The sequence below is a fragment of the Carya illinoinensis genome, chromosome 3, assembly GCF_018687715.1.
Source record: "Carya illinoinensis cultivar Pawnee chromosome 3, C.illinoinensisPawnee_v1, whole genome shotgun sequence".
Lineage (NCBI taxonomy): Eukaryota > Viridiplantae > Streptophyta > Magnoliopsida > Fagales > Juglandaceae > Carya > Carya illinoinensis.
The window spans coordinates 18494611-18602299 of NC_056754.1; the positions used below are offsets into that span (position 1 = coordinate 18494611).

Consider the following 107689-nt stretch of genomic DNA (forward strand, 5'->3'; position numbering starts at 1 on the left):
TTGCTTTGCTATAAGAGAAACCAAATTGAAGAAGCTACTGAACTTGTGGAACCAAGCACGTGTGGCTTCTTTCAAGCCAAAAGGAGCTTTGTTTAGGCGACAAACATGGCTAAAGGGCTTAGGGTTGACTAGAAGTTGTTCCATATAAACTTCTTCAGACAATGATCCATGAAGGAAAGCATTTTTGACAATTAATTGCTGTAAAGGCCAACTATGTGCAATAGCAAGAGATAATATAATATGAACATTTGAAGCCTTGACAATAGGACTAGAAGTTTGATGAAAGTCTTGGCCAGGAAGTTGTGTGTGCCCTTTGGCAACCAATTGGGCTTTATAGCGACCAATAGTGCCAAACAAGTTTTAGCTGGCGAGTAGAGGTAGAAATTGAATGCACCAAAGTAAATAATTGGTAGAGGTCAATTTAATAGAGAGTCTGTGTATCATGGTGGTGAAAGAAAGAGAGGAAGAAGAGAAAGAAGAATTGTCAGAGACCATAGATTTTGGATATTAGTCCTAAGTGGCTCTGTGATACAATGAAAAGATTTGATATTTCACACTTCAACTGAGTATGTGTGTCTACTTGTATATTATATAGTAAGGTCTACACCGCAACCCCGCCTCGCACCATGCAGAGAAGGGTTTTCAACCCCAACCCCTGCCTCGGTGCCAGGGCCCACCCTCAGCTTAAGCCAATCCATTGGCTCTAAAAATTATTTTTTAGCTTAAAACTATTTTTTTAGACCCAAATTATAATATAATTTAAATTATAAATTAAAATTTATAAATATAAAAAGAATTTATACTCATTAGAATTATATTTTAGATTGTTTTGGTGTTGTAAACCAACTTTATATAGGACGTCAAGACAATCCAATAACTTAAATATAATTTTATGTTTTTAATAAATTGTATATATCTATATACAATATATTTATTTATATAAATATATTAAAAAAAAAATTTTTATATATGGTGGAGCAAAGCAGTGCGAAGCGGAAGGTGAGGCGAGGGCCCGGTGGGGTTAGCTCACCCCCACTGGGCATTCTCGCTGCAGGGCAGGGTGGATAGGAGTAGGGTACCTATAATAGATTACAATTAATTACAAATCAATCACTAACATAAAATCCTGTACAATGTTAATATTACACACCAAAAATAAAAAAAATAAAAAAAATCTGCAAGGCTTGATATTAGCAACTAAAACCATGGGCAGTTGTATGTCTTTCCAGATAAAGAAGAGAGAGGCGGCTTGAGGTCTACCTTTCCATTTATAACATTAACACAATGCGCATCGACGTACACAAGCAATCAATTGATTCAATGGTGCTGAGTTTTTTAGATCCCTCTGTGTCGGTTATTACTACCCACTAACAATGATTCAACGTTAATTATAGATTTATCTGCCCTCTTTTCTCTCCACTTTTAATTTTTCCTTCTCCCTGATTTTCTCTTTCTTGTCAACAGCCATTAATTTGAAAAACTCACTCTTCCCTCTTTTTGTAACCATTCTTATTATTATTAGTAAAATTGCTTTAAAAAAAACACCCTTTACCAGAAAAGGGCTCCTCCTTTGTTGGTGGTCGGAAGTGGAGACTGCAGAGTCTGGAGAGCAATCCGACTGCTTGTGTGGGGTTAATGTTCCATGGGCTGCTGCCTGTACATGTCACAGGTACGTTTATTTATTTATTTGTTTTTAAGTTGAAAAAAGGTATTTGTTTTTGGACTTTGGAGTTTGTACTAGAAGTTCGGCTGCCTTTACATTTTGGCCGGAAGTGAGGAGGAAAAAAAAAAAATAACGGTTGACTTTTATTAAAACTTTGGGTGAGTGTCCCAACATGTTCCTTACATCGAGCTCATTGACTTTGAGACACAATATTCCCTCGTTACAAGAGAAATCTTATTATTTTTACCCGTTAGAATTTTTCGTATTTTAATTGCATTCCCCCACTTCTTTTTTCATCGAAAAAGCCACTTTAGTCGGAATGGTAAAAGCCACAAGTACTTTGGTTTGAAAACGTCGAGAATAGTGGCATTAGGTTAGCCACTTACACAAAGTCAAAAAATTACAGGTACATGCCCGACTATCATTACTTTCGTCCATTTATACGCCATTCTAGATTCTAATCTTAAAAAATATTTACTCAGCATTATAAACCTTTTTTTTCCTTGAGACAAGACGTGATGTAGAGGTTCTGAATAGAATAACTTTTGAATTAAATAAAACTTGATGTGGTTAACTCACTTTATCTTAAATTGAAGGTTGTTATTTAGAAAAAATTTTATTTGTCAACTTATGGAAAATAATATCCAACAGCTTGTAAGATGAATTTTTCAAATTATTTACAGTCGCTCTTTAAAATTTATCTATTCACGAGTCCTTGGAAAGGTTTATTTTTAATATTTTTTTTTTCTCAAAAATATTATTTCCTCAATTTATCATACAGCTTTTATTCCTTTAAATATTTATAAAATATAGATATATATATATATATACTAGGTGGGAGTAATGTGCAAAGCACGTTTGTCTAATTTTATGAAATGATTATTTGTAAAAAATAATATATATTTTATAAAAATTATTGATGTCACTTAATAATTTAAGGCATATTGGAGAAAATAAAAAAATTAGTTCAAAATATCATATAATCCAATTCATGTTTATAACATCTATAATTTTAACAAAGATGTATGTGAAAAATTTAATAAAAGTCTAACACAAATGGTAGTTCAAAATATGTGTCGTTTGATGTTTGTATTATAATTCATCAATTTATGTCATCCTGTAGACAATCAATAGAGACAACATTGAAATTCTTATTTTGCTGTTGGTTGAGTCGATCAGGGACAACACAAAATTAAAACATAATCTTTTTATAAAATTTGTGGTATAATATTTTCTATATATAGCATATATATAAATCATAAAATATATTTTGAAATTGTTGGCCGAATTTACTCTTTCTTGATTAGCTCAAGGATCACGGCCTTTGTCACGTGCCTATCATAGCAAGTCTAAGTATGGAATATGACTTAGCGGAAGCTACGTCCTACTACCATGGGAAAAAAAAACACTTGATTAAACACACTTGTATTATATATTATATGAGATTTTTAAATTTAGAATACTCAATAATCTGAGTTAATGAGACGTATAATATATGTGTATATTATACTTAGGGATTCATGTCTTATGCACCTAATACACGTATATATGTTAAGGAGAAAGAGAAAAATATAATAACTAATCTTTAATTACTTATTATTATATAAACTATTAAGTATTATAATTATTGAGATTAATAAATCATATAACAATATTGAATGCTATCTCTCTCAACATTTATGTCTTCATTTTATGTGCCAAATTGTTAAAACAAACGGTGTTAACTTTAACGGAAAAACAAGAAAAACCGTTAAAACAAGATTTTCCGTTTCATACACACTTTTTATATATAGAAGATATATATCTTCTCAAGAAAACTTTTTAAAACTTTAAGCCAAATCTCTTAAGGAGTTTTTATTTCGCAGCATAATTTATATTAGTAAAGATACCTTTTTGGAAAATAACATGCAATTAAATTTAAGATTTGTAATAATCATAACACATTGGGCTTTGAAAAATGCTACTATTTCTCTTAGGTCTCGTTTCGTTACGCAATTCAAATGAGATATTTTGAATAATAATGAAATTTTTAAATTAAGATAAGATAAAATAATTTGTAAAAAAGTATATGTTTGGATAGTAAGATAAGATAAGATGATTTTAATTTTTTGAGAATTTGATAAAGTAGTGAGTCTTATTAATTATTAAAAAATATTTTTAATTATTGGGTGGAAAATATTATAAATATATTAAAAATAAGTAATATCTATTATTAGTTTAAAAAATCATAAATAGTTTGACTTTCTCAAAATATTTTTTTTTGTAATTAGCCGTAATTATTTCAATATTTCTAAATATGAATGCGCTTTTTTTTTGTTAAATGAAATTATTCTAATTATGACCTATTTATTATAATATATTTTCTAAAGTTTGAAATATATTTTTCTAATTATATATTACAATAAAATAAAAAAATTATAATAGATAATTATATATATTAAAAATGTGTTAGCTAGTATTACTATATAGGTACTGTAGTGGTACTGTAAAGGTAAATGAAACTTTATAGCTAATCAATTGTAGCGATATTATATCATTACTGTAGTATTACTGTAATGATGGTTGAAAAATTAGAGATGGGATGAAATTTTATATTTTATTATTTGGATAGACAGATTAAAGATGGAGTACAGCTCATCTAGGCATTCATACCAGGCCTTAATTTATGTCCCTTATTTTGTCTTTTTTATGTAACATTAATATAATGTCACGCGACTTATTAAAAAAAATTAAAAAATAAATACAAAAGGGTGGATGAAATTTAAAATTTTAATATTTCTTTTTATATTTTTGAATTTTATTCGATTTTAAATATTTAATTTTTAATTTTTTTTAATAAACAAATATCACATTGCCACCAAAAATTGAATGGAATAAATTAACACTAGATAACAATACTCTTTTTGACTTTTTGGAGAGATAAATGTTGTAAAATTGTCGCATAGACATAGCATCGCCTCATGAAAGTTGAGCCTCACCTATGAAATAATCACAACCGGGGCAATCATAAGTGCAATTAAAGCGATATATCTCATAAATTCCTACTAAATCACTGAACAGTTGTTCTTCATTTTTATATTTTTTTTCCCGTTTATGAAAAATAAAAAGAAAAAAGAAAAAAAGAGAAATCCTTACGTCAGCTCCACATCAGGCTTATTAGTACAAGCGAGACAATGAGCAAAATGAAGGCGGGAAAGTACACGTGGAAGTATGATGATGAGGAGTGGGCCCGACATAGGAGTAATAGGGAGATTAACGTGTCATGATGATGATAAGGTGTCCATATCAATATGGAACCCACATAAACGACAGCACTTTTTTTGGATAGTACCAAAGCTGCTCTGCTCCTTCTCCTCCTCATATGTACGGATGGTAATGACCTATGCTCCCCCTCCTCCTCCGCTACTGCTAGGCTCTACACACAGACACTGCTTATGATGGCGACCCCCCCCTTTCTAGATTCCACCTTCGTGCATCGCGTTCCCACTTCCCACCCGAGTTCTGCTTTTTGCATTTGGATTTAGAACTTGCCACTTGGCTTTTTTTCGTTGGTGTTTGATAATTATCTGTTACGACAATTAAAATAATTATATTAAAAAAATATTAAGTGGAGAGAAGAAAATGGTCATCCCATTGTTATTGTTACAGAGGGCAGCCCAACTCTTTATTTATTTTTGTCTGTTTCTTTTTTTTCAAGATCATGATTCACGGCTTTTGGGAATTAATATTAAAATGAACCTTCTGGGCAAACCAGCTGGGAAGGATAGCAGTGGCAGTGAGAAACCTCTTGGACGCCGCTAGAGAAGTTAATGGATGAGGATAGAGGATTTGGGAATCTAGGGAGCAAACCACAAAATAAGGGTCCCCCTTGAATAATGAAATTGTCGAGGCCCAAGGATGGAGATAGGCTTAGGGCAGAACTTTTGTCCATGCATGGAAAGTGCTCCCTCTATGATTAGGACTGGGCTGATGAACAGAAATAGGCTGAGCTTGTAAATTGACTTTGAATCTTATTTAGGTTAGGAATTAAGATGATTTTATATATTCTGTAAATAGTAATAAAAAATAATAAGAATTAGTAAACATTAGATTAAAAGTAATAGAACAATGAATCTGCACTACCTAAAGAGAGCCTTAAACCGACTTGGATAGAGTATAGACACAACACCCACGTTATTTATTTGTCGTTTGAAAAAATCTACACAACCTCTCAACATCCCAACATCCCATCTTTTTTCAATTTTTTTAATATTTTTTTTGAATTTATTCTTTTTAAATTAATTTAATTATTTTATTCATTATTTATATATTAAATATTTAATAAATAATAAAATAATAAAAATTAAAAAAAAATAGAGTGTTGGGGTGTTGGAAGGTTGTGTAGTAAAACCCTTGTCGTTTTTGGGTCACAAACGGTATTGAAGCTGAATATACAGAGTCACAGACGACGGACAGCATGTTTTACTGTTTTTTTTTTTTTTTTGTTTTTTTTGTTTTCATAGATGATTGGAAACTCAAAAACTTATGGCTAAAAGGACATCATAAACAAAAGTTCTATTTGCTGAGTTTGTTTATTAGCACACTAACCAAGTAACTAATGTGAAGACTTCTGAAATTGTTTATATGATCTCTCATTATGTTATGTTTAAGTAACAAACATGTAATGGAAAAACTCGGCATGAAATGTCAATCTTTTAAACTTTTTGGGTCTATAATGTATGGCAATCAAAGCCCAAAGCTACACATGGGTCGCCAGTGGCCGAACTTGAAATGGGTTTGAAAAGGGCATCCAGTTTTATGCTACCTACAAAATCTCGAAAAATGATTCAGTTATATCTTTATTACAACTTTATTTATCTATTCTATTATATAAATGTCTATCAGTTTGCTACAGTAATAAATAGTATTTTCATTGTCCTTTCTTGTAATGTGTGTTTACTCTTTATCTTTCTATTTTATTCCATGCACAGTCTATGCAAAGTCAGTAGGTTGTGTTTGTGGTTTATTTTTGTTTATTTGTATACTCTGTGTGTTTATCTGTGTCGATAAATTGTGTTTATTTGTTTTATAATTTTGGTCGGTTGTGGCATTCTAAATGTCAGTTTATTTTATTTATTTTGTGATTCCCCGTAAGTTTTGTCAATACAAAAGTAAGTTAGTGGGTTGTATCAGTGATTTATTTTTGTGTTTATTTATGGTCTCTATGTGTTTAGTTTTTTTTTTTCTAAGCAAACAAATTTCATTAAAGTAAAAGATGATACAAGTTAGAGAATGTGTGGTTCCCTAACAAAATACCTCCAAAGCAACAACTACAATGCAAACGAGGTGAAAAAAAAGAAAAAAAAAAGGTTTTGAGACTAATTTCTTGGTCTCTATCTAGGCACTACAAAGAAGGTACCTTCTTAAAAGATATTTTGAAGGTAACCCACCGTTGGAGGCAGTGCAAGTGGAAGCACTGTGGTTGAAAGCTTTGAGGTATTTGTTGGTGAGGTCCATAGTCTCTTTCACAAGATTACCGGTTAGGAAAATTGGTCCTTAGCCTCTATGTGTTTAGTTGTGTTAGTAGGTTGGGTTTACATATATAGCTAAAAAAAACCTATTTAATATATATTTGCAGGTGGTCCCATTACCTACCAATTCTAATTATTTTCTCATCTTCTCAAAAATAAACTCTCTTATAGCAATCTCAATGTGTTTTTCATTCTATCCATCAAAATACATCATCAAAATCTATTTTTTCTATTTTACATATTAATTTTTACAATATGTCATCTATTAGCTTATCTATTTTTTTTCATACCATTTAAATAATCTTTTTTTATTCCTTTTAAATATTTCATTTCTATCAATAAATTTACAATATCCATATATTTTTTTATATTTGCAATTTGTTTTTATATACAATGTAAAATAATTCAATCTTATACACAAAACAAAAATATATAAGCCAAATAAAAATTAAAAATAAAATCAAAATATGAAAAAATTGGTTTAAAAATATTTTCAAGATATTTTTTAGAAGAAAATGAAATATATGTGTTTTAAATGATGAACAATAAAAAGAATTTACTTACATGGTGAAAATCAAAGTAAAACAAAATGTAGAAGTAAATGAATATAAATAATAAAAAAATATTTAGAGGATGAATAGTATTAGTTACATGTAGTAGCTTATTGTGTTTTAAGTGTATTTTATATTTCATTTTACATAATCGAATGGAACTATTTTTTAGAGCAATTCTTTAAATAATTTACATTTTTTTATATATTACAAAAGCCATTGATCAGTAAATCTCCTTAATCCGCTTTCCATCTTTTTTTTATTCTTTTAAGTTTTTTTTTCCCTTAAAATGGCTTGGTATTCTACAACATTACAAATGAACATTCCAGTGTTTCAAACCGCACATCAATAAAATATGATGCATCATAAATTATGTGCAATTTTTTCTTTCCATTTTTTCATAAATTCTTTTTTTTTTTTTTGGTTTTCTAATTTTTAAATTTGTGAATAAATGTACTTTTTTTCGAGTTACCATGTATATTATTTATATTACATCTATATATAATTAACATATATATTTTCTATACAGTGGGCGAACGTCATTTAGACGTTGCCCAACTACTAGTGTGTATATATATATATAATTTAGAGAGGGGGTCGAACCCAAGACCTCTATTTTAAAGATTTAGGTGTTGTGCCATCACATAGGCCTTTGACTATTACAACTTTATATTTAGGACTTGTTTATTTTACAAATTATTTCATCTTAATATTCAAACAACACAAATACAAATAATTTTTAATTTTTAACATTTTTATCTAATCATTACTTAATCATTATAACTTTTTCAAACTTTCAAACAAAATATAAAAAATAATTCAACTTTTTCAAATCTTAAAATAAAAAATTATATTCTAACATTTTTTTTAATTTTATAATTTTTTTTATTTAACATTTTCTCTCTAATTTTTCAAAACCCCATAAAATATCTTAATTCAAATATTCACTAGTATTTATAAATTATTTCACTATTATTCACAAATTTCTCATCTCATCTTTGTAACTAAGCGAGCCCTTAGAGATAAATGGTTTACCTGATTTGTGAATAAACTCCTGTGCAATTTTTTTTAAGATGAACAGTTGTGCTATCACATATTAATTTAGAATTAACATTTTCCATCACAAATTTTGTCTATTCTATTTAATGGAAAACATGTCACTCTCTAAATTTGTACATGTTAAAGTTTTTTTTATTAGTTAAAAAATTTCTAATAAAAAATAAATTATAATTAATACAAAAAAAAGAAAAAAAAAATGTCTTGTGTGAATGGGAGGGACTCCCCATGCAAGCCACCGCATGGTGGTTCGCCACTACAAGGGTGGCAAAGAAGGGTTTGCCAGTGGATGCTGAAACAGTTGAGTTCGGCTATCAGGTGTTGATGTTGTATTTTGTATCCTGGGAAATTCAGTAGATCCTCTCGATGACCTGCAAGATCCACTAAGATGAAGACTTGGGGTTGTGTAAGACACTTTCGATGCCTAAATCAGAATATCTTTTTGTGAGGAGTGCGCTAGGAAAAAGTATTCAAGAGATTGACTATGTGTAAAGATCAAAGCTTAAAATCCCTTAACCTGAGCCTGAGCGTGCTTATTACCTGCTAATGGTGGTTCCTGCTCACTGCTAGCAGATCATGCAAGGGCATACTGAGCGTTGCACTAGTGGTAGAGTTCTCCTATGTCATGTCAACTATCGCCTTGACATAGTGTCTGTGGATCGCTATTTCTTTTCCCATTTGTCTCTTGTGGCAAGTGAAGGGGAGGTACGCACATTGTCTCGGTTACAGGAGTGAGTGGACATCCAATTTTGACATTGTGTGCTTATTCCTCTGGCCATTTAATGTGGTATGCCCTCTGTTAGGTGGTGTGAGCTATGGTTAGAGTATGTGACATGAATAGTCACCATATTTGATGGGCCATCTTGAGCTTGGTTCGGCCCTCCTTCATTCATAACTTCTGTGCTGGGACTACCCATTGCCGACTTGGGCCCGAGGGAATGAACCCTAAGTAGCCCAAGGTGGGAAATAAACCACCTCTTAGTACCCCACGAGTTCCCCCTACATACATGCGGTGAGAATTCAAAAACCATTTGTCATTGTTGAAGGGTGTTGCTTAGCCGATACAGGGGGTTATACCCATGTTGCTAGCATCAGTTATCACTGCCACTCATGAGGAGGGGGTTTGTCTTCCACCCGACCACGGATTGCTCCCTTGTCCTCCACAAGCGCGATTCTTTCTCGTTTGTGCTTGAGGTGCATAATGTTTTATTTTCCCCATCATTATGCACAACGAGGATATTTGGATTTGCTCCTGACGTTTTCCCTTTTACAATGCTTGTCACTTCCTGCGTTGGGAAGCCCAATCGATACATGCCTTTATTTAAACCCAATTCCCTCATCATTTTCACTTCCCCACTGTTTCTTCTCTGTGTGCCCCTTTTGTGTGTGCTCTTACTCTCCTTGCCTTCTTCTTCAAGTTCCTTCCTTCCTCATCATTAGCCGTTTCTAGCTTCCATCTTTCACTCACCTCAAATGGCTCCCAAGAACATCCCCCACCCTAGCCCCAAGAAGGACCACTTCGTGCATTTTGAGGGAACCTTTGACCCTAAAGGTGTGGCGAAAGTCGCCACTAGAGAGAAGCTATCATTCTTTGAAGGTCAGAACTGGGACTCGATAGCCTCTCTCGCTAACCTTCATGTGCTAAGGGACATTTGGCATTCTCGATTCGGTAATTTTGAAAGTCCTAGGTCACCATGGCGTAGCCATCAATGATGATGGTTTGGTGACGAAGGGCCACCTTCGTTCACAAACGGGCTATGGCTACCATTCTGCTACCTCATTCGCAAAGTTTGGACTACCTTCGCTTGGCTATCACCTAACTTCACCCAAATTCCTGGTGACTTCTAGTCTCAAGTTTCGTGATTTATCGCATGATGCTATCCATTTACAGGGTATTATGCCTCAAAGGTAACTTGTACATCTTTAAGGCACATGGTCGGAAGCAGATTGTTGGCCTGTAGAAGCATTATTCCCACATCAAGGACAAGACCAAGCACTTTTTCTTTGTGTCGGGCTCGAACTATCCCGAGGGGGAAGCTGTTCACCAAGAATTCTTTGTTTGGGCTATCTAGAAGGGCGTACCGGATGACAAGACAATATCCATCACTTTGTCTGAGCGAGGAAGCCAGGTTGGAGGCCATCCTATCCTGGGTCAAGGCCCATCTCGATGACTCTATGTTAGAAGTTGTGCTGACTGACCCTAACATCCATCACCACCTTTCTACCCTAGACCACTCCTACATCCTAGGTTGGCACTTCTTGAGAGAGCCCCCTGCTTCTTAGGGATAGAAGAGGCCTTCTAGTCCTCCTGCAATGGGTGGAGGGGAGAGGAGACCTCGTGTCAACTGTGATACTACAGGCATGTCTTTGTGGATAGAGAAGGAGGTTCCCCTGCACGAGATCTCAGTCCCACGCCCAAAGGCTGACAAGTAGTAGGATTGTGGTCAGCTCATCCTCTGGCTGTGTTGTGGCTCCTCTTGTTCCCACTTGACCAACCATTGAAGTATCGGTGGCTCAAGCAAATGTCAGAGTTCCTACCCCATCAACTACTCTTAGGGTTGAACAGGACGATGACGAGGCTAGCCTTCAGAAGACCTTTCTTAACCTTGACTTGAGAGTGGCACTTGCGTTGGTGATGCCTTTTGAAGACATCGCCCAACCATCCTAGTTAGTTTGCACCTAGTTTCTACTTGACTCCTCCACCCCCGTAGCTTCCACCGCGGCAGGTGTGAGTCTTGGCCATAATGAAGACAGTCCAAGCCATTTAATTATGGTTGAACTCAATGACGACAGGGTCTCCATACTTTCCTCGTCCTTTGGCCAGACTTTCGAGCTTAAGATTGCCTCATTCTTCGCCCAATAAGAGCCTACACTCGAGGCCTCCTCACTCAAGAGGATGAGGGGGAGGCCTTCGTTCTCGAGTAGGAGATAGGGCAAAGATCCCCTGACTTGCGGGGGTCTTTTGGCGGTTAGGACTTACGATCCAAGGGAGAGAGGGTTGACGGGTCATTAGAACCTCTCTTTATGAAGAAAAAAGCCCCTGAAATCAAGGACCTCAATCGACGAGCAATGAACACAAAGGGGAAGTGACTAGGGACATCCCCCAAAGAGTGTCATAAGAGACGTTAGAGCCCAAGTGGCTGCGGGTGGATGACAAACCACTATGGGAGGTTCCAGTGGTGCCGGCCCTTCTCGGGCATCCACCCTATAGGTCCCTAACTTTTCTTGAAAATTGGGTAGAAATTGGGTGCCCCCAAGGATGGCCACCTTGGGAGAACGGGACCTGGAATTATGTGAGACTTAGTCTGAGTTTTCCTAGTTGGTTTCTCTTTGCTCTTGTTCTTAAAATTGTGTTTCCCAAGGAGTTGACTAGTTGGCCACCTTGATTGTAGTGGAAAGAAGGAGGCTTGAGGAAGAGTTCTAAGTGCTTAGTTCTTTCATCCTCCTTGCCCGCTTGGAAGTCCGTAAAGCAAAATAAGAGGCAGAGGATACATCTCTTGAGAAAGACACAGTGGTGGAGAATATGGCTGAAATGCAGGCCAACAACAAGCATAGAAAATGCTAGTTGGCGAAGCTTTGCAGGATGTGTCCTTCCTCACAGACGACTTGGCCAAGTCATAGGATGAGGTAGGACATTCCCGCCTAGAGTCCAAGCTCTTTCAATAGGAGAGGGACTGCTTTCAGAATCTGCTGGAACAATGTGAAGGGAAGCTGAAGGAAGCAATGAGATCAATCCACGCCCTTCGTGGGGACAATGCAAGATACGTCGAGCAACATAACTTGGATGTCAGGTAGCACAGTTGGTTAATGAGCAAGTATACTGAGCTGACCATGTTGGGTTAGAGTAAGAGGGAGGCCATACAGAAGCACACTGCTTAGATTAAGGCCTTGGAGTCCAAGTTAATTTTGGCACGTGATGCGATCCGGTCTCACGATCTACAAATCCAAGCCCAAGAGTCTAGTTGGGAGTTGGCACGCACGTCTTGGTAGAACACCTAGTCCCATGTGATGAAGGTTGAAGACGTCCGGGACTTAGCCTGGGGCTATGGGCTATGGGTATAAGGAGGGCCTTGAGCAGTTGGAGGATTATCTTTTGCAGAACTTGAGGGTGGATTTGAGGGCCCTTAACGTGGCCTCTTTCAAACCTGACCCTCAGGCGTTCCACTTTGCAAAGACTCTAGGCAAAGACTTGGAGCCCAACTCCTTCCCCAACCCTCCTCTCCGCCCTTAACCTTAAGGACCACTTGTAACCCTAACGTCCCCCTCCTCCCACCCCCACCCCCCATTTTCTTCTATGATTGTTGAAGTTCTTTTGTAATTAATATTTGCAAGTTGTTCATTTGCAATCAATATGAAATTCACCTATTTGCAGCTTTTCTCAGTCTTTTTTTTTTTCTTTTTTTGTGCATTTGTCATTGCTTTGAATTTGATAATTGGTTTGGTTCCTTATGGGTGTTAGCCATTAGCACGAGAACCAGCGGGCCACGAAGCTTGGCTTTAAGAACCCAAAGGCTAGGAAGTCATTGACTTGTGAGTTGAAGGACTAGTCTTGGATTCCCAAAAGTTGGCAAGCCAAGAGACTTATGTCCTACTGCCCATCTCAGCTTGGGCAAGTTTAGGGACTTGTGCCCAGTCCCAACTTCATGGCTAGTCAAGGGACTCGATTTGGTGGCATGAAAGTTAGTAAGTTAAGGGACTTGTGTCCGACTGGCTATCTCGGCAAGTTAAGGGACTTGTGCCCAACCCAACTTTGTGGCGAGTCAAGAGACTCAGTTTGGTGGCACAAAGGTCAGCAAGTTAAGGGATTTGTGCTCGGCCTAATTTCACTTGGTGACATGAACGTCAGCAAGTAAGAGACTTGTGTCCGACTGGCTGTTTGGAGAATTCAAGAGACTTGTTCCTGTCTTAGCTTCATGGTGAGTCAAGGGACTCGGCTTAATGGCATGAAAGTTAGCAAGTCAAGGGACTTGTGCTCAACCCAGATTCGTGGCAAGTCAAGGGACTCGACTTTATAGCACGAAGGTCAGCAAGTCAAGAGACTTGTGTCCGACTAGCTATTTAGACAAGTCAAGGGACTTGTACCCGACTCAAACTTCATGGCGAGTCGAGAGACTCGGCTTGGTGTTTTGTTTGCTCAAGGGAGATAACTTGAAAGAAATGCATATTCATTTCCATAATTTGTCTTTTACCTATACATTGGCAAATTACAATATTAGAGGAAATAATTCTTTAGGCATTCCATAGGTGGAGGTGCTCCTTCCCTTTGTCATGCTTCAAGAGGTACGACCCTGGTTGATTGCTAGCCTTTACTATGAACAGTCCTTCCCATCGTGTTCCCAGTTTCCCTCCTTGCGTTGTGACTCTAATTTACTTTAACACCAAGTTACCTTCTTTTAAGGATCTGGACCTGACCTACCTGTTGTGATAACCCGACACAGTGAAGCATGGGCCATAGTTTATTTTTTTGTCTCAGTAATTGAGGGCCCTAGTAATTTAAGGGAAGAAGAGGTTTTAGAAGATTAATTGTGAATTTTAACCTTGAAAACTCTTAGTGTGTTTCGGCCCATAACGAAAACCCAATCTCATTTAGACTTTAGTCCAAGATTCAAACCCTAACTATATCTAGTTTTGATAATGGGTTAAAGGGGAGAGAAGAGTGTTGGGAAGCCCAAGGGAAGGCTTGCACGCCTAACCCTAGTGGTGTTGCCATTTATCACTCATGCAAGGATGTTTCTAGAAGAATAATATGATGAGATGCATAGAGAAAACCAAGAGGCACTCGGCCAAGCCACCCCACATGCCTAGCACCTTCTAAATTGACACCTTTTCAACTTCTAAGGGAAATATACATAGGAAAATGATGCCAAGGGAAGACCAAGGGGATTTCCAAGACGGATTTGTGGGGAAAGCCAAGGGACAAGAAGAATTTTCAGTTTTCCTCCTACCACACACCCACCCATGTGTTTTCTTATATTTTTGTCAAGTTTTAACCATGCAATGATTTTCTAGAAGAAAAGAAGACCATCTTAACCCTAAAGTTTCAGCCACTACACTCAAAGGCACACACTCACACACTACTTGTTAACTAGGATTATAAGAAGAAGTTTTGGGAAGTGGAAGGTCACCTAGGGAATATGCATGGAAGATGAAAGATCTTAATGGGAAAAAGAGAGAGAGGGGGGATGGTATCTAGAAGCCACCACACGACTAAGTCATGTGGCATCCATGCAACATCTCATTTTGGAAGAGGAAGAGACTAGCGGATGATTTTACCTAGTTACCTTAAGGTGCTTTGCACTTAAACACATTTGAGAGGAACATTTGAGACATTCGACCAAGAGGGGAGGAACCCCACACGGCACCTCAAGCCTTGGTCATTTCCAAGGCAATCTCATGATGGAAGTCAAGGGACATGGATGACCAAAGGGGAAGGAAAAGTGCAAGCCATTTGTCTTTTATGCATTGGGTTTCAAGTGACCAATAAGGTTTTGTGGGAGAGTTCTATATAAAGGGGGAAGAGTCACATGCCTTTTGCCATTTTTGAACCTCTCATGTTCCCATCTTCTTCATTTTCTCACACTTTCCTTACAACCAAACAAGGAAAAACTACATTCAAGATGAGATTCCGACTTAGCAAAGAGGAGGCACGGTGAGACTTGCTTTCTTGATTCACGCACGCACTCATACATGACACACTTTCAACTCATGAAGATAAGAATCTCTAATAGGTTCGGTTTTGACCAAACACTTACAATCTCACACTTGTTCTTAAGGAACCAACTAGGGTTTCCTAGGGTTTGGTCTAAGTCGAATAATGAGGAGTCCAAATCCTTCATGAATTAGGCCAACTACTTGTCTTTTCACCCTATTTTGAGTTATGGAGAAGAACACAAGAAAAAGGAAAGATTTCTTGACTCAAAAACCCTAGAAGCAAAATGACATACCAGTGTTTAAACTCTAGTGGTGGCCTTAGCAATCACACACACTCAAGCCTCATGGATTATGATTTTTGGAACACTCATTCTAACTAGTTACACTTCGATTAATAGTTTGCTGTTTGTTAATCTACGTGGATTTTTATAAGTTACACTCAACTTACTTTGGTTAATGTATGTATACATTTGTGTAAATCTTTTGTTTGTTTCTATTACTTTGGTTTCTATTCTTGTTTATTTGATTGAATACTCTTACATGAACTTGGAATATGATTATGGAATGACTAATGTGAATCGGTTTGTGATGAAAAATGATGATATGAACCCTCACATGTTTCGATTTTAAGGAAAATGATGTTGATATTTTAAGAATTTTGATGATTCGGCTTTACCCTACCTTGAGTAACTTGGATCTTGATCCAATACCATGATTTCATGTTTTGTTTTACTATACTATGATTTTTAAGCATTTTATATGAAGTTTGGAGCATGTTTGAGTGATGCTTTTTCATGTTCTTGTGCATATATGTTTTGGCCAAGGCTAGTTTACCTAGTTCCATGTTTGTATTTTAATATTTTATGAATTCTATGTTATCATGCTATGCACTAAATATGTTATGTTTGGTTATTTCATGCATGGCATCTCATATGGCATATGTCAACTATTAGCACACATGTATTAAGTGCGACACCCCTAAATTTCGTTTGGGATCGGACGGACATTTGAAACGTCGAGACATGCAACACAATGTTACATGCCCCCGTTCATGACATATATGATGCAATGTTCCTAACATGCATCTAACATTATACAATATTCGCAGCGGATAAATTTTTTCTTTAGCAATACTATGCACCAAATTGAAAATATCACAAATGTTTAAAACATTCTTCATATATAAAAACCCATTGAACAACTAAGATCATAAAACTAGTCCAAAATGCTTATGATCCAAAAAGTGATGCAACTCCATAGTACAAGTAGTAATTTACGTTAACTACTGTATTAACATTGACGTCGCATCATCGCTCAGTCAACTGTGTCTAGTTAGTCAGCTCCTGATTCTCCTTCAGGTCCTGTAACAAAATCTACCATTCGGGAGGAATGGTAGTTGGGACTACCACAGTGAGATTTGATTACAAATCTCAGCAAGTTAACAAAAACTTCCTCACAAGCTAATGATGCATGGATGACAGTAAAAGTATAATTGCATAATCAAATTCATAAGTAATTAAAGCATAATTTGGCATACAACATAGAATAATTGACATAACTTAAATTGAAACATGAACTGAACTTGACTTGATATGAACTTGATCTGAAACTTGACTTATCATGAACTTGCTCTGAAACTTGACTTAACATGAACATGATATGAAACTTGACTTATCATGAACTTGTTCTGAAACTTGACTTAACATGAAAAATACATACTCTACAGTTGTTGTGGCCCCATGTATTCTACGTGTAAATACATACTCCATAATTATTGTGACCCCATGTATTCTACGCAAACTTGACTTAACATGAAAAATATATACTCCACAGTTGTTGTGGCCCCATGTATTCTATTTGTCACAATACAGTTAAATACATACTCCACAGTTGTTGTGACCCCATGTATTCTATTTGTCACAATACAGTTAAATACATACTCCACAGTTGTTGTGGCCCCATGTATTCTATGTGTAAATACATACTCCACAGTTGTTGTGGACCCATGTATTCTACACAAACTTGACTTAACATGAAAAATACATACTCCACAGTTGTTGTGGCCCCATGTATTCTACGTGTAAATACATACTCCACAGTTGTTGTGGCCCCATGTATTCTACACACTCAATATGAAACGTGACTGGAATACGAAAGGACTGAAGCCCTGACGTAACATAACGTGACTTGAACATAACTTGAAATATATGACCAACTTGAGAACATATTTAACATTACATACTTGCAATGTACAGTAATACATAACAGAATATATTATTTAACAGATAAAAATTGATGACAGATTAAATTCTGTATAATAGACAATTACGTGATAACTTGGCATGGCATGACATATATGATAACACACATACATACACTGTAGTTCTTTTACTTAGCACACATACACAGTAGACTGCTAGTAAGTTAAAAGCTAACTTACCTCGATCTCCGCGTTTCTTATAAAACCTCAAGTGCGATCACGAGGAACTGTAATTAGTGATTCTAAAAGTTAGCACTAAATCACTAATAATTTGAAATATGAAAAATACTACTTAAATAGTAAAATTTTCATTTTACTCTCTACATGTAGGAAAATGACCATTTTACCCATAACTTAAGGATTTTGCATACTAACTCCAAAAGTTACCAAAATTTACATGCCTCATGTAAATTTTGTCCTAAACTTAAATATCAACTCAGAAAAATTTAAAACAAAACACAACTATGGAAGACACACTATGGCCGAAACATCCATAGGCCATTTCTCTTTATTTTTGTTGCAATTCCTTCCAACTTCAAAACTCATACTTAAACCAAAATTTTGCAACAAACATCTTTCAATCCTAAGTTCAAAACCATACTTAAAACATCCATTTAGAAAAAGCTAATAATCAACACCAAACTTTTTTGTAAAAAAATCCAAGCACTTGAATCACAAGTTTTGACCTTAAATCAAAACATCTCCAAGAATTTCAAAAATCAAATCTTACTTCTAACATATTCATAATATCATCCTAACATCAACCATGCTTTAAATCATCAAACTAAAGTCACCAAAATCACAAAATAACATTTGGAGTTTTTAGTTTTACACTTAGTCCAAAAACAGAAACGTTTTCCTCAACTAGTTTTGATAAATCTCTTGATCAATGGCTTCAGAAGGTGAGATCTTCGAAATAAAGCATTACATGGTTTAATGATGTGTCTTAAATAGGATCCAACCATCAAACTTAAAATCACATAGCGAGAAAAAAATAAACATGGATCTAATCCAAAAACATCAAATCTTAGGCCTAACCGAAATTCTCTTGCATAGAAAAATCATATATTTGAAACTAATACTAAATATCTCCAAAATAACATTCTAACATGAAAATAAGAGACTTAGGATCATCATATAAAAATATCAAAGCCTTTAGAGTAAGATCAAACCTCGAAATATTCAAACTTTCTCCAAATAAAAACTGTTTTGCCACTTCCAGTTTTCAAGTTTCTAAATCTAAGAAAATCTATCATCAAAAGCTTTAGTCATGTAACAAAACCTCAATGAAAACTCTTAAACACATGCTAAGAACACTCCATAAAATTTTCGGACCAAGATATGTCCTTAGATTGGTCAAAAACTCCAAAACATAACATACTCTCCAGATTCACGCCTAGAATGACCTTTTCATGGTTAAAAATACTTTTGACTAACCAAATAACTATGGAATGATACAAAAAATACATCTACAGAAATTAGACTCAAAGAGGAACAACTTTTATGAAGGAGTGATCATGTGAAAATACTTACAAATGGTTTAAAATCTCCATGCAAAAAGACTCATAAATCTGCCCGAGAGCTCTTTTGGGTTTCTCTCTAAGAACGAGGTGAAGAAATTATTAAAGTGAAGTGTGTCTTGCACGACTCAAGACTTCTGTAGGGGGATTATTTGGACCTTAATGATCATTGAGTGGAGGTATACGTGTGAAATGAAGTGAAGGATAGTGGGGGGCAAAGGACAAAAGCTATGGGGCATGGTGCTTGATTGGGTGGGTTCCTCCATACTATTGAGTGCAGCTTGTGGCAATGAATGATCTGCCAAATGGGGGAGGAAACTTCTCCAAGAAGCCTTGCCAAGGTGGTCAAATTCGTGGGCCTTAGTGGGCCTCAATTTGGTTGATCAGATGAAAAAGATTTTGCTTAGGTGTCATGATCTCACATCTTGATTTCTTTCACAATTCCATCTAATGGTTTCTTTTTGTGCCAAGTATCTAATACTATTAATTATGTGTGGTTAAGATCTTGCCAAGTGTCCAAATAAAATTTCGCTAACCTAATTTGGACATTACACACTATGATTTTGAAAACACTGCGCTTAGTACGTTTATCAAGGTTACTATTCACTCCAAAAATAAACGTAATAAACTTAGTACTGAAAAATCCTAAATATTCAATTAAGCCTAGTGGTGTAGACTATAATGTATTCTGACACTTCTAACTATCTCAAATAATTAAAATCGCATTTCTGGCACCATAGTGAGTGATAAAACTAACTATGTTGACATGCTAAAACCTATGCGATTAGTCGATTTGTGAAAACTTATCGGGTCTTCACGAGATTCCTAAAGCTAATAGAAATTTCACAATTAAATTTCTAGCGTGCTGTTACAATCTCCCCTTTTAAAAAAAAGATTTCGTCCTCGAAATCGTAGTAAGAAAGAAATAACAAGTTAAGGAATAGGTGTTGCTTACCAACCTGGTGTCTATCCCGTATATATTTGCCTTTGACATTATGTCATTCCTTAACTTTTTTACTTTAATCAACAATTATATTATACTTCTTTCCACAATGTTGGCCAAGTTATATCGACACACTCTCCAAACCTAAAACTTCAAGTAAATAATCTTCCGAAACTCTTCTTTAGAAAAAACATAGGCGATATACTTTAAGTATTCTTGTAAATACCATAGTTAGTAGAGAATTCATCAAAATTAAGCCGTTAACCTCTCTCTCTCTCTCTCTCTTTCTCTTTTTTTTTTTTTTTTTAACAAAATCGGTGGTCCTCTGTTTTAGACCAGACAACTCTGATCCGTATGATTTTTATAGGTCTTCTGTAGTTGTCAGGCGCCGCATAGCTATGACACTACTTTGCTCTTCTGTAGTTGTCAGGCGCCGCAGCTATGATACTACATTGCTCTTGTCTCTTGTAGATAAATGCTTCACGAGAGATGATTCGTCATAATTTTCTCTATAAAAGAATTATTCAGTTCATCTTCTTTTGCATCTCATCTTCTTCACTTTTATGAAACTAGTCTGCATTCTTACTCTGCAATCTTTTTCTACTTTCTCATTTTGCAATGGCTCAGCAATCTTCTCATTACCAATACATGAGGTATTCTGCATCTCGTTCACCAGTTGTTTCTGCTTCTTCCATAGGTGCTATTATGCAATCTAATAATGATCTGACTAATAAGTCAGATAATGAACTTATCTACGAGTTTGTGAGTTTCGGTACCCGATACTCTTTAGCCATTGTCGCATATTCTCAGCGTCTACAATCCAGGACTGGTGGGGTTGACAAACTCCACGAGAATATTGCTATTTTTCAACGACTTCTTCTGGAGTCCAACATGAACATAGAAGCACTAAAGCGAGATAACAGAGATTTAAAATCCTTACTTAAATTTTCTTTTCGAGTGGCTACTCCTTTAGATAGGAAAGACATGCAGATTTTTGAAGAGCAAGAGCGTTTAAGGATTGAGGCAAAGAGTCTCAAATTTCTGTAATTTTTGCTTCAAGATAATAAAATAAAACTTCACAAATATTCATATTTGTATTTCTATCTTCTGTTAGATATTTTATGTGCTCCATTTTATTTCTTTCAGGGATTTTCATATATGTATTGACATGATCCAATGACTCATATAAATATGCATTTAATCATGCATATCCAAACTCTCGGTAATCTTCAAGTTAATAAAAACCTCAAGGAGTTCTACTGGTCTAGGACTAACCTACTTCTTTATAATCGCAACAATCAGTCTTCTTCCTAGGTAGTACTTCGATAACTGACCAGTTAATAACTTAAACTTGAGACTTTCTCTCTTATTATTGTCATAACTCTTCTATCCATCATGAGCTATCACTTATTCTAACTCTAAATGATTTGTTCCTAATGTTCACATAAATCCTCAAAACCAAGATTTTACTCCTCATATAATAGCCTCCAAAAGAAGATCGATCTATATATCTATAAAGATAGTGCTTTGCCAGAAATCATTTACTAGCGGCGTGGTAATACTATTATCATAAATGAATCCTACTAAGGCTAAAGCTTCACCTAATCAAATTACTGTTCCAAACACAATTTCCATCGTATTCTCAGAATCAAAACAAATCTCCAAATATGTGGAATACCATTCATCAATCCTAAATATCATTTCTCATATTACTAAAAGGTATTCTTTATCCACATTGGTATGAACAATAATACTTCTAATGAAAATTGTTACTCTTATCACTAGGGTAACAATTCAGCTTCCAAACTGAATTCTCAAGCACTACCACAATTAATAGAAACAATGACTCGTTTGAAACAAACAATGGACAATTTACCAACCCCAATGACTTGACCTACTCCAAAATAACAATAATACAATACTACCATCAATTGCAATCAGATCAACCTTAACTATGTTTAACCACACATAGGTCCTAGTAAATACCAGTGACGATACCAGCTCCTACAGTTCCTGAAATGCCAGCATCTACATCTCTCTGAGTGACAGCATATACCATAATGGGTATGTGCACTTGTCGTAGTTGTGGATGTCTAAACAACTACGGCAAACTTACCACCTCAGCTAATCCTTCATGTATCGAGAAATTTTGATCCTCTTGATTGTTATCTTCCTTAGGATTCCGAGGTATTCTACCACGAGTCATGTGTCCCTTCTTGAAACACACGAGTATATATATTAAAACCACATACTACTTTTCATACCTTAAGAAATTCAAACCTACTGATGACTAAAATTTCAAGCCTAATGTTTGGTGCATTTCCTAAGGACATGTGGATTTACTGCCCAGATACGTATTGCTCTGATACCACCCTGTGACGTCCCCAAATTCTGTTTGGGATCAGACGGATATTTGAAGCGTCGAGACATGCAACACAAGGTTACCTGCCCCCGTTCATGACATATATGATGCAATGTTCCTAACATGCATCTAACATTATGCAATATTCGCAGCGGATAAATTTTTTCTTTAGCAATACTATGCACCAAATTGAAAATATCTCAAATGCTAATAATACTATTAATTATGTGTGGTTAAGATCTTTCCAAGTGTCTAAATAAAATTTTGCTAACCTAATTTGGACATTACACACTGTGATTTTGAAAACACTGCGCTTAGTACGTTTATCGAGGTTACTATTCACTCCAAAAATAAATGTAATAAACTTAGTACTGAAAAATCCTAAATATTCAATTAAGCCTAGTGGTGTAGACTATAATGTATTCTGACACTTCTAACTATCTCAAATAATTAAAATCGTATTTCTGGCACCATAGTGAGTGATAACACTAACTATGTTGACAGGCTAAAACCTATGCGATTAGTCGATTCGTGAAAACTTATGGGGTCTTCACGAGATTCCTAAAGCTAATAAAAATTTCACAATTAAATTTCTAACGGGCTGTTATATTAAGTCTCATGTCACGTGCATTAGGGAGGAGTGATTTTAAATAAAGATGTTTTCAAGAATGAAAATGATTTTAGAAATGAAATAATGTTTTAAAAAGTTTTATCACTACCTAAATGTTAGGATGAGGGAATGTTCTAGTCGAATTCCTATATCTACTCTGGAGTGCTTAAGAATGAAGTGGTAACCCCTGAATCGACAAAGAACAGTTGACGTGCTGCTTCGAATGGATTCTTTTTAAAGAATGCTGGAGCGTGGTAACGCCTAATGCTAGTAGGTGCATAAGGCATGTAACCCGACAAAGTATTGTTGAGTTAATAAGTTAAGTTATGTTTAAGACGTAGTCATCATGGTGCACGACCCTGTGATGGCGGAGTACAAAAACACGCAATGCATAGGGGAGCTGAGATGTATCAACAAGTATTATAAAAACAAGGTCACGTGCCTACATGATATATTATGGATCACATGATATAAATCATGCAATATGATATGATATGTTCTAGATCATGTGATAAAACAAGATATGAATGATGACGACAATATGTTTTTTTGAAAATGCTAAGTCTCTGTTACAAGTTTTAAAAGTGGTCAATGCACGAGTCACAGTTCAGTTTTAGTCATAAGTTATGTACATGTCCATACATACATTGCATGATATTCCTCTTGTATGCTTGTGTTAATTGTGGTATGATATGTGATTACTTACTAAGATTTCTTAAAATCTTACTATTACAATTTTTCCACTATCATTATTCTCTCGGAATGATAGAAGTTGTTACATGAATATAAGGTGACGCCGATGACCAAGAGGAAGAGAATGGCACCTCCTCCGGAGAGGATCGTGCCTAAGATGGGCATAAGTAGGCTAGAGCCCACTATTTTGGAGCACTTGGAGGCTATAAATCAAGAGATCTCTAAGATTCTCCAGTTTATTGAGGAGTTCCAACGCCTAAATAATAGAGATAAGGACCAGGTTTTGGAGAAGCAGGTAAAGGACAAACTACTATATAAAAATAAAGTAAAAAATAGAGAGAGAGAGAGAGAGAGAGAGAGAGAGAGAGAGAGAGAGAGAGAGAGAGATGCCTAGTGTTGGGACCCCGTTTCCCATAAGGGAAAATGTTTTTAGAACTAGAATATTCTAAGAAATATTTGGTCTCATGTTTTGGGAGACACAGACTCTTATCATGTTATGAAAACTCTCTTTGTTGATGATGGGATAGGGTTTGGGAAAAAAATATTTTGTTTTTGTACCATGTATTATACAATTGCCTGCGAAATTGCTTAGATCTCTTTTTACTAATTTTCACCAAACGTTTATTACATACTGTTAGAATATCTAGGAGCATTGCATATTATCCGTCATGTACGAGGGGTGTGTAGCATTATGTTACATGTCCCGGCGTCTAAGTCACCACCAAATCCTAAGTGGGGGTTGGGGGTGGCACACCTGTTGAAGTACTACTCAACTTTCCTCTTATTGCTCACTGTCTTTATCTTAGTTTCCTGCCTTCTCTCTTTCAACAGATCCAATTGTTCTCTCAGCCTTTCGTCGTTGGCATCTGGGTCAAAGTGTTGCCCTCAGTAGGATGACATTCCTACCTCTATCGGTATCATTGTCTCACCGCCCACAAGACTTCTGGTAGTTCCTCAATTCACCTTCCCTTCTAGTCAATTAGCTTTTCCTTTAAGACTCCTATCATGGTTTTGTTAGTCATCTCGACTTATCCATTCGATTATGGATAGACTGAGGAAGAGTACTTGGACTTGATCAAGAGTTTTGTACACCATTCTAGGTAGTGGAAGGAGTCAAATTGCTAGCTGTTGTTTGATATGATGCTTTCAGGGATGCCAAATAGACAGATCATAGATTTTCAAAGGAAACTCATGATGGCTGCAACAGTGATCGTCAACAAAGCTTCTACTCCTAATCATTTAATAAAGTAATCCACCGCGACGACTACAAACCTTACTCCCCTTTTCCTAGAGAAAGTGGTCCGACTAGATCCAACCCCCATTGCGCAAGCAGCCATGAGGACATAATTGACATCAACTCTTCTAGTGGACAATGTGGGACCGACGTGAGCATCTAGCACTTTGAGCATCATCAAATAAAATCCTCGGCGTCTTTGAGGGCATGGGGCCAATAGTACCCCGCCCTCATTACCTTTGTAGCTAACGCTCTGTCTCTCAACTAGTTATATAAGCTCCTACGCTTTTGCTAGACTTATTTGGCCTCAAGGTCCACACACAGGCGGTACTCAATGATAGTGTTGTTGATCCAGGGCATCTCTTCATGGCTCTAGGCAAGAAGTTTTTCATAGATTGCATCATCTCGAGCCCCATTCTGGTCCCAATTTGTACTGTTTACTCCGACCTTGCAGGGTCCACGGGAACTAATTCCAAGGGTTCGTTTGGCTCTACTTTCAAGATATTTTGCTCATCTCGAAATTCCTTATCTTAGTCGTTTAGACTAGGCAACGATGGAGGTCCTGTGTTGATGGCTCTTTCCGCAAGTGTCCACACCCCACCTCTTAGTTCTGGGCATAGCATTCCCTAGCAAGTACTTGCTCGCCCTTAACTTCACCAACTCCAGCCTAGGTGAAAAACTTCATCTTCAAATGATAAGTTGATGTGATTGCCTTTAGGTTGTTTAACATGAGTCATCCCACTATCTTGTTGTATGATGATGGAGCCTTGACCAACAAGAATTTTGTCATGGTCACGAAAGTCCTGAATTCCTCCTCACCAAAACTGACAAGGTGATTGCGCCAACAGTCAGACTACATCTTTGGAGAACCCCTTGAGCGGCATCGAGGCTGGGCGTAAATGATCGAGGTTGGCCCCCATCCTGATGAACGCATCCCAGAATATGATATAGGTTGAGCAACATTATCAATCAAGATCCTTCATGTCACAAAGTTTGCAATTTGCATGGTTACGAGTAGGGTGTAGTCATGGGGGTGGATGACCCCTTCATCATTCTCTTCGATGAGCTTAATCACCCCTAGTGTGCCGTTTCTGACTAGTTGAAGTTCCTCGTATTGCGAATACTTCTTTGTACTGGACCTTGCAAGCATGAGGTTTTCATCTCGATAAGATCGAGGTCACCACTCGTGTATCCTCCCTCTTTCGCCAAGGGACTTTGTGTTCTGGACGAGGCCTAGCACGATGGGCTTTGAGGTGCCTCCCTTTCGATCCTATGCCTTTTGGGACTTTCACTTCGTCGGTGCCTAGTGTGCCTGTTTCTCCGGTATGTGAGATGTTGGTCTCCGGTGGGGTGTTGGGCAAGCAATTGTTCCAGTTCCTCCACCATTAGTTTCAAGGTGTAGCAGTCTTCTATCTTGTGCCTATCGGTCTTGTGTTACATGCAGTACCATTGGTCCTTTTAGCCTTACTAAGCGGTTTCTCTTAGGACGGGCGTATGTTCCTCCTGCACGACCATGTTGCTATGTGTGCCTTTAATGATATACACCAAGGCCAATTTATTGCCTCCTCTTTTGGCTTCTAGCAAGTCCTTCCTGAACATTTCATTAGCCTTCCCTTTTGCCAACCAGCTGGCCTTCTTGTCGGCCCACTCAAACTCAATTTTTTTGGGGGTCATGAGGGCTCACAGTGTGTCTTCTGTATTGATGAAGCTATCTATGCGGTCCATGAACTTCCGCAACGTCATGAGGTTCTTTCGCACCAACTCTTCCATGAACGTGTTTCTCGGCCAGGGTGATTTTCTCGTGTTGGTCATCTGTCGTCACTCATTCTCTATTGAACTAAGACAAGTACGCCTTTAGACTCTTGTTGCCGCTCTACTTGATTGTCAAGAGGTACGTTGCCGGTCGTCTCCTCTTTCTGGCTGCTATAAATTGTGTAAGGAATAAGCAAGCCTCCTCTTTGAATCCGTTGATAGACTCCAAGGGTAGCAACTGGAACTACCCCCTCGCTGAATTTTTCAATGTCAAGAGAAAAGCTCAACACGCTATCTCGCACAAGAATCCTTGAAGAGTCATGTGGGCTTTGAATATCTCCAAATGCTTAGGAGGATCCTTAGACCCCTTATACATCTCTATTTGAGGGACTTTAAACTTGGGTGGGAGTGGGGCTGCCATGATTACTGCGCTATATGGTTTGTCAGTGCTAGTGAATAGTTGGTCTACGAAGGATGATACACCCATCTTTTTGGCCATTTCTGCATAGTTGTCCATGAGCTCCCACAGCTCATGGTGCATATGCCTTCTTTCCTCTTCTGCTGCGTCTACCTCTGTAGCACTTCGTAACTCGGTGTGCTCATTCTAGCTTGGTCTTACGTCTTCCATTAGTTTTCCTTTTTCTCTTTGTAGAGCTTAGTTTTCCTGCTAGAGGCTTCGTACCTCTTTGGTAAGCTTCTTTATCACGTCCTCCATTTCAACAAGCCTTACCTCCATGTTTCTTGATGGTTCTTCCTGTCAACACGTGGTTTGTGAATTTGTTGTTGCTAGCATACAAATGACATGCTATTTGAGAGATCACAAAGACGACACCATTGTTGATGTCATGTTTGGTATCCTGGGAAACTTAAGAGTTCCTCTCGATGACCTACAAGATCCACTAAGATGAAGGCTTGGGGTGGTGTGGGACATCTCCAATATCTAAGTTAGGAAAATCTTTTTGTGAGGAGTGTGCTAGGAGAAAGTATTCAAGACAATGAGTACATGCAAAGATCAAAGCTTAAGATCCATTTAGGCGTTCCTATATACCTAATCATGGTGGTCCCTACTCATTGCTAGTAGATCGTCCAAGAGCGTACTGTACTAGTAGTAGGGTTCTCCTCTCTTATGTCAGTTGTCGCCTTGTATTGTTGTACGTGCGTCACTCCTTTTTTCCCTATTTATGTGGCAGGTGAGGGGGAGGTGTGCACACTTTCACAGTTACAGGAGTGAATGGACGTCCGGTTCTGATGTTGCATGCTAGTTCCTCCAGCCATTTAATGCAGCATGCCTATTGTCCATTGGTGTGGGTTATGGTTCAAGTAGGGGATGTGACTAGTCACCATATCTGATGGGCTTTCTTGGGCCTGGTTTGATGCTCTTTCCTTTGCAACTTTTGTGCTGGGGCTATCCATTGCCAGCTTGGGTCCCAAGGAGAATGAACCCGACGTGGCCCAATGTGAGAAATAAACCCCTCACCTGAGTTCAGTTGACGTGACATGGTTGGCCACCCTTCAATTGAACCCATATGCTTTGGCAACCACTAGTGGCTGAAAAAGGATAACTAAGTGACTACCCCTTCCTCGCCACCCACATGGTGGCCGACCCTTGGACCATCATAGGGTGGGTAGATTTGGGCACTTGGGATGGTTAGAGGTAAGGGTGTAACAGGTCCAGTTCAGTTCGGTTTTATACAAATTTTGAGATTGAGTCGGTATACACCGATTTTACATTTTCAAGAACCAATTCTAGACTGATTACTCTTCTAAACCGGTACTTATAGTTTTACCGGTTCCAGTCCGGTTTTCCAGTTTTAATAATTAATTAAAGAAAAATATAATTAATATATTAATGTATACTAATTAATTAAAGTAAAATATAATTAATATACTAATGTATATTAGTATTACTAATGCATTATGTATTTAACAAAAGGAATATGTTGAGAATTTTTTAGGCCATAAAGTGTAATTAATAAATATATATTTTATATTAATAACATATGATCAAACAAATATTTATATTTAAAATTAAAATTTTATATTATAAATTATAATATAAAATTATTTCATAAATAATTATATATATAAATTTCATGTATGATTATATATTATATATAAAAATTATATATAGAATATTTTATAGAATATTAAATTTTAATGATTATATATATATTTTTTAAATCCGTTTAATTTGATCTAGTTCGGTACCAGAAAGCCAAGAATCAAAATCATACAAGATTTAGTCAGTTTTTAAAATATAGGAATGGGTCGGTTGGTCCGGTTCGGGCTAATTCTCCAATTCAAACTTTCACCCCTTATTAGAGAGAGAGTCCATTTCCTTCGCACAATATTTTTATTTTTTATTTATTTTTGTATTTTTTAATTTAAAATTATTATTTTATATTTTATTATTATTTAAAATTTTTAAAATAAGAAAATGACTTAAACATGTGGTGATTGTCTAGGGTGACACGTGTATTTACTTACATAGGATAGATGAAATTTGTGAGGAAGGGAGTTACTTCTAAATTATTGCTAGGATGGAGTGTTAATCCTTAAAAAATGGAGCCATTTGTCATTTACCACTTACATTTAACGAATGTTTTGTAAATTGAAAATCATTTTTAGTAAAGTGATATATTCTATTCATAATTTTTTTTTTTTTTTTAACAAGAAGATATATCATATACTCCACTCATGTATTGATTGATACAAAATGAGTCTTAAATGAATTGTAAGGTTCGATTTGGCGTAGAAAATTCTTTTCTCACACTCAAAATTTTTATTTTATTATTATAATTTTTTTAAATTTATATATAAAATATAATAAATAATTTAATTTTTTTTTAATTTTTTTAAATTTTAAAATAATAATAATATTAAAATATAATATTTTAAATTAATATTTTAATAATTTAACTTAAAACGCAAAATTCTCAAATCTCAAAATTCCTAACCGAACTAAGAGTTACATATGCCGTCTGCAAGCCCCACCTCGAATCCGTAAGCCTTACAATAATGCCCGTGTTCTTCAGAACGTGCTTGTAGTTGTAAAATCTAAGAGAGATGCCAGATCCAAAAGAGGTGAAAAAACCTCCATTCATACACCAGATATAACTTACAGACAAACTTTCATGCAACTTGCTGCAACCTTTGACCTTTGGATTCAATCCCCCCTACAAACACGGAAGGGGAGGGTTTATACCTTGATATTTCCAGTCAATCTGTTCCTACCAGAGTCGACTACCCCAAGTTCACAACCGTTATCCAAAAAGCAAAGCAAAAAAGCAGAGGACTTTGATTGAAGCAGAGCACAGAGTCTTGAACATCAAGATGAAGGCGGAGACTATGACATTGGTTTTGGTAAATCTAGCGAGTATTATGGAAAGTGCTGATGAGAAGTTGGTGCCGGCGGTGTATAAGGAGTTGGGGGCTGCTTTGCACACAGACCCTACTGGTTTGGGCTAGGGGTGGGCAGCGGGGCCCCGGAACCCGCTGCCCCGCCCCGTTCGCCCCGCCCCCGCATAGGGCGGGGCGGGGCGCCCCGCACCGTAGGGGCCGGGGCGGGGGGCCCCGGCCCGTATCCCAACCCCCAGCGGAGGCGGGGGACGGAAACGGACCCCCCCCGGTCCGTGTTTCCCCCGCCCCGCATCTATATATATATATAATATAAATATATAATATATTATATATATTATATATATATAAGTTATATAAGAGAAACAGCGCCGTTTTGTGGTGGACAAAACGGCGCCGTTTAAATTAGTGGGTTAATAATAAAACCCACTAATTGAAACGGCGCCGTTTTGTCCACCACAAAACGGCGCCGTTTCTCTAAAGGCATTAACCCATAACCCAACCCCCCCCCCCCCCCCGATCCCCTGATTCCCCTCCCCTCCCCTCCCGAGTCCCTTCACAGCTTCACCCCCTTCGGCCTAATCCATTCGGTGTTCCCTCCTCCCACCGGCAACCAGTCCGGCCGCCGCACGTATTCCATCATCCATCTCTCTCGCACGACGCACGAGGCCGAACGCACGCCGCACGCCGCACGGTAACATTTCTCCTCCCCTTTTGATTTTCTCCGTTTGGTTATTATTTTTTATTTTTTTTTTAGTTTTGATCGGAGATTGGAGGTAGGATGGGGTTGAATCGGAGATGGAGGATGGGATTGTTTGGATTGTGTGCTGTGGATGTCTTCGGATTGTGTGATTGTTTGGATTCCCGATTGAATGGTTTGTTTTTTTTTTTTTTTTGTTAATTTCATTGTGATTCGGACCCCTAAATTGATTTAGGGGTTTCATGATTGAAACCCCTAAATCAATTTAGGGGTTAGGGTTTCGGATTGGAACCCCAATCCGAAACCCTAATTTTGATTTAGGGATTGAAACCTAAATCAAATTAGGGTTTCGGATTGGAACCCCAATCCGAAACCCTAATTTTGTATTAGGGGTTGAAACCTCTATCAATTTAGGGTTTCGGATTGGGGTTCCAATCCGAAACCCTAATTTTATTTAGGGGTTGAAACCTAAATCAATTTAGGGTTTCGAATTGGAACCCCAATCCGAAACCCTAATTTTGTATTAGGGGTTGAAACCCCTATCAATTTAGGGTTTCGGATTGGGGTTCCAATCCGAAACCCTAATTTGATTTAGGGGTTGAAACCTAAATCAATTTAGGGTTTCGGATTGGGGTTCCAATCCGAAACCCTAATTTTGTATTAGGGGTTGAAACCTAAATCAATTTAGGGTTTCGGATTGGGGTTCCAATCCGAAACCCTAATTTGATTTAGGGGTTGAAACCCCTAAATCAAAATTAAATTTTCATTAAAAAAAAAGTCACAAAGTTTATATATTCTAATTGAAAAGTTTTAAATGTATTTTTATCAGAGTTGCATTTTATTTTTATATTTTTTAGACGTTGGAATAGAGATAAATGATTGGACAAAAATTAAAAAATCTAAATATTATAATATTTAAAATAAATTTTCTTATTAAAGTGAAAATTTAATAAGATAGTTTTTTTAGTAAGATAGTAAATTTCGGAAAAATATATATTTTTCTGTCATAAATTATTATTTCTTTTGTCATGTGGTAAATAAACTATTTTTTTTTTATCATATATCTCATTTTCATATTTTTTAAACATCTTTCAAGATTTTAAAAAATTTAAAAATATACCAATATACTAATATTAATGTCAGTAACTATTAAGAATTGAATTTTATAAAATTAAATATATGAAAAGTAAAAATGAGAGAACAAAACTATGAAGCATATTATCAAGCAGTTTTTGTTTGGTGAGGGTGGTGATCAGTCTGGATTTGGACCACCTGGTAATTATTTTTTATTTTATTATTTTAATTTTTTTATATTCAATTCTATTTCATCGTTATTAATTTTAATATTAATTTTTGTAGTAACACATGAGATGTTTAGCACCTCTGCAACATAAAAATGTGTTCAAGCCCGGGCCGCCCCAACTGTCACACCTCTTGACTCAAAGACAAGCCACAGCTGACAAGCCTCTTTAGAATGATCAATTTTTAATGATTTGTAAAAATTTTGTATGCTAAAATTTGTAATGTTGATACAATGTCCTTTGGACACTTTTATGTTTGTAATTTTGTAATTGTTTAGCTTTTCAATTTTGTAATAGCTTAGTTATTATTATTAGTTTATTACGTATTAGACTCTTAGACATAACACTTTTTTTTTTCTTTTAAATTTCGGAAAATTTTTTTTTTCTTTTTTACCTATAATTTTATGGGCCCAAAATGGCCCATTGCTGAGATTTCTGGGCCCAAAATGGCCCAGAATTTGCTTCTGTGCTCAAAATGGCCCAGAATTTGCGTCTGGGCCGAAAATGGCCCAGAAATTGCCTCTGGGCCCAAGGCCCAGAAGGGGGGTGCGGGGGGCCGGACGGACTGGCCCCCCACCCCGTACCCCATCATGCGGGACGGGGTACCCCGCCCCCGCACACCGGTGGCGGGGGACGGGGTGGATTTTTCCCGTCCACCCCATGCCGGGGGGGGGGTACCCCGCACCGTATGGTGCGGGTAGCACCCCTAGTTTGGGCACACTAACTTTGTATCGATCCATAGTGCAGACTTCTTGTTACCCACTAGCAGTTTACCTGGCTCTACGCTACAACCGTGCCCACGTCATTGCCCTCGGCGCTTTTCTCTGGGCCACCGCCACGTTCCTCGTCGCCATCTCTTCCACCTTCTTCCAGGTATCTCTATGGAACTCCTCTGCTCGTGTTTACTGTTGATCTATACCCATCTACACTATCAACTAGTTCAGGAAATGGGCAAGATGGCTTGTTGATGTTTAATTAGATATTGGTACTTATTGATGCTTATCAAGAATTCAAAATAAAGGAAGTTAACTGGTAGCACATATAACGGATTGATAAAACCATGGATGATAGGGCGCCAAATAATATTTAATCGTTTTAAGAAAAATTATGGGAGAGGACTTGTGGATGTCCTAAGGGAAAGGAAATAAAGCCAATTGAAACAAAGCCCAGAGCGAAGGACTTTAAATAGATTCAGAGGGATGAAAATTAATTACCTTTTATTGCATTCCTTGATTTGGTATCAAAATTGACAATGTTCATTCAGCTGCATAGCTATTAAGAGTGGGATCATTTGTCTGATTAGGTAGCGGTGTCACGAGGTTTAAATGGAGTTGGGCTTGCCATTGTCATACCTGCCATTCAGTCTTTTGTCGCTGACTCAACTGACGTTAACAATCGTGGTACGGCTTTTGGATGGTTATACCTAACAGGAAAGCTCGGCTCCATAACTGGCGGGTTCTTTGCCGTACTACTAGCCTCAACATCATTCATGGGCATAACTGGCTGGAGGATTGCTTTCCTTGTAGTGGGAATTGTAAGTGTTATAGTTGGTATACTCCTCCGCATCTTTGCAAATGATCCGCACTTTCCGAAGAGTGATAGTGGAGCTAATGGTCGAGTGATTCATAAGCATTTTTGGTCAGATGTTAAAGAGCTAATTCAGGAAGCAAATTCAGTAATTAGAATACCATCTTTTCAGATAATTGTGGCTCAAGGTGTCTCTGGATCATTCCCTGGATCAGCTTTGTCATTTGCCCCTATGTGGCTGGAGCTTTTAGGTTTTTCCCATGAAAAGACAGCATTCCTTTGGACCATTCTAGTAGTTGGTGCTTCTTTTGGAGGTCTGTTTGGTGGAAGGATGGGGGATATCCTTGCTAAACGCTTGCCCAATTCTGGAAGAATTATCCTGTCACAAATAAGCTCAGCTTCGGCTGTTCCCTTAGCTGCAGTTTTGCTGCTAGTACCGCCTGATGATCCATCCTCTGCATTCATGCATGGGCTTGTCTTGTTCATTATGGGATTTTTTACATCCTGGGAAGCTGCGGCAACTAACAAGTACGTATAATTGATCAATTGTGTCTTCCTTTCCTGATCTCTGATTTAAGAAAAAAAAAAAAAAAAAGGCATTTTATTTTTCAGTGTCTGGTACCATTGGGTGGGGAACAAAAAGGAAGAGCTAGAAAAACCTTTTTCCTGATATAACAGCACAAAAAATAGACATTAGCACAAGAGATGTGCATGGGGCATGAGATGTATTCATAGCTCAATAACAGTGTCATAGGTGATAATTTTGAAGAGGGAAGCTGATAATATTACCGTTCACAAAGTTGCTCCATATGGTAAGTGTTACTGCAACTGGTTGTATCACCAATTAATCCAGATCTGCCCCTCAGAATATGACAAGATGTCACCAGAGCTTGGTGCACCATTGTTCAGTCTTGAGGACTAGAGGGAAATTGATTTTTATGGTTTACTAGTTTGGATAAGCCACTTCTGTTAGAAACATCAATTAAACATTTTCTCAGTGATCATTTATTTAGACGCTCTTTTGGGTGCTTAATGAAAATTTGTCAGCTTTGTCAAACCTAACTTAATATATTCTCAATGAAAGTTTTTTGGTCTTGAATGGACCAAAAATAATATAGCTGTAATCTTCAGCTTAAAAAACATTTACTTCACTGACTTCTTTTCCAGAAGCTTGGACAAGTTGTAATTAGAATAATCTTGACTTATAAAAAAAAAAAAGAATCATCTTGACTGAATTTGTAACTTTAGAGAAGACATCCTAGGAAAGACCTCAATGCCTTTATTTTTTTTTAATAGGGAAACTTTAACTGGAACAATTACAATTGAAATTCATTTATACTACCAACTATTTTTTGAATGTAAACACTATAGACAGTCCAATATTTGCAGAGATAGTCCCTGAGAAGTCTCGTACAAGTGTCTATCCTTTGGATCGAACATTTGAGACAATACTAGCGTCATTTGTGCCCTATGTAGTTGGAATTTTGGCTCAGCACGTTTATGGTTATAAACCAATTCCAAAAGGGTCATCAAACTCTGCAGACGCTGAAACAGATAGACAGAATGCTGCATCACTTGCCAAGGCACTCTACACAGCAATTGGCATTCCTGCGGCAATCTGTTGCTTTATCTATTCCTTGCTGTATTGCACATATCCAAGAGACTGTGATCGGGCAAGAATGGTTGCCTTGATAGAATCTGAAATGCAGGTGCTTGAGGTACCTCCATCAAGCGAAATTGACATTGCTTATGAAGGGGAGAACAGCCTTGACTTGGATGATAATGATGATGAGTCATCTCTGCTTTCACGTTAGCTTCCACTCAAATTTGGATATGTAAGGAACTCAAATAATACAAAGCTTCCTGGGCACACAAAATTGTTAATTGCTCAAGAAGTTCCTACGAGTTATTTCCGAAATAATATTAGTTATCATACTATATTTAGTCACAAACTTGTAATTGAATCTTATTTAGAGATTTAGGATTGGTAAAACGTGCAAAAATATAGGCATATTTAGTGGTATTGTTCAGTTTAGAGTGCATTGCATTGATGCTAACCATGGAAGTTTAAATGGCTTTTCTGAGAGCAGCCAGATGCAGTTCTTTTCATGACTGTTCTGCTTCTTTCGCCTTTGCTTTCGCAATTTACCTTGGCATGGCACTCCTCTCCAGAAAGAAAGATAACTAGCATCGACAGAAAATTACACACACAATCAATCAAGTTAAGCATACTCTTCACTACGCATGGCTGAGAAGTGCGGACAAATTATGATGAGGATCATCCTGATCAGAGTATGAACTTGTATTAAAGTACAACAGGGATTATTTTCAAGTGAAGCATGGGCAACTATGCAGTTTCAGTTTGGATTTATGAAGTTACAATTATAATGTCTCTCTAAAATTTTCATTGATATGTAAATGTCATTTTTGCAGAGATAGTCCCTGAGAAGTCCCATTATCTATGTTTAAGATGAACCATTTGAATCCATGCTAGCATAATTTGATCCTGCAGTGGCCTCTCGGGATTCTGGCTCAACATGTTTGTGGTCGTGAACCGAATGTGCAACAAACTTCAAACTCTGCAGGTTTTGAAACAGATAAGAGAGAATGCGCAAGCACACACTCTTTTCTCACAAAGAGATTGTACGAGTCTAGTAAAATTTACAAAGAACAATGAAATACATCCAAGTTGTTCTGTCTGACTTGGCTCAATACAAGTGTGGTTTATAAGATGAACGAAGGCCCAAAGCAAATACTATTAATTCTTGTATGAACTAGATCGATGGTCCGGGAGGTATATTGAAATGGGTATTTGAGTATATACGTGTAAATATGAATGGTTAATTCACACATGTTTAAGTAGTCACATTAATCATAGAATCGGCCCCCCTATATAACTGATCAGACTTTCCACATGTCTATTCCCGGATATATTTTGTTTGATATATGAGATGGGAGTTTCGAACCCGGATTTTTCTTTCCTTTTTGAGACATAGAAATGACAACATATATATATAGTAACTGTGCTCGAAAAATAGGGCATGTATGTCAAACACAAACATTGATGTCTATTATATGCCATATCTCAAGTTTTGGTGCTTAGTGCAATCATGGGAGCATACAGCTTAATTTTAGGAGCTTTAAAGTCCCTATCAATCCTACGGAAAGTTATGCGAGTGAGAGTGAAGAAACGAATATACAAGTTTGGATCAAGCGACCAACTTTCCAAACAAAAGAAAAGGCTAATTCGGGAATTTTATACTCTTTTTATCTAAAAATAATAATGGTTAAAATTAGAAATAAAATTGCAGAGACTTCTATTATTTATCCATTAAATTAGACTTATATCTCATGAAACTGTCATTAAAAGGAAAATTAATCGTAAGGCACTCATATACATCCCATGCCATAATGGTCAATTGTTCATATAGAATTCTTCTAAATCCTTCACATATTTTTCAGTTAATGGCTAAGATTTTGCTATATCAACCACCGAAATTATTATTAATTCTATATTTAATAATATTATACTTTAAATATGGTAACTATTTTCTTGGAAAAAATGATATATAGAAAATTACCTTCTTTATTACACACTACACGTCATCCTCTTCCTCCAAGTTAAGAGTCAACTGTAAGCTTTCAACCATCTCTCTCTCTCTCTCTCTCTCTCTCTCTCGCAAAAACGGAGGAAGAGAGTCTCATTGGTAAACAGCTCTTCCACGGTCAAAAAGAAGGATTAGAAGGATTCTTGTGCTCGAAAACTGAGGAAAGAGAGTTAGAAAATGAAATCCGAGACTCTGACGCTGGTGCTGGTGAATCTGGCGAGTATTATGGAGAGGGCCGACGAGTCACTGCTGCCCGGGGTGTACAAGGAGGTCGGGGCCGCTCTTCACACCGACCCTACTGGGCTGGGTTCCCTCACCCTGTTTCGATCCATAGTTCAGTGCTCTTGTTACCCACTCGCCGCTTACCTTGCTATGCATTACAACCGTGCCCACGTCATTGCTCTTGGCGCTTTTCTCTGGGCCGCAGCCACCTTTCTCGTTGCCATCTCTTCAACCTTCTTCCAGGTCTCCCTCTCTCTCTGTGAAATTTTTTTGGTGTATGTATTTGTGAGTATGTTCGTTTAAAATGTGGTGTTGTAATATGGTGGATATGGTTGACGTAGGGAACAGATCCCGTATATATATATATTTATTTATGAACAGTCCAGGTGATTTTATTGGGTTAGGTTTGGGTTTATATATCGGATTATGTTCATGTTACTGTGTCCGTATCTATGCCTCCCATGAAATGGGCTTGGTTTAGTGGTAAGATCGGGTGGTTAGTTTTTAGACTTTGTATGATTCCTGCGATGAGCAATACATTTTACATTCTGAGAAGAGAACTTACACATTTTAATTTAAATTAGAGTTTTCTAAAATGGGCTAATTCTCAGTCTGTGTAATCTCTTATCAATTTTAGCTCAAAATGCTTTTACAAAATGAGTTCTTTATTTTTACGTCGAAGGTAGGGTAGAGTCTGATTCAAACTTAAAAACACCACCTGTTTGACATCATCTCTTTTGATAACATGATGAATTATTGTTTTGTATAGGAAAATTAGATTAATATAAATGAAAAGGTACAATAGCAGGGGTGGGATACCCCAACTAACATCCCGAACCAAAAGTTGATCATTTAAATACTTCTTATGGATGAACGGTTACAGAAGGCAGAGAGAGAGAGAGAGAGAATTTCTGTTTTCTTAGCATTTTTAGGGTAAAGTTATGATCTCCAGCAAAATCTCCCAAATGGTGACGTGAAGACCAAAGCATTTGTTTATATCCTAAAATATAGCATTACATGTTCAGCGAAGAGTAATGTTATTTTCAGAGCTATAGTTTTTATCATCAAAGCAAAGAAATTATCTGAATTTGCTCACTCATAACAGTTTCTCCTCTGATTTCACGATTCCCTGAGGAAAAAAAGTACCATTAACAATGAATGAACTGAATGACAGTTGTCCCAAATGCCTTTCTAGATTTTTGAGATGAAACCGTATATTTGGTTTAAGTCTTGGATTACATTGCTGCATGTCAAATGTTGTGATGTTTTGATGCTGAGTTTTACTTAATCCTATAAAGATATATATAGTTTTAGACACATACACACACCATAAGAGCTAAACTATATGACGGATTCCTGAAAGAACAGTTAGAAATTAGACAACAAAAATGAAACATTATGATATATGAGAATTACACATATCAAGTGCCATATGTGCTTGTATTTTATTCATGAAGTAACATTTTATCATGAATTACATATGAATGTAAGAAACTTCAAATATCAAGCCTAATGAAAGAATTTCAGCATGTGATGAAGGAGCTTGAACTTATAACCTGGATGGCGGGTAATAAAGTCTTCCTGTTTATTCTGTTTGATGCATTTGCAGTTCCTGAAAAGAAAATGCTGACAAAAGAACCTCTGTTATCATTGACGTGCTGGATAAATAACTTAACATTAGTTGTCTGTTTTGGTCATATAGGTGGCAGTTTCAAGAGGTTTAAATGGGATTGGACTTGCCATAGTGACGCCTGCTATTCAGTCCCTTGTTGCTGACTCAACTGAGGATAGCAACCGTGGTACTGCTTTTGGATGGCTACAATTAACAGGAAACTTTGGCTCCATAATTGGTGGGCTGTGTTCTGTATTGATAGCATCAACATCATTCATGGGCATCCCTGGTTGGAGAATTTCTTTCCATCTGGTTGGACTAATAAGTGTTGTGGTAGGAGTTTTGGTCCGCCTTTTTGCCAACGACCCAAACTTTTCCGACACTAATAGAGCACAAGATCGAACTCAACGTAAGCCTTTTTGGTCAGAAATTAAAGACCTAATTAAAGAAGCAAAGTCTGTGATCAGAATCCCATCTTTCCAGATAATTGTGGCTCAAGGTGTCTCTGGATCATTCCCTTGGTCGGCCTTGACTTTTGCCACCATGTGGTTAGAGCTTATAGGCTTCTCCCATAAAACAACAGCATTCCTTTGGACACTCTTTATAATTGCTGGTTCACTTGGGGGTCTGTTTGGAGGGAAAATGGGTGACTTGCTTGCAAAACGCTTTCCCAATTCAGGGAGAATAATCCTTTCACAGATAAGCTCAGGTTCTGCCATTCCTTTGGCGGCCATCTTGCTGCTGGTATTGCCTGATGATCCATCCACAGCATTCATGCACGGACTGGTCTTGTTCATTATGGGATTGAGCATCTCCTGGAATGCTCCAGCTACTAACAAGTACGTATTCTAGACCCATTAGATCCTCGTTCCTCGTGTCCAAAAACTAACAAGGTATTCAATTTTTTGTTTTAGAGTTGGGTGGTAGTAATTGGAAGAGCAACAAAACCCATTGCTTAATTTAATGTCACAAGCACAATAATGCACATGAAATATGCATTGCATGCATCTAGAATTCAATATAGCCATCCTAGGAAATTTCTAATATTAATATAGTCAATAATTTAAGATTAGTGTCCCCTAAGATAGATGGTTGAACATTACTATGGTACAATTGAATTGAAGAGTGGAATCAGTTGCTCTATCGGATTTGTTAGTGGAGCTGGCTGCTGTGCTGCTGCGTTTCGGAGACACTGAGTGACAGGTTAAATCTAGAATGACCGTTTTTGTCAAAAGTACAGTGTAATCAGTCTGGAGCAGCATATATCAGTCTTGCTCTTTTGAACACATGGGAAGTAGAGATGTTTCTTTGAAAAAAGAACTGTTCACTGCCATACCTGTGCTTTAATTTGAACAATATTTGATTGTGAAGTATTAGTGCTGTCTGAAAAATTAATAGATCATTGTAGGCAAGGTAAAACTTTACAAAAGGATTCAAAGAATGATATGCAGAACCATCTAACCTAAAGGAGGCAGCCAAAGGTAGAGACCTGAATGGGCTTCCACTTTGAGACTCTTAAGCACGCATGCCGTAGGTAGCATGTTAGAGCTTGAAAGATAATGTAGGGCAGTTTACCACAGGAGCCTTAGTCTATTGGTTGTGTTAGTAGTAATTGAACCGGAGGATTCTAGTTGACTCTATTTGCTACATTTCAAGTTATGCATCTATATACATGTTTCAACGAACTCATTTGCATGTGTGAGGCCTTTTTTTTTTGGGCACGGGGGAATTGATTACATATTAGTCATAAAATAGAGCAACCAATCTATTCCTCAACTAGATTTTTCTACTTATTTTCCCTAGACATGACATCTTTTCACCAAAAATGACACCCCTGTATGGATGAAAACTTGTAATAGGCATGATGTGAAGAGGTAAAACATACTCTTCATTGCACTTCTTTCCATGGCCCATAAGTTTCCCCAAGTTATGGGTGGAATCAGGCTAAACTTAACACTTCCTAGGGAAGACTCAAATAGTGATTCCTTTGCACACATGGGTACTGCTGCTATAATAAAATCCTCAATGTCGTGTTCTGTAGTGATGCAGGCCAGACTTGTGAAATTAAAAATGAACTGAGTAAATTACAATATGTATGCCTCTAGTTTTCTAGTTTGCTTTGATATGTAAACGGTGCAACAGTCCCATATTTGCAGAAATAGTACCTGAGAAGTCTCGAACAAGCATCTATGCTTTGGATCGATCTTTTGAGACCATATTAGCATCATTTGCTCCCCCCATAGTTGGGATTTTGGCTCAGCATGTTTATGGTTATAAACCAGTTCCAAAAGGATCATCAGATGCTGTAGAGATAGAAACAGATAGAGAGAATGCCGTGTCACTTGCCAAAGCGCTCTATACTGCAATTGGTGTACCAATGGCAATATGTTGCTTCATCTACTCCTTCCTCTATTGCACATACCCAAGAGACAGGGAACGGGCAAGAATGCAGGAGTTAATTGAGTCGGAAATGCAACAGGTAGAGGGAGATAATCCTCCTTCAAGAGAAGAGTACTCTGAAATTCATGTTTCAGAAACAAAAGAGCTGAACAAGGAAAGAAGTGACATCAACATAGATTTCAGAGGAGATGAAGGTCTTGATTTGGACGATAATGATGAGAAGTATTTGCTTTCCCATCAACTAACATTCTCAAAAATGGGAGAATAATAAATCAGTTCAATCAGAAGCTGATTCAAATGATAAAGAAGCTTCACCAATACAGTACGTCCATTAGGGTTCTCAGTTGATGGAGATCCGTTCAAGTTCACAAGCAAGAGATATTTGCATGTCATAGTCACTCGTGGGTTAATTTACTGGGTATGTAAGAAAAAGTAAGTACCGTGGCAAATATATCATTGGTTTAACTTTATGATCTCTATCTCATGACTATACCCTTTTTTTTTTTCTTGTAATATTCAGCAATGTTATTGTAGTTACTGACGAGGAAATTATCTTTATACAGATTCAAAACACATTTTGAATCATAAGGTTTGGTGCAGATTGTAGTCGTTTTTACTCGTGACATAAGATGTGAAATTTTGCTTCAGCATAGCTTTGTATAAAATGCTGTCACCAACTTTACGAGGTTGGCATTTGGTTGAGGAGGGGTTTCCCAAAAGGATGTTGAGTTGAGTTTAGATGAAAGTTGAATAAAATATTATTAAAATATTATTTTTTAATATTATTATTATTATTATTATTTTGAGATTTAAAAAAATTGAATTGTTTATTATATTTTGTATTGAAATTTGAAAAAGTTGTAATGATTAGATAAAATGAGTTTATAAGAGTTTAGGGTCCAAACTGGCTAGGCATCCTTCCCAAATGAACTGAATTTGAATTCATTCTGACTATTACATGTGTTTGGAATAAAAATGAAAGAATTGATTAATAATTCGTATGGACCGGCCAAAAAGTGACCAAATCACGTCAATACTTTCTCTTACATGCTTACATATCATGATTGTCGTTCTAATAGCTTGATAAAATAAATCTAATGTTGTTGGGTCGTTGTGAACTCTGCAAGTTTGCTGCCATGAAATACCTCAAATCCCAGCTAAAAGCTGTTCCCAACATTGGTACAGGATGCTTATCTTAAAATTAAAAAAGAAAAAGAGAAAAAAACATTGTTACCGGATAGTTTTCTAACTTGGTGTGATCTAAGTGAATGGTTTGCCTTTTCAAAATTCTCATTTCATCATTATAACTTTTTCAAATCTTCATATAAAATATAATAAATAATTAAACTTTTCAAATTTCAAAACAATAATAATATTAAAATATAATATTTTAATATTTCATCTTAAAATTCAAAATTTTTATCTTACTACCAAACCATACCTTATAGTAATTTTGAACGAGTCGGAGGCAATATAGAATTAAATGAAATCCCATTCAAATTTTTGTGTGTAGTCGAAAAGCTTGCTCCATACACTTGTTATACATTGCGTTCAAGTACCCTTTTCTCCGCATGCTATTCCGAAAACACTATCCATCCATTTCCCAAGCATAATAAGTGAACAAGAGCATCCATATTGGCTTTATCAAAGTCATCTTCAAAATTTCATAAAAAATACAAATTTTTCATAAATTTAAAATCTTTCTATCCATAATCCCACATTGGATTAGTTATTAGATCCATCAAAATAATAATATAATATTATTTTTTAATAATAATATTTTTTTTTCATATTTTGCAATTAAACCTTGTATATGTACATTAATAATTTAATTTGATATTTAAATTATTAATTTCTAACTAATTTTTTTCCTCAATCTAATTACCAACGAACACATTTTACCAACTATTCTTTTACATCCACACACACACAATTATATATATATAAATATATATATATATATATATATATATATATGTGTGCTTGTTTAATAAACACTTCCAGTCACAAATCGTATAAAAGATTTCCATTGATAATAATAGAGCAGATGAAGATATAGATGAGGATAAGATGGAACAATCCATGAGTGCTGCATTTGCGGCTACTGCCCACACGATGAAAACAGAAAGGAGAGAGATGAAATAAAATAAACCGATTGTGTATTAAAATTACAATAAAATATAAGGATAAATGTGTAACAGTAGTCCTTCAAATTTGAAGGAAATGGAAGAATCATTGTAGTTCAAAACTTGAGATAAAAGCCTTTATTAAATTCAATGCAGGTCAATTTTATCTATATTCATCAAATTTTAAAGATGCATGGACTTCTCAAACCAATGCCAGTGATCTAACAAAGAAGGGTTCAAACATGGAACTTTGCATTGTGAAGAGGGTGATATTAGTTCGCAGAGGGATATGTTTCTCGAGAATAGTGGTGAAATTACCATACGACAGACTTTACAGCACCGATGGGGTGGTGGCGCAGTTGGCTAGCGCGTAGGTCTCATAGCTTCTGAGTGATCCTGAGGTCGAGAGTTCGAGCCTCTCTCACCCCATCTTTTTTCCTCTCTTGTTTAACAAAAAAAAAAAAATTAAAATGCCACCTCGCAAGTTGTGCTAGGAAATTTCCTCATTTGTTTGGAATCTGTCGGTACAGCTCGATCTGTCTGCTCAATTCATTACTGACTTATTTTGAGAGAGTCTAACAACAAATTTTTTAGCTTAAAATACGAGATATATAATCGTTCTTATATGGATTTTAAAGAATAATAAAATTGTTGCTTAATACATTCCTACACAACTTGACATGTGAGGGATAGAGACGCGTCCTTCAATTTGTTCTATATTCTATATTAATCTAATATTTTAATTTGTTCTATATTTTCTCCTTGACTTCCCCACATGTACACATATATAAAAATACATCAGCCATTTTAGAACATTGAAGTGAGACTGTACTTCCTGGTCATTAAAGTTTCATGCTTTTAAATAAAGATATTTAGAAATAAGTCCATCTTTTTCTTCGTTGCCTTTTTTATCTCCTTGACATATCGATCGCTTCATGTGCTTCCCCGACAGGTTCCCTAGCTGCAAAGCAAAAATATTCACGCGCGTACACTTCCTTCAGTTTGCAAGGCCTGATATATATGAAGTGGTTTTGAGTTGGGATAGAGTTTGGGAGTGGAAGCACAATGAGAAAAGATGGATTTCTTGGGCTGATGACACAGATAATGACTGATTTATGCCACCAATTGTCTCATCTAAAGCAACTCTCTGAGGTGAAGTTCGAGCAGTATCGTTGTCGCCAAAAATTAACCAACCTCATGGTATAAATACGATCTCGGATTATTGCCATGCACTCTTCATTAGAAAAGAAATGTGAGGTGAATCCTTTTCTCTTTAAACAAATATGAGGTGACTCTATTTCCTTAACCCATATTTAGTCTAAAAACCTCAATATCTTAACACTATATATATAGTGGGAGACAGAATATCAATGGTCCCAATCCTAATTGATGAAGGTTCGTATTCAAAGCTATTTCCTATCCTTTTCATTCATCGGCTGGTACTGAATGGTATTACCAATCAATAAAGTGATAGTCTCATAGGTAGGGATTCATTAATTTTGCTTAGTAATTTGCCATCTAGTGTTTGAAGTCACATGTATACTATTCACCTTTCAAGAGATGCATCTTATATTTCTAGCCTACTTTTCACCCACTGAAACATATATAGAATGAACAGCCATGCACTGACTACTTCCTAACAAGTTGAAAAAGATAACATTCAATCACTGTTTTTTTTTTTATACAACAACAATATTGTATAGTACTGTATTTTTATTAGGCTCATGATTGACACTTTGAACTATTATATTGGTATCTTCTCAGCCTTAATAATTACACAACCCAAGATGGTGGGCAATACTATTCCTACCACATTGTTGGTCTACTCTCATTACTCGAAAACATTGCTGCTTATAATGAATGTCCCACCAGTCTTTATATTTCTTTCATCGGTCCAAGACAGATCAAAATCACATCCAATGGGAACACAAACGACAGAACATTCGTTTGGTTAAAATCCAAAAGTCTCTTAATGATTGCAGTGGGGGAACCTTTTTACCGGTCGGCACGGAATTACAAGATGATCTTTGAGTTAAAGTCAGAGAAACCAAAAGAGCCAAAAGACAATTATATATAGAGGATTGTCTGCATACTTACAAAGGCGATGCGGGACTTTCAGATTCTAACCAGCCTTGGGCATAAATTTCCACACCGGCGTGCTCCACAGTAAGAATATTGTGGCTGTGGATGTAACTCTTCCTGCAGATCAAGCCAGAAACCATGACATGGATTGTTGACACAATGTTAAGGAGGGCCCTACAGCCTTGGATCCCCCACATCTGGTGGGTCCCCAAGTCTCATATATGCGACGTGGGCAGCATCTACTAGGGTTGCGGTCTACCAAACAGAGCTGTAGTAGTATTATATTAATTATTTTTTTCAAAGCAAAATTTCATAAATTTAGTAGTTGTGGATGCACCAAAAGTCAAGTATTTCAACTCTAGGTCTCCCGCACAGGCTCACAGCATGTCATGCTTGCCAGATCATGATCATGAAGCCGATGGCTTGGAATTAAGACGACGGTGAGTCAGACACCGAGTCAAACGGCACATAGCCCCTAAGTTTGTACTTTTTTTTTTTTTTGAGTTCTTGTCTTGGGATAAGGGTATGATCATATTATATATTGTGACATGGATTTAAGTCAAATGGCATTTTAAATTGCAATGCAATGGCCTAAACTGCTGGTTGGTCGCAATCTGAATGCTGGTTTCCACTCCTTTATTAGTGCATTTCTTTGCTTTGCTTGGTTCTTTGGGTATGCAGACATTTCTCAAAGTCTTCGGTCCCATGCTTTAGAGATAAGTCGACGACCCTATGACTTTGAGCTTTCTTTGTTTAGAGAATTTCGTATAATTTGATTAAAACTAATGCAGATGATGATAAACCAGCTTATTGAAATCAATACATTGTAAATGGGAAGACATCACAATGTTGTAATCTATGAATAAAGCCATTCATGATCTTTTGTGAATACAACTATACAAGTGATTTTATACAAAGTCAAGGGTAAATTCCTTCAATCTATTAGTGGCTGTTTTGTTATCCTAGTGTTCCCTAGTTCTCTTTTCTTTTGTTTTGCCTTTTTTCCCCTTCCTTTTCCAAATGGTACAACTTGTTTTGTTGTTAACTTCTTGTTGTTCTCAAATCTATCAAACGTTGGTTGATAGAATATTCCAGTATGTTTTTAGATTTAGAGTATCATTCTGATCTGTTTGATTCACGGGTCTGCATGCAGACTTCCAATCTCGATTGCCTAATTGCAGAATGTGATCTCAAAAATTAATAGGTTGGTGATGTGTAACCAAAAGATCATAATTTGATTAGGAATGCCAATAGCAATAAAAATTTTAAGTCAAATCATAAATAAGGTATCAAACAATAAAATTATAAATTGTAACCCGGCCTACCAATATTCCCACCGCCATATTATATAACAGTCTTAACCTCAAAGAGTCAAATTAATTTTGAAACTTATTATTATAGATTGAATTGATAGCCCGATTTTTCATATATATGAGTTCTGCTATGTATGTACATACAATCGATTTTGCATATTCAATATGTATTTCACTGATGTAATTAATCAAAATAATTATTTTTTATTAAAAAAATAACATAAATAATCACATTAATTAAATGCGTAAGGAATATCTGTATAAATTTTTTCTTTCCATATATATTGACCTAACTTTTTCCTACATTCTGAAGTTCTAATACCACTAGGAGAAGAAGATAATTTGCAAAACTTAAAATGGGTTCATGCCTACCCCATTAATAATTTCATATTCTTAACGATAGAATGCTGAATGGATGACCTTTTTTGTTTTCGATGGAATAATTTGACTGTAATTTTTTTGCCTCCGAAACCATTGTTTGAACGTTAAGTATTTAATACTAAACACAGATTAACGCATTGATTAGACAGAAACAGGGGGGCCGGTAAAGCCGCGTAGGTATATGGCAATTCTACAGTGCCTATTTGCACCATGCATGTGACCGGTCTCTCATTTCTTTCAGCCGTTCTAGTATTTTCGCTATCAAGTCTTGATCTCCTACCTCCTTGCATTAAGTTCTTTGCCTTCTATAAATGCACCAGTTACAGACCCACTCCTCTTGTTATCTCTCTCTCTCTCTCTCTCTCTCTCTCTCTCTCTCTGCGTATAACTCTGGATCAAATCCAAAGTCTGTCTTATCTTTGAATCCCCCTCATTCAACTTCAAGGCGCAATATATTCGATTTCAGAAATGGCTAGCCGACCTTATCTCAGTCTCAGAAAGGTATTTCTGCTCTATCTTGTGTTGTTCCTCTTTACTTCTGTTCTCTTTTGTGCCTGCTCAGAATCTCAGCTCCAGAGCAAAAGGTTGCTTGGTAGAAGAAGAATGTTGGAAATAGAAGAAGAAGATGACCAGCCAAAAAAGAAAACCACCAGTCTATCCACCAAGAACCAGACCAAGCTCATAAAGCCTGGCCTGTCCTCGAAAAACCAAACCAAACTCGACAAACTCGGCTTGTCCAGCAAAACCCAAACCAAGCTTACCAAAAGTACAAATTCTACAAAAGCAGCATCCATTGTTCTCTCTGAGATAGAACTCAAGAAGGTCAGTTCCACCTCCAAGATCAAAAAGCTAAATTCCACATCGAAAGCCACAAACTCTACCAAATTACCCACTTCATCTTCCATGACGAAATCCTCGGATCTACTCAAAATAAGCATACCCAAGGACAAAACAACCAAACTCGCCTCCACCAAAGACATCCAAACCTATCTAGAGAAGAACATCAATGAGCATGAATCCGAAAAACCAAACAAGGACCAGAAAGCAGATAAAAAAGCCAACCAACAAAAGACAAAGAAACAAACACAACCCAGCTGGATTGATGACGAAGATGGTCTGGTTTCGGGATTCACAGATTTAACAGATTTACCCACCAAGTTCCAGCAGACTTTGATTCCGGACCTTGAGAAATTCTCAACCACATCCAAACTTTACCTCACGAAAGCCAACAAAGAAATCACGAAGGGGTTCAAACCCCTTGTCGGCAACAAATATGCACCCTCCATTGCCGCCTTGGTTTCTTGTGTTTTCATATTCGTCCCTTTGGTCTTAGTCTCTCTCGTTTTCAATAGGATTAAAGCTTATTTCTCTCTCCAAAAGCTCTTGATCTTCGTCCAAGTATACCTCTCCATCTACTTCACCATTCTTTGTCTCTCCTCCCTGGTCACGGGGCTCGAGCCACTGAGGTTCTTTTACGCTACTTCGCATTCCACGTACATTTGCCTACAAGTGCTGCAAACGCTAGGATACGTTCTCTATCTGCTGCTGCTCTTGATGTACCTGATCCTCGTCTTCTCGACTGAGTGTGGGCTGGGCTCGAGGTTAATGGGCCTGGTCCAGACGTTAGTGGGTTTAGCGGTTGGGTTGCATTACTACATGGCGGTGTTTCACAGAATGGTGCTGCACCAACCGCCCCAGACCAACTGGAAGATTCACGGTATATACGCCACGTGTTTCCTGGTCACTTGTCTGTTTGCTAATGCCGATAGAAGAAAGAAATCATACATGGAGGAAGGGGGTGAGGAGGGCAAAAAGAGCTAGATCGAATCTTCCTCCTCTGTATTTTATTTTCCATTCTATGATTCAGATGTATTAATAGTTTTTTTTTTTTTTTAATTTTTAGATTTTGAATTGTTTCCCTTAATTTCCACCAGAAACTCCATCTAGTACCGCAACTAATAAGACTAATGGGGCCAAGCAACCATGGTCATGTTACATCTATATTCGTGAAGGTACCCAAAAAGAGAGAAATACTTGTTTTTATGTACTTTCTGAGTATTATTATTATTGTTATTATATTAATTCAAGCCCGCAATTAACTAGGAGCCTGGACTTCAAAGAGGATATTTCATTTTTCAATATACATATCTACAAAAAGAGATTATATAAAGGAATATTTCATATAGCAAAATTATATAAAAATAAATATATAAATTGATGTGACTTGATATAATATATTAGATTAAAAAATTAATTTTATTATAAAATAAATCTAATAATATATAAAATCATATCATCTTATAAATTTAATTTTATATATATTTTTGTATAATTACCTGTATTTTTTTATGTTAAAAAATATTAAAAAAATTAAAAATTAAAAAAATTGTATTTTTTCATGTATACGTATGCATAAAGAACGTGCCTCACACCCATTTAATAATGAAAATGAGATAGTGCTATTCCCACAAAAAGAGGCTAACGACACACTTGCTGAATAGGTAAAAAAAAATTTGTCTCTTTGTTGTGTTTATAAAAATATTTTTTTTTAAAATAAATAAAAATAAAAATAAAAACAAAAACTCACAGTTGGCCACCCAACTTCCGTGGGAGAAGCAATTCCCATGAAAATGAATCCAACTAATTGGGTGTTCTGATCTGACTTGTGTTGTAATCGGAGCATGATTTGCGGGCGAGAGTGTAATCAGAGGTTATGATTGTAAATTTGGAGCATTCAACCGACAGTGAGTGTGGACAACGCGACATGTACGTACGTCGCCAACTCTTCCGCCTCTATGTTAATATTGTCTTGAAAATCAGCGATTCCGCCTTTGCGCCTTGTTCTTCTATTGGGTCTGTGTTTCTAACTTTCTACTACTATTTTTCACTATTTTTCAGTCGTTTTAATTAGAGAAATGCTGGTTGCACACGCCGAAGGGGATACGACACGTACACGGGTCCCACGTGGACATTAATGAAACAGTGTGCAGCAATTTTCCTGTACTCTTTAATAGACTTTCGTAAAATCGGTGCGGATTGAACACTGCAGGTAAGAACGAAATCATCTCCTTCTTCTCTCTTCTAAAACCGGCTTCATGTTTCGTATACATGCGCAAGCATTTCGTTGGAGAAGAAATGCAGCTAGAGATCAGAGTCATGTAGTGGCTTCGGATTCGACGATGACAGGAGTGTGGTTGCTGGGCAGGAGAACTGGTTTGTGCGGTCGGAATCGTTTTCTACCGATTTGGGTTACGAAATGGGTTTTTCTGCAGCGTGAAGGTGCAGGAAATTTCTAGTTTTGAAATGGGTTTCGCACGACCTGGTTTCAATGGATTTACGCCTCACAAGATCCTTGGAGAAGAAAGCCTCTGAGCTTCTAGAAGCTATACCCAAACCTTTTATCTCGCTTCACCTTCGCTTTGAACCGGACATGGTAGCTTACAGCCAATGCCAATACTCGGGTCTTTCTTCAGCCTCCAACAAAACCATTGAGGCAGCACAAGGAGATAGAAAACCGTGGACTGGAGAGTTGGCCTGCATTTGGAGAAAACGGGGGAAGTGTCCCCTTACGCCTAATGAGATGGCCTTCATACTTCAAGCACTTTCCATCCCGACAAACACAACTATATATCTGGCAGCCGGGGATGGGCTTATAGAAATTGAAGGTTTAACATCTGTTTACACTAATGTAGTCACTAAGTCTAGCCTCCTTAGTGGTGAGGATTTCACAAGCATGCATGGGAACATGAAAGCTGCATTGGATTATCACGTGTCTATTAATAGTGATTCTTACGTGGCAACATATTTTGGAAATATGGACAAGATGGTTGCTGCAATGCGAGTTTTCAAGGGGCTGTACAAAACTCTTTTCTTAAGCAGAAGAGCTTTTGCTGATTTCACGTCGCAGGGCTTGAGAGGGAGAGAATTGATGCAAGCTCTGTGGAAGGCTCATAGAGATGATTATGTCATAGGAAGAGAGTCTGCTTTGCCCGACTGTTTTCGTGAGGTTAAATTGTAATTTTACGTTTCAGATATTTATTTGTATTTGTTTGTTTCTTCTTTGTTTTTCAAATTTTGAGGTGATATTAACCAAAAGAAATCCTTGTAAGGTTTCCTCTGTAGTTTATGTCTTGCGGGTAACTTGCGAGAAGAAAGAAAAAGGAAAAAAGTAAATGCTGGTTGCACAAGCCAAGTTTCGTTGAATGTCAATACGTGAAGGAAGAGGGGAGGCAGAACGATAAGGCCCGGGGGAATCCTCGATGCGGTGAGCAACGCACCGTTTCATTAATCGTACTACGTGGACGGCGTGTACGCGAAGGGTACGCGACGCCGTGTGCAAATAGCATTTCTCTTTTAATTATGGGTGCGTCATCTTGCAGGCGTTGGCCATTTGGAACATCTGTGTTTCTACTGCTATTTGTGAGTCGTTTTAATTATGGGTGCGTCGTCTTGGTAGGCGTTGGCCGTTAGGGACAACTGTGTTTCTACTGCTATTTTTTAGTCATTTTAATTATGGGTGCGTCGTTTTGTAGGCGTTGGCCGTTAGAGACAATAGCATTTGTCCCTGGCAAAAGATGCATACGGTAGTCGCAGCCGGAAATTGGAACACTCACGAACCATTGATTTGCTCAAATCATACATGAAAATTCTTCCAAATTTTGAGTGGTGGGTACGACCATCGCTCATTTTCATCTTAGATTCATCGTGAGCCTCGCTAAAAATTTCTTAAATTTAAAATTTTATCTTTAATTTAACGAATAAATTTTAAATCGAGTCAAGTATTTTATCTTTCAATTATTTTCTATTCTTTATTTTCTATTAGTCATCATTTATTTCTCTTCAATTTATATATACATTTAGTCAACATATCTGCAGGGAAATAACGTTATACACCACACCACAATCTCACTTGCATCCTATTATATATGGTGTGACACATTTATCATCATTTGATAATAAAGAAGTATGCAATAAATAATTATTGAATAGTAATAAATGTGTTACATCTTTCTTAGTAGGATGCAAGTGAAAAGGTAGTATGATGTATAAAATTTTCCTATGTCTTAATATGTTTGGTCATAGAATGAGATGTTAGATTCTTGATAAAGAATATGGCAATCTAACTATCACAATAGAGACTACCATTCTCATTTTTCTTACCCTACTACTCCAAGAAACTCAGTAACCAAATCATCTCTTTTGAGGCTTCAGATACAACAACATACCCAACTTCTGTGATAGACAGAGCAAAAGTCTTTTGCAAGTTTGAGCCCCAAGACACAACAATATCATCCAAATTGTATACAAAACCTATAGTACTCTTCCGACTATTAGGGGTGTAAAAAAAAAAATCGATAAACAAAGTCGAACTGTACCGAACCAGCGTGTTCAATTCGTAACCAGTCTAGTCCGTAACCAGTTTTCATATTTTAAAAATCAGTTAGAACCGAATCGGACCAGTAAATATTTTTAAACTTTTAATTTTTATATTATATTATATTACATATATTATATGATAAATTGTTAATTAATATAATATTGAATTTTAATTTTATTATTTATGACAATTAATCTTATAATATAAAATTACATATAAAATTAATCTTAAAAGTTTTAATATAACATTTGATTGATGATTTAACATAAATTAATATTATATTTTTAATATAACATCTAAATTTTGATATCAACATATAAATTCTAATTTTATAATTTTTCAGCCAAAAATTTTAAAATGGGAGATGTGGGTCAATCTCTTGCTAAAATTATTTTGGAATATGATTTTATTTATCCGTAAAATTGAAAAATCGAACCGAAATTGAAAAAATTGAAAGTTTCGGTTTCAGTAGTTAATCGATCCGGTATCGATTCTTAAATTTCTAAAATTGATGGATATCAATTCAATTCTTCAAAATGTCCAAAGTTCGATTGAACCGGACTAGTACACTACCAACTATCAATATCACTAGCTAAATCAACATTAACATAATGCTGCAATCTCATACTTCCTCCAGCAGAGCAAAGACATGTATCTAAAAAACTCCTCAAGTACCTCATAATCCGCCCTACTACCTCCCAATTATGGGTGAAAGTTCAAACCGAAAAATTAGAAAACTAGCTTAGACCGGTACCATAATTCTACAAACCAAATGGAATTGGTCCGGTTCTGGTTTTAGGATTTTCAAGACTAGATCGGACTGACTCGTGTTTATATATATAACTAATTGTTAATATTAGATAAAATATTATATATATAATTTTTATATATAATTATATATGAAATAATTTTGTTTTGTAATTTATAATTTAAAATTATAATATTAAACATGAATATTTTTTTATCATATGTTATTAATATAAAATATATATTAATTACATTTTTAGACCCAATAAATTCTCAATATATTCCTTTAAATCATTCAATAAATGCATAATACATTAGTAATACTAATATATATTAGTATAGTAATTACATTTCACTTTAATTAATTGGTATACATTAGTATAATGTATGTTAATACTAATACTATATTAAATCAGTATAATTTATTAATATTAAATCACATTTATATAGAAATATTAATACTATACTAGTACTATACTATACTAATACCTAGCGATTTAATATTAATACTAGTACTATATTAAATCACTTTTATATAGTAATACTAATACTATATTAAATCGCTCTAACTTATAAAAATATAGTTGTACTAAAACTAAAAAACAGACTGAACGGGTAAAATATGAAGTACCAATTTATGAGGGTAATCGATGCTGAATTGGTTCTTGAAAATACAAAATCAGTGTAACCAGTTCAGATCCAAAAATTGTACAAAATCGAATTGAATCGGACTGGTTGTACCATTAATCCCAATTCTGCTTTCCTAGATCACTCATTTACCTACTCACAACTCCCACTACATAAGTAATGTTGGTTTGTACAGAAGATAGCAAACATTTGAGAACCAAAAGCTGAGACATAGGATACCTTACTAATATAATCATGCTCCTCCTCTGGCTTTGGTGATTGATCCTTGTTAAATCTAAAATGACTTCTCAATAGTGTGCCTACTAGTTTGGATTTGTCCATATTAAACCTGGTGATGAATCTTTTAACATACTCTGCTTTTGAAAGTTTGCTTTGCAGTTTCCAAATCCTTCATTGCAAGTTGTTTTGACAATCATTTCTTCATATTGTTTATCTCCTCAATACTAGATTTTGCAATAAGCATGTCATCCACATACAACAATATAATGATATAGGAATTGTCAAATACCTAACATAGTAACAGTGGTTTGCTTGACATCTAGTGTACTCTAAACTGCACATGGAGTCATCAAATTTTATGTATCACTACCTTGGGTCTTGCTTTAGACCACACATGCTTTTTTCTTCAGTTTGCAAACCAGATTCTTTATTCCTTGTATTGTGAACTCATCTAACTAATGCATATAGATGTCTTCTTCCAAATCATCATGGAAAATATTGTTTTCACATCTAACTATTCATGATGTAAATTTTCTGAAACCATCATACCTAGTACTGACTTGATTATTGTAATTTGTACAATTGGAGAGAAAATTTCAAAGTAGTCAATACCTCTCTTCTATTGAAACTCTTTTCACAAGAAGTCTAGCTTTATACATTTTCTTGCCATCATGCTCAAGCTTTAATCTATATAACCACTTATTGTGCAAAAACTGCTTCCCTGCTGGAAGTTCAGTCAACTCTGAAATTTGATTCCCTAACAAAGAGTCCATCTTATCTTTCATTGCTAACTCTCACTTGCTCGAATTCTCATCTCTCAAAGTTTCATCATAACTCTACGACTCACCACCATCAAAATATAATTCAAGGTGGGTGAAAACCGTTGTGGAAGTCTTATAGTCTTGGACGACTTATGAATAACAATTGTAGGTATAGATGGTTTTGAATTTGACTGTGGAACAATAAAAATGCGTGCACTAGACTCACTCTTCCTATTTCTCATACTTCTACTCTGCACTATAATATCAAAAACTTCATTCAGGCTTACAAACTCATACTCGTGAGGAGATGAATCTGTAGCTCTTACAAACCAACTTAGTTTGGTTTTGGCAGCTTCCCCTTTGACAGGACTTCCTTCATCCCATTTTGACTCATACGACCAAGTTTGCGGGACCACAACTCTGCATTGTTCTCAGTTTCAGTAATAGCAATCATGTCGTTTGATCCCGATGTCATAAACACAGTATTGGTTTTTTGATTACGAGTAGGGCTGATAAAAAATCCAAAATTCGATTCCAAATCCAACTCTGCTCTAGCTCGAAGTTGGAGTCAAAGATATTGTTGGACCAACTCCGATCCAATCCGACTTCGACTTTATACTCCAACTTCAACTTTACCCTTCAACTTCGACTCTGAATCTGACTTCGATATTGTGTATATATTATAAAAATATGTATTTATCTATATATATATATCATATATACTAGTATAGTTATATAATTATATAATCAGAACTTATATAGTTAAATTTAATAATATACTAGTATGAGTTAATTATTACAAAACAATATATTTATATTATAATATAAATAGATTAATGATAGTTTAGTATATGTAAATATAATAGTATTACTGCCATACATAATCAAGTATAGAAATAAGTTAGACACTAGTGTTTAAATAAATCTAGTACATATAATATGTTAACAACACATACACTAATTTATTAAAGTATAATAATATGTAATTAGATATTAGAAAGTCTAATATATAATTAATTTAGAAATAAGTTAGACATTAATATAATAACATATAATTAGACACTATAGTAGAAGTCTTGTATAGAAACAGATTAGACACTAGTATAGAAATAACTATTAAGTCTAATATAATAAGTTTATAACACATAATACTAATTTCCTAAAGTATAATAACTTGTAATTAGATACTATAAATAAGTTTAGTGTAAAAATAAGTTAGACACTAGTATAATATAATAACATGTAATACTATAGTATAATAATATGTAATTAGACACTAAAAATAATATGTAATACTATAATAAGATAACATGTAATTAGACACTATAGTATAAGTCTAATATAAAAATAAGTTAGATACTAGTATATAAATAAATTAGCAGTGAATGATTTTAATTTATTTTTGAAAAAATTGAAAATTGAAAACCCACGAAAAATTATTTTTTAAAATGGGCTAAATATGAAACTAAAAAAAAAACCCAAAGCTGAAAGCCCAAATCTAACTCCACTCCAACAAATCGGAGTCGAAGTCATGGTCAGATTTAAGGAAATCTAGCTTCGATTAAGTCAGTGCTCACTCCTAACCACGAGCCAGGACCATAGCTCTTTTTGTGAGCTTCAATAAAACCAACCGAAAAAACTATCGAATGACCTCCATCATCCAGCTATCCCATAGAGATCAGGTTCTTCTTCAGCTTGGGAACATGTTTGACTTTCTGCAAAGTGAATTGCAAGAAGTAGAGCATCTGCACTTCTTCAGTCACCACGTTTGCAGCATCATTCTCAATTTTCTTTGGATCTTTGCAGTTTTGTTTTAAGTGACATGTCTTGCCACAATTATTGCAAGCTCCCAAAGCTTGACTTGTTTCGTCCTCTATTTCTCTGTTTTAACCTATCCTTATTTGAGTTGTTGTCAAGTCCTTTACCCAAGTATCAATATTAAGGGCAAAACCTAAATCCGTGGTTTCACTAAAATCTCTCCTGCACACCTCCTCAGTAAGAATCAAGTCTTAGATATAATCAAATCTCAGATATCATCATATTTTAACTTTATTTTCTCGACAAAATTACTTACAGTTATTCTCATGACCTCCCAACTATTCAATAATGAGGCCTGCAGAATCAATGCTTGAATCTCATCATCAAATTCAATCTCAACAGATGATAATTGATTTGTGATTGTGTTAAATTTATTCAATTTGCCATTTTCAAATTGAACAACTTTTTCATCAGATGCATTATGTTATTAGCTGACGACTTCTCATACATATCAGACAAGATTGGCATAAGATCTACAATGGTCTTTTCCTTGATGACGTTGTGTGAACTTGTTGATCCAATAGGTTCCAATCCACATCTTCTATGCTATCTAACTTCTTCCCTAATAAAAGAAGATGAAGTCTCTTTTCGTAGAGATAATTTTCAATTTACATCATCTAATATCCGAAATCGGTACCGTCAAACTTTTCGATTCTAAACATTATCAATTCTTCTTTGGCCATCATTCTAACTCAACCCGAGCTTGACTCTTAATACCAGTTTTTAAGAATGATAAAAATGAAAAGTAAAACAAAAATGAAATTAATCATACCCGTACACAAGATTTACGTAGTTCGGCAACGTACTTACATCTAGAGAGCTAAAGAGAACTTTATTATCTTGAAACTCTGATACACAGTATGGCAACACATTGAGCGATCGTACAAAAATTACAATAGATATGTGTGTGTGTGTGTGTGTGGCGAAACCCTAATTAGGGTAGTTAGTATGTAAACCCTACTTAAGGGTTAGGTCAGAACAATTTAAGAGCTAAACCGGATCAAAACCCACCAAACCTCATTGAAAATCCACCAAAAAATACAACAAATACTTATTGGTTGGGTCATCAAATTGGACCTTCACAAAGCTAGGCCCCACACAAAAAGCCCAACAGGCCATAGTTTCCAAGGAAGACTTGAGGGAGGGTTGGGCAAACTAGACCCAACTTCTCGAGGTAGCCTCAAGGGAAGGGGTGAAGAGATCCACAACCTACCTAGAATGCCTTGAAAGAGGGTGAGGCAAAGTTGGCCCTAGTTTTGCAAGGTACTCGATGAAAATGGCAAACATAGGCCCAACTTCCCTAGGTGACTTCAAGGGAAGGGGGTAAAGAAGACCACACTATCCCCAAGGCTACCTCTGAGGAGGCTGGGGCAAAGCCAACCCCATCTTCCTGAGGTTGCCTCAAGGGAAGTGAGCGAAACCTACTTCAATTTCCCAATGAAGCCTTCAGGGAAAGGGCCAAGATGGCCATAACCAACAGATGATGCATAAAGGAAAGTTGAGGCGAAGACGGCCCGAGCTTCCCAAGGTAACCTTGAGGAATGGGAGGTGATGGTGGCTATAGCCTTATAGGATGCCTTGTGGGAAGGTGGGGTGAAGCTGACCCCAACCTCCCAAGGTAGCATTGAGGAAAATGGGGTGAAGCCTAGCCCAGCTTCCTGAGGCAGCCTCAAGGGATGGGGTGAAGATGGCTACAACCTTCTAATGATGCCTCGAAGGCTGTTTTAGCAAAGTTGGCCCCACATTTCCAAGGCAGCCTTAAGGAAAGAGGTAACAATAGGCCTAGCAGAGCAAGATTGCATTGAAGAAAGGGGTGAAGACGGTCATAGCCTGCCAATGTAGCCTTGAGGATAGGGGTGAAGATGGTTACAGTCTCCTGAAGGATTTCTCAAGTAAGGGAGTGGCACAGCCAGTCCCAGCTTTCCAAGTTAGCTTGTAAGAAAGGGCTAAGACAAGCCCAACTTCCCAAGGTACCCTCAAGGGAAAGGGCGAAGACACCCATAACCTCTAAAGGATGCCTCAAAGAAGGTTAGGATGAAGTGAGCCACAATAGCAATTTAAGATATGAGTTTGGACCGAGTTTCAAATTTAGTTTTCATTAAGTATATCCAATTTTATTTTGTAAAATCATTAACAATTGTTAAAAAATAATAGAAATCACCTAGTGTAGGAGTAGAAAATGGATTATTTCAAAATGACAAAAAGTACGAGATTCATTATTGGGAAAATCTAATCTGGACTGTTTTTCATAATGACATATCACAATTTGTATGTCTTGAAGGAGTTACAACAGGAAAAAGTTTATGTCTGAAACTTTGTTGAAGAAAAGAAAGATGACCTAGGCGATAATGCCATAGATCCAAATTGACAGATGTACAAATAGAAGGCACATCAAAAAGTATACTAGAATCAGATACATTAGAAATCGATACTTTATTGTGTAGCAAATAGTAAAGACCACTTCTTTCTTCACCTAGACTATTCGTCTTCCATGTATATAGGTCCTGAATGAAGCAAAATTTGTTTAAGAAGATTATGCAACAATTAGAAGAATGGGTAAGTGACTAGCTGACAAGAGATTAAAGGAAAATGAAGAAACACACATTACATTGTTAAGAACCAAGGAATCTAAAATTTTAACAACTCCTTTGTGTGTAATTGATGCTTTATTGCCATTTGGTAGTGTGACAAAAGTTGAATGAGCAATGGTATAGGAGGAGAAAAATGACACTGAGCTAACCATATGATCAATAGCTCCAGTGTCGATAATCCATGGAATATCAAGATCTGAATGATATTGTTTAACAGAAAACAAACAAGGATCAAAATTCATAGTAGGCAAGATTTACCTGATTGATTAAAAAAGACTGAGGATTTGGCTGAGATGTAGTACCTACTAAATAACCAAGGTAGCTTTTTCAAATGATTTGTGTATCTCAAGAAAAGAAAGTAATTGTTGGCATTATTCTTGAGTAAATGGTAATTAAGGTATCTCACTAACTTATTTATCCTATGATATAATATCATATGAGTTACTATCAATAGAATTTATTTTAGTCTTTGTGTTCTTGTGGCCAGGAGGATACTCTTGTAGTTTGTAACACTTGTCTTTTGTGTATCCTGCATTCCACAATAGCTACAAGTAGGTTTCGATTTTTGTGAATAAAACTTGGATCTTGGAGCAAATTTCTAGGAATTAGATGTCTGTCTAATAGAAGCCAAAGCAGTGGAATCCAAATTGGAAACTTCATGAATGTTAAGGTGATGGCATTCCTCTTGTAAAATTAAGGGAAAAAACCATGTTTATGGATGGCAGATAGCAAGAGAGTTTGGGTTCTAACATGAGAATATGTATCGTTAAGCCTCATTAGAAACCTTATCGCATATTCTTGTTGTTAATATTCTAGTACCCTTTCAACACACCACATTTACCATTCGGTCCACATCCATAATTTAACAAAGGTTTAAAATTCAACAATTCATTCCATAATGTTTTCCATTGAGTGTAGTAATCACTTATAGACATGTCTTCCAGAAGTAAAGATGAGATATCCTTCTGAAGTTGAAAAATTCGCGGCCCATTTGATTGTGAAAACTTCTCTTTAAGATTAGCCCAAAGTACACCAGTTGTATTAATGTAAATGCAACTTGCCACTATTGTCTTCGAGATAGAATTGAGAATCCATGAAAACACCATATTATTGCGTCGAAGTCAAGCATCGTGCAGAGGATTAGAGGAATTTAAAGAAAAATTCAAACTATCATCGATAAACCCTAGTTAGTTCTTTACCTTGAGTGCAATCCTCATAGATATGCTTCAAGAATTGTAATCATCTCCCTCCAGCAATTGAGAAACAAGAATAATCCTTGGATTGTCGCCATGATGAAGAAAATATGGACTTAAAGAATCGTCTATGAGATTCATAGTGAGTGTCACAAAAGAAGAAGAAGAAGAAGAAGAAGAAGAAGAAGCCATTAAGAATAAAAAAAGTTCTTCTGATACCATGTAGGAAAATTAATCTTGGATGATCCAATCACCCAAACGTGCAAGAAGATTCAAGAAACTCTAAGAATTCTTCTTAAGAGAAAATTGTATTCACTATTATTATGAAAGTGAAGAGTAACGCAACTAAAATGAAATGAACTTATAAAAGAAGAAACTGTGTACATGTGCAGTACACGTTTAAAAAAAAAACAACTTACAACTAAAGTAACTATTTATAAGATTTACAAAATAACTATTTACAAATAACTATTTACATATTTCAACAGTACCTCAACATCAAATTCTCTCTTTTTAAATTATTTTATTATTTTATTTATTCGATAGTTTACAAGGCATATATACATACATTCTTTACATCTTCCATACTTTTTCAACCATATTTTTACTAAACAACCCTTGCCTTTCCCCACTTTTTGCTAGAGCATTTTTTTTAAAGGAAATGTTTTCTTCATTCATAGAAACAAACTCATAACAAATGAATATTACATAAAGGAGCCTCCTCCATGTCTATAATGACATCAAAGATAGAAAGAGAAAGGGAATTTCTAACTAGAGAGTGAGCAACCATGTTGTTGTTCCTCTTGACATGGTGAACATACCAATGATGATAAGATTGTAGCTGAGACTTGATATCACTAATAATTAATCCTGCTTCTGATCAGGACTCTTATTCCCTTTGTATTGCTTGAATAATATGTAGTGAGCTCCCTTCTAATATGATGTTGGTGAGACCTAGTTGTAAACCAAACCTGATCGCTTCAGAGATCCAGTTACTTTTGCCAACAAAGGGTTAGGGAACAAAGACATGTTTTGTCTCATAGCTGCAGTCACCAACCCATTCTCATCCCTAACTATTATGCCTACTCCCACTTTGCAGTTAGCCTTGTCCACAACTGCATCCCAATTAATCTTGAACTGATTTAGAGGAGGTAGAGTCTAGCTTTGAACCACAAAATTGACAGAATTGGAATGCTCTAGTTGTTGGGATCAAACCTCCTTTAGCATTTGCATCTCCTCCTTAGCCCACTACCAAATGAGGAGATTTAAAGTCATTTTGAAAAATCTACATGTTCCTTCCGTACCATATCCTATTTGAAACCACAAAAATCTCTTCCATGATCTCAATTTTTGAGCAGCTACATAGATCTTCAATCAAGTCCAAGAAAAGCTTCTCTGAGAAAGAAGCTTTTTGTAGTTTTATTGAGCACTAACCCCAAATGTCCCGTGCAGTTGGGCAACTCCAAAGGGCATGATTAACTGATTCAACTCCCTCAATGCATATAGGATAGTTAGGCTTCTCCACCACTTTCCTCTTACACAGATTTAGCATAGTAGGCAAGCCTTCTTTACAAGCTCTCCACAAAAAAATTTTAACTGCAGGGGAGGTCTTCATCTTCCAAATAGTTGCTCATATCTTACTATTCCCTATACTGCTAGGAGATTGACCTTTCAATTGGTCCATTAGCTCAGAGTGCAAATGGTAGGCACTTCTGATTGTAAATTTGCTATATGCTGACCCTTTCCAAACTAGTCTATCAGGCTTGTTACAGCTACTTATGGGTATTTTCTTTATAGCATCAACTTCCTCTTACTTGAAGATTTCATCAACCAAAGAAATTCTCCAGTGCTAGGTATCAGGGTCAACAAGTTCCATCACTTTAACAACAACATCTAAGACTTTGACAACACTTTTGATCCTATGATTATAAGCCCTAGGGATCCATTTATCATTTCATATGTGAACATCCCTTCATTGCCTACTCTCCAGCAAGTATCCTTTTCCAATAAGTGTCTAGCAGCCAAGATGCTTTTCCATATGTAAGATGGTTGACTCCCCGGTTTAGCCTCCATAAAGTTAACCTTAGGAAAATATTACCATTTCAACACTTGAGAGCAAGGGAATGAGGGGACTGCAGCAGTCTCCACCCTTACTTGGCTAGCATTGCCATGCTAAAACTCATTAGGTCCTTGAATCCAAGGCCTCCATTAATCTTAGATTTGTCCATAGAATTCCATGCAATCCAGTGTATTCTCCTTTCTACCTCCTATTGTCCCCATCAATAATCTTGGATCACCTTATTAATATTTCTGAGCAGACTACAAGGGAGCTTGAAAACTCTCATGCTAGAAGTAGGTAAGGCTTGCACCACTTCTTTAAGAAAAATTTTCTTGCTTGCTAAAGAGAGGGTTTTGATTTTGTTGCTACTTAACAAACTTCTAGCTCTATCAAGAATATTCTTGAATGAGTTAACTCGAGACTTGCTAACCATAGTTGGTCATCCAAGATACTTCTCATAAGCCACATAAGATCTGACTCTAGCAATACTGAGGATCAAATTTTGGACATGTTTGGGTGTATTTTTACTGAACTGAATAGAAGTCTTCACCTTGTTCAATTTTTGACCTAAGGCCCATTCATAAATGTTGAGAATGTGGATCAATCTACTCCATTCAAGAGAATTAGCATTACAGAATAGTAAACTATCATCTGCAAAGAACAAGTGAGTGATACTAAACTTGCCCCGAGCAATAGGAATCCTTGTAATAGACCTTAGCCTTTATGCATGAGTCAAACTTGAACTTAACACCTCAGCACATAAAATGAAAATGTAAAGGGATAAAGGATCCCCTTGCCTGATACCTCTGGAAGGTTTGAATTCTTATTTAGGCAAGCCATTGAAAATACTGGAATAAGAAACATAAGCAATACATTACATCACTAACCTCACACAACTCTGAGCAAATCCCATCTTTAACATTGTAGCTTGAAGAAATTCTCATTCAATTAAATCATAAGCATTGCTCATGTTAAGCTTTAAAGCCATATAACCCTCCTTTGCACATTACTTATTACTCATGGAATGTAGGCCTCAAATACAATAATAATGTTATCAGAAATTAATCTACCAGGAACAAAGACAGATTGTGTCTAAGAGATAATACAAGGAAGGATTTTTTCCAACCTATTTGCAATGGTTTTAGAGATAATTTTAGAGAGAACATTACACAGGATGATTCATCTAAAATCTATCACTTTAGAAGGAGATTTGCTCTTGGGTATCAGAACAATAAATGTTTCATTAATTTCATCAAACCTACCATGAGAGTTTAGGACATACAAAGCTGCATCACAAACCTCTTTGCATAAGGTCTGGTTAGCTAAGAGGATTCATCTGGAAAGCAGCCTCCTCCACTTCTTGAGCTATGAACTTCTTCAGGAGTTTACCATTCATATCTTTAGTTACACTTACTTGTAGGGTCCTCAGGCACTCATTCACCCCCATTGGATTAGAGGTGGAGAAAAGATCTTGAAAGTAATTTTGGAATTGGTCTACCATATTTTCTGTCAAAGTGAACTCTTGGCCATTCTCACTTCTTATCTTTTTGATTATGTTGGTCTTCCTTCTTTGGTTTACACACTCGTGGAAGAATCTTGTATTTTTGTCACATTCTCTCAACCATTTTTGATTGACCTTATGTTTTTATGAGATGTCTTCCTCTTCAAGTAGCTTATCAACTTTCATCTGCAAAGCCTTTATGCTATGATTCAAATCCCCTTTATTAGATTTTTGAAGATCACAAATCTACTTTATCTTTGTATTGATAATTCTCTTGGTCTGCCCAAAGTTGACTCTACTCCATTCCTTCAATTTAGTCTTGCATTTGATCATGTTTTCAGTAATTCTCTACAACATGTTAGAATTCAAAGATGGTCTATGCCAAACTTACTCCACAATCTCTCCTCCATTTTTGCCCACTTAGCTTCGTATCTAATGGGTCTCTCACCCTTGGTAGTCCATTGTGATTAAGAGAGGCCTATGATCAAAACATTGGGCCACTTTTATTCTTACTGTTGTGTTAGGAACAATTCATGCCAAGCCAAGTTACCAAGAGCTTTGTCAATTCTCTCCTTTGTGAACTGAGGACCCTCACGGTTATTACATTAAGTAAACCTATCACCATAATAGCCCAGATCACTCAAGCCACAATCAATAGTTGCAAGTCTAAACTTCTTCATTTGTCTGTATGGTCTCAAGGCAGCTTCGTATTTTTCCTTCTGGTGCAAGATCTAATTAAATTCCCCCATACAAATCCATGCCATCCCTTCTAGTTGTTTTAATACCCCCAACAATTCCCAACTACCTTACTTTCTGCTAGTTTCAGGGTGACCATAAAAGCCAGTTAACATCCATACCAAACTCTTACCTTTAATAGAAAGTTTAAGGGTGATATGATAGTGAGAGTGTGAGCTTAGAGAAACATTCAAATCTTCATACCAAAGAAAAGAAATGCCACCCTTGAGACCTCAACTATCAACCACAAAACAATGTTCTAGTCCTAATCCTTTCGCATTCTTTCAACTTTACTTCTGGTGCACTTAATCTTCATAAGGAAGACTATTTTTTGGAGCTTATTCTTCACCAAATGGTGAAGCTCATTAACTATTTGAGAGTTCCCAAGCTCCCGGTAGTGCCTTAGACAATTCATAGTTGTAGCAGCCACCACCAAATCTTGTTGTTCTGCACTCTACCTCTTCACTGCCAGCAACTTCTACTTCTTGGGTGAGCTTTCTTCTATATTTTCCTTGCTAACCATGCCTCCATTTCTTTTATTAGAAGTGTTGATCCTAGCCACTTCAGTAAGATCTTCAGAGGCTGTATTAGATAATTTTTCACGGGCTCTCCTCTTCCACTTTGCCTGCTTCATGGATTAGGCTAGCTCCTTCAACTAATGGTCTAAAAATTGATCCAGTGATTTGGCTTGCCTGGCAATAGACCCCACAGATGAGGTAAGATTTTCATCGGCTATACAATCTATGTTAGTCACCCCAATCATCTCCTTAATTTGCTCTCCCAGCTTGGCCTTACTATTCTTATTTGAGCCTTTCTTAACGTGTGTTGGAGCATCATAAAAGGGTTTAAAAGAGGACATGTTTGCTTCAACACCTTTCTCAGTAGGCAACTTGTCAAAGTCATTTTCTTTCCTTTCTAGGTTCTCCATCACATCCTGTCTAATAAAGGAAACTTCCATTTTAGTCGAGGATTGGTCCCCAAAATCAGTGTTCTCCTTACCTTCCTTGGCCTCCTGGCCCTGACATTCAGCCTTAATCTCAGACCTTTCCATTTCAAGCTCCCTACCAGAGGTTTGTTGCTTCCCACCTTGCTGTGGTGGTTGATGGGGTGCACCACCATACCCTCTGGTGGACTGACTGCTATTCTTGGCCTAACTTGCACGTAACCATGGACCAAATTGGTTCATCCCCTTAGCTTTGGAAGCATTTGGATTGGCAACTTTGCATGATCTCTCATGTTTGATGACCCAACATTGAAAATAGAGACTAGAGAGTCTTTCATGCTTGAAGGGGATCCACAAATGTTTTTGATCCAAAGTTAATAGTCTTCCTCTTGCTAATGGTTTAGTAATATCAATTTCCACCTTAATACGTAAAAAATGGCTCCAACCAAGTCTATTCTCATCAACCTTCACTTCCAACACTTTTCCTGCACCAGAACCTAACTTTGCCCCCACCTCTTCAAACATGCTGACCAAAGGCATGTCGTACGCTTGAATCCAAAAAGATTTTTTAGAGAATTGGACATCTAATAGTGGAGTTTGCCAATCACATTCTTGCAGGCTGAACAACATTCTGTTAAAAGACCACGCCCTACCATTCAACACTTTATTTTTATCTCTTACATATTGGAATTCAAGCAAGAACGTGTTATCCCCCATATCCATAAACTGCATCCATCCTTCTGGTCTTCATAAACGTGACATAGTGGTTCTAAAGACCTCTCTGTTAATCACTTTGTTTGCTATAGTGAGGGCTAGCAAACAAAGCTTGTCTTTTGCCAACGACTTCTCTATTTCTTCCCCATCAACCACCACTACTTGCTCCTCATGTTCTATAAGGCTCAAGCCAACCCATAATCGTTGCAACTCACCTTCCATGCACCCCCTTCAGATCACGTCTAAGAGACAACCTTTGCAAAAGCAAAGACACCCTCAGCCCAGAAGGAGATGACCCAATTTGCTTCTTTATAAACCCATATACAATTTCACGTTTTCTATTCGTCGTGTTGAACCAAACAATTCCTATACAATGCACATATTTATTTTTTCCAATAAACATTAACTTCGAATAGAGTAATTTCATCCATGACGAGAATTTGTTTGAATTTCAACTGCCATCATTACCACCTTTATAGGCGATTATTTAAATTTAAGATTCAGACCGACTAATATTCGTGGCTGAAGAAAATCATACGTGCATTCGGCGGAAATGGCAACAGTCATTTCTCTGTTTCTCGTTTCCAATGCATTTCTCTGAGCAAATTGATTATTCTACTAAGTACAGATTTCTGGCACCAAGTCATACGTCTTCAGCTCCTCTTTCTGCGAACAGAGCTATATTAATTATGTACCTTCCAACAAAAAAATCAATATAAATGAAAATGTTTGGTGTAATTTAATTTGCCAAATTAACTACCCGTTACTTTTTATGATCAGTTTTGCTCGTTAGTTGTCAGGAGGAAATCAGCATCCATCATTTATTATTCTGCATGGTATTTAGCATGGATCTGATAAGAATATCTACGCATTTTATTAGACAGTACTGTGTCAACTACGTACTGTTTCAATTAGTAATTGATAACTTTCAAAGTAGTAGGTGTTAGTTACAATTTATGAAAAGTTCGTTTTGGATGCACCAGGCCATTTATAAAATCTCGATGACAAAGTGTTTCGCCAAGTACTACAGTTCCATGAGAAGTCGTTCTCCTCAGGTGAAAATGGTGCTCATCGGTTATTTTGCTGAAAATCTCATTATGACCATTTTGTGGTCCATAAATCTCAGTTATTGCCGATGACCAAGTCTAAAATGAAGAAAATGTACAGGGGAATAGTAATATTTTGAGTACTATCATGATATAACACACAGACAGTAATCAATATTACAGTTTCAGTTAATGGGGTTTTGGCTGAACCGTTTTATATTAATCGCACGCTCTTATATTATTTATTTGAAGAGTCCTTGTTCTTGGGTGTTATCTTATTGTTGGAAAAATAAAAATAGAAACATCTTAATCTAATGCTTATGTTTTCACACCCCTTCAGAGCTTTGAAATCCCAATCTCTTCTGCTGAGAGCCGAGTCCCGACCATTGGGCTCCTTTTGTTCCCAAGCTCTCGTGTCTTATTAGACAGTAAAATGGCCCCACGCATTGCACGTTCGTTTGTCCGCTTCGAAACCCGTACTTGCATTTATCACACCGTGTATTGCACTCTATATACAGTATATAACACATGCACGGTTTCTACTTCATATGAGTTCTCAAATAAAAGAGGCTGCTCAAACTCCCAAGAGAAGTGTTAAATGGCTTGTTATTTTGTCTTCTCATTATGATTGTTCTTTTATTTTATTTTAATAATTATGAAAATAATTACAGGTGAGTTTGTATAATTTTTTATTTTTTAAATATTTAAAGATGTTTAAAAATTATTTTAAAAAAATATATAATTACATTAACGGTAACTTTGAGGGGCCATTATTAGAATAATTATATATATATATTGGTTATAAATTATATATGATCCTGTGTACATGCAGTTTGAAATATAATTTGAATTTCCCAAAAAATAATAGTGCAAGACTCCAAAGGCAGCTTGCTTTTCTGAATGTACGTCCGACCAAAAAGAAAAAGGTTAATAATGGTACATAATAATGGACGTTCATGAACCAAAAAACTAAATGGGGCCGTTTATGGGGTTAGTACTCTGCATTAAATTATGGCCCCAATTACCTATGCTGTTAATCCTTTTATTAATGGGAATTAAAGACTACGTCTCGCTTGTTGATGCATAGGCTAATGAAGATACATGTCATTGTAACACACATATAATCATGGCTAGTAAGTCAAAAATATGGGGCTGGTATCGGTGCAGCTTTTTATTCCCTTTCCGTCACACCATATCATTATGTAAAGGCTAATACAAGATCACCATATCTTATATAAAAAAAAAAAAAATTGTAATATTAGGATGCATAAGTTTTAAGCAGTTGTTTTTAAAAGTAGAAAAATCTAAAATTTAGAAGAAAAAAATGTTTTTTACAATAGTACTTGTTTTCAAATTGAATGCATGAAATTTACATATTTTAAAATTATATTTAGTATTATTTTATTTTATAAAATCTAATAAAATAATAAAAGTATAACAATTAATTATATAAAGATATATTCTAATATAGCTGAAAAAGGACTAGGCCGAGCTTTTGTGTGTGTGTATATATATATATGCGTGTGTGCGTACTTTATGCATATAACATATGAACCATCATAATTATGATGTGTCTATAAGTAATGTTACTCATCATCTTAATTTTTATTATCTTTTTATTATCTTATGATATGATATTAGATGATTAAAAATTATTTATTATATTTTACTCGTAAACTTATTATCTAATGTTATATTATAAAATGATGAAAAGATAATAAAAAAATAGATAATAAATAATCAAAATTGACTCATTGCACACATTTTTAGTTTTTTAAAACCTTTTAGTTTAGAAAATAAAATTAGATCATAATATCTCATGTTGAAAATAAGATAAATATTAGTTATATTTAATTGAAAAGAAATGTAAAAAATAATTCAGATATGGGCTCTATGTAAATAAATAGCTGACACTTGCCATTATTAGATTTAATTTTGTCCGTATATGATCCCAACTGCAACAATTAGGGGGACTGTTACGTAATTTCGTTATCTCCAATTCAAACCAACGAAAAAAAAAACGTGTACGAAACTGGACCAACCCGAAGGCAAATCATAAATGAAGCTGGTCCAGGCCCATCTCATTAACCTTTTACTTTCATAACTCTTTCCCACGCGCTCTCCGGCCTCGCGTTTTTTTCATTATTATTTCCTCTATTTGTTTCCTAATATTGTTTTTTGAAAAAAATCTTTTCCTTATCTATATTTTCATAATATATTTTTTTTATCATTTCATAATATGATATTAAACAATAAATTTATAAATAAAATATAATAAATAATATCTAATCATTTAATATTATATTATAAAATAATAAAAAAATAATAAAAATTAAAATGATGAGTAATCGGGAAGGTTTGAGGATAGAGATGCAAATTTTGAATTGAGATGAAAGTTTAAAATATTAATTTTTAGTATTATTATTGTTTTGAGATTTAAAAAAGTGGTATTAGGATTTGAAAATGTTGAATTGTTTATTATATTTTATGTAAAAATTTAAAAAATTTATAATAATGAGATAAAAAATTTGAGTTGAGATTTTTGAATTATCGAACATGCCCAGGCTGTCATAACATTAAGTCAAACTGTATTTTAATTCCATGATTTTAATTGTAGTTATGCAATCCTATTTGAAATTATTATTTAAAGTTGTGTAAAAAAAATACTCCTATATAGACTTGATGCAACCGAAACTTGTATTTACTATTATTAATTGTGAAAGAAAAATTATACTCATCATTTTTATATTATATATTTATTTTTTTATTTTTTTAATAAATATATAGTGTAAAGATGATGAATAAACTAACTCATTATGAATTACTATTTTAAAATTACAATTAGAAAATAATTTCTTTTAATTTAAAGAAAAAGAAGCTTTTTCATCTTAAATTTTATTACCGTAATCATATCAAATGGTATTATCAGAATTTAAAAAGCGTACACAACATTTTTATAATTATGTTTTAATACAGAGATTTAAATCACATATAAAAGTTAAAAGAAAGAGTCGTTTTCCATCTAATCTTTACGTGAGTGGGGTTGGTGAGTGCAGCGCGTGGGGAAACCGAATACGGATCTTTTCTCTCGGCGAAACTTTAAAAAATAGAGCGTTTTGGGGTGGCGTTAAAACAGCGTTTTTTTTTTGGGCAAGATCTTGTTGGCTGTCAGAGTCAAGACCCGATGACAGGCGCACAAAACAACCGTTTTATGTTAGGCAAAGCACCACTGCTGCCAGTGCCGGCCACTTCTACCTCGCTCTCTCTTTATTAAGCAGAAACACCAAGGATCAATATCACAGAAAAAGCAATATTTACACACTTAAAGCGTGTTTTCCCCTTTTATTCGGTTCGGCTAAGGAATTTCTTTTGTAGTTCCTTCTTCTACTTGTTTCTCTGTACGAAACTGGTTCGTCCGAGGTATCTCCTTTTTCATTTCCCATCGTCTTTGTTTCCGCTTTCACATGTGTTTTTCTACTTACCTTTGTCTCCCTGTCCATGTCCGAGGTTGTTGTTCCGGTTTCTTTTTTTTTTTTTTTGGTCCGTTCGGTCTGAGGGTTGTGGGTTGAATTGTACTGTGGTTTTGAGCATCATGGGTTTTGGATCTTATTTACGAGCTAGTTTTTATTTCATTTCCTCGTTGATAAGAGGTTATCCTTTAGATCTAATGGATGTGGAAAATGTACCTCAGGTAGTACTGTTTGTTTGTTTTAGAGTGGCCACCTCAATTTTCTTGGATTTTTTGCTCAATTGAGAACTCTGACGTTGTTTTTTTGATTGATTTAGCGACGTCTTCATTATTGATTTGAGCAGATGAAGATTTCCTTTGTACTTCGTATTATGTACTGTCCTTCTCCTTTTCCTTTTCCTCGTTAGTTGAATTGATCAAAGTACCTGGAAACGGAACTTCTATAAAGAAAATAGATTTATCTTTCTTCACGCAAGATGCCGTTGCTTCAGAATTTGGGCTTTTGAATACATTGAAATTGTGAACTTGTTTGCACTGCATGCAAATTGTGTGCCATATATCGATTTGATGATACATTTTATCTGATTTCTATGGTTTGTATGGATTCAATAATCGTGAGAAGCATAAATTGCTTAATCCCCCTGTTTTTCTTGTAGTTTGTGTAGTTAACAGGTTATTAAATTTTATTTCTCAATCTCAAATTATGAATTCGATGGAAGGATGGAATGTCTAACTTTCTCTTTACGCACCTATAGCCCGCAAGTCTGAGAGTTATTAGTGTTAGGAAATATGTATTGGGACATGTTTTAAAAGTAAAGTTATGCAGTCATGTCAGGAAAACCGAATTGTATTTTTCTAATAATGCCTTGAGGAAAATTTAGTAAAATTGGATATTTTATTCAAACCTGTCAAACGGTTCGCAAATTAAAGGAACACAATCTGTATTATCAGTAATCTTGTGGTCAAGTTCTTATGTAGAGTCTACAATCTTTCATCCCAGTGCCTGCAACAGGTTCTCTTGCCACACGTTTATGGTGCTCAGTGTTGTAGCATTTGGATTGTTTATTGTTTTAATTAGAAGCTGATTTTCTGCATAAACTAAGCCAATTTCTCACTTATACGCAGCGTTGAAGTATTTATTCTGTTCATCTATTTGACAAGGAATTAACTAGTCAACTCTATGAACACCGAGTAATTAGTTACTAAGCATGGATAAAGTATCATCTGACTGTCCGTACCCAGGATGCTTTTTCTGCGTTATGAAGGAAGGGAATCCGAGTAAGCGCAGAGCAAGTATTCTGAAGTATTTTAGAGAACTTCCTTCACAGGAGGATGATGGTCAGGTTCTCCCAATCAGTGGTCTTTGGAACACTGCTATGGCACATCCAAATGACCCAGAGTTCATCGAGTTGGGAATTTTTGAATGCATGGCTGCACTCATATGGAAGGGCCTAAAAAATCGCCGTTGGCTTTCTCATGACCAAAACATATATATTCCTTATTATGCAGCTCATATTATTGGATCCTATACCATGAACATGGAAGAGTTTGCCGAAAGTTCTGTTCATGCTGGAGTGATCCCTCCCTTAGTTGAACTTTTAAGAGGTAGGTTGACTTGGGTTGAACGAAGAGTAGCAGTTCGAGCTTTAGGACATTTGGCTACATATTCCAGCACTTTTCCTGCTGTAGCAAGTCATGGAGAGATTCTTGAGCTTTCTATTCAACTAGCAATGAGTTCCCTGGAAATAGTTTACTCACACTTTTACCAGTACATTGATAGAAGGCCCAGCTATCACTGTGATCTTCTTACACGTGGCATGGGTGGTGTTGAAATGGAGTCCAGGAAGGCAGAGGAATGGGCAAGTCAGTTACAGTGCTGGTCCCTTCAGCTCATTAATTGCTTTGCTTTTAAACCAGAGTTTCTCCCTAATATATGTACGCCTGAATTCTTAATAAAGCTACCAGGCATGTGGGGTGGACTTGTTAATGAAAACTCACCTGCTGGGATTGGTTTATTAAGAACAATCTGCCATCATAAGCTGGGCAGGGGACCTGTTGCTAGCTGTCCTGGCATCATTGAAGCCTTGTGCAATATTGCGCGATCTTCAGATGACTGGCAATATATGGCTATAGATTGTCTTATCTGGTTACTACAAGACCCCAGTACATGTCATAAGGTATATATCCTTTTCACCTGTGTTGTTTATACCTGAACCTGCATCCAATTTTATCTTCCAATGATGATTATCAAGTTTTCTTTTGTCCTCGTATGCTTAACATCTGTTCTCATAAACTTTAGACGTAGAAATTACCTTCCACTAAAGCTTTATATTAACTTCTCTTATGCGTATTCGTTATGTTGAAAACATCACATGTGATGCTTGAGTTTAGTTTTATCATGGACATGGTTTGGACCTATAACAATACGAGATGTAAAGCATTTTGAAGGCCTGAATATTTTCTGCACAATTTGTGTCGTGTTATTCTTTTATTGCTACATATTATTTCTCTCTTTACCTATAAAAAAAACATACTATTTCTCTCTTAGAAAGTCCTTCACATGAAGGAGCATATCATTTCATGTAGTAGTAGGGGAATAGATCACTTTTATTGTCATGATAGGTATTCCTTGCATGAGTGATGCAAGATGGTCAAGCTTTCTCAAATGGTTTGGATGGGAATGTCTTCAGTTGTTATCTTTATGAGGTCTTATTTTTTATAGTTACCATAATTTTGATGTAGTTTTTGTTTGATTTAATAGCTAAATGTACATAAATAAAACACCAGTATATCACATTAATCTTTTCGTGCATATTGGATTTGGAAGGTTAGAACTAGTAGGCCTACTCAAATTGCAGTTGAAATTTCTGCTGTAAAAAGCAGGTTGGACCTCCTGCTATCACAGGATATGATTAGGTGAACATCAAGATGAAACTTCTTATTGGTAAAATCTTCGATTACTGGTCAAGAAAAACAAAAGAAAAAAAAAGATACGAGGAACTTCTTAGGAAGAAAGCAACCTACTTCTGATTTTTCTGATATTTGAGATATAGACTCAGCTATTACCCTCATTTAATGCTTCCCAAATTGCTTTTCAGGTGATAGATAAGGCAGTACCAGCACTAGTAGACCTTGCAGAAATATCAGTGCTAGGTGATCACAAGAAGCTTGGTGATTCCATTGTAAATGTTCTTCAGGAATGCATCCAGTCCCAAGGGACTGGACGCAACTCTCTCAGCAACCGCACAAAAGAACAGATCGAGGAGCTACTAAATTCTAGGCAGAGATTGAAATGGGAAAAGAGTATGCCAAAAGAAGATCTCCACATTAAACAGGCTGCAGCACTAGTGGTCAAGCTTGAAGGAAATTCCCTGTTTTCATCAGGAAATATATCTGGAGCTGCATCGAAGTACTCAGAAGCATTGGCATTGTGTCCAGTGAGATCCAAAAAAGAGAGAGTTGTTTTGTACAGTAATCGTGCTCAGTGTCATCTTCTGTTGCAACAGCCCCTGGCTGCCATAAGTGATGCTACACGTGCTCTTTGTCTTCACAACCCTCTTAACTGTCATGCAAAGAGCCTGTGGAGAAGAGCTCAGGCATACGACATGCTAGGCATAGCTAAGGAGAGCTTGTTGGATGCCATTCTATTCATAAATGAGTGCTCTCAGTCAAATGACCCTGATCTATCATTGAGACAAAATAAGGTTCCTGACTATGCTGAACGATTAGTGAAGAAGCAGATGCGTGCAGCTTGGTTATTTAGGGAGGCAGCTATCAAACATGGGGGTGTACACTGTGAGGGTGATGCTGGTGGCATGTATGGCCAAGGTACTGACGATTCTGAGTGGGAGACAGCTAGTGAAAGTGAAATAGGAAATGATGGAAGGGATGAGATGGGGGATGAAGATGATGGTAGTGAATGGAAGAATGATGAGAAAGATATATATGATAAACCCTCAATAAAAGGTACTGTTTGAGATGTCTAGAATTAGTATATTCATTTACTTGGCATTTTGGATCTTTGAAAATGCTTCGCCAAAGCTTCATGTGAAGCTCAGGAATATTTAGATTAAATGGTTTTGTAGAGACTAATGACTCTCTGGGAACATGAAAAAAAAAAAAAAAAAACAAAGAGAAACACATATTTCTTACATATCTCATGAAATTATTACTAGACTTTTCTCTACCTCCTTTGCTTTTGTAGTTTTCTTAAAGAGACTTAGTAAACCTTTTGGTGAAGACACATAGAGTTCTAATACTAGCATTACTTTATTGACGGTAAGATTGATGATGTATATTGACTAACATAATGACCCTGGAGAAATGAAAGGTTTGCAGCATCAATTATCATAAGAGTACGCTAAAGATGTCATTTTTTTCAACTTAATTTTTAGGCTATAGATTGATATTAATTCCATGATTTCGTGTGGATGGTTTAATTACCATTTTATAGAGAGTGAAATTGAAATTTGAGTCAATTTTTTTTATTTTTTTTTGTGATTGGATCTTTAAAGCTAGGCTGTTATGCAAAAAGTAGGTTTGTTATGAATTGATTAAGATTTTATCTAATAGTTTAGAAAATATTCTTCTCTGTGATCAAGACCTTGGACCATAAGATTTGACAGGATAACTATTCACTTAAATGTAGATCTAAATTTGTAATGTAACATTAAATCTAATACTATAACATCTATTAATATTGCAGCAAAACCAGTCAATTTTGTAGGCAGCTACAGTCTCCGTTGTACTTGTTCTTTATCTGTTTATTTCCTCCAAATGTCCCATTCCTTACTTTATTTTTGCTTTCCCTTTTCTTCGGTTGAACTTTTCACTTGTGAAGTTTTTATGCTGTGCTCATTTTCTCTTTTTACATTTTTTCCTGTCGGACCCTGAATGCTGCATTTGAATATGGAACAGATATAAAGCGTGGATACAAGCTGCAGCTTGCCGGGGATGAACCATGAGTGAGCTATCATCAAATGGGAACACTTACCGTGGCTGAAAAAGATCATGAATTAAGCAGCTCTGGTTTTTTTGATTTCATGTTCAACACCTATAGTTGCCACCTTGATACATTGGCAAGTCTGTCTTCTGCGGTTCTGGATGCCTCATATCAAGTAGGCTGCAAAGTGAATATGCTTTTGGTCACTGTGTTTGACAGTAAAACCTTGTTTGGGTCTGTCTTTTCTTTTTTGTTTCATTGTCAAAAAATACTTTTTCTTTAACCAATTTTTCATGTTATAATTCAACTGTAGAAAAATGATGAGATTTGGAGTCTAGAGCAATACTGGGTCTAAATTATGTGAAGCTTTTCAAGTGATTTAAGAGGCTTGTACATACGAAACCATGGGGTTATTGAATTTGAATTACATCTTTCTGTTTTTGGATGATAATGTCTGCTATATTCTTTCTAAGTTTTTAGCTGAAAAATATGTACAGAATTGTTTTGTCCCCCTTTCCTGAGCAGCAATCATGTTTTACTAGCACAGTTGGCTGATTTTCTTGGGTTATTGTCTGTCTGCCTTCTATGGTGGCACTTCACACTTGTGAACGATTCACTAATTTGAGGCGGTGCCATTATTCGTTTTTAGAAATACTCTAACTATAAAGGATTATGTGAACGATGTGACACAATGAATCTCGTTATATTATAAAATTATTTTTATTATATAATTTTTTTTTGGTTATAACACTATTCTTTTCAACGCACGTATGGGAATTGTATTATTGATTTTATTTCTCCAGGGATATATATAATGCTCGTAATTGGTTGAAAAGAAGACATCAATATAGGCAGAAGGTGATAGCGGTATTAAAGAAACCAAGTCATAAATACTTTGAAGATTGAAGAGTGAGGAAAGGGTAGAAGAGTCGAAGATTGGTCAGAGGTCATAATCCAAGTAAATGAGGGGGTAGTAAATATGATGTGATTTTCCGGGTACCGGGACCAGTCTCTAGACTTGACTTATTGTTTAATTTCGTTCGAAATATGAAAGAGACGGTGTCGTTTTGGAAGAGAAAAAAAATTGAACATGTGTATAATCCAATTATGGATTACGGGATTATAAAATCGGATATAGATTTATAACAATCGTCTGGATTCACCCGAATCCGAATTTCCGAAACGGACCGGATAAGAATTTGGTTCGGATGTACACCTCTACTTGACTAAAATCCTCCGCATAAAGAAGCAAGAAGAGCCGTGCTACGTACACGCAGTTATACCTACCACCCTAAAAGAATTAGGGACAAATAAAAGCAATGCCCCACAACGCAGTCGCACCCACCTCAACTCCCAATCAGCTAATACATCTTATTGATTGTCTATTCAATTTTAAAAAGAGTTAGACACCAAAAAAACAAAAGAAGGTAAATAATAAATGCTGAGCAGGATTACAATTGTTCAGTTGCACAGTAGCTGTGCATAGTCAAGCTTCGGGTTGCACGTGTGGCTGACTGACTGTTCATGGTCAAAAGGCTTGGAAGTGCGCTATATCATCGAGCTTTTTTTCTCCAATTACGAGTTATGTATGGGAAGAATACTGTTTTATTTATAAATCCATGTCTGCAAACGTAGTCTCTTGCGATAAGACAAGGAGTGGTATTTTTCCTTGTCCTCTACATCATAGTTTTTATACTTGAACCGAAGTAGCCAAATTTACGGCACACATGGTTGGTGTGAATGGTCAGACCCAACGTAGTTTCAGGATCATTCAATATGGCTATTAAATTAGGTAAATTCGACACCCGATGGAAAAACCAAAATACAAACTAAAATTCACTCGAAATTTGAGCCAAGATAAGATCAAAAGGCTAAAAGGCTAAAAGGCTAAAGCTAATGGCTCACGGTTAGATTGAAGGGATTGATAAGTAGGCATAGGTGAGTAGTAGCATTAATTTTCTTCGCAATGGAGCGTGTCCCAAGGAGATAAAAAGTACAAAGAGAGATTGTTGCCATGTCCTTTGAGAATCATAGCCTATCCCCTAATGCATATGCATTTATATAAGCAGAAGCAGAACAGAATAAAATAAATATTGCCCGGTGTGCGAGGGACCGAAAATTTTGCTGGAAGAAGAGCTCCTTCGCCTCGCTTCGTTTTGTCATCGCCCGCTATCATTGCTAGAAAAATCGATGTAGTTGACCGTCGCAGTAGAAGTTACTCTTTCTATCGTCTTCCGCTCTTCGATTCGGATATCGGCCCGGTCCGGTTCTTTACCAGCTATTCAAAGCTTCTGGTGGATTGGGAAATCCTAGGGTTTTCGATCCGAAAGGTCTCCTTGTCCGCTTGATTTAGTGTCTCGGACGTTTGGCTTCGACTGGTAGATGAGAGTTAGATAGAAGAGAAGAAGGAGCTCCATTTCTTATGGCGGCGTTTCTGTTTCTTGCCGATGAATTGTGAGGTACCGGGAATACTTCTCTGGAACTTCAAATTCCTATGGACTATGGGTATTGAATTCCTATGTTTTTTTGTAGAAATTTATATTGTTGAAATTATATCTGCTAGGTGTCTGGTATTGTTGAAGGGATTCTTGATCTTGGATATGTTATATGCTAGGCATGGCCGTGCGACGCCCAGCTTAATTAACAATGAATATTCAAGAAACATGTACATACACACAAAAAAAAAAAAAAAAAAAAAATGGAAAAGGAAAAATCTAGTAACAAGACATTCAACTTGAAATTCGCTTCTAAAAGCGAAGAGGGGAAAAATAAGAACTAGATTCAACAGACGGAGGGAGGGAGGGAGGGAGGGAGAAAAAAAAGAACTAGATTGCATGAATGGTTAATCTGATTTTATGCAAACCTTGATATAGATGATTATCGGACGGTGATATAAATGCACTACAACTTACATGTAGTTCATCATGATCTGATTTTAAGTCCAGTATTTATAGCATTTTTCTCCTCAATAAGGTTTAGGCTCTTTGAGCACTTGACTTATCTCTAGGCACATTTAAGGAATTGCTTGGGTTTTCTAATTTGGGCAAAACATCCTGGGAAAGTCTCTTTGGGCGCTGTCTAATCGCTAGGAGTATGTGAGGAATTGTGTAGATTTCTAATTTAGGCAACGCATCATGAAACATATTGAAAAATGTAGCCATGTTGTGTCTTAACTCATTTTAGGCCCGTCGAAATTTGAAAATAAGCAATAAAAAAGGTATATTGAAAATGCTTTTTTTCTTTTAAGTTCCATGGTTGGAATTCAAAGCATAGTTATAGGGCCTGAAGTAGAATGCTGGTCCAAGAATTAGTGATAAATTTAAAAGGAAAGGTGAATCTGCACTTTTACAGTTACTGTGATCCTATGTAGATTTATGATTGTTTTAACTGTCATATATATATATAAGGTTAAGGGTAGCACCAAATTTCATGAGTGATGCAAAATAAAATATAATTTCCTTTAAAATATGTCTCTCTGAATTTTATTTTCATGCTACCACTTTGATGGTGTTGGTATGTAGAGCTCACAATCTTAATGCATTGATCTCTCTTATTTTTTACTGCAGATTATCATAGTCACTTGCTTTTGATGTTTTGAAGAATTTTTGGCTCCTAGAGATAAGAGGAAGCACCATAGTTGCTGATATTTGTTGATAGGGGAAGGTTGATTTTGAGCCATGCCTTCTCTTCAACTTTTGCAATTAACCGAGCATGGTCGAAGTTTTTTGGCTTCAAGGAGGTATTAACTTCCTTATATGCATGCTTCTACTGATACTCAATCTTGCTACCTGTTCAGAAAAACCAAATAAAATTGGGTTGTCTGTTTGATAGATTTGGTTCTTGCATTTGTGCTTTATTCCCATTGCCATGATTAGTAACATTGTAGTCTATTAAAACGTTCAATTTTGATATATACGAAATTGGTTGTTTAATGTGCAATAAATAAGCCTAATTAATTGGCTAGTCAATATTCATTAAAATCACAGTCCATTCAAATTATATTTAGGTTATATTGGAGTAGGTCTGGATTGCGTTCAGTTTAGACTATATGCTGGCCTCTCTCTATGAAAATCAACGGCACCTGGGTCAGAAGCTGTGGGAGAATCTAGTTTAGGTTTATTTGGTACCTTAAGGTAATTCAAGGGGAAGTTTATTTGGTCAATTGAAGTTTATTTCATTGAAATGATTACTAATAAAGATTTTTATAGTCACTCAATGTTTAAAGTGTTTAGAAACATGGTGGTTACAGTACTGCTTTTTTATGTTGAATATGGCTGCACCCACTTACGTTTCTCTAGCTTTAGGTCCCTGGATTTTTTTATTTTGATTGGGATTGGGTGCTCACGAACAAAATCCCGACTAATCTCGGGGTGCACAGGGCTTCCTCAAGGAGTTTCCTACAAGTGCACCTCGGGTAATTTAAGGGGAAGTTCCCCTAGTCCCAAGGCCCCTAGAAATTGTTTGAACTCAAGAGGATTGGAACTTTAGACCTGGAGGAAGCAAACCACCAAGGCCTTTATTTCCTCTATTTAGGTTTATTTGGTGTATTGTTCCCTTGTCCTTGGATAGTGCCTATTTTGCTTATTAATAAAGCTTATTTACTTATAAAAAATAATCCCTGAAATAATGGAAGTGATTTCTGCTTACAATGAGGGCCTGTAGTAGATAACGAATAGCTGGTGGACTTGTTTGCTGTTTGGAAAGGGCTTCAGGGCAATTCCCATATTGCTAATATATGGAGAATGATTCCTTTATGTCTCGTGGTATATTTGGCTTGGAATGACTGGAGCTTTGAAAATAGCGCTATCTAGATTAGCGTAGAAGTTTCTTTCCATATTTTATTCTTTGGGCTTCTGCTAGTGTTTTCAACAGACCCTGCTTTAATGACATTTTTGTGTCACTTTCTAGCTCCTAACTTGGAAGTAGGTGTTCTTAGTTGTATACATCCTATGTACTTGGGCTATGACTCTTTACTTATTTCAGTAAAAAATTATTTTATCCATAAAAGAAAATAATACTAAAGAACTAATAAGGAATATAAATATAGCTGGAAATGCTGTGCATTTATTCATCCCCTTTTCTTAGTAGACACAATGCTGCACTTTTATTTTCTTTCAAATAACTGGATCTGAGATGGGTGATGGATTTGTTTTCAGTTTACTACAATGTGCACATCTCCCTGCTTCTGCTCTTTGCATTGCAGCTTATGTTATTATTATTGTTCTCAAACAGGAAAACTCTACTTCTTGCCACTGGTATCTTAGTTGCTGGAGGAACTGCTGCTTATGTGCAATCACGGTTCAGCTGTAGAAAGCCTGACTCTTTCAGTCATCATAATGGGGTTGATGATACTAATAAAAATTCAGAAGTGGTTCAGGATAAGAATGTAAAGAAAACAACCCAAAAGAAAGGAGCATTGAAGTCACTTCAAGTCCTTGCTGGAGTTCTACTGTCTGAGATGGGAAAAATGGGTACGAGGGACCTCTTAGCTTTAGCAGCTATAGTGGTAAGCCTCTTTTGTGTAGATTTGAGATGTGGGATTTGATAAGATTTTGTTGTTATTTCCTGTTTTCTCTTGTAAATATTAGTGCAAACCACTGCAAGCCATGAGCATTCAAATAAGGGTCATTACCCAAATGTTTGTTCTACTATAGTGCAATCTATTTTTTGATAAATAATAAGATATTTTATTGATATGAAAGTAGGCATAGCCCAGGTATACTGGAAGTATACATGTGAATACACCTATTTAGGAACTAGAAACAGTTACAAGGAAGTGATGGAAGCTGAGACCATTCAAATCTGAAGCAATGGCCCACATAAATAAAGTCTTTCAAAAAAGACTCCTAAACTCTTCCAAGGATGGCTTGGATATGGTCCTACCCTTCAAATTTTTGCATGAAATAGCTGCTCTCAAGACTTGAATCCTTGCACTTGTGCTTTATGGCCGGAGACTTTTTAATATTTAAACTAAAAGGAATCTGCTTGTATCTAATTTTACTTTTGTGACTATCTAAGATAATAAGCAATTTATCGAGTTTGAATTGCTCTCTCTCTCTCTCTCTCTCTCTCTCTCTCTCTCTCTCTGTTTTTTCTTTTTGGATTAGTCAGTTTCTCTCCAACGTAGAAATTAAAAATAATTAATTTTTTTTCTTAATTGATGGATAATGGATAAAGATCAAATACAGCTTGTTAGATTGTTGATATATTAATAATTTCTTCCCAAAAATCAATTATGATGGCGGTTGTTATCATGATTATTTGAAGTGAGAAGACAAGCCATTCTGTGAGGGATATAACAGGTTTTGAACACGCAGCAACATGTCACTACTTTGCATGAAAGAATAAAAAATTTTAATGTTCTCTGGGGTTTCCTCATTTTCATTATATTAAACTTTGGATATTTGTCTGGGTAGAGGTTAAAATGAAGGATTTAATACATCGTCTGTCTCAGTATCTTTTGATGAATAAATAAATATATTGATCAAAGAATGGAAAAGCCAGTTACACTAGTCTAATGCCCTAACTAGGTAGGCATGTCTGTATCAGTATCTTAGAGAAGGGAAAAAGAGAACTTTTAAAACTTAAGTTATATGCATCACAGAACTTATTTTAGAATTTCAATTGTTTACTTATAAGTAATGGACAAAACTTTGACCAAGAGTGTGTTCTCGGACAACCGATGTCACTTAAAAAAAAAAAAAAAAAACTTTGACCAAGACTGGTTCTTGTAGCTTTCTGTTAATAACCATTCTTCCACTGTTTCAGGTTTTCCGAACTGCTTTGGGCAACAGGCTGGCAAAAGTACAAGGATTTTTATTTCGTGCTGCTTTTCTTCGACGTGTACCATTATTTTTCCGGTTGATTTCAGAAAATATTCTATTGTGTTTCCTTCTTTCAGCCATGCATTCAACTTCAAATTACATTACAGGGACCTTAAGTCTGCGATTCAGAAAAATATTGACGAGACTTATCCATGCTCATTATTTTGAGGTACCCATGGTCACCATTTTGTGTGCAAGATTGCTGTATCAAGGGGATTTTTTCACAGTAGTTAAGATCTTGTGCAATTTTTAGGTGTAACATTTTTGTGATTTTTTAATAAGCAATTTATTATCATTAGAAAAGCATAGAGGGACACAACCTTAGTACACAGAAAGTTTCCAAGAAGACACCCCTGTTCAGCAGAGAAAGAAGAGTGGTTAAAAAAAAAATTCAGAAAATCTAGAAAAAAACTATCATGGGCTGCTATCCATGTGTGGGAGTTCAAAACATTCTTTTTCAGCTCAACCACTGAAGTTGCTCTATCTTCAAAGGCTCATGCATTCCAATCTCTCCAAATACACCACATCAAACATTAAGGAGCCAACCTCAAAACTTCCACAATGTTATGACGCCCCTCCTGTCCACCCAACTCACCAACTCTTGCACCTGTCTTGGCATAACCCAAATCAACACCAAATAACATAAAGAGGAAACTTTGTAAATTTCCTTGCAACTTCACAATGAAGAAGGTGATCGATGGACTACCTACCACTTCTCACACAACACCAATTCACCACAATGATGTTCCACTTCCTCAAGTTATCCAGCTTCAAAAATTTTCCCAAAGTTTTCTTCCACACAAGATGCCTCTCTTGAAGAGCCTGCACTCTCTAGATACTCTTCCAAGGAAACAGGTTAAACCTGAAAATATGATTTCACTACAAACTTGTGTCTTTCTGCAAGGGTCCAACATATACCATGCACACATCCCACCCTAGCTCTAATTTTCTCCATTTTTTTCACTGTTAACACAAGAAAAAGCAATTTCTAATAATTTGAGTTGCCTAATGAATGCATGATGATGTTTTGCCTGTTCTAACCATGCGCTCTATTTATTGCTCATTAATCTTTTTTTTTTTTTTCAGAATATGGCATATTACAAAATATCACATGTCGATGGACGGATTAATAATCCTGAACAACGAATTGCAAGTGATGTACCTAGGTTCTGTTCGGAGTTGAGTGAACTTGTACAGGATGATCTAACCGCAGTGACTGATGGTCTGCTCTATACTTGGCGCCTGTGTTCTTATGCCAGCCCTAAATATGTGTTTTGGATATTGGTAATTTCAAACTGTTGTCTGTACTACTAATCTGTAAAATCTTTCAGTTTTAGATGTTATGGTACGGTTGTTTTGCATACTATCTTCTGATAGTGTAGATTACTGTAATAGTTATTAAGTTAATGGTATGCAACCTCAACCTTCTACGTTTTTTTCCCAGGCCTATGTAGCTGGAGCAGGGGCCATGATCAGAAACTTTTCTCCTTCTTTTGGGAAACTTATGTCCAAAGAACAACAATTGGAAGGAGATTATAGGCAACTTCATTCACGATTAAGGACACATGCAGAAAGCATAGCATTTTATGGTGGCGAAAGGAGAGAAGAATCTTACATTCAGCAAAAGTTTAAAACCCTGGTTAGGCATATGCGTGTTGTCCTTCATGATCATTGGTGGTTTGGCATGATTCAGGACTTCTTGCTGAAGTATCTTGGGGCTACTGTTGCTGTTATCTTGATTATTGAGCCCTTCTTTTCTGGCCATCTACGACCTGACACTTCAACCATAGGTCGTGCAGAGATGTTGAGCAATTTAAGATATCATACTAGTGTTATAATCTCACTATTTCAGTCTCTTGGGACTCTTTCTATAAGTTCAAGGCGACTTAATCGTCTCAGGTATTATACAATCCGATCTTTACAGCACTAGCAAAACATAAATGAGGCATTTTATTATAATTATTAAGTATCATTCTAACTGCAGTATTACAGGTCTTTTGTGTGCCATTTATATCACTAAATCCTTGTGACATCTTGAAAAAAATTCTGAGGTTGTTCTCTATGTTTACAGTGGTTATGCTGACCGCATTCATGAGTTAATCAGCATATCAAGAGAGCTAAGTGCAGTTAACGATAGATCTTCTCTGCAGAGAGATGGGAGCTCCAACTATATTAGTGAAGCTAATTACATTGAATTTGCTGATGTCAAGGTTTGTGAAATTTATCAATTATCTACCTGAGTCTTTTTTCTCATTTTTTGTGTTTCTATGTTCTCATAGTAAGTGTCTTCCAGGTTGTTACCCCCTCTGAAAATGTCTTGGTGGATAATTTGACTCTTAGGGTTGAATCAGGATCTAATCTTTTGATCACAGGTACCTTAAAGAGTATCTTTATTTGGTGAATTTCATTGGATTTTTTCTTTGCTTCGTGTGTCCTTGCCTGTTGAGTATTATTCTATGAATTTTATGTGCGCATATATATATTTAAAAATTTGATTCTAAATGATGGAAAGTTCTCAATGTAACAGTTCTTAGTATATATTTTCAAAACTAAGAGGTCAATTTGGCATGGTCTTCTGAGTATTGGTAGGTTATGGTTTGTAAAATGTTGTGTTTTTTAAATCTAGTGACCACACAAGCTAGCTAGGCGGTTCTGTACAATACAGAGGTGGTGTGGCAGAACTGGGGGATTATTTGATTTGGCATGGCGTGGGGATGACGTAGCTGGGAGTGATGGTGGAGGCAAGGTAGCATCAATGCTATCCTCTGATGCTATGGTTCCTGTGGTGGCATGTTTGAGCTAACACTGGTGCCGGCTGTGGTTTTAAGATGGTAGAGTGGTCGGCATATGGAGATATCATTTAAGCTGGAGCTGATGATATTGAATGGTGATTATGTTTAATGAATGGGTTTTTTACCTATAAAAAAATGTTTAATGAATGGGTGTTAGGGGATGGTGGTCTTGGTTTTAATGTCAATGATTCTGATGCTGATGATGCCAGGGGTGTGGAAGGTGGTAATTTGTTCTATGCTAGTTGCATGGTTGAGAATTCTGCTACCTACTTGGTTGTGATAGCTCTTTTCCAAGATTGAAATGTCTTAAGTTTTCCATATTGTTGCAGACGATATTGTGCTGTTAATATATCTTTTTCACCTTCTTGGTAGGTATCTTTCTTGAATGTCTCCTGTGTACTTGAGTTGCGCCTTTTGAGCTTATCAATAAAGAATTACTTATTAAAAAAAAAGATATTGTGCTGTTAATGGGTGGCTGATGCATCCACAAATATACTTTCTTCTGGAATCTATAAGGTGTGCAAATGTTTTGCTGCACATATTGGAAGTACTTGTATTTTGGGGGCAGAAGCTTGAGTTCTCAACTATTTATTCCTGCTCTTTTTTATTGAATGGAATTTCCCGGCCAATAAGTACAAGAAGACAAACTACTGCTTGCAGTAAAATCAGAAATAACAAATCCAAAACCAAGAAATGCAAACTAACGATATAAATGAATTTTTTGCAACCAGTAAGTACAGAACACAAGCTACTGCTTGACAGCAGAATAAGAAAAATACTATAACCAAGCAACAGATATGCAATCAAATTCACTTTAAGGTATGAGCAGTTCAATGAAGTGATGTGGGAAAATTTAGTTCAATAAATCCCTTCCATAGGTAGGGCATCATTATGTTTGTCTGAAACCAAAAAATTGGCTGTCCTCTTACAAAGAGCTTTTCCATTTTACACTTTTGTCTTTGTTTGCCGTTTACCTGTAATAATTTAAAGAGGAATGGCATAGCGTCCTTATAAGTTGAATGGGATTATTAAGAGAACCTGTGATTGAATCAAATCTGTTCATCCTTGTTAAGGAAGGTAGGCAACTTCGTATTATTGAAAGAGGATGGAAGAATGAGCAGGAATTATGGGTGGAAGAGAACACTATCCAGTGGCTTAGAAAGGCACTTGATGCAAGTCTAAGTGGTGAGGAACGGGAGGTTTACAGTACCATTAGGGAGGGACACCAGCGCTACCTTGCACAGAGGTGCTCCAATGGCAGGGGTTGTTTTGTGGTGGTGTCTGTGTATTGGGAGGGTGGTAGGAAAAGTTCCATTATTATTCCGAAAGGGGAAGGGGGTAGAGGTTGGAGGAGAATGAGGGATGCGCTAGGGGAGTCCGTTCAAGAAGGAAGAAGAAGGGTCGCCACGCCTGGAGGTGCTCAGCCATGAAAGGTGGAAGCGACGAGGTCTTACAAGGATGTTGTGGTCCAAGACGAAAAGGGGGGTGGCACTGGAAACACTGACAGACATCGGCCTTGAGCCACTCATGGCATACGACACTCGGACGCTGTCAAGGAGGTTGATAGAGACGTGGGCTGGAAGGTGGAGGATTTCCATAGACAAATATGGCAATTGCAGAGGGAGATGGCTGAGATTAAGAAGGTGGTCGGGCGGAATAAGGCAGAGGATGTTGGGGAGTTTGGCTGGAAGGGGCCAGGCCAAGCCCAGAGGCTCACATTTGAGGAAACGAGGAAGGGCAAGGGAGAAGCCCGCGAAGTGTGGAGACAGGTGCCTGGGCCGGAGTATGGGCCTCAGCCCAAGCCCCAGGTCAATGCTGGATGGAGTAAGCCCCCGGTGGGCTAGAGTGATGGGCCGCAGCACACGGTCCAGGGTCCCTAGCCCAGGGCCCTTCAGTCCATGCCCGTTGCTGAAAGCCCTAGGGCTTCGAACAGTGCAGCGCCGTGAGGTATTGGTGCGGTTGCTCAACCGCAACAGTCGTCGGTGCAGAGGGAGTCGTCGGAGGGCCCCCAGAAATCATTGATGCCGACGGTGGTGCTCGCCAATGATGGTCCGCACGAGTAGGGTGGTCGGAAAATGTTGTCATATTGCTCTAAAGACCCCGTGAGTCGTTTGGGAGGGTCCTCTCCACTGGTGGTGGGACAAACAGCGTCGATGATACACGAGGTAGGGGTTGAGATTGTCGTGGTGGCGGCCAACCCTCCCAAGCAGAGTTTGGAAACTGTTGTGGTGGTGGCGAAGGATGACAGGCTTTTAATGGACTCGAACAATGAGGATTTGGTTTCTTCAGATGATGAAATGCTTCTGAGGCCTTTTCAGATTGGCTTAGATCTCAACAATGTGGATGAAATTTCAATGGTTGAAGATACATTTCGCACGCCTTTGAGTATAGTCCTTGTACAGCCAGATGAGGAAGCAGTTCTCGATCAAGTGGTGGTTGCAGATTAGGTTGAAGTGGGTGAGCCTGTTCCTCTAAATTTCATGTTTCCAGGTCAACCCAGTGTTTCAGATTGGGCCTTTAACACAGTAAAGGATATTCAACATTTAGTGGGAATGGGGTGCGAAGGTTATGAGGAGCAGTTTATGATTCTACTTACAGTAATTGAATCGGGCCACCAACAACATAGGAAAGCAGACTCAAAAAAGCAGAGAGAGTTGAGGAGGTTAATTTGGTCCATGAACTCGAAGGTTAATGCAAGCAGGGACAGGACTAAAGGGAAGGGGCAGGCATATCCCAAATGAAACCAAAAATTGTATCGTGGAATGTCCGTGGGTTGAAGGAGGTCAGTAAGCGTTTTCAAATAAGACACTTGTTCCGAGAGTGGAAGGTAGATATAGTTTGTTTATAGGAGACAAAGTTGAAGCTTCTTAATAGGAAAATAGTACGAAGTGTATGGAGTTGTTCTTCTATCCCACATCACCAAAACATTGCCTTATGTAGATTTGATTCCATTGAGATTAATGATGTATGTCGTCTGGAGAGGCCTTTTGAGGAAAGGGAGGTCTATGAAGTTGTGAGGAAAATGGTTAAAGACAAGGCTCCAGGTCTTGATGGTTTTTCAATGGGTTTTTTTCAAACGTGTTGGGTTGTTTTAAAAGATGATCTTATGAAGGTGTTCCAGGAGTTTTACTCGGCTGGGAAGTTTGAAAAAAGCCTTAATGCTACTTTTTTGGCACTACTATTGAAGAAGGCGGGGGTTGAGGATGTAAAAGATTTTCGGCTTATTGGCTTAATAAATGGGGTATACAAAATTATATCCAAGGTGTTAGTGAATTGTTTGAGTGAGGTAGTGGAGAAGCTATTCTCAGAACCCCAAAATGCATTTGTAAAGGATAGCCAAATCCTAGATGAGGTCCTTCTTGCAAATGAAAGTATAGATAGTCGCCTGAAAGCTGGCGATCTAGGGATTATGTTCAAGCTAGACATGGAAAAGGCATATGACCATGTCAACTAGAATTTCCTTCTTGATCTTATGGGGAAATGTAGTTTTGGGGAGAGATGGTGCTCGTGGATTAAGTGGTGCATATCAACGGTGAAATTCTCCGTCTTGATTAACGGAAGCCCAACTGGTTTCTTTTGTAGCACACGAGGTTTAAGACAAGGAGATCTGTTGTCCCCATTACTCTTTATTATTGTGATGGAGGCGTTGAGCAGAATGTCCTCGACCCTGGTTGCGAATGGTTTGGTGGCTGGTTTTGTGATTGGCTCTCCGGATAGGGGACTTGTTAACATTTCTCATTTGTTGTTTGCAGATGATGCTCTTTTCTTCTGTGAAGCAGATCCAAACTAGGTTTGAGTTTTGAAGGTTGTTCTCTTTGTTTTGAAGCAACACCCAGGCTGAAAGTTAACTTGGAAAAATCAGAGATGGTGCCTATTGGAGGAGTTCGCCGTATCAGACAGTTGGCCAGTATTCTGGGATGTAAGACTGTCTTGTTACCTATGACATACTTGGGCCTTCCATTGGGAGTGGCATCGAGAACGGCTTCATTGTGGGATCCAGTTATTGAGAAAGTGGAGCATCATCTGGTAGGATGGAAGAGAATGTACTTGTCAAAAGGTGGTAGGATTACCCTAATCAAGAGTACTCTTTCTAACCTACCTATCAATTTTTTGTCCTTATTTCCTATTCCAGCAAATGTGGCGCTTCACTTGGAGAATCTTCAAATGGATTTCTTGTGGGGTGGAATGGGGGAGGAATTCATATTTCACCTTGTTAAGTGGGAGAAGGTTTGTAGCCCGCTCTCAAATGGCGGCTTGGGTATTAGAAATATGAGAACTTTTAATCGGGCGTTACTTGGTAAATGGTTGTGGAGGTATCATAAGGAACCTGAAGCCCTTTGGAAGATGGTGATCGAAAGCAAATATGGGGGCCTATGGGGGTTGGTGTACGAAAGAAGTGAGAGGTGCGTATGGAGTAGGTTTGTGGAAACATATAAGAAAAGGGTGGGAGGTATTCTCTCGATATACTGGACTTTGTCTAGGAGAGGGAACCCGAATAAAGTTTTGGTACGATGCTTGGTGTGATCATGTTGTGATAAAGGACTATTTTCCTTCACTATTTTGAGTTGCAAGGGACATAGATGTTTCAGTGGCGGATGTTATGGGGAGATCAGGCAAGCAAATTCAATGGAACATCAATTCCAGTAGGGCTGCATAAGACTGTGAGATGAGCAGTTTTGAAGCTTTTTACAGCCTTTTGTATGCTAGTAAACCATGTAACTCACAGGATAGGCTAAGGCGGACACCTCCAGGCATAGATACTTTTTCAGTGCTTTCTTTTTATAAGACCCTTACCCAAGAGCCATCTATCCAATTTACATGGAGAAAGCTTTGGAGACATAAGGCGCCACCCAAAGCAGTGTTCTTTGTGTGAATTGCTTCCTTTGGTAAAATTCTCACAACTGATAATTTGAGGAAACATAGGGTAATCATCGCAGATTGGCGTTGCATGTGTAGAAAGGGGGGTGAATTTGTGGATCATCTCTTAATAAAGTGTGAGATAGCGAGAGGGTTATGGAATGAAGTCCTTGGCAGAGTTGACTTGGCTTGGGTTATGCCTAAGACTGTAGTAGCGGTTTTGGCTAGTTGGACAAATTTGAGAGGCATTCAACAGATAAAAGCAGTGTGGAAGATGATCCCTATATGCATCATGTGGTGTTTGTGGCAAGAGCGCAACGAAAAGACGTTCGTGGACAGAGAGATCGATGGAGGAATTGAAAGCTTTCTTTACTAGAACTCTTTGTACTTGGGCCATTGCAGTTGATTTCAATGGCTTAGACTTTCATGATTTTCTTATTTCCATTGCTCCTACATAGATAGGACAACTATACATTGTACCAGGCGTTATGCCTATTCATTGATTAATATATTACATTTTACTTATCAAAAAAAACATTCTACTAAGTATCCCCATTTGTGAATGTCTATAGGCATTGTTTATGATTAGATGATAGCCCATAGAGAGCATCATTTATGGCTGTTGAAAACTTGCGTTAAAAAGGATTGTAAGTTTTTGTTATCGAATAAAAAGGGTAGGAGGGGGCAGCCAGAGGTGGCTTCCCTTCCTAGGGGTGACCAAAGTAGCACTCTAACCATTGAGAACTGGACAGAAGGGGCCTTTTAGACAGCAAGAACTGCATGCACTTCCTCAAGTCAGGTTTGAGCCATAGATTATACCTTAGCCTTACAAGGGAATTCAATGAATACTTTTTTTTTGATAAGTATTTCAATGAATACTTGGGCAGCTAATACCAATCTGCGAAGCAGTCAAGTCAATTCAGAGGGGGTTCGGGGGGATATGCCCCTGCCCCCCTGAAAGGAATGGATTCTTTTAAGAGAAAGTTGATTCGAATGCAGGACCTAGTACTTGCCAAACCACCTGGGAGTAACCCAAGGACCATTGAGCCACCACCCTTTTAAGTGTAAAAAAAAAGGGATTATAACTATTATCTCATTTGTTAACACAGTCACTTATTCTTCTTGTTTACAATTAATGCTTTCTGAGGATTATAACTATTATCTCATTTGTCAACACAGTCACTGCCTTTTGTTGTCTACAATTAATGCTTTCTGGGTGTTATACCTGCCTCCATGAGTGTATGTAATTGTAAATCAAAATGTAAAAAAAAAAAAAAAAAATGCTGTTTCAGTATGAATGGGTCTAAAAGGTTTATTTCTTTTTTCTGAGATTCCACCTCAGTGTGTGATTATGTTTATTAATTTCTGCTGAAGGTCCAAATGGTAGTGGGAAGAGCTCACTTTTCCGAGTTTTAGGCGGCCTCTGGCCTCTAGTATCTGGCCACATCGTGAAACCTGGGGTTGGTTCTGATCTTAATAAGGAGATTTTCTATGTGCCACAGCGACCATACACTGCTGTGGGAACGCTGAGGGATCAGTTAATTTATCCTCTTACTGTGGATCAAGAGGTTGAATCTCTCTCTCCTAGTGGAATGGTGGAACTATTGAAAAATGTAAATCTTCAATCTTACCCTTTCTCTAGTCTCATTTTTTTTTTTTTTAATTTTAATTTTAATTTTTATAAGAGGTAAATTTTATTGTTGCTCTCTTTTGAGCACCCTTTGATGTTTAAACATGTCTCATGGAGTAGGAATTGTGTATTTTGTTTTAAGGTTGACCTTGAGTACCTGTTAGAGCGCTACCCACCTGAGAAAGAGATAAACTGGGGAGATGAACTATCTCTGGGTGAGCAACAGAGATTGGGGATGGCCAGACTGTTCTATCATAAGCCTAAATTTGCAATTCTTGATGAATGCACGAGTGCCGTCACTACCGATATGGAGGAACGCTTTTGTGCTAAAGTTAGAGCAATGGGGACATCATGCATAACTATATCTCATCGACCAGCACTAGTTGCATTTCATGATGTGGTGTTGTCCTTGGATGGTGAAGGAGGCTGGAGTGTTCATGATAAAAGGTTAGATTTCAAGTTCATTAATTTTCAATATTTTTGTTAGTTATGCTAAGGATTAAGACATTTTACCAAAATTTGTCAGTGACTCCAGGGAGAATTCTCCAGTCCTTAGCCAAGCAGAGATCACCATGATGAAGAGTTCTGACAACGAACGCCAGAGTGATGCACTGGTAGTGCAACAAGCATTTTCCGCAGCAGGAAAGGTTAAAATTCAAATTTCAGTTGCTGATATGGTTGTTTTTTTTTCTTTTACCATTGTACTTATGCAACTCTCATCAATGTTCTCCAGAATTCTACTCTCTCAAGTTCCAAAGCACAATCATACATCACCAAGGTGATCGCTGAGTCTCCTCCTGTGGTTAAAACAGTTCCCTTGCCAGTTTTTCCACAACTCCAGGCGGCTCCAAGAGTCTTGCCACTGAGAGTGGGTGCTATGTTCAAAATACTGGTGTGTCTTCTCATTTGGCGACACCTTTGTTCATATCTTATTTATTTTATCTTCTTGGCATGACATTAGTGTGCTGGACTAGTGTCGTGGTTAAGTTTCGTAGTTGGGGTTATTTTCTCATGTTCCAGCTCTTGATTTTGGGTGCTCTGATGGCTAGATGGCCTAGTAAATTTGCATATTTTTCCTCTTTCCAAGTTCTCCATATCGAGTCCCATGGTATTTATGCAGACTTTGCATCCTGATGATTTTCAAGTTATAATGGTTGAGAACTTCACATACTTGTCCCAACTTTTACTTGTGTGACAATGTACAATGGCTGTAGTCTGCAACTTTTTTTTTTTTTTTTAATATATAGGCATAGCCCTAGTACATGGAATGCACACAAGAGAAACACCTAACTAGAACTTACAGCTGACACAAGGAACTCATGGACACTTGTCCATTAAAATCTATTGTGTTTGCCCAGAGGAACAACTTGTTGTGAAAGAAAACTTTAAGCTCGTCCACTTTCCTCTCCCAACCTTCAAAACTTCTATCATTCCTCTCCCTTCGAATGCACCACAATAAAGATATGTGAGCCATCTTCCATATTGCTGCATTTTGTGGGTTACCATTTTAAGTCCCTTTAATTTGCTAGGAAGCCCACCAATCTTGTAGGCATAACCCATGTTAACCCCATTCAAGCAAAGAAATCGTCCCACAGGGTCTTGGCTACCCCACGTTGTAATAGCAAATGATCCACAGTTTCTCCACTTCCTTTGCACATACAGTGCCAGTCCATCACAATAAAGCAGCATTTTCCTTTTTTCTGATCAGTATATAAGAATTTTATTGATGAGAACTAGGCATAGCCCAAATACGTGGGAATGAACCAAAATTTCCTGATGTTGTCTATAGTGAGGATATTTCCTAATGTCGCTTTCCAGACAAAAAAGAAGCTACTTTCAAGGGGGCCTTAGCTCCCAAATGTTCCTCCAAGGAAATGGAGTAGTTTCTTGGATGATGAGGACCTGACATAACGATCCAACAGTGAACTTCCCATTTTCTTAGTGGTGCCAAAGGATCTTGTTTGCACCTCCTGCAGCCATTCTTGAGGAGTACAATAGGTTTAAAAACGCTGTGAAGGCATCCACTTCCCTGTCATGTGCTGCCCAAGAAAAGTGAATGTTCCATTGCAAGGAACCACTACAGATTCCATGAGATCAGTGGCAGTCTGTGACTTTATGTTTTAACCTCTAGATTTTTTTCTACTTATCAAAACAAAATTTTGCAGCCTACTACTTGATGGTGAGAGTTTTGGTGGTTTTGATGTTAGGAGATTCTTTTCTAAGTCCGGGGGATGAGTAGAAAGGATTGTGTGCCCCTGGAACAAATATCCTTATCCTGTTGCTGATATTTATCTCTGTTTGCTGCTTATCGTGGTTTGTGGGTGAATCTATTCAGTTCAGTTAGCTTTATTTGTTTATTTATTTATTTATAACCCCTAGGGGTTGGCTCAATTGTTAAAGGCTTTGGACTTGGGGGTATGTTCCCTCTAGGTCTAAGGTTCAAATATTTTTGGGTGCAAACAATCTCTAGGAGCCATCGGACTAGAGGACTTTCCCCGTGAATTTCCTGAGGTGCACTTGCGGGAAACTCCTTACTGAGATCCTATGCACCCGCGGGATTAGTCGGGATGCTATTCCGGACACCTGGTGCCAATAAAAAATTAAAAAAAAAAATTATATTTTTAGTAGTTTTGCTCCTTATGCATGGTTCAATCTTTTCATGATCTCAAATTTGGAGATTTATGTTTACGAATAACATTTTTTAAGAGCAAAAACTTCTCATTTCCAAGTAATGTGAGATCCCATACACTACCTACCCTTATCAATTATCCTTATCAATTATCAGAATGAGGTATCACAATCTCTCCCTCTTATATTTCCAACGTCCTCGCAGGGCCAGTCCGTTGTAGGTGGTACAACTCCAATCCCACATTTCTGGTTTGGATAGGCTCTTATATCATATATCATGCCCCAATGGAAGACTCAAGCCACATGGCCTATAGTCCAAAAGGACTAGTCACTCTTAGAATGTATTTAGGTATTCTTATGTATACTTCATGTGTACATATGTGTACATGGGCTATGCCTATTTCATTTTATCTCTTACCCATTGGAACATTATAAAGTAATGTTTTAAATTCCGTTCCGTTGATTATTCTGGTTTAAGTACTGGAGCGGAATATTTCGAAACCAGTGCGTTCCGGTGTACTGTTTCAGGATTAACTATATATATAAACTAATAACTGATAAAATAAATACCTGTATATGTAAGTGTGCATCATGTATGTGTGTGTGTGTATGTAGAAGAAATGAAGATTTATAAAATGCATTTGTTGAAAACATTCAAAAAATGGAGATATTAGTATCAAAATATAATATTAAAAAATCACAAACTTGAATTGAGACAAAAAAAAAAAAAATGGCAGAGAAATTATTAAAAATAATGATATTTAAAAAAAAAAAAAAAAGAATAGGGAAACATATTTAAAGTTACAAAAAACTTAAAATTATATAAATACCTTTAGATTTTAGAATTAATTAAATGCTATCTAGATTTAAAATTTACAAAAGTGCCATCCAAACTCAAGAAAATTACAAAACTGCCATTAAAACAGTTTGGAAAGAAATAGGGCCTGAAATGCCAATTCTGGACGGAATGGTCGGAATTTGACCGGAACGGGCCAAAACCGGCTAGAAATTGGAACGGAACAAGGAGGTATAGTGTACTGGTACTACACTAGAACGGAAAATTCTAGCTGGGATGGCCAAAATGGAACAGAATTAGAAACTATGTTATAAAGAGCAAGAACTTCTCCTTCCCAAGCATTGTGGGATCCCATACACCACCTACCATTTTTAGGTGTAATATATCGTGTTATGGACACTATTCGTAATACATCCGGTCTATTGAGGAAACCTTTTTTGGTGTAATATATATATCATGTTATGGACACCATCCGTAATACATCCAGTCTAGTCCTTTCCTCAACATTTATTAAACCTTGATGTTTTCTGTTAATACATTATCAGTCTTTCATTGCATCTCTTTCGACCATTGCTGTAAGTTTCCTAAAGTTCTTTTATTGGTGTTCAAAATGCTTGGTTTTCAGGTACCAACATTACTTGATAGACAAGGAGCTCAATTCCTCGCAGTTGCTTTGCTTGTTGTATCAAGAACATGGATCTCAGATCGCATTGCCTCACTGAATGGTATTTTCTTTTCCGTAGCATTTGATGATTTTAGGGATATTGTCTTGTTATTGAAGTGCCTTAATATTCACAGGAACCACTGTGAAGTATGTTTTGGAGCAGGATAAGGAATCCTTTATTCGGTTAATTGGTGTTAGTGTTCTTCAAAGTGCTGCATCTTCTTTTATTGCACCTTCTTTAAGGTAATTTCATTTGTCTAGTGGAATACATTTTTATGTTGAATTCGGTACATTTATAAACCAGTTTGAGTGCTGGGTACAATAGAATGGAAATGTGCTTATTCAGATCTTCATGAGTTTTGGAGCTTGTAATTCTGGAGGTTAACATGGTAAATGGTGGGTGGGCAGTCAAATGGTGTTGAATTCAAACCAGTTTGAGTGCTGGGTACAATAGAATGGAAATGTGCTTATTCACATCTTCATGAGTTTTAGAGCTTGCAATTCCAGAGGTTAACATGGTAAGTGGTGGGTGGGGTAGTCAAATCCGGAGTTTTAGACTTTGTTCCTCCAGAAAGGTCTAGTAATATTCCATCTGCGGTAATTTTCTTGGGTGGGGTTCCATATGGTATCTCTATTGCTTCAATTCATCATACTAGTTGCGTGTTATCCTTACAGACTTAATGTTGCATGCCTCGCATATTGGTGGGAATGCTCATGGTCATTTGTAATGGTTCATCTGATATGTCTGATGAATAAAGATCCACCTCCTCAGATAAACTGTGTTCCTATAAATTTTCTACTACATCGCAAAACTGTTGATTGTATCCCTTGCCCTTTTAGCCATCTGGGTGGTATGATGAAGACAAGGTTAATTACATGATAGTTTGTTGCCATTCATTTTGCAGCAATCAATTCGATTATGTTTGTTTTATAGGCACTTGAAAGCCAGGCTGGCCCTTGGGTGGAGGATCCGTTTGACTCAACATTTATTGAAGAACTATTTGAGAAATAATGCATTTTATAAGGTACTTATGTTAAAGTGTGAATTCACCTATATAAAAAAAATATTATGTTATGTAAAATCAATTTTTTGGCATGCCTATCTTGCATGAACCCTATAGGCATTGCAGTGTTTGGAATGAAATTTATTTTCATTTACTGTTTTCATTAACTGACACTGTCATAGTTCACAAAAAAAAGAATTTTTTTAATCCCTTATGATATGGATAAATATGGACAATTCTTCTTGTGGTAATTATGTGCTGCATGTTTGATATTTAGATAGTTCTAATCTGTTTTGTTATCCAACATATCAATTTTTTTTTGTTTGTGACCGACTCATTATATTTCTTTTGTCTATGAATTCACTCCCATTGTTTTTTTTTTTTTTGCCATATTACCCCATTGTTATATTACAATTTTTTTAATGTTACGAATGAACCTTTATAGGAAAATTTCTGCTCTTCATATTCAAAATCTTGGTGGGTTTATTCTTTAAAATTGTTCTGGTCACGAAATACTATTTGGATTATTTTTAAGCTCTTTGATGAGACATTTGGGATCAAAGCCAAACTCATTTGGAAATGCATATTTGTAGGTCTTTCACATGTCAAGCAAAAAGATTGATGCAGATCAGAGAATAACTCATGATCTGGAAAAGTTGACCACTGATTTGTCAGGACTAGTTACGGGAATGGTAAAGCCATCTGTGGATATTCTCTGGTGAGTAATTCATTCAGTTATTTATCATGGTGTCGGGGGTTTGGTCTTTGTAGGAGCTTGATAAGAGGTTCAATTAGCGCTTGCTATTTTGCCTTTTCCATTGATACATGTAAATGTCTGCTATTTTCAAGGTTCACGTGGAGAATGAAGCTGCTAACAGGTCAGAGGGGAGTTGCCATATTGTATGTTTATATGTTACTGGGTCTGGGTTTTCTAAGAACCGTTGCTCCTGATTTTGGTGATTTGGCAAGTCAAGAGCAACAACTTGAAGGAACCTTTAGGTAACGTCTTGTTGGTTCCTCCTTACTATGTCACTAATGCTTGGGCAATATTACTTTTAACATCAACCTGTCTTCACACATTATGCATAAATCAGGTTCATGCATGAAAGATTGCGTACTCATGCTGAATCTGTTGCTTTCTTTGGGGGTGGTGCTAGAGAAAAAGCTGTAAGTGACCTGAAATTCATGATGTTCTCTTTATATGGGTGCTAAATTGTTTTCCATTGATTATAGATATTGATGTTACTTAAAGTTCTGGACCTTGATCTTTGAACATGGACATGGTGTATGCAATTTGACATGAAATATGGTCAGCCATTACCCTAAATGTTGACGACTGGAGTAACCAAGTGAAAAGAAGTAATTACTTTAAGTTATAGAAATTACTAAGAGGGGAATAAGAGCAGCAACCTTCACTCTTTCCTTAGCGGTATTTTATTTTTTAATTATTATTATTATTGTTATTATTATTATTTTGTTTCAAAGGGCAATGAAGGCCTTCCTTAGAATTTGTTGCTTGATCGAAAGGATATAACACATATGAACCTTAGCCTTACTGACTTTCTGAGGTACAACCTTCGCCACGACATGCAAATCAAGAAAATTCAAAGTTAGTAATATTTGAAGATAAAAAGGATAAACATATATTCTAGTTTGAGACACTGTACTTGGTAATACCTGATATCTTGCAAATCTTCTGGTCAATGGTTGCCCGAACTTATTTACACTTATTTTATAAGTGATAAGAAGCTTTATTTAGACAGGAAGTTACAAGCAGAAATGCCTAAGTACAAGCTAGGAGCTAGAAAAAGCTAAAAGAAAATCATGAAGATTATCCCCGTTCAATACAAGAACTTTTGCCCAAAGACTTAAAGTTTGAAAGAAAAACTCTCTGAATTCTCCCAATGAATGTTCTCTATCATCAAAACACCGCTCATTCCTTTCCAACCATAAGCACCACATCAAGCATGGAGGAGTCATCTTCCAAATAGCAGCAATGCGACAGCTACCCATAAACGCTTTCCAACAAGCCAATAGATCCACCACCCTCTTAAGCATCACCCAAGCAATACCTGTCTTACTGAAAATGTCATCCCAAAAGGTCTTGGCCTTCTCACAATGCATAAATAAATGATCAACAGACTCACCATCTTTTAAACACAAGTAACACCAATCTAAGTAGATAATACCACGCTTTCTCAAATTATCCGAAGTCAAGATCTTCCCAATCGACACCAATCGGCGGAAAAAGGCCACTTTACTAGGCACCTTGGATCTCCAAATGCACTTCCAAGGGAATTGATTGCCACAATGACAATTCAGTGCTTTGTAGAAAGAACTAACAGTGAAGCTGAAGTTACCAGCATGATTCCCCAGCAATCTGTCCTCCCTTCCCTGCACAATTTTCATATCTTACAGCCTGCTGAAAAAATCAGAAACAACAGACACTTCCCAATCATTAACATCGCTAATAAATCTCAACATTCCATTGAGGGATATTATTAGAAAAATAACAGAATCAGCCACTGTAGGTTCTTGGTCCCTTGCAATCCTAAAGAGAGAAGGGAAAGCATTCTCACGAGCCATGTCCCCACGCCAAAGATCATGCCAAAACTGAATCCTATGACCTCCACCTGCCTTAAAAGAAACATGGTTAAGAAATTCCCCCCAACCATTCTGAATAGATTTCCACAAACCCACACCATATATGCCTCAAAATATTTCTTGAAGTTAGTTGCATTCAAGGATCATCTGTTAACATCTTAGAATTTCTTGGTTATGTATTTTTTTTTTCCATTATAATGTCTACATGAATTTCATTCTCATGCTATGGAAGATCAGCTTGAAGTTCATCAAACCCATTCTGTTTGAGGCAATGAATATGTTTATTTGCCTAATTTACAGTTGTTTTCCTTACATGGCACTTTCTTTATGCTATTCCTGTTTGTTTCTTACCCATATGCTGGGTTATCATTCCGCTCCTTGTAGCAGCCTGCAGTTTCTATGCTTGTCTGCCACTTCTCAAGAATGTGGTTACTATTGATTCATTTGAACCACAATGGCTTAAGACCTTGTTTTTGTCTTTCATTTGCTGTAATGAAACTTGTCATTAGAATTTTCCTATAGGCGTCATGGTTCAATATGGCCAAATAAATTTGTTTGTGATGCACTCAATATTTTTGAAATAATTGGCATTAGCTATTGATCTGTGGATCTATACAATCTTATTACTGAGCAGATGATTGAGTCAAGATTCAGGGAGCTTCTGACTCACTCCATGTCGCTTCTGAAAAGGAAATGGCTGTTTGGCATACTTGATGATTTTATCACAAAGCAACTCCCGCATAATGTGACTTGGGGGTTGAGCTTGTTATATGCCATGGAACACAAGGGTGACCGAGCATTGGTTTCTACTCAAGGTATGATTATCCCAACAATGATTTTAAGCTCTGTTAGCTTGCTATTATAATTCTCTCATATACATGTATGACAATATCTTTTCTAGGTGAGCTGGCACATGCATTGCGCTTCTTAGCTTCTGTTGTGTCTCAAAGCTTTTTAGCTTTTGGTGACATCCTTGAATTGCATAAAACATTTCTTGAGCTCTCTGGTGGCATTAACCGAATTTTTGAGCTGGAAGAGCTTCTACATGCTGCACAGTCTGGTATGCCTTTCTTTGTTCCTTTTAGACTTTTAAGTAATATTTTTATTGGACCATTTTAAAGAGCTTAGTCCAAATTTCTTGTGACTCAAGGCCAATGAGCAGGAAAAGATGAAAACTGAAAAACAAAGGCTATAAGATTTTGGAAGCTTTGAGGATCCTAATTAATTTAGTTAAGAGTTATTTATGTGATTCTTTAGTGGCTGGAAGACCCTCTTGGTTGGGACGAAGTAATATATTTTATGCTGGGATCAAGTTGTCAGGTTGTTTGTAGCTCCTTCACTTGTGCCAGCAATGTGGACTTGAATTAGAAAATAAGAAGGGAAGCTGATATATGGTTTACTTGTGGATGAAGTACTCACAAGTAATTAAGTCTGGATTATAAATATAAGAGAAGTCTTAACACATCATATACCCTTTTCATTTTGTTTAGGATCTCATATTAGATTTTTCATAATTGAACAAGAGAATTGTGATATACACCTGATATGAATGAATTTTCCCGACAATGAGATAAGATTGTTGGGACAGTCGGACATGATGATTCTGGTTACAGTGTGGCCAACGCTTTGAAAAGGCTATGAGGTTGTTAGAAGGGAGCACATAAATATCTCTACATATTGACATTAGTTGCTGAGCTTTCCAGGAATTAAGGTTTAGTTTTAGTCTCTTCAATCTTTTGAATGTAAGCCAATTCCATGTCAAGATGTTTTTCTTTTCGAATAGATTGATTAGTTGAACTAGACTTATTTGATGTATATAGGTTAGTTAGTATTGAAATTATTGTAGATCGGTAGCAATTGTTCTTGCTTGTTTTTTGTTTAATCAAGTCATCGTACATGTTCATGCTAATTGAGTTGTTGGCGTTGCAGCAAATTCAATATCTGATATTAGATCAGAATCAAACAGGAGAGATATCTTCTCTGAAGAGACCATCTCCTTCTCCGAGGTGGATATCATTACCCCATCACAAAAAGTGTTGGCTAGGCAGTTGAGATGTGATATAGTACCCGGGGAAAGCCTGCTTGTTACTGGTTAGTGAAGTAAGTTCCTTTATTTATCTTCTTATGTAAATATAGATCTGACAAGTTTGCATTGTTTCAGGTCCGAACGGGAGTGGGAAAAGCTCGGTCTTCAGGGTCCTTAGAGGTCTATGGCCCGTCGTAAGCGGAAGACTCACTAAGCCATCCCAACATATTGATGAATTGGCAGGATCTGGTTCTGGTATTTTTTATGTTCCTCAGCGACCTTATACGTGCTTAGGAACACTGAGGGATCAAATTATATATCCTCTCTCCTGTGAAGAAGCAGAATTGAGGGTATTGAAGTTATATGGAAAAGGTGAATTTCTTGCTTCGTTTAGCATGCCTGTGTTATACTCTGCACTTTCCATCTTATGATTCCTACACAGATGTGATTAGCGGGTCCTTTACATCTTTTTTATTGTCGTTGCAATTACATGGTAGGCAAGTCTCCATTCTCTTATATGTTGAAATGTTTGACGTGCTTATGTTTTCTACTTCATGACTGAAATACCGGTGGGCCGTAGGCCTGATGAAATACTTGTGGAAGTTTTAGAAAAAAAGGCTTTATATCTGTCGTTTTGGGTCATTACCCAGCCCACCTGAAATTGCACATATTTATCTAGATTTTTTATTTTACCCTGTGGGACCTACAGAGTTGTAGATTCGTACTATCATGATAACGTGCCCTTTGCTTCAGTGGCACATTCGATCTTTTGAAGTGATGTCAAATTATTGGCCTCCAGGGTCTCATTGATTTGCCCATCCCAAAGCATGAATGTGTCTGGAAAACCCTGCCCAGACTTGCCGCATGAAAATATATCTCAAGTTCTTGGCATAAACATATCAGCAAGAGTGCTTAGTTTGGAGACATCTAGATGAAACTGAATGTTTGATTGGATCCTGCTGCTTGACTTTGCTGTGGTTTCCCAATCAAACTTCATCAGGCTCCATCTTTAGCATTTTATGGGTGACTGTAGGGATGGGCAAAACTACCGCCGGTTCCGACTCTGGCCAATGCCCGCTCCGATTCTGATTCCGGCGGAGCTGGAAAAATCGGAGTCAGAGTTGCTCCAAAAATTTATGTTGGAGTCGGAGTCAATGTTTGCTCCAACTCTGACTGAAAATAATAATAATACTAATCTCTGCTGCGATGTTTATTGCTTTTCCGAATAAAGAAGAGGGGTCTATATTATTTTTACTGTATTTTTTGGGTCTGACTCAGTACGTCTGTCTGTGTCTCTGTCTGTCGGTCCATCTGTCTTCTGTCTCTCTATTTGCTTTTATGTTTATGTTTGGGTTCAATTTTCAATTCACCGTCCTTTATTTATTTTTATTTTTTTCCATTTTTCTTTCATGGGGTGGTGTAGAGAGAGTCATGGACTTGTAGATTTTTTAGTTTTCAAATCAGTCAGTTTTTTGCTGTTTTTGAGGGCCCCATGAGCAGTGATGTTAGCTTTTTTTGAGTTTTCACTTTTCAGATCATTGTCAGCTTTCCTTTTTTTTTTTTCATTTTTTGTTCCTTTTTTTTTTTTTACTTTTGGTTTAAGGACGGTGAATGTTAGTATCGAGATCCAATCCTGACCGCTTGTTCCTTTACATTGACGGAATTTGAATATAGTGGTAACAGTGCATATATATATAATTAGTTTTTAGCCTCTCGCTCTTTATCCGAGCTCCTCTTCATTCTTCAACACCGGGCCTCTACTACTCTCTTCCCAGTCCCATTTCCTTTTGTGTTTCTGTGGAGCATCTTATGAAGGAAGAAATGAACCCGAGGAGTACATGTATACCATTCACTGGAATGTACAGGCTCCATATCATCACGGTGGCTTTAGCAGCATTGATTATGCCATCATTTGATGGCTGCGGCCAACGGAGCTCTCTCTCTCTCTCTCTCTCTCTCTATATATATATATATATATATATGGCACCGACACTCTGATTGAAGTTGGAGCCCAACTTCAACTCCAATAAAATTTGTAGTCGGAGCCCTGCCCTAGGTGACTGCTTCATGGTGGCATGGTGGGTGATTTTAACGTTGCTCAAGTCTGTTCTTTCTGCATCAAGAAATTCAAAGAAGTTGCTATCAGCGAACTTTTATCCCATATACGTGTGAACCAGACATGGCATATATATATATATGAGTAATGATATTCATCATTCTAATTCTCATCAACCTATACACACACACACACACGCATATATGTATGTATTCTTCTAGTTAAGCAGTGGTGTCATTAGTCTATTTCGTGCCATTATTAGGTTGAGGATTGTTATTATGAAAATTCAGGTCAAAACACTTCTGACGCCAAGAACATACTGGATTCGCGCTTGAAAACTATTTTGGAGAATGTTCGATTAAATTATCTCTTGGAAAGAGACGAAGGTGGTTGGGATGGTAACTTGAATTGGGAGGACACTCTTTCTCTTGGAGAACAGCAGAGATTAGGCATGGTGAGTCAGATATTTACAAGTCACTTTTTTAAATGAGTACTGCCAACAATTTTTATTATTTGACATGATATATTCTTTTATACCAGGCACGCCTATTCTTTCACAAGCCCAAGTTTGGCATCCTTGATGAATGTACCAAGTATGTTACGGAACACACTTCTTAAAAGAAATGTTTGCCAGTTATCTGATATCTTGGTTTTACGTTTATCTTTTCTGAAATTGCAGCGCAACGAGTGTTGATGTTGAAGAACACCTTTATAGGCTTGCAAAGAATTTGGGTATCACTGTTGTTACGTCCTCGCAAGTAAGTTTTCTAACAATGTTAGAGATGCACTTGGGAGTTGGGACACTGTTATACTTTTGTGATGCACCCGTATTGAATCTATTGATTAGTTGGCCCCTTCCATTTTTTTTTCATGTATATATGCTACGTTCATAAGTTGGTGTATATTTTGTGTTATTTTTAGTGAATATATATATATATATATATATATATATATATATATATATATATATATCTATTATTAAAAAGAATATCAAAGAATTAAAAAACAAGTAGCCATGCATTTTATCTGACCATTCTGACACCAGTCAATTTACGTGTTTGTTGAGCAAAGATCTAATTGACAAGTGGATCTAGTTTGGCTATTGGAGAAATTATTTGTAGAAGTCCCAAATAAACAAGCCCTGTGCAGGCCTTTGTAAAAAGATAAAAAATAAATAAACACTTTTTTAGTAAGATCCACTTTTTTATAAAGGGCCTAGACGAGAATTATCTATTTGGGACTTGTACTAACATTATGATTATGTTCGTGTTCCCTTTCATCATGCCACATTAAGCATGTCTTCATGTTCCCCCTCTCTATTTCTCATTATGCTTATGTCACTATCATATATGTTGCAGCGTCCAGCCCTAATACCTTTCCATTCCACGGAATTACGGCTAATTGATGGTGAGGGAAACTGGGAACTTCGTTTAATCAAGAATTGAGCGCAACTCTGCTAGCATCTGCAATCCAACTTCCTTTTTTGTGCCGTGTAAGATATTATTAATTCTTACGCGTTAATGGTGGGACAAGCCAAAAGTAGGTATTGATCTTTCGTTTCTGCCTAGCTTCTGCCTTCTGGTAAAATAACCCCCCACCATTTATTAAAGCATCCAGATCAATCCAAGCGCAGAAACTATTGAATAGCGGATATAATAATAAGATTGAATTATGGTCGCGTATCCTAGCTTATGTAGCATAACGAGGTCCTTTCTGTACAGTTTTTCTTCTCTTCTTCTTCCTTTTTTTTATTTTTCTTTTTAACCTTTGCCCTTTCAGTTAGCAATTCAATCGGTCATATGTTGTAATAATTCGAGATATATATATATATATATATATATATATATATATATATATATATATATTTAGATTATTGATCGCCCCCCATTAATAAAATTGCAGAAGAAATGGCCATTAGCATGGCATTTTGTGCGTAAGTTGTTTCCTTGCTGTTTTTGTTTCGTCATTTTTTGTTCTCCCAGCAACTTCCACTCTCCCATATTACTTTTGGTAGTCTGGCTTGATGAACATTGAAGTCGTCGTCCTCTTTTTTCTTCTTTTTGTTTCCCCCCCAAAAAAACTATGTAGCCTTGTCAGAATTATGGATTACTGATTACTCTTATCAAGTGTTGTAGCTCCTTACATCAACCCACTATTTACGGCTTAGTGAGGCAAACAACTTGTTTTTAATTTTTTATTGAACTAAAGTCGGCCATTAATGAAATATGCGTCGTATAGTGCTACCGCCACTTAGCTGTGAATCGTGGTCAAATTTACTTTTAAATGACTCACACTTTAATACATTAGATGAAATAAACAGTTGTCCCTTTTAAATATAACATGTTTATCTTTTCATAATTGGTTTTACTTTATATTTGAATATGCGAGGCTAATAATGCGTGGTGAAACTGGATTGATGGAGAGACTTGAAAACTTTGAAGCTTTAGGGCCCCTGACAACATAATTACAAGGACGAAGTCATGTTGCTTATGTACACTTCCATTTTAACCATAAAGTATTTGGGGATTGGTATCATATTGCTCTAAATCTAATTACTCACATGTTACTATATAGTATATATTAATTAGTATATAATCTCTAGTAATGGAATTGTTTTAATATGCTTCACTGATAATGGGGGGTGAAATTGGTGTGTGTGTCAGAGAGAGAGAGAGTTAAAAGCTGGAGACTGTAGGGTCCATGGACAACGTCTCAAGAATGAGCTCCCGTTGCTTATACATGCTTCCATGTTAACTGGAAAAGCATTTGGGAGATAATTGGTATCATAGTTTTTTCCAAGTCTAATTACTGATCACATGTTCATATATATATATATATATATATATTATCGGGTTATAAACTGTGGAAAGGTAGTCCAACAGGTAATAAAAAGGGTATACCTGAGAAATTTGCAAAGTCGATATTGAGACGTTACTTTATTATAACTAGCCGAATAAAGATAAGCGTCACTGCATCAGGCACCATAACCATGACTTTCTTATCAACTTTTGGATCTCTCTCTCTCTGACCATAACACGTTTTGGCAGGAAAAAAAAATAAACTAAAAAGAAAGTAGTAGTGGAGATAATTGTTATCATAGTTTTCTAAATCTAATTACTCACATGTTCTTATATGGTAGGTTATAATAATGGAAAGATGGTCCAATAGGTGGTAAAAGTTAAAAGTGGTATCCCTTGAGAAATTAGCAGAGGCAGATTGGGACATGATTATTATAGAGTAATTATTGGGTACGTATTCTCGACGTACAGATACATGGTACTCTAATTTTATTATACTAATTAAAATTAATCATGCTTATATAAGTGATTTTAATTACATTACATATTGTGATATGATAATCATCCATATTTTAGGAATACCTAATAATTTTTCTATTAACATTTATATATATATATATATTTGTTTATATTATAGAGGAGCAATGTGCAAAGAACGTTTTCTTAATTTAATAAAGCGGTTATTTTAAAAAAATGATATAATTTTTATAAAGAAATAAAATATTAATATTTTTATAAGATATTATTATTTGATTTTAATGTTTCATAATGAATTTAAATTGATAAATAAATAATATTTTATTTGAATAATTG

General features: G+C 36.5%; 6 protein-coding genes and 1 non-coding gene across 15 annotated transcripts; all 7 read left to right on the forward strand.

Annotated features, from left to right (window-relative positions):
- Window positions 1-29772: 29772 nt before the first annotated feature.
- Window positions 29773-36609, forward strand: LOC122303609 (benzoate transport protein-like). Of its 6 annotated transcripts, none has more exons than XR_006240778.1 (5): window positions 29773-30263; window positions 32874-33036; window positions 33467-34218; window positions 35066-35982; window positions 36124-36609. XR_006240778.1 is itself a non-coding variant. In XM_043115449.1 (5 exons), the coding sequence occupies exons 1-4, from the start codon at window positions 30139-30141 to the stop codon at window positions 35502-35504; spliced, it is 1479 nt and encodes a 492-aa protein (XP_042971383.1). In that variant the 5' UTR covers window positions 29773-30138; the 3' UTR covers window positions 35505-35525; window positions 35781-36609. The 6 variants fall into 6 exon arrangements, 5 of the variants coding, with proteins under 5 accessions (XP_042971383.1, XP_042971384.1, XP_042971381.1 ...); XM_043115449.1 differs by having other exon boundaries at window positions 35066-35525; window positions 35781-36609; XM_043115450.1 differs by having other exon boundaries at window positions 33467-33697; window positions 33863-34218; window positions 35066-36609.
- Window positions 36610-37324: 715 nt separating this feature from the next.
- LOC122303610 (uncharacterized MFS-type transporter YwfA-like) lies at window positions 37325-42234 on the forward strand. Of its 2 annotated transcripts, none has more exons than XM_043115454.1 (3): window positions 37325-37763; window positions 39223-39971; window positions 41289-41441. In XM_043115454.1, the coding sequence occupies exons 1-3, from the start codon at window positions 37476-37478 to the stop codon at window positions 41299-41301; spliced, it is 1050 nt and encodes a 349-aa protein (XP_042971388.1). In that variant the 5' UTR covers window positions 37325-37475; the 3' UTR covers window positions 41302-41441. The 2 variants fall into 2 exon arrangements, with proteins under 2 accessions (XP_042971388.1, XP_042971387.1); XM_043115453.1 differs by having other exon boundaries at window positions 37327-37763; window positions 41275-42234.
- A 1768-nt stretch (window positions 42235-44002) lies between these two features.
- On the forward strand, window positions 44003-44087 carry TRNAM-CAU. The gene is given in 2 exon segments: window positions 44003-44040; window positions 44052-44087. It is a non-coding gene; the product is annotated as a tRNA-Met (tRNA).
- A 3636-nt stretch (window positions 44088-47723) lies between these two features.
- On the forward strand, window positions 47724-49481 carry LOC122303611. The gene has a single exon (XM_043115455.1). It carries the CDS (start codon window positions 47903-47905, stop codon window positions 49253-49255), a length of 1353 nt encoding a protein of 450 aa, XP_042971389.1. The 5' UTR covers window positions 47724-47902; the 3' UTR covers window positions 49256-49481.
- A 1281-nt stretch (window positions 49482-50762) lies between these two features.
- LOC122304576 (O-fucosyltransferase 13-like) lies at window positions 50763-51452 on the forward strand. Its single transcript, XM_043116839.1, has one exon. It carries the CDS (start codon window positions 50763-50765, stop codon window positions 51450-51452), a length of 690 nt encoding a protein of 229 aa, XP_042972773.1.
- A 19484-nt stretch (window positions 51453-70936) lies between these two features.
- Window positions 70937-76640, forward strand: LOC122303612. Of its 2 annotated transcripts, none has more exons than XM_043115456.1 (4): window positions 70937-71206; window positions 72381-73432; window positions 74354-75221; window positions 76173-76640. In XM_043115456.1, exons 2-4 carry the CDS (start codon window positions 72464-72466, stop codon window positions 76217-76219), a joined length of 1884 nt encoding a protein of 627 aa, XP_042971390.1. In that variant the 5' UTR covers window positions 70937-71206; window positions 72381-72463; the 3' UTR covers window positions 76220-76640. The 2 variants fall into 2 exon arrangements, with proteins under 2 accessions (XP_042971390.1, XP_042971391.1); XM_043115457.1 differs by lacking the exon at window positions 70937-71206 and adding an exon at window positions 71253-71477.
- Window positions 76641-78021: 1381 nt separating this feature from the next.
- Window positions 78022-106015, forward strand: LOC122303614 (ABC transporter D family member 1-like). Of its 2 annotated transcripts, none has more exons than XM_043115459.1 (26): window positions 78022-78656; window positions 79764-79936; window positions 81430-81703; window positions 82966-83190; window positions 84108-84305; window positions 84466-84920; window positions 85093-85231; window positions 85315-85393; window positions 92045-92283; window positions 92443-92747; window positions 92836-92947; window positions 93034-93192; window positions 96350-96449; window positions 96523-96631; window positions 97323-97413; window positions 97986-98110; window positions 98242-98391; window positions 98487-98559; window positions 100631-100811; window positions 100898-101056; window positions 101926-102087; window positions 102158-102394; window positions 104369-104532; window positions 104619-104671; window positions 104758-104836; window positions 105437-106015. In XM_043115459.1, exons 2-26 carry the CDS (start codon window positions 79875-79877, stop codon window positions 105521-105523), a joined length of 4017 nt encoding a protein of 1338 aa, XP_042971393.1. In that variant the 5' UTR covers window positions 78022-78656; window positions 79764-79874; the 3' UTR covers window positions 105524-106015. The 2 variants fall into 2 exon arrangements, with proteins under 2 accessions (XP_042971393.1, XP_042971392.1); XM_043115458.1 differs by having other exon boundaries at window positions 78023-78656; window positions 92827-92947.
- Window positions 106016-107689: the final 1674 nt, after the last annotated feature.

Bases quoted from the DNA above. Each gene is read 5' to 3' on its own strand.
- LOC122303612 (XM_043115456.1), top strand. From the start codon at position 72,464: ATGGATAAAGTATCATCTGACTGTCCGTACCCAGGATGCTTTTTCTGC. The intron at 73,433-74,353 runs GTATATATCCTT...ATTGCTTTTCAG, and splicing joins ACCCCAGTACATGTCATAAG to GTGATAGATAAGGCAGTACC. The intron at 75,222-76,172 runs GTACTGTTTGAG...AATATGGAACAG, and splicing joins TGATAAACCCTCAATAAAAG to ATATAAAGCGTGGATACAAG.
- LOC122303609 (XM_043115447.1), top strand. From the start codon at position 30,139: ATGAAGGCGGAGACTATGACATTGGTTTTGGTAAATCTAGCGAGTATT. The intron at 30,264-32,873 runs TTTGGGCTAGGG...TAGCACCCCTAG, and splicing joins TTGCACACAGACCCTACTGG to TTTGGGCACACTAACTTTGT. The intron at 34,219-35,065 runs GTACGTATAATT...CACTATAGACAG, and splicing joins GAAGCTGCGGCAACTAACAA to TCCAATATTTGCAGAGATAG.
- LOC122303614 (XM_043115458.1), top strand. From the start codon at position 79,875: ATGCCTTCTCTTCAACTTTTGCAATTAACCGAGCATGGTCGAAGTTTT. The intron at 79,937-81,429 runs GTATTAACTTCC...GTTCTCAAACAG, and splicing joins AGTTTTTTGGCTTCAAGGAG to GAAAACTCTACTTCTTGCCA. The intron at 100,812-100,897 runs GTATGATTATCC...TATCTTTTCTAG, and splicing joins AGCATTGGTTTCTACTCAAG to GTGAGCTGGCACATGCATTG.
- LOC122304576 (XM_043116839.1), top strand. From the start codon at position 50,763: ATGGATTTACGCCTCACAAGATCCTTGGAGAAGAAAGCCTCTGAGCTT.
- LOC122303610 (XM_043115453.1), top strand. From the start codon at position 37,476: ATGAAATCCGAGACTCTGACGCTGGTGCTGGTGAATCTGGCGAGTATT. The intron at 37,764-39,222 runs GTCTCCCTCTCT...TTGGTCATATAG, and splicing joins TCTCTTCAACCTTCTTCCAG to GTGGCAGTTTCAAGAGGTTT. The intron at 39,972-41,274 runs GTACGTATTCTA...ACGGTGCAACAG, and splicing joins AATGCTCCAGCTACTAACAA to TCCCATATTTGCAGAAATAG.
- LOC122303611 (XM_043115455.1), top strand. From the start codon at position 47,903: ATGGCTAGCCGACCTTATCTCAGTCTCAGAAAGGTATTTCTGCTCTAT.